This window comes from Lagopus muta, chromosome 1 (genome assembly GCF_023343835.1).
Source record: "Lagopus muta isolate bLagMut1 chromosome 1, bLagMut1 primary, whole genome shotgun sequence".
NCBI lineage: Eukaryota > Metazoa > Chordata > Aves > Galliformes > Phasianidae > Lagopus > Lagopus muta.
Genome location: NC_064433.1, coordinates 35,169,733 through 35,291,628, shown reverse-complemented (window position 1 = coordinate 35,291,628; position 121,896 = coordinate 35,169,733). Strand labels below are relative to the sequence as shown.

The 121,896-nt window shown below is 40.9% G+C and overlaps 2 protein-coding genes across 4 annotated transcripts; both read right to left on the bottom strand.

Annotated features, from left to right (window-relative positions):
- Nucleotides 1-327: 327 nt before the first annotated feature.
- On the bottom strand, nucleotides 328-11,837 carry KCNMB4 (potassium calcium-activated channel subfamily M regulatory beta subunit 4). The gene is made up of 3 exons (XM_048941257.1): nucleotides 11,436-11,837; nucleotides 5,920-6,047; nucleotides 328-849 (listed from the first exon to the last, which is right to left on the bottom strand). Exons 1-3 carry the CDS (start codon nucleotides 11,772-11,774, stop codon nucleotides 681-683), a joined length of 636 nt encoding a protein of 211 aa, XP_048797214.1. The 5' UTR covers nucleotides 11,775-11,837; the 3' UTR covers nucleotides 328-680.
- Nucleotides 11,838-18,306: 6,469 nt separating this feature from the next.
- Nucleotides 18,307-112,176, bottom strand: CNOT2 (CCR4-NOT transcription complex subunit 2). 3 transcript variants are annotated; one of them, XM_048941188.1, is made up of 16 exons: nucleotides 112,036-112,176; nucleotides 59,348-59,470; nucleotides 58,285-58,332; nucleotides 47,009-47,075; nucleotides 43,641-43,788; nucleotides 42,838-43,020; nucleotides 39,468-39,547; nucleotides 38,092-38,217; nucleotides 35,447-35,571; nucleotides 33,885-34,005; nucleotides 33,617-33,773; nucleotides 29,379-29,440; nucleotides 29,233-29,282; nucleotides 28,314-28,414; nucleotides 27,650-27,794; nucleotides 18,307-19,441 (listed from the first exon to the last, which is right to left on the bottom strand). In XM_048941188.1, exons 2-16 carry the CDS (start codon nucleotides 59,456-59,458, stop codon nucleotides 19,355-19,357), a joined length of 1,611 nt encoding a protein of 536 aa, XP_048797145.1. In that variant the 5' UTR covers nucleotides 59,459-59,470; nucleotides 112,036-112,176; the 3' UTR covers nucleotides 18,307-19,354. The 3 variants fall into 3 exon arrangements, with proteins under 3 accessions (XP_048797145.1, XP_048797153.1, XP_048797144.1); XM_048941196.1 differs by lacking the exon at nucleotides 58,285-58,332 and having other exon boundaries at nucleotides 112,036-112,162; XM_048941187.1 differs by lacking the exons at nucleotides 43,641-43,788; nucleotides 112,036-112,176 and having other exon boundaries at nucleotides 59,348-59,443.
- Nucleotides 112,177-121,896: the final 9,720 nt, after the last annotated feature.

Below are 121,896 nucleotides of genomic sequence, written 5' to 3'. Positions count from 1 at the left end.
TGAATATAGCTGAAGCAATTAGGTCAGATCCAGTACCTTTTCCAGCCTGATTCATTGCCTCTTCCAGTGATTGTTTTTCAGATAAATATTTCTGGGAGGTTTTTACATTTCCTTGCACTGAGCAGGTGGTGATGATGGATTTCATCTGGACAGAAGTGAAAGTTTGAGTTTTAAAGTGCAGGTTTTCTACTCAGTGACAAATAGTAAGCAGAGAGGTATTCTCTGTCATAACCATTTTTGTTTGTTTTTATAGAGAAAACAAAGATGTAAAAACAAAACAGCCAAACTTTATTACTTTGGAAATACAGTCTATATCATAAAGGAAATATTTTAAATATTCGATATTAAACAATAGCAAAGATCACTTTGCAGAGAATAAATGAGCCATGTCAGTGTTTTCAGAAATTGTCTCTCAACACCGCTATGAGCCGGGCAGCTGCCGGTGAGGGCGGACAGAGCACAGTGTGTTGGTGCAGTGTGGAGATTTGGTAGCAGGTAATTATTTACTGCCACAGCAGAGGAAGCAGCTAGCTGGTGCTGGGCAGAGCGGGCTCCCAAGATTAACCCTCTGGCAGGAGCAGCTCTGCCACCAGCCGGGACACGCGGTGCCAAGCCTCACAGTGCTCTGAGCCTTCCCACGTGAACGAGGTTCCCTGGCGGCCTCCATCCCCGCAGCCCCGCTACGAGTGCTTCTTCCTCTGGATGGCCTCTGCCCTGGCAGCCAGGCTGCGGGCGCAGGCGGTCAGCGCCACGATGAGGACACCCACCAGGAAGGTGACCAGCGGCCAGAGGAAGCAGTGCAAGAGGACGGTCTCGTCATGGGTGCGCTTCAGCATGACGTCGTCTGGCCTGCAAAGGGAAGGAGCGTGAACCCACCCGGCACCAATGGAATGGTGTGGAAGCAATGAAGTCATCTTATGTGCATATTTCTAACTGAAACGGCCTCAGACACTGCATGAGGAATTCCAGGTGCGATTACAGCTCCTCTCCCAGCTGTGAGCCCTGGCTGTGCTCCAGGTGAAGCGGCAAAAGGCCTGAGCACATCCCAAGAGGTCCTATGGGGAACGGCCAAGACCTGTCCCACAAAGCTGTGCAGTGGTAGCTAGGACAGCCGCGTGGTTGACATATCTGTCCCCAAAGGGAGCAGAGAGGAGGGGAGCAAGGAGGAGGTGTTCCAGAGAATTCAGTGGGAACTGAGCCAGGCCAAGTGTCTGACAGCTCAGTGCCCACCTGCTTCCCACGAGCCTGGTAGACGGTGTGGGCCCGTGCAGGCAGGTTCTCAGCCCTAGCTCTGCCTGCTTTCTCTGCAGCTTAACAGAGTCATTAAGTCAGTCTCGTAGCATTTGCACTTTCTGGCTGCTTTCCCAGCTCCAGCCAGATACGGGCAGACTGCTGGAACACCATCTGCAAAGGAAGCAAGCAAACTTTTTCCAGTTAGGAAAATACACACCGTTGGTCCTAGCTTTGTCAGACCAGCAGTGGGCTCTCTCTCCTGCCCCCAAGAACTAAGCACGGCCACAGGCAGGAACAGCCACTGGTGCAGTGGCTGCAGCACCGCTCCCACAATAACTCCATCCCACCCAGAATGCAGCCCTGAGGAACCACCTCCTTCCAGGGGAAACAGAGAGAACCCCCTCCTGCTGCACCAAGAAACTAAAGATGCCTGCACATTGGCAGACACCAGCATCTCTGTGTTACCAACAGTGATCATGAGCAGCTTGGCTACATAAAAGCTGGCGCTCAGCTACATAAAAATTGATCAAAAGAAATCCAGGTGCATTCAACAGCAGCGATGTGAAGTCTACTCAGCTGAAATCCTCCAAACACATCATCAGGCACATGTGGAGACTGCAATTTGAATAAAATAACACAGTGTGCACAGACTCACCATCTATGCCACCCTAATGGCAGTACCCAAACAAAAATTTTTTCCTGGGAGGCACAGTACTGCTTACCTTCTGTTCATTGTATCATGATCTGTGATTAACAGAGTGCTAATTGACCATAAATAGACAGCACTGAGTTGTCTCCGCTCTAAAATTGCAAGAATCACTGAATTTTAAGTTTGTGCTTTTTTAAAAAAGTGTATACTAAACAAAGAGTTCAAAAACAAAAGGCACACCAATAAACTAGAAAATTGGATTCAATTAAAGAAAGAAAACATGGCTGGGGAGAGCAAGATATCCTTTTAATTATATCTGAAGAGATTCAGGAAAATATCTGATGTGACTGCAGTGATGGATTCCAGCCCTCATTTGCAGGTAAGGCTGCAGCTCTTTTCTTTTGGAAAATAGGTGTGAAATTAGTGGAGTTTCAGTATTATTGCTGGTTTTAGTTGTATATTACTATTAACAGTAGTTGCAGCAGCAGTCCTTGGGTCATACTTTACAGAAAGTAAGAAACAATTCCCTGTTAACTGCTCACAGCATCTCTGCAGACAATGCACACTGCAAAGATGTGGTACTGCTCCTACAGTGGCAGACATTGCACAGCACCACCAACACAACCAAGAAAACCTACACACATCTCAACTTTAACTCTGAAAGCATTACTTCCCCTTTTACTGCCCAGACAAGGAAGGCAGAAATCTGCATTCATTGTAAAAGGCAAAACAGCATTAATTTTTAGGAGGACTTCTTGCTCAGAGTCATAGCCTCTCTGCCCCTGAGCAGGGCTGCCTGGGCACTGAGCGAAGCAGATCTCCACCACGCCCCATGGAGCAATTACCACACATCATGCAGAGAACTGCTTGCAGAGGTTACCAGAAAGTCATGCAGGACCAAAAATCTACAGGCATGTAAATGCCTCCGTTATCATTTATTTACTACACTGTGGAATTTCTGTGACACAGCAGAAGCCACAGAAGTGGGGGTGTGGGATAATGAAATTTTACATACATTTTTTGTATTCAAAGAGGTCTGCCTACATCTTTAAATATATGCAATCTGCACACACTCACGCTGCCCACAAAGGTTCAATGCCTTCAGCTTCATTACAACAAGCACTCGTTAGTGCTTTTTCCGTTGCTGCAAGGCCTTGGCATGCCACAGGCAGGGGCAGAGCCTTCCTGGCCTCCTGGCCTGAGCACAGCTCCATGAATGACACAGTGGAAGAAAGGATAGGAAATAGCAACACTGTCTTCTAACTGCAGGGAATTAATTAAGAGAACTGTGTTTGTACCAAAGCAGAACAAGATTTGTATTCCACCCTATATGGATGAGCAGCCCTGTGGTTACAGCACCCGTGGCTTCTGCAGAGAATTATTCCCAGGTAAATAGCCTACAGTGTATACTCACCACCATACAGATGGTCACTACTCACTAGTCACTACCATTTGCTCTTCAAATTTGATGTGAATTTGTGTGCAGCACCAAGCAACATTGAGAGGTATAAACTACTCTGCAGAAAAGCAATCACAGTATGTTCTTGCTATAACGGATGAGCCTAGAGCTGAAGATCAATAATATCATTTAAATTGACATATGTTCCTTTGTCTATCTCTGCATGGCATGAGATCGAGGGCTCTGAGCTGATGGAGATCTTTGTTTATTACTTTTTGTCATTGTGATTGGTATCGATGAGATCTACAACTTGAAGAAATTAGTCACAGAATCGTCTAGGTTGGAAAAGACCATCAAGACCACAGAGTCCCACCATGGTCATAACCTATCAAGTCCCACCACTACACCACGTCCCTTAGCACCGTGTCCACACGTCTTTCTTCTCAAACTGATGGAAGCGTGCCCCGCCAGCCTACAGGAGATGCCCAACAGTGAGCTCCACACTCAGTAACAATTCTGACAGCATTACCAAATTAAATTTTATGAAGAGGAGATGATGCCAATTCATTTCTCTAGAATTTTATTCTACCCTTTCAAAAAGCCACTGATACCACAAATACTACTCTATCTAGGGGTCCTACCACTATATTCTACACGTCTTAGGCAGTTGACAAGGAGCAGTTTGCTGCAGCACACAGTTCAAAAAATGCTGACAAAAGATTTGCACATTTCTTTCCTGAAGTGAACATATTTTTCCCTCTGTTTGTATGATTTTTCCTGCTTGGCAAGCTCTTTAATTATCATAGCTCCAAAAGTATACCTAGGCAAGCGCCCTTAGAGTCAGCAAAACGTAACTTTCAAAGCTCATTCCTATCTCCAGAAGAAAATAGATGGTGTACACATTTCAGCCTTGACTATCTTCAAGTATCTCTGGCTGCGAGCCTTTCTTCTGCTGCATATAAATTGCTGTACAATCAAAAAAAAAAGTAGCACTTCAAGGCAGCCATAACATTTGGCAATATCATTTAACGATACAGGACTCAGCAAATATAAGGAAAAAAACCTTGCCCAAGTGCTGCACAGAACAAATGGCAGAGCTTAAGCAGCACACAGCCTCTGATAACTTTGCCTCAGCCTCGCCTGCAGATGTGACATGAGAATCAGCTCACCCAGCCCAGGACACCACCTGGCTGTCTGCACCCGGGCATATCGCCCTGAGCTCCCTACAGCAGAGAGACAAACACCCAGCATATGTCAGGCATTTATTTTGAGTGAGACTTAAAGATCCTATTTCTCTCCTCTGTCACTAACGGCTAACTTTCAAAGCATCTCACCCGCTGTCTCGGATGAATGCCATTCACGATGTCGCCTGCAGAGGATCTGAGCATCCCCTGCCTGGTGAAGCCAAAGCCACTGCTCAGCTCCTGGTCAGCAGGGCCGAGCAGCTTTTTGGCACATCCTGTATACCAAAGCTGCCCCCAGCAAGGGCCAGACCAGGTGTGATACCACTGCACAGGGGGTCCTGAGTCACTAGTCCATAGCACACACCCCAACCTGCAAGCTCTGGACAGTATTTAGCACCTACCATAAGAAACAACCAGATTTTGCTACGAGGCACAGGTGGTTCCCCCAAGCAAAAAGCTGGCTGGAGACAACAGATTGTTCTCCTGGGCACGCCAACTAGGCCTACAGTCTCAGCAGGGAGGGGACGACAGCCATAGCCAGAGTAGGAGGAACCTGAAGGCCTGAGGTGTCCAGCAGACTGCCCAGAGGAGTCAGGCCCCTCAGCATCTGCCAGCTTGCTTCAGTTCACCATGCCAGATCCTTCTGCAACTGGAAACTAAGCCACAAAACCTTGGCTGACCTGGAGACCTGAAGTATTTTCTTTCCACTTCCTCATCTATATGGACCTGTCATCCCCTTCACTGCCGTTCTCTCAGATTCCTCCAAGTACGCTGCACACTGTGGGTACAGTCAGTTCCAGCCCCCGCAGCACTGTCACATCACAGCCCTCACATCACCACCAGAACAAAGCGAGCAAGAGTGCTTCCCCCCTTTTCCTGATAACTGAAGGAAGGAGACCAGATGTGTGACCCTGTGTTCATGCAAGTCACACCAGCATCAGGAGTAAAAGGAAGAATAAAACAGAAGCGGTGATACTTTGAGTTACAGCTGTCTACTTTCCAAGCATGTGTGAAAACTGAAAGTTCTGTGAATATTTATTGAATGTTTCTGACCTATTAATCCACTATGAACACAGTTCCTGAGTCAGTTTGCACTATTTACTGGTCTTTTTCTTCCAGCCCCTCATGAACACAAGAGGATTTCTCTCTCCTTGAGGTAAAGAACTAAATACCCAGCAATTTGCCATCAAGGCACTAAAAAGGATGCTTTTTGCCACAATACTGCATGATTTAAAGGGAACTTTCCTTAGAGCTTTGTATTTTTATCTCAAGTGGTAAAAATGCTTTTCCATTCCCACGTAGCTTTTCACCAATAGAGCTGTCTTGCACAAAACTCCTTGCATTAAGCCTCATCACTACTTGTATGTACATACATATTGTGCAGAAAGAACGAAGAGAACAGTTGCTAAACAGATATATAAGCACTTCCATCTATGCAAACGTACATTACTTACCTCAAGTGCTGGTTAAAATAGCATGTAAATGGCTGTGAACCCACTTTCTCTTTCCAGTATTTCTGCTTGTACGTGACATTCTCAGAGTTCTCCTGATCATCTCTGGCACAGGGAGGGATGTAGGAACACTGTCAACACACGCAGCAAAACAGAGTTACTTCTGTGCTTGAGAACACCAGGCATCACTTTCTCCACATTTTTCTCTTAATGCCAACACTATTGAAATGGGCAGAGAAAAAAATAGTACAAGCTCCAAAGAAAGAAAACCAGTAAGTAAGCTGAAGTTCACTTGACTTGCTAGTTGCACCCTGCAGGTATTGAAAAAGAATTCAGAAACTTTCAGAAACAATATCAAAGATTTCTCACAGAATCACCAAGGTCAGAAAAGACCTCCAAGATCATCCAGTCCAACCATCCACCTGTGTACTCACTAAACCATGTCCCTCAACACAAAATCCAAATGTTCCTTGAATGTATCATGTTTTGTTCTGTTACCAAACCAACCTGCCATGTAACACCTATGGGTATTTGGCTTGTTTTGTTGTCGTGATGAACATGGAAACAATCAAATATTCCAGCAAATTCCAGATGATGAGATATCTGGTATCTAGCCGATATTCTTTGGCACAAAAGACTTTCAATGCTACTTAATACAACATGAGCAAAAAGCAGCACAGAAAGTTCAAAGGCTCACCTTAGCAGAGCAGTTCAGTGTCTGCTTCTACCACAGAGAAGTCAGCCATCGAGATCCCGGCTCCTGGCTTTGGATATCTGCTTCAAAGCCCCAGGAGATCAAGGGCAGTCTCTCCCCAGTCACAGCTCTCTTGAGACTGGGCTTTCAGAGATCCAGCCCTGGGTCAGTCCCAACACTCATACATTGTTTCCAAATCTTGTTTTTCACAAAATCACAGGATGGATGGCTGAGGTTGGCAGGGTCCTCTGGAGACCATCTGAGCCAACCTCCCTGCTCAAGCAGGGTTGCCTAGAGCAGACTGCCCAGGACTGTTTGCCTTTGGCACACCACTCTTCCCTTCCAGCCACAGGGAAGTCAACAAGAAAATACAAACTGAATCCAACAGTGGCAGTATTGAAATATCAGTGTCCAGGCAGAATTCCTCCTGTCATTACCAGACAAGAGATCATTACAGGAGATGTTGAACCAACCTGAGTAACACAGCTGAACTTATCCCCAGGTAACATAAGGCATGGGCAGTAAGACCACCTTTGCTGGTAAAACTTTCTCTGGATCCTGCAAAGGCCTTCCACGTCCCCCAGATAACTTGTGAATCTGTCACAAGCTCCACAATCTGGTGAAATATTCTTTATCCCCATCCTGAATTTCATACTTAAGAACAACTGCAGAGATCTCCAAGAGAAGTCTATCAGAATGGACAAGCAGCTAACTGTTGCAGTCTCTGAGGGCAGACTCATCACAGAGGACTTTTCTGTTGCTTGTGTTTTTGTTTGTTTTGTTTTGTCTTATTTTGTTTTGTTTTTTTTTACAGTAGTTCCCATTTTTTTTATCTTGATCTGAAAACACACCAGATCTGTTTCCGTCTCTTCTCTCTGTATCTTCATGGGGAAAAATACACAAAGGAAACAGATGGAAACTTGTCATAAATCACTGGGACTTCATTGGTTGAATCTCTTGAGAAACGACAATCTCAAAGAAAGGACCGGCCCCTACCTGAGGAAGAACTGTCATCATATGAATCCTATGGGTCCTCCTGAAACATCTTCTCAACCCAGTAAAGGCCCTGAGCAGTGGGCAACAGCTTAGGTCCAACCCCAAACTGTATTTATCACCTGCTGCACAGACACTGGAGCTTGTTTTCTTCCTTGGTGCGCCATCAATAGTTCTCACTAACCTAGTGTTCATTTTGGCTCCTTCCGACCCACGTAGGTGGTGAAGCTTTCTTTTTTCAGCCTCCCAAGCACACTTGTTGGGCACTTCACTTGACCAGCTGCATCGCCCTCCAAAGCACTGTCAGCATGAGGATAGAAGGGGAGAATAATCTGGCAACTTCCACTGCCATGAGCTGGTAGTTGAACCTGGGATGACCTCCAGCTTTGGCAACAGGCAGTTTCTGAAAGGTTAATTCCGCAGCCCTCCCCCGCAATACACAGTGTGAAATCCTACCATCAAAATACAACTAAATGCCGAGTGTCTGAAAGCAGGCTAGGATGCCTTGCACTTAATTGCAGCCCAAGAAGTGACATCCATTTTCAGTGGAAGGGTCCCACCCTATAATACTTTGATGTTTTTTCTTAAGCCAGTTACAAAGAAGTTGGAGAACAGCACTTAAGATTAGACATTCAGAATAAACCTAATGATGTGGAGAGCTTTTCATAGGATCCATCAGTACATGGTGCACCTCCTACACTATATCACAGCAACAATAACATTATTATGCAATTTAAACGCAGTCTCAATTACGCAGCTCAAAATCAGTACTAAGTTAATAATATTCACTCTTCAGTCAAAGCTGCTGTTTGGATAGATGACTCAGGATTCAATTCAGTAAAAGTGTCAGAGAGCAGCTAATACAACTTCACACCACTGTTTTAGTAAGCTTTGTGTCTAGTGTGATGCTCCCCCACCAGCGTCTCTGCAGATGCCTGAAAAGACTCCTGGCTGTTTTGAATGCTTCGCTGGAGCACATAATGGAGGAGAGGCAGAGGCATGAGTCCTGGATTAGCTTCCAGCTTGCATTTCATACTTTCAAAGATCAGTTCTTGCCTAAATCAGTAACGTTTTTATAAAAAGAAGTCAGACCTGGTAAGCCCTGAGGAGAGTTGTCTCAATCCTAGAAGATATTGCCTGCATGAAGAGGCCAAGAAAATCTCAAGCACAAACAGATGCTAGGGCCCAAAGCAGAAGCAAGTTAAAGACAAACTGACAGCAAAAGAAGGAGCAAACCTCTGTCCTTCATCTCCAAGAGCCTCATCAAGGACTGTCTTCCTGGCAAACGGCAAATTGCAGCATGTCCTGTTTGCTGAGGATGGCAGACAGCCTCGCATCTCAGTTTGGGAAGCTTGTGGTGAAATGGAATCAGGTTGAGGACAACAGCAAGTGGATGAGATCACGTGCCAGGCAAAGTCCCTACTCCCACCCAGTGTCCCCAGTGGGAGCTGTGCCAGCACCAGACCACTCATCTACCCCAGCTCTTTGAGCCAGCTGGGAGGCCAATGACTCAAGCCCATTGGAGCATCCCCGGAGGAATCCCAACCCCATTACCAAACTGCTGTGCTGGCATGAAGCAGACATCATGTCCTCCCAGTTCCACCTCTCTGTCTTAAAAGTTAGATGATAACTAGTCCCTGTTTAGCTTTGCTTGTATAAATATGCTCTTGGTAAGTATCACTGGAAAAGTACAACACACCTCTTACACTAACAGTTTCTGATTCCTGATGAGTTTCTCCAAACTTGTGCAAGCATTCCCTCACATTTCTGGGTTGTCTTCATGGCCTGAGAGTAAGGAAGGGCTGCTCTGATCGTCTTTGCTGGTAGGAGCAGAGGTGCATAAGTGCTGAAAATTACATCCCCAGGCTCTAGACCTGTCCCACGTCCTCTCAGCAGCACCGAGCAGCATGATCTTCCAGAACAGTGCTTGACTGTAAGGAGAAGTCCGAAAGCAGGACAGCAGATCCTACATCATATTGCCTAGCTGAACCCACAGCCCAGCCCATCGCTGCTGTGTGTGCTGGCACAAGCTCCGTGGAAGACGTCTCGCTCCACGGCCAGGATGTCAGCGACAAACTGACTTCTCAATTAATCCCCCTTAAGCCTTATCTCAGAGATGATTATTGCTATCAAAGCAGCTGAAGAAAGGCTACCGCCTCTCTGCTGAGATTTCTTCCTCTGAGACAAAAAAAAAAAAAAAGGAAATCCACAAATCTCTCAAAGCAAAATGTAATCGCGTGCAGTGCTTCATATATACGTTTCTGGATTAACTCTGACCCAGCTACATAATCTTTTAAGAGCCAAAATGAATCCTGGGCCATAGAGCAATGCAATCATCCCAGGAAGCAGGAGGGAAAAAAAAAAGTCTTTTCTTGCAGCTGGAGCTCACAAAGACAGACAGATGCATTTATACACCAGCCCACTCTACTACAGAAAGTAGTTTTCATCTGAAGGATGGGGGATGTTTCTGTGGGGGGCGCAGCTAGTGGCCAGCTTGGTACAGTTGTGTGTTACAACAAAAAATATGCATTTGTCACACTACTGCTTTAACAACAACAACAACAGAGCCACCCCATGAGGAGAAGCAGCCAAATGGAATGGAGAACACCGAGACCCTCCAAAAGAGAACTGTTCGTGCTTTTTTTGCCCTCCTACCTGGGAGCTGATCAGCATGCTGTGTGCTTCATTCCATTAACATGTATGGGTGTGCTACAGGAGGAGGGCAGGCAGGAAGGGTTAAAGGGCTCCACAGGTGCTTGCTCATAAATCCATACTGGGCCCTAATCAGGAAATGCAGCAGATTCTCAGCCTGTTGCTATGTCCAATCTGTTTTAGCACCAAATCCTGAAAGCTCTCAAAGACGGCAATAGTTTAGGACACAAAAAAGAAGAAGCCTGTAAGCACTCTGCCAGACAGGCTTGAATCCAGGAGAACGAAACCAAAGCACGGAACGCATCCTCCATCTCCTTTAAGAGGATACATTTTCCTAATGGGACCTAAAGCACTTTCATTCTCATTTTGTATTGGTATTGCATAGGTAAGGAAAAATAGTTGGACAAGGTTTCTTTCTACGTTCTTTTCCGCTCAGTTAAACTCAGTTTCAACCAAAGAACGCAATCACATCAAAACTACATCCTTCCTGCTCGGTCTCGGCTGGTCAGCCAGGTTCAGCCCAAACCGGAGAGGCCAAACGGGGTTCCGAGTTCCAGTCAGGCTTCCAGAAGGGCGGGAGAAGGCGGGATCGTGAAGTCAACGGGCAACAGCACCTCGGGAAGGGAGAAGTTTGCAGAGCTCCCACACCGCCCCAGCCCCGCAGCCTCACCGCGGCCGAGCGGTGCCAACCACTCAACCCAAACCCCGTCAGATTTACCCTCCCGCCTCCCGCTCCGCTGACTTTTCACCCACGCCTGCTACGTGCCCGCAAAGCCACCGAGGGCCAAAAAGCTACGCCTGGAGCCCGGCCGCGCAGCCCGACGGACGGAGCCGCACCGCTGCGGCAACCTCGGGACGCGCGCCGGCTGCCAGCGCTCAGCCCAGCCCGGCGGGGCTCCGCGGACCCGATCGCGAGCTCATCTGGGATGCGGAGTGGGAAACGCGGGGTCTTCTGGAAACCATTTAACCGCATCTCCTCCTCGCCCGGCATTAAAAGGCAAAACGAGCGTCCGCCCCGAAAGAAGGAACAACGCTGTCCCGGCTGGCCGGAGGCTGCAACTTTTCCACCAGGGCTGGTGCAGAAGTTGAGCGGCACCGAGGAAACTTCCACTTCGGCGCCCGCAGCCTCCCCGTCCCACCCGCCAAGCGCGGCTCGGAGCGGGGCCCGCCCCGCGCTCACCTTGGGGTTGGTGCGGAGCTGCCGCTCGTCCTCGTGCAGCAGCGCGGGCGCGGAGGAGCGGGAGGTGCGCACCAGCACCTGCAGGCAGGGGTAGCGGGCGGTGCCCCGGCAGGCGGCCCCGCACGAGAAGGTGCAGGCGAAGCGCTCGCCCAGCTGCCGCACCGCCAGCACCGTGCAGTTGGCGGCGCCGCCGCCGCCCCGCTCCTGCAGCGCCGGGCGCAGCCAGCAGCAGCCCAACCCCAGCAGCGAGAGCAGCCCGGCGGCGATGAGCAGGAAGCCCAGCCGCATGCTCTTGTCCTCCGCCTCCGTGTACTCGTAAGCCGCCCGGCCCCGCGCCATCGCCCGCCTGCCGTTCGCCGACGGGCAGCCGCTGCCATCGGCCGCGGCTCGGCGCGCCTCGCCCGCTCCGCTCTCGGCCGCTCCCCCTTCCCCGCCTCCTTCGGGGCCGGGGGGCGGGCGGGTAAATAAATAAATAAGCGGGTAGCGGGTAAGAAATAGAAGTGCAGTCGAGAGTGAGGGGGCGGCGAAGGAAGACGTCAATAAAAAATGAAATAAAAGTAATACGAGCACGAATAGAATAGCATGTGAATAATAGGATAAGAAAATAAGAAGAGGAAAAGAAGATATGATAAAAGAGAAAACTAGTGGAAGGAAAAGAGGGAAGAAAGAAGAACAGCAGAAAGAGAAGAAAAGGGTAAAAAAAAAAAAAAGAGGAAAGCAAAAAAAGGGGAAACGAGGAAAAAGGAAAAGAAAGGGAAAAAAGAGAAGGGAAGGAAAATAAAAGAAGGAATAAAGAAATAGGGGAAAAGGAAGGAATAAATAAAAGAAAAAGAGAGGAAAAAATAAAGAGGGAAGGAATAAATAAAAGAAAAAGAGAGGAAAAAATAAAGAGGGGGAAAAAAGGAAAAAAATGGAAAGAAAAGAGGAGGAAAAAAAAGGAGAAAAAGGAAAGAAGAAAGAAAAAGAAAAGAGGGATAGAAGGGAAAAGAGGGAAAGAAAAAGAAGGGAGAAGTAAGAAAAGAAAAAAGAGAGAAAGGGAAAAAAAAGAAATGGGGGAAAGAGGAAAGAGAGGCAACAAAGAGAAGAAAAAGGAAAAATAAATCAAATTGGTTTTAAATGAATGGCAAAATAAAGATTAAAAATTAAACATAAAGATATATGTATATAAAAATAAAATAAACCAACCAACATAAATCCCGTTAGTATCAATTGGGGAAAAAAAAATGTATTAAACAAAATGAGAATATATCAACCCAGCTGACCTAATTCAGGTCGGTCCAGGGCCGGAAGGGACAGCTTGCCGTGGGATTATCTGCCTTGGGGAGATTTGCTGCAGGGAGGCTGCTGCAGCTTAGTGCCATGCAATGTGCAAGGTGTGATGCCTGGACCGGGGCAGGCCCTTCTTTTCCTCTAAGGCCGTGTCTGAGACCCCAGTGCAGCACCAGAACAGCCTGACTGGTTGTTATCTGCAGACCACAGGCCGGCCAGACGGTGGCCGGGAGGCAGGGATTGCTTTGAGCAGGAAGGTGTCAGTCTTTAAAAGGTAGCCCTCAGACGTGCCCTGTTCAGATGCAAGGAAATGCACCTCTCGCAAATAAATTTGGTCGTTACCCAGCATTACCGGCTGTGGCAGCTACCGCAGTGCCAAAGTACAATAAGCTGCTCTCACAATTTATTCCGCAGTCTTCATCACAGAACAAAGTGTGACAACTGCTGCTGATGATACAGCAGACGAGAAGGTACAGAAAAATGGAAAAATAAATATGGGAAATAACGCTTTCTTCTGGCCACGTTTCTCACTTTCCCACTGCAGAGCGGCGACGCCAAACTTTTAAAAAATAAAGTTGTTCCGTAAGTTCTCCAAATGGAATATTGAGCTGCGGTTGGCAGGAGGGCCATTAGGCACGGCGCTGTGACATGAATGCAAATGGATGCCAGCGCTGTCCCCAGCTGCACTGCGTGCTGCCGCTGGGCCTCGGGATGGCAGCCCCACCGCAGCCGCTCCCAGTGCTCCAGGTTTCTCTGGAACGGCGCGCCGACACCAAGCTTTCAGCATACAGCCTTCCTATTACAGGAGGGACATTTTTAGCAGGTAGACACATTACCTGCTATAGAATCCATGCTCCTGAAGGAGGGCTCCAGCCATGGTTCCCCACTACCCCCACCTTTTGCTGGGCAACCTGGCTCACCCCATAACATGCAGGCTCTGGCAGCTTTGTGAGTTGGTTTGTTCTCGCCCAGGCCCTGCACATAAAGTGCTATCAGCCAAAAACAGGCAAACAGCTCTGTGGGCAACACCACAACTTTGAGAGCTGGCTTTCCTTCATTCACCAAACCCTGTGCTGGAACCCAAGCAGATGGTGGGGCTGTATTTTGCCTGGAATTGGAGGCTAATGTTTACCAGAAAACCACGTGTTTTTTTTGAAGTTCTGCACAATTATTTTTGTTAGTACTGAGCCAGTACTACAAGCCTGCTCAGGTCAATCGGATGAGAAATGACTGCTAATGCCCAGATTGCAGGAAAATGAAGCTGGGTACCAAGGCCTGGCTGTCACTGCAGGAGGCCACAGCCAGGCACGCTGCCACTGCGAACACAGCCTGGGGCAGAGAAGCCTAGGCCTGGGAAGTCAGCATAGGAGGCTAGCACCTGTGCAATGGAACCCAACTGTCCTACTCAGGCCCTGGGGTCCCTTCCTTGCCCTGCAGCCTACATGAGAGCTTCACCTGCCGCCAGCTGTGTGGTGCCCACTTGCTGATCACATACCTGTTCTGTGGTACAGAAGGGATGCTGCCATCTAGGTGCTGTTTGGGACTGGGCAGAGCTCTGCAGGCCTCCCTTGCAGCAGACGGCCCGCCTGAATGGCACAAGTGACAGGACAGGCTGGCTCTCCACAGCCGTGATGTATTGAGAAGGGACGGACTGGAGCCTTGTGAGGCCTCATGCATTTCCTTCAAAAGCCTGTGATGGCCACGAGGGAGCTCTTGCAGAGTCTCAGCAATAGCAAACAGCCTTTTCGAATAACCCATATATATACACACATATATGCACGTATACAATAAAAAAAAAAGCCTTTTTGAAACCAGTGCTGTAACACCCAGCAGGAAGTAAACCGGGCTTCAAAGGGCAGGTGACAGCTGGCTGCTAGAAACACAAACTGGGGCAGTGAAAATACACCAGCAAAACAAAAGAAATCCTCTGCCCAAAAACAGTTTTAGAGAAAAACTGAGGGGGTTCCAAAAAATTCTCCAAGGTCTGCATGAGAAATAGCAGCTCCAGGACACTTCCCCTTGCTCCTGATCAGGAATGTCTGACAGGCAATGTAGGATGGTGCAGACAATAGTGAAAATCAGCCCGTTTGGTGCCGTGCTGCACTGCGGTGCAGGGCCACGTTGGTTAAACCAGAGGTTGCTGAGAGAAGTCTTTCTGCAGGAAGCTGTGACACACACCTACATACAGTACTGCTGTGTTAATACTAACATGGCAGCATGAACTGCAAGAGAAAGCATCTCAGAAAGCAAGATGCAAGAATACTGATTAACGCTGCTAATTCTGCGCTGTCTTGAATCAGTATTGTCCAAAACCATCATTCAGTGTGTTTTAACATTACTTTCAACTGAAATAGTGAACTGGTTTTAAGTGGTAAATTACTGAGGTAATTCAAACCACAGTTTCAAAATTACTTGCCTAGCTGCGTTTCCTCTGGCCTTTTGAATATACTAGAAGATCTCAGATTTGCAGAAATGAGAGCACACGCTTACTAAAAGAGATGGGGAGAAATGAAAACAGCTACAGCACTTTAATTTTGGAGCTACACGAAAACAAAAACATCAGCTGTCAATCCAGCTTAGCTGCTCGGCCTGATCTGCATCCTTCACCAAAATTGAGATTCTACTGGTGTAACTTTTAGGCAGCATTAAGCTTAGAGAAACATGGAACGTGAAATGTAAGCATACTCAGAAATCTTGTGTTACCAGAAGCAGCTGTTATAGTTCATAACTTATAGCACTGTGTGACTGCCTGACGCTTCAGATCCCACCTGTGCTCTTGGAAGCTCTTAGCAGTGTGGAGAGAAACCAAGTTCTCTTCCTTTGCTCCACTCAACATCCAGCCCTTCAATCAAATTATGGGGAATTCACTTTAAATATATGTTTTTTTTTCAGTGTTCCTTTTAGGCAATAAATATCTTTAAAGCACTGCCATTCAGAAGCCAAATACCTTCCCCAAGAGCTACTGCCACCTCTACAGCACACAGGATTGAGCAGAGTATCACACAGACCGCCCTGCCTTCCAGCACCGCTCAGGGCAGACCAAAGATGGGTTCTGGTCTCTTATGGGTTGTGGAAAGAGCCTGCCATCACACTGCAAGCATTCCCCAAGACAATTTCATGTCTGACTACAATACACAAGTGCTGTATCTGACTTTGAGTAGATTCTTTTTTTCATGGAATCTAAAATGGAAAGGTACAAACAATACTGTTTTGGGACACAGGGGATTTCAAACATCGCTCACAGCAGAACGATACAAACCTGCGTTCTACACACACAAGCAATGGTGGGGTCAGCAGTGAATGCCAGCACGCTTCCAGCTAACACTAATTAATGGAGCCACAGTCACGTGCAAAATAGTTTAAGACATGTGAGCATCTACAGGATTCCCTGGATTATTTGTGGATTCAATTAGACTAATCTAGCACCTGAAGGTACTTAAGCACATGTGGCACAAGATACTAAAGCAGAGATTAAGCCCTGAGTGCTTCTTTGGTTACTTTCAAACACGCAGGTGGCCCGTGCTTACCTCCTTCCTCTGGGACGCCCTGCACCTCAGATGGCCCCATAAGGCAGGGCGGGCTGAGTGACAACTGCAAAATAAAGCAGCAGTCAGCGATCACTGCAATACTACAGCGGATCCAGTTGGTGAAAGCCACTTTCACAGCCCTGGAAATCCAGGGGAGCGGATTTCCAAATAAAATGGAGCTATTTCATGATTCAATAAATAGTTATAAGCAACATACACTGAGGAGAGATGAGCAACTGGTTTCACAGGCCAAAAATCGGAGCCGTTCTGGTTGTTTCCAAGAATGCCGGTTTATTTCTCAGAACTTACCTTGCATGTTGTACAACATTGTAATTATGGGAGAAAAGCACCACAAGTAATTTTTTTTTAAGTAGTATTCTATACTTTCTCATTTATTTATAGCAATAATGAAAGAGATGCAAGAAAAGCCTCAGAGCTTCGCTGTTGGTTTTAAAGATCTCCAATTCAGTAACCAGTTTGCTACAAGTATAAATGAGGTTTCAGGTTTTCTTCCTTTCAGAAAAAACAGCAGCATTCTGATCAATCTATGTGGTATTGGGCTACAATGCACTTCCTTGTTTTATGTATAAAACCGTCTCTCCTGCTTCCACCCAGGGCACAACGTGAAATTAAAGACTTTAAGTTTCCGTGTAGACATATTTAATTGCATGGAATATGAAGGAGAAGATGCTTGTTATTCCCCCTGGGAAGAACAAATCATCCGTTCCTCACCAGCAGCTGAGAAATTTGCTGGACTCACGCGCCCTGCATGTCTGAGGCACGGCTGAATGGGACAGCATCATCACAGTAACCTGTTGGAAAACCTACATTTTCAGTTGTGTTTGAACTACCACAGGTATTTAGATAGTGAGATATTACTTCTAGTGTAGTTCATCTTGCTCCCCTTACCGCGCCTGGCATTCATTTCCACAAGACTGGCAATGTAGAGAAAAACAAAAACCAACCAACAGCATAAGAAATGAACTCATAGGATCTGATGGGAAGCCTGCAAAAAATGTGATGGTCACAACAGACCGGTAGTTAAAAAAGAAAGAAAAAACTAACATTTATCACAGCAGTAACCTTTTGGAAAATTCTCCTCTTTAACATTTCAATTTGTGTCCACTCTAAGAAAAAGCCACCATATTTTTCAGCTGTGTTCGTCATCATTCACATTATAAACATCCCTCATTTAAATATGCTGTAGTAATAAAAAGATGTTAATTAGTAGGCTTATATTTTTTATGTCTATCATCTTAAATTACACATAGAAGTGTAGAATCTAAAACCACTATATATCTGATACAGAAAAAACAACAATATCATGAATGGTCAATTTCCAAGTTTAGTTCAATAAACGCCAAGGAGTTATTTTGCACTATATAAAAAAATAAGTTAAAACCTAAAAAATAAAAATAAACCATAAATAAGAAGGATTAATGGACACTGTTTTTCTGCTTTGATAATTTCAGGTATTTTGAAATGCTTTTTTATTACCAGAGGCAACTCAGTGTGAAGTTCTGGTTGCATCGAGACGAAGGAAACTATTCCAATGGCTCAGGTCTTTCTTCCTCCACTCTACAGAGCAGTTGTATTTCAAACAGTTCGTACTCATGTTGGTTCAAGTCTGCACGTTCAAGTAGTAGTGATCATCAAATGAAATGCATACCTACCTAAAGTGGGCAAGTTTGGGACTAAGCTACGACCGACTCGAAGCCACGCTTATCACAAGGTTTCCTTCTGAGACGAGTTCATGAAGCACCTTTTTATCACGTGAACTATTGAAGTGTTACCCAACCCCAGTGTAAGAAGGATGTGCTTTTCTTTTTTTTTTTTTTTTTTCCTCTTTAAACGAAACAAAAAAGAAAAGGTTTCAAAGCAAGATGACCAAACATTTTGGCCTACTGTGGAAAAGAATGCAAATCTCTGTTATAAAATTACTTGTCAGCAGCAAAAAGACTCTTCAAGTGCCTTAACCACTGTACAGCTTGATAGTTTTAATACTTCAATTTTTTTTCCATTATTCATTGTTGAAGAAATAATTTCACAATCTCAAATCAAAGTCAACACTGCAGTGAGGAGAGCTTTTCTACTTTATTACAAAGAGAAGAAGCCTTTATGTGGTCAGAAAATACAAGATTGATCTTTTTTTTCTCTTCCTATGAAACGCTGCTGTTCAAACAGCCAGAGTGAATTGTCTCAGTTCACTTAAGTCCCATCACATTCACTTGGGTATGGATGTCCTTGGCTGCTGAAAATCTGGCCCTTTAGTGCACAGGGCGACAAAGTAGTCCCCTGACCAGCAGTTCCAGAATGTCCCGTTTTCATATATTGCATCCATGCACACCTCCTAAAAATGAGGTACAGCAGGGCAAACATTTTCCAAAATAGATGTCATATATATAATATATACACATTCGTACATACATACCTTTATTCATGTGATGTCCAAAAATTTAAAAAAAATGTACACATTTATTACAAAATCGTAACAAAGACTGGACAGTGTTTTGCTCATTCTGGAAAGATGAAGCTCAGTAATACACAACTCTGGAAACTAACCAGAGACTGTGGCAATATCTTTCTTCTAAACAGTCAGATATTCTTGCATTAAGCTTGGCGAAAACTGCCTTTCAAAAACAGAAGGGGAAGTAAAATGAAGGAAGCAAACCTTGCTCATCTTTCCAAATGAAATACGAGAAGGATCTTCACATAAAAATGCACAAACATTTTTTATTACCAATAGTGCTACAATGAACAATGCAAATTTTGTTGTCTAATTTTTTGTCTTTTTTCTTATTTTTTGTCTTTTTACATTTTGGAAAACTAAGTGGTAAACTTTTGTCAGTGTACTCGCTTGTCTTTACAGACCCAAGCTTGTCTGCTGGCAAAAATAAAACAAAAACAAAAATTCAGACCCTGCTCAAACTAAAGAAAAACAATTACAAATTTAGTTGTTGGGCAGCACATAATTAGTAAGGCAGGACCTCAAATGGTGACCCTTCGCATGAGCCAATTGCCAGATCCTCAAGGAATTAAAACCAGGATGCCTGAGCCACATCAGTTCTGCAGTTATGTTGAGTATTGTGCTGAGACAGCCATACCCCAAGAAAAGGGAAGTCTTTAGAAGGCTTGCTGAGCAGGGTTGTAGTTGAAGGTTGATGGCAGATGAGGCCTTTCTTCTAATTTGTCATATTCCAGATGGAACTCCTACAATCAAAAAAGAAACAAACAAAAAAGACAAAGCCAAATAAAACTATGTGCCATTTAACTGCTGAAAAGTGTTATCCACATGCCATATTTGAAAAGCACAAATACAAAAGAGATCAAGTCTTAGTCTATCTTGAGGCAAAACCACGCAATTTCACTATCTTGGGTTCTGTATTTTAATTACAAAAAAGCCAGTATCCTGAGCCACTACATCTGGAACGTGTGGGTTCCCCACCACTTTTTTTTAAATGGTACTTTACTCTCAGAACTCTTGTTATGATCTCAATTATACAACATGTACACCACACACTCACAAATCAGCTCATGCCATGATTGCATTATGAATAAAGGTCCCTGCCTTTCAACAATTCAGATGTACAGAGACTTATTCTGTATGATCTGAAGTTTTGAGATATTTTGGGGTATTCTCACAGGCCCAGTCTTAAGTTAAACTAGCTAGGTTACACCTTAGCACAACAATGGGGAACACAACAAAATTGCTAGACACACTCTACTGAAACCTAGGTAAGCCAGAACTGAAGAAAAATAATCTATCACGTCTCACACTCCAATTTAAGCTTCAGATTTACCCAAATCCTTGTGTAGGTCCTGAGATCCTTCATATTACATCCTTCTTTGAAAACATCTTTCACAAGAAATTTGCCTGGTGTTTTATAAACAACCATTCAGAATAAAAATCTTTGCCTATGTACTCAGATGCTACACAAGGAACTGATGCATAAACAAGCAGCTTCACTGTCTCACTGGCACAACTACCTGACTTCCATCTGAGGGATTTGGTTTGCCTACTTGTGAAATATCTCCATGATGCAGCAGGAATTTTTAATCTGACTATAGCAACTACTACAAATCAGATTGCAGCTAGCCCTGATATCTAAATGCATCCTGATTATTACACAGAAAAAGCAGCTTTTCCCTCCGTGACCTTGCACACAACCCTCAATTAGTACACTTTGACATTTGGTGCTCCTTCCCTCATCCATGCAGTTACAAGGAATTACTTAAATCTGACATTTTTCAGATCCTTTTCACAGCTTAACTTTACCTCGCCCCCATTTTATCTTCATTCAAGAAGTACAGAAAGTGGAAGCTGCACAACTGTTTTTTAAGGCTACTTCCTTTCAACACAAGGGATACACAGTCATTTCTTTTGCCTAGCTGAACAGGGAACCTCAGCAGACCTTCATCTGTATCTATGGAGAAAACTGAATCCCCCTCCTTTTACACACCAATAAAAACCCTAAGAGTGCAGAATAGATTATCCTAAAGCACTCCCTCAAGTGCTTAAATAGTGCAACATTTCAGCTTTTACGAGTAGACAAACTAAACAGAAGAACAAATCAACGCAACATCAGAAATTAAATCTAGGAAAACTCAACTCCCCAAACTCCCTCCTTTAAGGCAAAGCAAGGTCTAACTAGTATGGAAAGAACATTCAGAACAAAACAAATGAGGGACAAACGCTAGGAATTCAGTAGGTCTCTATTCCCCAGAGAATACTGTACCTAAACCTGGAAAATCCTCGCAAAGCCTGTGTGTGAGGTTACAGCCATTTGCACTGAAGTGTTGCATGTTTGCCTCATTTTTGCTTTCCTGCTCTGCTTCAGCCAAGATGCGTTTCTTTTCTTTTCTCATTTTTTCTACTACACTCTGTGTGTAGCCTTTAAGTTACACATACAAGTGAATTGCTTTTGGCACTCCTGAGTAACACTGCGTGCCAGTTGGTGTGCGTTCCCCTCTCGTGCAGATCCACACATACGTGCTGGTACTGAAGGGATGCCTGCTCTCTCCTTTTGTCAGCAGCAAGGTCAAGGTGTACAGGTATTTTGGTGTCAATAGCTGGTCTAGGTAGGCTGGATCTTCATAATTCTGAAGTCATTTTCTAATAGGAAAAATACCTCTCAAACTTCTCTCCCATTCCTGGCTTTCAAAGTTTCCATTTTGCACGTAATCATGGAATCATTACTATCATTCTGTTGGGGAACTGCTTCTTTTTAACAGAATTGTAAACAGAAGAAAAGAGTTAATAATAAAAGCTTAGATCAGTTACCTGAACCTTCACATGCTCTGAAATGCCCTTGAAATTACACATGGAAAACAGCTACTGAAACCATTACGATGGAATCCATCACCCATAAATGGGGTTTCCAAACTTCCTGTGGCTGTGTGCTACTGCTGGTCCTGTCCGAAGGAAGGTTTTGGCACCTTGAGCACTGCTTTGTGGGCCACAAACTGGAAACCCTTCATTTAGAAGGAGGAAAACGATTTCCTACCAAAGTTGCTTTAGGAGCACATGAGTTGATGCTTCAGACTGCTACTGATTTTAAAATAAAAAGGCTTACAAGAGCCTTTCTGACTTACAGTGTCAGCAATGCTGAAGCCCAATATCCAGCAGTATTTAAGAATACTTCAGTTATATCTGACAATACCAAAAAAGAACTCACTGACGAAAATTTGTTGAAAACTAAAAGGCAATTATTTATTGTATGTAGAAAAATACTTGTATTACATGTTTTTTACACTTTAAGTCTTCCCTTTTTATTCCAAGGGCCACTATAGTTTAGGATGTGAACAGCATCACTGATATTTTTGAATATAAACAGATACAAATAAAGTGTGAAAGTGCCACTTATCCATTGACAAACATTCGTTATGTTGTTTTACTTCTTAAATGGAATAATTATTAAAAATTAAATATCTCTTAATAACCAAGGAAAACGAGCACTAAGTGTATCTGGAAACTTAGGGCACACGTGCAACACTACATAAATTTTCTATGCAATTAAATCAGTTCCTTCTTGTGACATTCTGAAAACTTTTTACATCAGCCTGCACACAAGCAATAATACGTAAAAATACTAGAAGAAGAATCATTTCAGGTGATCCATAGCATTAATAGACTAAGCCAAAGCAAAGTTAGCTGAATCAGAATTGCCCAGAGCACAACTTATTCTGGGCTGCGTAGTCCCATCAAAGGACAGCAAAGAAAATTCAAGTGGGACCAAAAAAGCAGTATTTATGCTGGCTCAAGGATGGGTGCAAAGACCCAAGTTTAAGGAGGGCCTGAATCCAAATGCTACGGCACATCTCTGTTAGAAGAACAAATTGAACATTCTACCATTTTAAGATCAGTATTAATACTTTTATAATTACTAGAAACTCATTTAATATACAGGCAGCAACTCTTACAAACAAGGAAACACTTCGAAATTTAACCTTTCTCCAGAAAGAACTCCACATTTTATAGACACAAAATCGAAGTACACAGGTTATGTTACTTTTTCCTCTCCTTACATGGGATTAATTCTCCTTACTTTTCAAAGGAGAAATTCCAGACAGTCTGCTTCAGACAATTTAAATCAGGATTTCAGTAAACATGCAATTGTAGAAGGCATTTTTGGTCTCACATCCACTTCCCTTCCTCTCTCTTTCACGTCTCCTCTACAGCAGCACGCTATAAAGCCAAATCCTCAGTGAAAAATCAAAGTGCCTTTAACCATATTGTACTTCCTACATGCCCTAGGATGAAAAACCACATATGGAGACATATTTGTAGTCAGCATTTTCCTGTGTTCTGTTTGGCATTTAAGGTAATTTGAAATTTACTGTTGTTAACATTCTCTCAATATTTAAGCCACCTATCAGTATGGAATTAACAAAACCTTAATAGATAAGGAGCTCTCTATTATTTTGTTTAAAAACTCAGCTTTTTTTTTTTTCTTCCAATTTCCTTCTTTTAGGAAATAGAGTATTAGGAATAGAATACACAGCCTATTCTTTAATTTACAAAAAGAAAGAAAAAATATGTTTTCATTGAAGTATGTAGTCTGCTTTACCAAAATGTGTAAAAAACAAACAAACAAACAAAAAACCCTAGGATACTATCAAAAAAATCTACTAATCCTTGTTCTGTTATTATAAACTTAGCTGTAAGACTTTCTAACGTTATTCAAAGTAAATAGTTACATTTTATTGTATCAATTATAATTCAATATAACTTTTAATAACTGAGTTACTAATTTACAGGTACAATAAATACACAAGCAGATAATTGCATAATGCAATTTCCTCAAGGCACAACACATTAAAATACGTGCTGCCATCTATTTGAGCATATACACTAGAACAACTGACAAGTTTATAAAGTACCTTGAAAAATAATTTAATTTGCATATATAAATAAGAGAGTAATTTACCAGAAATAATTCTTGTTTGACTGCTTCAAAAGAGCACTAATGAAGCCATTAAGCAACAATTACTATTGTGGCCTTCTAAAGAATGGTATTCCCAGTACTCACTAGTAATGCAGCTGTTACACTAAGAGACTGCTATTTATCAGAACTCTTTTTTCCCCCAGATTGTTAGATTTTTAATTTCCTGAACCACTGATTAATACTTCTGTGATTGATAGAAAAAGTTTCTTGGCTGTATTTTCCTTCAGTTTAGAGGTCATCACACACTGCCATTTTTGTTTTACTCCTCATAGGAAAAGTCTACACCAGAAACTATCAGAGGTAACACCATTACCATACAGTGCCAAGACCACACTTCACATATTTATAGAAATTCTCATTTACTGATCACAGATGGAACTCTCGCAGAAGAGTTTCCAGCAAGTGATTCCTTCTCCATGCAACACCATACCAATTTTTCCTCAAACCCTTCTCTAGACTCCTGTGATCAATAGTTAACTTGCCTGGTGCCCTTCATACCCAACTAAAACCAAGTTAAAAATACAAAATGCAAAAGAATCTGTATAGAACCTGGGTAAAATCATTCGGAGAACTCATTTTGTGCATCTCTGTTTCATCCCTACAGCCATGAATACCACTTATACAAAGCCAGCTCTACTCTTTAACAGAGGAAGAACAAAAGGGCCAACAACTCAAGCACTGGATACTGAATTTCATGACAGTATTTACAACTCCCAGTAAAGAAAATACTGTCTTCAAAAGTAGTGCTTAAGCATCAAGTAGTAGCTTGATACATTCACTACAGGTAGAAAAATGAGAGACACTAAGGATGTCACTATCCTTACACAACGGCCATCACTTCCTTCTAGTAAAATAACTTTTTATTTCCAAATATAGTAAAATTTCAATCTAATCTACTGATGTGGATACCTACATTAGACTTCTATTGCTCATTAACAAATAGAAAATAATAAATTGACTCCAAAGAAGAAATCTATCCTTTCAAAAAGTAATTACTCCCTCTCTGAAGATCTTAAGTAATAAAATAACCTTAAACAGTGCCTTGGGATACCTAACAAGCTATATTCAAACAACAAATCAATAATTTAAACAGAAATAAAATTCTTGGTTTTATTTAGGTTCTCTTCTGAGGGGAGAGATGTTTTTGCTTTAAGGTCTTGGAATCACCTTGTATGTATGCATTTTATATATATATATAATAAATTGCACAAGCACAGCCTGCTATTAAAATTTTCCATTAGGAAGCTTTAGCTTTGTTATGACCATTGGAAAAGCAGTAAAACCAATGAGTCAAATGTGCAAATGGACTGATGAGTGCCACATGTCATTGGAGATGACTAAAATGTAAATTTCTCAGAGGGCTGGACAGACAAAGCCAATTTATTCAATAAGAAAGAAAAAAAAAAACAAAACCAACACGTCTAGTTAATCTTCAGATGAACTAGAACACTGAATTCTAATGCCTTTAATTTAGAGCTGATGTTTGAAAACACATCAACCAACACATAACTATTCAATGGAATACTTATGTTATCTTAAAAGTATGTAGATGCAGCTTGACCACAGAAATGAAATGCCTTCTGTGCAAGCAATTCAGAATTTTGGTTTTCCAATTAAATGAAATATCTAAACAGAAGAATGTGCATAGTTCCAACATATAGGAATCTTGTTCAACATCTCAAGATTTAGTCTGATCTGCCATGTGATTACCAGAAAATAAAACAAACACAAAGGAGTATGGTCAGACGTTCTGTAGGTACGGTACACGTTCTAAGTTTCTTTATCATCAATGAATATGCCACACTGGTTAAAACTTGAAGGAAAATCATGCCACTGCTATATAATTCCACATAACTAGAACAGGTTGGCTGGTCACAGCCAAAGACTTCTAATCAATGGTTCTGTCAGGGTAGAGGCCAATCACAAGCAGTGTCCCCAAGGGACACCGGTCTCAGGACCAGTGCTCTTCAACACCTTTATCAATGACATAGAAGATGGCATCAAGTGTGCCTTCAGCAAGTTTGCAAATGACACCAAGATGAGTGGTGCAGTCGATACGCTGGAGGGAAGGGAAGCCATCCAGAGGGACCTGGATAGGCTGGAGAAGTGGGCCCATGTGAACTTAATGAGGGTTAACAAGGCCAAGTGCAAGCAGTTGTACTTGGGCCAGGGCAATCCCAGGTGTTTATACAGACTGGGGGAAGAACTTTTAGAGCAACCTTGCAGAGAAGGACTTGAGGGTCCTGCTGGACAAGAAGCTGGACATGAGCCAGCAGTGTGCACTTGCAGCCTGAAAGGCCAACTGTGTTTTGGGCTGCATTAAAAGAGGAGTGCCCAGCAGGGAGGTGATTGTCCCCCTCTACTCAGCTCTTGTGAGGCCCCATCTGCAGTACTGCATCCAGGCCTGGACCCCCAGTGCAGGAAGGATGTGGAGCTCTTAGAGCAGGTCCAGAGGAGGGCCACTAAGATGATCAGAGGACCTCTCCTATGAGGAAAGGTTGAGGGAACTGGGTTTGTTTAGCTTGGAGAAGAGAAGGTTCCGGGGAGACCTCATTGTGGCCTTCCAGTACTTGAAGGGAGCGTATAAACTGGAGGGGAAATGCCTGTTTATGTGGACAGTGATAGGACAAGGGGAATGGTTTTAAACTAAGATAGAGGAGGTTTAGGTTAGATATTAGGAGCAAATTTTTCACCCAGAGGGTGGTGACGCACTGGAACAGGTTGCCCAAGGAGGTTGTGGATGCCCCATCCCTGGAGGCATTCAAAGCCAGGCTGGATGTGGCGCTGGGCAGCCTGGTCTGGTGGTTGGTGACCCTGCACAGAGCAGGAGGGTTGGAACTCCGTGATCTTTGAGGTCCTTTTTCAAACCAGGCCATTCAATGATTCTACGAACTAAAATTAAATGGGATCAGCGATTTTTTGAAAAATTATTCAACTCAGACTCGAGCTAGGTGTGATGGCTGCATGCATACTGCTTTCATACATCTTTTCCGGCTCAAACCAGAGCTGAATGCAATCCCTTATAGGGCAGGCTACCGCCAGAAGAACATATCCCTTTTTTCAGGTTAGTGAATGACAACACTGCTGATCACTCAAATCTTTTTGCACTTATATACATTAGAAAGCATTTGCTTTCATGGGGTGAAGAAATCATAATCAAGGAAAATACACTGTACAAAATGATTTCAAAGCTGAAAGACACTAAAATATTGGAAATTATTTTGAAAATATTTTGAAAAGAGGATGGAGAAAAAGAAGCACAATTCCATAAATTGCAAATAAAGGGTCACGAATATTGACAGTATTCACAACAGAAGGGAACAAATTATCACAAGTGGAAAGGGAGAAGACCGTTGTTCTTTTTGTGTTTTTTTTTTAATGCCTCTTGGCCTAGAATACAGAAAACAAACATGAAAATATCTCCTTCCTAAGAGAATCAAGCTATTTTGAAGTACTTGAACATTCAAACAACAGAGCACTGAACTCCTACATTATCCTCAATAAGACAATAACTAGAAACAACAAAAAGAAACCAACCCAAGCCAACTCCTCCCACCCTAAACACTTGTTCTAAATCTAAAGATTGATGTGGTAACTCCCTACTTGACTTTCTAAAGCAAAATAGTAATATTTGCATGCAGAATTTTTAAAATGACAAATTATTTTTATTCTAGAATACTGTACTTGAAAGAAAAGCTTTCAATGTTAATAAAACTTGTGATGAAAGCAAGAAGTTCCTTTTCGTTCCCAAAGAAAACAGGAAATGGAGAAACTGCTCCTCCTTTTCCACAGACAAACCAGTTTGGTGTTTTTTTTTAGGCAATCTCTGTTCTCATGCACATCAGAAACTGAGATAACGAACTGGAATGATATGAGGTTAAAAGCTGAGATTTTGGGATGGACTTTGGGTTTTGTCCTTCTAAAAACATACGGCTGATAGGCTTAACATATCCTCACAAGGGAAAATATATACCTTAGCTACTTTCCTCCAGTTAAGACAGTCAAAGAAGTAATATGTTCCCCTCTCGTATGTATTGGTTTTCATTGTTGGCTCCATTCCGGGTGCCCTGGTGATCCATACTCGCTCTTCTTTGTGGTATCTCCAATCCCGGTTAAATCTTTCGTTTTCAACAGGAAGGAAAAACAATTCTTAGCATTAGTTATTTCAGTTTGACATCACAGACTGCAATTTTAAGATTTTAAATAAAAATTATACAACGATTCAAAATCAAAATGATATTTCTGAGACATCATTACAGTTGCTATCACATACTACTTCCATATAATTATTACACCTTAATTTCATCACACACAAAACTTCAAGAAGCCTGGTAAGTTCAAACAACAAACTTTTTTATGACTAATGTTTAATAACTAATGGCATTCATAAACTTTTGCTTGACACTGCTTTATAAGACTGCAAAATTGATGAGACTGGCATTTGATTTCTGCTATACGAATGAAAAAAGTGGAAAACGGAACCAACATAGGAGGAGGTATTCTGAAAAAGTTTTCCAGCTTCAGATCGACTAAGCTTCTCTCTCCAGCATTGTTTTATCTTTTTTAATATTACATGCATTACTTCATTACTGCAAAAGATTAAATCATGTAAGACTGACGAAGTAGTTTGAACGTACAGCTCTACTGCCGCTAATAGCTGTAATACATCTCCTCCATTCATGTAATAGAGATAAAACAGGAGATCTTCTCCATATCGGCCGAGTTTTATTGCAGCCAGCTGCAAAAGATGGAAGAAAACGAGGATGAAAAATCACAATATATAAATGCTTTAAGACATAACATCCCACTTAAACAACAGAAGGATACGTGCAGAATGTGCTTCCATCCTACGTGTATTGTAAATTATAATCTAACAGGAGCAATAATTATTATAACAATCATTTCTCTTCATTTTGTTAACCTTTTCAACTAACAGGAAGATCCAGAAGGAAAATAAACAGAAGAATCAGCAAGATAGAATTTTATCCCCCATCTATGCGTATCCTCATCTACTCCTTTTAGTTCTTTAAACGCTTGAATGTATTTGCTTATTTCACACCCTATTAAGTAACACGAGCACAGTTTCTTGCCATATTTCTCAATAGTCCCTCTTAAGAAACTACAGTACTTGAAAGAAAATATACCTAACAAGAATTCCTGTTTGTGTATACATGGGAAGCAAGAGATAAGTATGACAGTATCTTGATTCACAGTTCTGAGCCAATCTCAAGAAAAAAAAAAACAATTTAATATGGCATTTGAATATTAGAGTATGCTGAATTATACTAAACATGCTCTTTGCATAAAGAGCATACTAGTAAAAACACAATGTTTTTGTTAGCTAGCTATGCCTGTACTCATTTTTGTTTTTCCTACTCTTTTCTAAGGTGAAATGGGTGCATGATATATCTGATCAGCCAGTTAACATATCACTGCTCTTAAAAAGATTGAGAACATCCACTGAATGCGTTGAATTTGAAAAAAAAAAATCTGTTTGAAAAAAAATTTAGAAAATTACTGGTAATAAACTAATGAAAAATACACACACATACTCACCTTATCCCTAATGTGAATGTTAGTTAAGTACTCAGATGGAACATGGAAGTCTAAAAAAGAATCGGAATTGATGCAACTATTAAGACTTGTAAATGAGTACCATTTTCATACATTAATATTGAATTAAATAGCCATTTTTTTCTTACCTATGTCTTGAGGTCGACAAGGTGATGATGCCCAAGGTGATGCAAATTTGGGATAAAGATTTCTGTGGGAGGAAAAAAAAAAATTACAAGAAAAAGAAGGCAATAAACATACCACACAACCAAAATCACTCCACATGGGGTGAGAAGGATAGAGAGAGGGAAAGTTCCAACCCATTTTTCCTAAAATAGCTACATTTATTCATTTTCTTTCTAATGTTCAAAGAAAGGCTGCTTTTAAACAATCTTGGAATCTCCAGAGCCAAGATTTCATTTTTTTAATCTATCATTGCTTTAACTTAGGTCATTTTTTAAGTGTCAGGAATCCAATTTTAAACAGATTATTATTATTATTATTATTATTATTATTTGACCAGAAATACCTGAGCCTGGTGGGTTCTGATTTATTAGCCTATAATTATAAGGAAGAGAAAAGCTTATACTGGCAGATTCTTTTTTTATTTTTATTTTTTATTTTTTAATGAACCAATAAAGATGTTCTTCTTTTAAATTCCAGTGGCTGCAAATACACTAAATCCCAGCACAATATGAAGATACGCTTATTATTTAGTATTTTTCTTTCATAGAAATTTTGCTACCAACTCAAAAATAAAGACCCTCCTCATTCACTTAACAAAGAGAAAACAATGAACTTTCCAACTCAATGATGATGTACTGAGGAATGAGTTTTCTATTTAATGGATAAAGCAGTGAAAAAAGGTCCAAGGAAAAGAACTTTTTCACAGGCAGCTACAGCCAGGACAACATGCTATGGGGCACTTAGTGGAAATGTTACTTGTATTAGGGTACATCCTCTTCAACTCTTGCTTCCTGCCTGTCAAAGACTTAATAGTTGCTACTAAATATCTGAATCCTACACAGCTAACCCAACAACACTAACTTGCAGCTGAGCCATAGGGCCTACAAACTACACTGCCAAAATGGTGTCAGTCTCCCTCTGGGTTAACTAATCTTAGTGAAACAGCTAAAGTTTGTGCTAGAGAGCCTGAAGGAAGATTTCAGTAGCAATATCTGCAAATGCTGGAAATAACCAAAGCATTCCTTCTACTGAAAGCCTGGATAGTCATTGCCCAATGAGAGGAGCTTCCTGCAATGCCATCACATCACGCATGCCCTAGTGACCTTGTGTCCTAAGGTAAAGAGTCTAGGATTTTTACTCCAACTGCACCACTTAAATGCAATAAAAACAAGGGTTTGCACAGTCTCTCCCTCCTTTATGACACATTAAAACGCTACTAATTTAACATTTTTAAGGAGGTACTGAAAAGCATACAGCTTATTCAATTAACGTTCCAGCTTATTTCATTAATATTTCAGAAAGCTTCTGAAAATGAAAGAACTGCTACATAACCTCTAAAGAATTAAATGAAGCGCCATTTTTATTTTCAGCTTTGTTTGTGTAGAATTTTAAGCTATTTTTATAGTTAGCTTAGTTTATATTTAAGCTAAGAGAATTTAAGAAACAAAAACGTGTTGCCCAAGGAAGTTGTGGATGCCCCATCCCTGGAGGCCAGGCTGGAGGTGGCTCTGGGCAGCCTGGTCTGGAGGCTGGTGACCCTGCACATAGCAGGGGGGTTGAAACTCGATGATCATGGTGGTCCTTTTCAACCCAGGCCATTCAATGATCCCATGAAAATCATGTGTCTTAAGGAAATATGGGACTGTATAGGCAACACATAATCATTATTTAATCAATAAGTGTTAACCTATCTATACAGAAAAGAGGTACAAAACTAGGAGTTAATAGGTTTACTTCAAATAAAGATATATGCAGAATTCTAAAATCGTATTTCTACAAGCACATTTATTGTGTGTTTAAATGGGATAAGTGCCTTTAATATTAGAAGCATTTCACAAGGCAGAAAAAGAAATTTGCTTTCCACATGCAAAATGCTTTTATTTTTTCTAAATGGCAATTTGTAAATCAAGCAAAGGATACTTAACATAAAGCAAGACACTAAGGATAGCACAGGCTTTTTGATAAACTGCTTTGTAGTATAAAATAAAACCAACTTTATGACACAGAATAGATTAAATACTAAACCTATCTCCTCCATCCAACACATAAATATCTAATATACAGTAATTATATGTTAAAAGCTTTTAAAAATCGTGCTCTTTAACATACTGAAAAAAAGTATGTCACATGTATATATTTTTTATGTATACACACATAGTAACAGTCTGGATGTTGCACTCAGGAGCTGTACAGTACTTCTTTAGGTCATCCCTCAGCAGAAAATCATGGAATGGTTGGAAGGGGCCTTAAGATCATCTAGTTCCAAATTCCCTATAGACTATTCAATAAGTGGGTGAAGGTTAAGTTTTATTTTAAGTATCAAAACTAATGCATAACATTGCATAAAACATCAAATAATATTTCCAGAACTATTATCCTACTACTTCTACATGCCAGCTGCTAATTGAATGATGTAACCAGCTTTCACCTGTGTTGAGGAGCAGTAACAGAGGAAGCTCAAGCATTCAGATACAGATGTACTCTAAATTATTTTACGAACAAAGGCATTCTATTTTCAGCTGATTATCCTCCAATTACTTTTGAGCAATCTGTACTGAGAATAGTAAATAACTTCAGTATCAGGAAGATCCAGGAGATTTGTCTCCTGGTGAGTGCTAAAAATTCTGGAAATACTGAGGAAAAGCAGCAAACTGTGATCAGTTTAACTGTTCTTTATGTATTCTCAGCATGCTGAGGGAGAAGGAGATGGGAGTGAAAAACTGCTAGATTCAATAGGGAAAGGGAATTGTGAGCCTAGCACGAGCAAAGCAAATAGTGTGTTCAAGTAACACATTCCGCAAATAACATGCAATTGTACCAGAAGGATGATTCTGGGAGGTGGTTTTGAAATATTTTTAAAAGTGCCAATGATATGACTATTTGACTATTTGCAAACATTACAGAAATATTGTCTAGAAATGATTATTTCTAAAAAGTTACGCCTCGAGAAATAAATATGTATGTTAACGCCAATCACTTCAAGATGCAAAAATCAGGAGCTACTTTTTCCCTGCGATTTCCCTCTCACCTTGATACTCCCATTCAGAAATCTTCCCTGCATTCACACATTCAGAATGCAGTTGTATATAAAACTTATGACAGGAAGTCCATATATATACTGTTTGGTCTTTGGCTAATGTTTTATACGTAAGATTCGAAATGCATGCACTACACTGCCAATAAGGTTAATATTACACAAATCTCTGCTGATACAAAGATTCCTTTGTCCAAGGAATTCAGACATCTCATTTTTTCCCCAAAGTGCCAGAGAAATAAGGTAAGTGACTAAGGCTCATTTCTGCATTCTCTTTGCTGAAAGATTAAGTGTCATTTACATAATGTAAGGCAAAAATTCAGGACATTGAAAGACTGTATCAAAGGATAAGGTCAATGCATATTTCCTATCAACTGTATTTTATAGATTAAAATAAACTAGAGGCCTGTTGTTCCCCCTCAGTGCCTCCCTCAGTGAGAAGGGTATAAAATTCTTCACGACTGAAGAGTCACAATGGGACATTCTCAGCTGCAAAAGTACCAGAAATTCAATTTATCTCACACAACTGTAATCATGAAGACAGGCATTTTTTCCCAAACTGGAGAAAAATCTAAGTTCCTTCTGTAACAAGTACAAAAAAAAGAGGCTTTCTGGGCTAGTGATTCACTTTACTATTCCTAAGAACCTCTCTTACCGTTGTGAACTTGCAATTACTCTTCCATCCATTACCTCTACAGGATGCCTAAACACTAAACTGAGCTGAAACAAATGGCTGGAGGTTAACTGTAAGATCATATTTTCATCTTTGGTGTGGAGTAAACTCTGTAGATGCACTAGTATCTATGCCCCAAATTCCTGCTATCTCTATATAAAAATATGTTCAAGGAATACTATTATTAGAAAAATAATGTGTATCTGAGGTTTATTAACAATACACTGTTAATTCCTTGAAGAAAGTCCTAAAAAGGTAGGACAATAAGCAAAGCCACTAGGCTTACCAAAAGCTTGCAAAACAAATCTCAGTATTCCTTGAGGCACAATTATCTTGTTTACGGAAGTTTTATTTTACTGTCATTACATTTTCAAATTTTATTTAGCAAAATATCTTGTGGGTTTGATGCTTATGTGAACTAAGTGAATCTATTACTGTGAACGACAGCATAATGAAAACAAAACTGAAGACAGTACTAAAAGACAGAAACTTACTCAGGAGAGTTGAGATTGAGACCTAGTGTTGTTAAATCACTTCCTAATGCAAGATGTACCATTCCTGGATCTGTCTCTGCTGCCCTGATGAATGTTAACAAGCCAATCATTCCAAACTGGTCCGTCACCATCCCTTGTGGAATGTTGGTAACCCGACCTGGGCAAGAAGAACAAATTAATTTTCTCTTTTCAAGAGGTGAAGAAATCAACATGATGATCTAAAGGCCTGCCAAAACCTTTGAAGAGGACAAAGTGGAATGATACATACCATCAGGTAACACCTGGATCCCTTTTTTCTGCTGGTTGTTGTTTTGCGTAGTTGAACTTTTATCTCCAGGAAACTTGGGCCCATCTGTGCTGGATGATGTTTTGCCTGATGTATTCAAATTCTATTAAAAGTAATTTGAAGAGTTGGTATGATGGAAATAATCCAAAAAGGAAAAGATTGGTTGACCATATCTTTCATCCGAGAGTTCTGAACAGTACTTCAAGTCACACTGATATATCAGCTACTAAAATGTGACAAAGCTGAAGTTCTTGTACTCTGTTCACAAACCTTATGTAATACTCAACACTTCATAAAGCACACTTCCCATGCAATAAGAGCTATCAGTAAGCCTACAGCTTGCAATCTTGGAAAATATTTTATGCTTGAGTTTGAATACACAATAAATGCCCCAAGTATCTGTGTTTTTTCCAATAGCCTTGTTCCTGCAGTCCACAACACTCCATGATGCAGCAATAGGTAATAACTCAAGCCAATTTCAGGTGCAAACAACAAACAGTTGGCACCTTTGCAACTATCAGGAAAGAGATGTAAACACTACGTTTGGCAAGAAAACTGCAATAGCTCTCCAGGAGACCACATACTGACAAAAGCTACTTTCCATAAGCATTATTTCTTTAATATTCTTTAAAACAAATTTGCAGTAACACAATATAATCATGTTTCGTCCCTTGTTCCTTACTGTACTCAATTCCATGTGATCAGAACATTCTCTACACTGTAATCTGTCCACAGTTTCCAAGGAGAATGCCTAGATCCCACCTGTTTTGAAGTTACACTTCCCAGTTCTCATGCGAGTTTGTAGTCACTTCTAATACCTACCTGCCAGTACCACTGATTAACCAAATTTTGCAATTCTTAGTAAAACAATCAAACTAAAACATTTTGTCCAACACTGCAGAATGCTGTTCTCTGTCATCCAAATATTAATGTATTTATCACTAATTTGTAATAAAAAGCACAATTTTAATTACAGATCTTTCAGAGTAAGCAGAAAAAAAAAATCTTACCATCTAACACACAGTAATTAGAACAATACTTAAGATGCAACTAGCCTACAACATAACCACAAATGTAATAGTCTCTATTAAAATACCACATTCCCTGTGCTTTCATATGTTCATCAATAATGTTACTTTCAAGTGGTATTTTATCACCTAACATTTAAAGGATTTGACAGCTTTAAGAAAGATGGTACGATGTGAAAATTACTGCTACTGATGAGGGAGACCAACAGTGACAACTGAGCTGCAATTGGTAGAAAAAGAAGTTATGAATTGCAGAACTTTAAAAATACATGTCAATTCTTGTAAATAATTTTGAAGTATTCTTGCAAGTTCTTCCTCACTCCCTCTCACTCTAAATACATGAGGGTATGCAGAGCAAGGTCACAGTGACAGATGAAACCTGACTTACATAAAATTTCTCATTAATTTAAAGGGGAACTTTGAAAACCTTACATTATAAATATATTCCACTGCCTATTTTGAAATATAGCAATCAAGAAAAGTCTGAACACTGGAAGCAAAAGAAGCTTTACTTACAGATTTATTATCATCATTACTTGATGTTGGGTCTTTGTAGCTGGAGCCTGGTAATGCTGGGAAATCTTCATTGTGTATTGAAAAGTCCTGGGACTGCTCACTTGCTGGTTTTGTTACCATCCCAACTATTGTCAAAACGAAAGCAGGAATAACATTAAATGACTGCTAGGAAAAAAATTTCCTGCTGTTGATCTTGCTTACTACTCATTTTCCTTATGTGCACATAGTACAGCAGAAACAATTTAAGAAACCAACAACTCAGGTAAAACGAAACAAAGCATATTCATTCAAAACATCCACACAGATTAAAGCCTCTATTTAAGTGTGAGCTGAGAAACACTCTGGGTTAAATTCACAGACAAATCCACTGCTTTAAGAATGAAGCTTGAAACTTTTATCAAGAAAAGCACCTGTTTTGCATATCTAAATTTAAAAAAAAAAAAAATCTTTGCAGGCATTATTGAAGTAGTTTTTAAGGAAATCCACTGAAGCAAGGATACACTGCTTTTAACGTTACACACTTTTTCCTCCATTCTCTAATCTCTTTAGAAGCAGGTATCCTTAAGATGCCCAGCTAACTTGCAACAGAACATATCACCAATGTAATACCTTCCTGTGACATATGAACGACTCCTACTTTCAGTACTGAAACTGAAAGCATTTAGCCTGCAACTCTCAGTGCTCTGACCCTAATTTTGAAAAAGTAGGCCAGTCACATTAGAATATGGATTCTGACTACTGAAAAGCAACATTTTTCTATGCCAGTTCAAAACAGAACAAAAATCCTCCACCAGACACCCAAGGGCAAATATTCTTTTCTAAGACACAGAGAAGTAATACAGTGACTTGTTTGAAAACTACACCAGCACAGTAAGAGATGGCAGAAGCAAGTGTAGGGCCTATTTTTCAATGTTTCTTAACGGACAATGTAAGATCTAAAATGGCTCAGTAGCTCACAACATATATGACTTTGTATTGTACTCTTACACGTTAAATGTCAACGTTCCATCAAGAACAAAATATATAATCTCGTTTCCGCTGTAAACCTTTCGCTTTCATAGTCACTATGATTTCTTCCACTGGAAGAACAGTACTGATCAAGAATTAACTATATTGCATATTTTCCTTCTATCTAATAAATGTTTGAAGGCTCATTTTCTGAAATAAGCCAAGCATAAAGAAAGCATGCCTCAGCTCAGTTTGAAACCTTTTTTCTTGACCACAACCAAAAGCATTCTCCACCACTACTTGCCTAGACAGTGGCAAGTGCATCTCATATAACAAATTCTTAATTGCTTCTACAGTGGCAACCTGCATTTAGCAGGTGCTCAAGAGAATTTTTGAGACAGATATTTTTTCCCCAGTTTACCAAACAATCACACAAACAGGTATGCTAGCACCACAAATACGGAAATGGTGTCTTTTTCTTTTTTTAAATGCAGCAGTACAGCTCAACACTGAACTCCAGCCCCATGCTGCAAGTTCATCTGCATGGAACTTTCCTCCCATCTTCCATCAGTTTTCCAAGTAATGGCTTCTCATTCTGAGATGGACAAACTTGTGTAAACTACAAGCCATATCAGCTCTCTACTCTTAGCTTGACTTTCCAGTGTCTTTATAAGGGGAAGTGACAGTGACTTTTGCCTGCATTTGGGAGCACTTCAGTTTGACTTCTTTTGCTGTTTCTCACAGCTTATCTTAAGCAGAGGGTTTTGGTTACACCCAGTCCATGAGGCTACTTTCCACAGATAATGTAATACCTATTATTTCACTCCAATTAGAATTGGAGCTATCTCTGAAGAACACTAGCTTTTTTTAGCTGGAAAAGACTAGGATATATTTAGTTGGAAATTTGACAAGTGTCACAAAAATAAGTTATAAATGCAACTTTTCAGAGAAGCTGATGCAACATGCATGACAAAATCTACTGAAGCAGTAACGCAAAAAAAGTACTGTCCTTCATGCTAAACTTACCTAATTTTTTTTCCAGACCCAAATAGTATCCAGACCCAAATTGTATCCACCCTTATGTTTTTCCTTTTATTATTTTTAAGCTGTTCAGCAAGAATTATACAAGACACAGATTTGGAATCTGAATGACAACAGTCAATGCTTACAGGCTACTTTTTTTTGTTTGTTTGTTTGTTTGAAATCTGATGTTCATCATAAGAGTTATGGTGAACAGTGCTACAGCAAGTACTACCAATAAAAACTGAAGATAGCATGTTTACAAGTGTGCACTTTTTACACAGAAGTGCAAAGTTTACATTTCTAATAATCAAGCATTATTTCTAAAATTTATTCTTCAGTACTGGACAGTTTCTGCATACGTGCAAAGTAGAAAACAATCTATTGCCTAAAAATAATTCTGGTGAGCAGCTTTACATTTATCACACTACGCTGACTGAAAATCCCAGCAGCCACTGTTGGCAATGAATTTAAAACAAGTAAGTCTCAATACTTACAGAAAACTGATAGGAATCTCCAATTATAAAGACACTGACTGCTGATTTTCAAAAAACGACACTTAGCTCAAGATACTGGCATTTTTGAAAAGGCTTCCTATTGTCTTTAGAACTGAGAAAGGCAAATCGAGCAAGTAGACACAGCGTTCATTCAAAGAGTTTTCAGAAATATAACCTTACCATAGGGAGCCCTTCCAGCTAAAGGGTTTATTAATGGAGTTGGATTGCCACTTCCTTCCCTTCTGTTTCTGTCTGCTAGTGCTGGAAAATCTGAGAGGTCCAGTCCTGTCACATTTTCACTTCCATCTACAACAAAAACATGTATTTTCATTTTTTTTTTTCCTCTGGCTTTACTTATTTATTTTTACTTTAAAAAAAAAATACTGAAAAACCTCATTATGCACAAGATAAATCTTGGATATATTTTCTTCCTTCCAATTGATCTTATCACTCTTACACTTATGATCATCACAAATACATACAACATCTGTACTATGACACTACTCTCAAGAGTATCGAGATCTTCTTTAAACAAATGCAGTCAGTAGTACTTAGTAACACTGTTTGCTCATTTTTAATTAAACACTGCATATGTGAGATAGAAGCAGACTATCAAAACCATAGCATTAGGATAGGTAACCCATTTAAAATGTAAGGAGCTATCACGGAAAGATTTCAAAGAAAGTAATCACCCATATCATCAACAAGGAGCTCTTTTCTGCTTAGATAACACAAGACAAGGTAAAGTCCAAACCCCTGCAGAGCCAACGCAGCACGAGTAACATGGGAAGATTTTTCAGTTTGCAGTGATAAAACCACACGGGTGAGGAGAGCAGCACAGTTCCATAAGGATGTCACAAGGCCGTGGGGATGCCAAACCCCTCGGAAGCCAAGGCTTCCATGCTATGACATCAGCAGCATCTCTGGGCAGGCAGCCATCAACAAGCCAATACCAAAGCACTGCGAGCCTACAGCACCATTACACGAGAACACTGATCTCTCTAATTCATTAGATTCAGGTGAAGAGTAATTCCCTGGGAAAAAAATCACAACTGAAACAACTGAGTGAAAGGATCACTTTGAGGTCTCTAAAAACGCTGCCCCGTTGTGTTTATCCTCCGTAATGTTTGAAGCTTTTATTCTCCCATTTCCTTTTCAATTCCATAAGCTACTTTGCATTTCTAACTGAACAGATACAACTTCCAGCCAAGTGATTATTCTATAGCACACTTATACTTTGCCTTTCAGAAGTATTACAAGCCACTACTCTGAAGCAATAACAACAGATTGCATAGCATCGTTTTTGTTATTTTATGCCATGGGAAAACAAACAAACCATTAATACACTTATTTCTCCACAGAATCTTGAAGCTAGAATAAAGTACTTTTTCTGCATTGTCAGGTTTACAGAATCTGCTGAAGAACATGCAGAGTTGCTCTCTAAAGGCATCACTTCCATGCAACAACTGCACTCACAGTATTTCTAAGCTTACTGAATAAAAAACAAAATCTTTCTATTGAACTGGGAGATCAGCATAAATTAAGAGTAAACTCACCTGTTCCATTAAAAATGTTACTTGATAAGGAGTTATTCATTCCAAATGCCTGATTTCTGTTCATCCCAAATCCAGACATACTGTGAAAAAAATCCAAGAAGTCAGAGAAAAGAGAGTAGAGACTTTCATAATTTCCAGTTGAAGGCACTAAGTAAAAAAGCCAAAGGCACTTAAATGACGTCATCTTAAGCAATCCACATTAGCCTAAACTCAACTTTTTATTACTTGCCTTTATACCTTTGAAAATTCTGAACAGCAATGAGCATTGCTGAATACATGCAACTGGAATGACTTCAAAATAACCTGATTTTTTTTATTTTTTTTTTTTAACAGCCACAACTCCTTTGACATCTGTCAGCCAACAAGTTATGCCAAATGTGCATTTTACTCAGTAATTTCATACGTAAAAATGAAATATCAGTAAAGACAATAGCAAAAAGTCAGACCAGAGAGCATTCATTTGAGGGTGGAAGCTGAATCATTAATGTGATTATATTTGTCATGACTCAATTAAAAGCTGGAAAGTTATTGTGTGCAACCATCACAATGTATGGTCTCTGCCACACAAGGACACCAGTTAAGTTAAAGTATCACACAGACAAGTAAAAATATTTGAAGACATCTAAGAATCAGATAGGACTGCTGTGGTCTGACAAACACCCAAATGACCTGTTCCATTCCTGTGCAAACTAAAGATTTTAGGCAGTCACAAAGTAGCCCAGAGCTGAGTGAAATTCTGTTATTTCTGCCCTGTGGGAAACCACAACATTCATTTCCCCCTGTAAGAGGACAAAAGTTGATATTTTGTAAGTTCCTGTGCATAGAAGTGTCAAGTTTTCCTACTAGAATTTTTATTTATATGACTTTTTCACATTTTTACAATTAATTTCAAGCCCTAAATATTTTGTTTTTGACTGAGACATCAAGGAAAGGAAACAGTCAAGAATGGTTCCACTATGCTCTGCTTCAGCAAGATGGTGCATTTGAAAGACATCCGAATCTTTGACACTTCATGAACTAGGAGAAACATTTCTGGTATCCTCTGTGAATCCTGGACTTGGTGAGAACACCAACCAGAGACAATTTGATCTTGAAGGAATATAACCTTGCTTGGTCACAGACAAGCTTCTCATGCAAGATTTTTTTTTTTGTTCATTTGTTTTTAAACTAATCAGAATTAACTAGATCAAGAATTTCAGTGATAAGAAAGGGACTAGGCCACCAGATGCGTATTTCCCTACACTTGTAAACTGTTTGTTAACCAGTGTTACCCCAGCTTTCAACACATTTTACTGACGTAACTAAGAAAGAGAAAGTTAAGTATTTTGTGTGTTCAAAGACCTAAAATCATTCTTTGCTCCAAGAAAGGGAACAATTCTCAAAACACTTCATGGAAGTTATATAATTCATGCACCTCTCAAGGAAATAAAACCTTTTTTATTTCAAATGTCATGTCACCATTTCATTAAATATAGTCAATTAACAATTGGCGATGTACTATACTTTTGTAGGCTAATAAAATGTGAAGTAAGAACTTGGCACTGCTCTAGTAATATGTCCTTTTCAACTTGTAAAAACTGTGTCATCATTAACATGAGCTATACAGCACAACAAAAGAAAAGGGTTTTCATTCAAATGCTCCTACAGAATGGGATTTCATTATCTCTCTCCTCCAGCTTGATGTTATTTAAACAAGTACTTTCTATACATCAATCTCCAAAATCATCATTCTCTGCACACTGATCTTTTTTTTTTTTTAATCCATGCTCAAGTTTTACAAACGCTTTAAAATATAAAACTATCTTTTTAAATTATCATCTCCTTTGCTTGCTGGTACATCACAGGAAAGAAAAGGCCAAGACACAAGGGTTACTCTTTAAGAAATGCCTCCTATTTTACTCTGTTAGCTCACAACATCAGAGGCGGATGTTGGTGGTATGGCTGTGGGGGTTGAACCATACCAAGAATATTCTGTTTCATTTTATTGCCACGTGACAGATGGCAGCAGAGGGGCAGTCTGATAAAACGGCTTCTTACGTGATAGTGCGGATAAGCAAAGGTGTGGAATTGAATTCCTCCATGTGGAAAAAAATGGCATCTACTGGCATTTGCTGAATGTTTATGGAGACCAAACAGTGGATGTGAGCACAGTGAGGTAGTGGGTGGTGCATTTCAGCAGCGGGTCACCTCAGCTGGTACAGATTTTGACAAGCATGGCATGCGGGCTCTTGTTCATCACAGGCAAAAATCCACAGCTAACAGCAGTGACTATGTTGAAAAATGGTGTTTTGTAGCTGAGAATTCACTCTATTAAACAGTGGTGTTGTGTTTTCTATATCTGTTGTAGTTTCCATGTAAATAAATAGGAGGCATTACTTTCAAAGTGGCCTCTGTCCAAAGTCTTCTTACACTTCAAGAACACAAACTGCTATTACCAAACCTTTATTACTGTGATGAAGAAAGAAGTTATTTAATGCCTATATCATAATGCAGAGATACAGAATTAAATAGAATGACCAAGTTTCAGATAACTGGTATCCATTTTCCTTCATTTGTTTAGTAAAAATACTACACCATGTTAGAAGTGGCATTTGACTGCCATGAGTGTATTGGAGCTCAGTCCCCTAGGCTAGGGCATGAGGTAAGAAAGAGCAACAATCCGGGATCATGAGGTTCTGGAAAGAAGCCTGGAAAATAGTCAGCTGTGGGAAGCCAGTTACATGCTATGTAATCAGAATTGACACATTTTATTACAAGGTTATCAATATAAACTAAGCATAAACGTACCAACAACAGTAAAAGCACAATGATTTCTGATGCCACAATCTTGCCCAGAATTAGAAGAAAAAAAAAGCAGAAGTAACTGAGAAAATTCTGGTATCAAAAATGAGTACCTTAGATGAGTTGTAAACCACTGCTTTCCATATTGTTCCAAAACTTAAAGAAGTAAAATATGAGGTCTACACTATGTCCAAGTCAGCTGACTGTTCTTACAGAATAACTATTTAGAAATAGTTATTCTGGATTACCACTTGCCTTAATTCTTCCCAAACTCATAGATGAGTAGTTTTCAAGATGTATACACACAAAAACCAAGGTCTGATTCAAAAACAAACTCTGGAACACACTAGAAACATCACATGTTTTAAAGAAGGAGCAGTAGAAATTAAGTAGTCAGAAACGGAAGTTAGCTGAAAGGCTGCAATGTGCCTGCACAAGCACTGAGTGCTTTGAAAGTTAGTACCAAGAGACTGGAAGACACAAAGTGGCACTCTGAAGTTTTATTCTAATGGATAAAAAACTAGACTTTGAGAGCAGTACTTAAGCACGCCCATGGCTGCACAGGGATGGTCTGACCAAACAGCCTTACCTGTTCACAGTAAAAGGCTGTCGAGAGGGTTGCTGCTTTGGCATACATATTATGCTTGGAGAGCTTCTGTTGGGGCTGCCTAACCCTGAACTGCTCATGCTGTTTGTCCTGCTGGGAATTCCAATGCCCTGACCAACCTGGGAGTGGTTCATCATATTCCTAGGATTCATAGGCAATATCCCCCTGAAAGAGAAAAACCATCCACGGAGATGAATCTGTGCAATAGTATTTGGTTACTCACTTAAATTACTCATGTTGGATAGACTTGGAGCTGTTGCAACTTAATTTGTGCTTAGATTCAACACAGCGTGTTTGGATTACTCTCTATAATTAACGTAGTTTTGGATTTCTTCAGAAACACCAGATGACCCATTGCGTACCAATCAAGTCCTCAGTCAGGTTCAGATAAATACTTAAGTACTATGCATTTGAAGAGGCGTTACAACTCTTATTTAAAGAGCACTTAGGACCTACTACCTTAACGTTCTCACACGGTGCAGAACAGCCGTATAAAAATGTTTACCGTTTGTTTACCAGAACAACCAAAAAACAGACTCTTACATTCTGAAGCAGAATTTGCCAGCAACTTATCCTTTACATACAAAATCAAACACTGTCTTACGTTAAGCCTTATCCTACTGTTTTACAGTATTACTTACCCAATACAGGCAGCGGTCAATAAAAATTACTGTTTTTCTTTTTTAATTAATCAGTCTAAAGTAGCTGTGGCACGATACGCAGAACATTTAGTAAGTGCTCTGCTGAAAGACACAATTGCAGAAACATTGGCTATCAATAAATACCTGCTCGGAGATGGAGGCGTGTGAAGTGACATTGTTGGTACCCCTGTTGTTGGCGTTACGTGGCTCGGTAACTGAGTGCCTTGTGATAAGCTGCGATTTAACTGAGGGGTATTGTTGCTCATTCCCCTCATTGGAAGGCCTAGTGCACCTATTGAAAAAAAATTCAGAGGGGTGGAGATACATAGCGATCCGGAACAAAGTCTTAGCCATCAGGTGTGGATGGAAACAATTTATGCTGACAACCTCAAAAAGTGTAAAGACTGTAGGAAAGTGCAGTGTAAAATGAAGTCCTTGCCTGCATACTACAAGCCCAGTTATCTCACACATAGCCCCATTCTAGTCAAACTTGAGAAAGGCTCCTCACAAAATTTTTCTTTAAGTCACTAACGGAATTTTGTTTCCTTTGAGATGTACTCTGAATAGAACGGGGGGGAGCTGTGGTTTTGTTGACGGGGACGTGGAAATCCACATATTCAAAAAGTCGGTGTTTCGAGAAAAGAAATATCTCCACTCAAGAAAGGTTATTACACTTGAATAAATTGATACATATTTGGCCAGCATTTAGAACATCGGTCTAGCTTGTAAAAAAATATGCAAGCCTGTAACTAAAAAAATAAAACTAGGCACATTTCATAACATGGCTTTCAGGGCACAAGAATGAATATTCTAGGACACTCCTCTGTAAAACTGAAGTTGGTTCTTTCAGATCAGGCAATTTCAGTGTCCAAAGTCAGGTTAAATTTAATTTCTTGAGGTCTGAAAGCAAATAGGATTTAAGCACCTTCAGCTAGCAATTAAAAGCGTACAGAGCTGGTTTGGGGTTTTGCCTGTTTGTTATTTTTGTTTTTTTTTACATTGTGATCAAAATTATTTTCTACGCAAGCATTTGTGTGCAATGAAATAACATAAGCACACACACACACACACACACAAAAATCATCTCAATTCAGAAGAACAAAAAATAACCTGTCTCAAAATGTCAGAATACTTTATGGAGTTTCTGATCATTTCCACATTCCTTTTCTGTATTCAAGGAGTTTTAGAAATACGCCCAAAGACAAGAGAAAGCCATTTAGTGCAACATATCAACAGAAACACACTTGCATCTATAACACGATAGCTATAAATAACAGCCCTATCGCTTCAGTGTGAGGCTGCTGAGGAAGCCTCAGAGAATTAAAAACCTTATCTTGCAGACAAAAGGAAGAAAAATTAAGACGAATCAGCACTCTCCAATGATAGATTACCCCTTCAGCAGAGCTGAATATGCCAGCGTACGACATGATGAAATACTAAGATCACAAAGGATGGACACAGCATATGCTCCAGTTATTGCTATGGATGAGGGCTGAAGAAACCTCCCAGCTGTTGAGCTCTCACTCTTGCAGAAGCGCTGCCTGCCCTGGTGTTCTGCCCTACCATTCACTGCAAGTCTGCAACGAGGGATTTGGATAACATTCCAGTTTATCTCTATCAGTTGAGATTAAGAAGTAGCGTGACTCACTGTAACAAGCCTCCTAAGACTTCATTAATTGCTGATGATATCGAGGTGTTTGCTGTAAATACTTTGGCAATTTGCTGCATCAGAATAATTTCTATGAGCATAAGTGTATATTATAAAAAGTACTTCACACCAATTAACGATTAGCTGGAATTTAAAAAATAAAATGGTAAAGGAAAAAATCCATGCTCTTCTAGAGATGGTACACTGAAAAAAGTGATTACTGTATTCAGGTTGATTTTGTGCAAGCATTTGTTCAAACGCAGTCAGTTTTTCACTAACAGCGTTTCTTCTAGTTGTTGCTTTTCTTTAATTAGAATTCTTAATGAGTAGTTCTGCTATTGTATTCTGCTACTGTGGCTGGCAAGGGCAGCTGAAATATTTGCCAAAGAAATCCCAGATAAACAAAACAAAAAAAACAACAATCAAAACCATCCAAAGAAACCTTCTCTTATGCTTTATGTTTTTCATATAAACTGAGACGAGAAATCTGTCAACTGATTAAGTGGTTAATTTTTAATGCCTACAAATTAAGTTTAACTTAACTCTATAGAATGACATCTTGCTAAATGACTGACAGCCATAAATCTAAAGCTGGACAGCAGCTTTGTCTCTCCCAGAATATTTTAAATATAAGAATTTACAGGAATACAGCAGTTCCTTCATATTTGGAAGAAAGTGAACCCTGAAAATATTTACTTCTGAATTTTTAGCCACACAAGTCTCCATCTTCAAGAGATTGTGGCCTAGACACGACAAATAACTGGAATGAACAACAAAGTTGATGAAAAAAAGTTACCCCTAAAAATAATCAGCTACTTCAACATCTTTATGCAGCTGAGCCTGAAATGTCAGGTTAGGGACCCAAAATCCAAACCTGACTCTCAGACTGGCCAGAAAGTCCCAGGAGTGCAGTCAAACATGCACTGGTATGACACAGTCACACATCAACAGCCACGGGGATAGAAAAAACAAAAATAATTTTAAAGTCACTATGCTTTCTAAACCTTGTGAAGAAAGCCTAAAAAAGCTACGAAGGCCATGCTCTTGGGAGACAAAGCTTTTAGTGTGTTCAAATTAAAATATCCACACTCTAAAATATTCTTAAGACACCTTTCCTTAGTGTCTGGGTCAGATGGATTTGGCTAGAAAGCTGCAAACATTCAAAAGTGTGGAGTCATGAAAGATGCTCACAAACCTGTTTTACTTGTGAAACTCTTATCTGACTCAGGTGCTCTGAGTCACTCTCTATGTCTGCCCCTCTTAACTTCAGGGAGGTTCAGCTCTTAACTCCAGCACTTACATCAGGTCTAGCATTGCACAGTATTACTGTTTCTCAGGATGCCTTCATTAGCAACAGTATACACAAGGCTGGCAGATGCAAGAAAAAAATATCTTCAAGAGATAAAATAAATTAAACAGCAGAGCAGAAGGAAACAATCTTCCTGGTGTAATTCTTTGCCAAATTTGAGTTGTCAAGCATACAGACAAGATTTAATTTGCTCCTATAAACCATAAAGTACAATTTCCCTCTAGCCCTTAGATGTTTTTCTGAAGGACATTCAGTTTGGCCCAGCTCACCTTCCTTAGTTTTTCTTCAGTTAGTTAAGTCCCAGATATTCCTTATAGGATGACTGTATTTGGATATTTAAGTTACATGGTGTCAATACGTGACACCTTGTTTATCAAACACTGCAGAAATGGATGACAGACAATGCAAAAACATATTTTCCAAAATAAATGAAGTTACACATTTGACATTACACAGTCTTCTTTACAATCACCAAAAATGCCAAACCCGACACGTTGCCTATCCAAAGAGCATAAAACTAGAACATCTAATAAAATCAATAAAAGTAATTCTTACTTTGTTGCCCGTATAAACTTGCCCCAAACTGAGACAGCTGACCTGATGTTGATGGTGATGCCAGCATCTAAAATTTTAGAAAAGAACACAAGGTTATTATAGACACAGAGATATGATGGTAGCTCGCTCTGGAAGTTTGCAATAGCATGTTATTTTGCCATAAAAGCGACTAAAAATCCCCATCTTTTCTTCAACCATCAAGTTTGAGAAACTTCCTAAAATATCTGCACAGTAGTAACAGCACATCCCATGTCAACACATCCAACTCTGCATGTAGAAAACCAGACTTTCTTTAACTTACAAAAAAATAGCATAGAGGAAGAAGATGCAGAAGCTTTCAGTTTTCCCAGCCTTGCAGCTAAGAGAGCCATCTTTACAGAAAGAGGAATACTCCGTTATTTAAATCAGATGCAGGGCTTTTTTTCCCCTGCAAAACAGGGGAATTCAGTAACAGCAAGTTCAAAGTTTCATATTGTCAGTTGTAATTGCAAACAGTGGGAAACGAGTGTCTAGGTTGCAGCTGCTATACAGAAACAGATTTACACATGAGACAAGATTCAAATACTGAAATTATAACACAGTAACCCCTAAAAAGCAAGCATCATGCCCATAAGGCACCATATGAACATCTAGGATGTACAAATATCAGATGAAGTAAAATTTCCTGCTTCATCGTGCCCACTTTATAGATACTTCATATTATCAAACATTTCCATCAAAACTTTTCATGTCCACTTCCAAATACCACGCATGGAATGTGACAAACTGGAGACTCCCAAGAAAAGTGACATTCAAAAATGATGACAGCTACAGCAGGGACAAGATACCAGATTTTCAGTCACAACTGAAAGGAGAAAAAGAAATAAACCACTCTCCATGCTGCTGCAGAAATTGGATGTGTTAATAATGTGAGGCAAGGAACAGAGGATTGAGGCTAAATTTTTAGGAAAAAAAAAATCTTTGCAATCTTAATTAAGCACTGGATTACACAGCTTCCCTCTGCCAGTATCCATCCCTGAATATCCTTAAAGAATCAGTCTGATGCTTGGCAACATTAGGTCTGGTTGGTTTACCCTTGGAGCAAAAAGGGGTAATTAGCTGACCTGACCCATCCTGTTCACAGCAGAACAGGCTACCCATACCTTGTAATCCATAGGCAGACATTGGTGTGTTCAGTGCCTGAATCAGGCACTGTAATCAGGGCTTGAACTGAAAGACGGTTCCAAGGAAAGGGATGCCTGGATTCTTAAGTGTACTCTCACGCTCTCAGTTTGAGTTAAAAAGCAAACAAACAAAAACAAACAAACAAAAAGAAACCCCAGTAATTAAAATACACATTACTGTGGTTAACTGCAAACTGTTCTGTTGAATTAATGTAGACAGATGTAAAGCTCAGACCTTAGGAACCGTCCAGCTAGTTGTCTGTGCTGGAGCCAAATGCAGATGGCAGAAATGAGAAATAAAACTTGCAGGGTAGACGCTACATCTCAAGAGTAGTTTTGATGGCTATAACTTACATCAAGTATTTATGACTTTTTGAATACATACACAAGACACGAGAGGAAAAAGTGCAGTGGAAAATAACTATTGTCAGAAAATATATCAGAAATATTACCTCAAACTTGTATATGCTCATACTACTCTGTGTGTGTGGTAGAAAGCAACCACAGCAATGAACATGCACACCTGCATACATAAGAGGTCTGAACTACTAAGACAAAAACTTTCTACAGAAAAAACTTATAGCTAAAATAGATTCCAAGCTGGAACCAAGTCCTCCCTTCTTACAGGAGGACTGCCTGTACACAAAAGCAGTTTAAATAATCAGTTGCATCAGCTCAGCGGTCTGCATCAGCAAGTGACGTGGCCAAAGAGACATGCATTTGTAAACAAAAAAATGCTGGTCCTGAAGGCCTAACATACATTCTGTGTGCATTTTCTAACTTGAATTAGCCTTGTTTAGAACACCTGACCCCCTGGTTTGGCTGCCTCACTGTGAGTGGGAAATGTTTGCTGCACTCCAGGAGCACCTCTTCAACCCAAAGAATCAAACTGATGAACACTCTGCAGTGTGAACCAAAGTGGGGCCCTTGGGAGGATGGGCTCCAAAAGCACGTTCTCCATCCCAACTCAGATTTGTTAAACACTGACAGAACAGGCTGATACGGTAGTTTCACCTCATCTTTCCTTTCTTGGAATGTTTAGGAAAAAAAGAAAACGCATTGCAGTTTGACAAATTGGAAAATCCTGGAATACGTGGCAAGGTATTGCAAATTGTAACTCCATGCAAAAAATAGGAGTTATGAGAGTACCTGAAAAAAAATAAAATAAATAACAACAACAGACACTGAGATAGAAATAGCAACAAAATTACTACCAGTTTTGGGTTAGACAAGCAGAATGGTTATGCCAAAAAGAAAATCCCACAGTAGCTGCTTAGGTTATTTAAAACTTGCTGTGATAGCCTGTGATATAATAAGGGGAAGATGGTACAAATCTCAGCAGAAAAAAAAACAAAACCACAGACCTAAGAAGTACTAAATTACTTGAAAGGGAGGAAAACGAAGTTTATACTGAGCACCACTTGTTTTTAAATCCAGTTAAGGGAAAATGAATGGTAAATAATATTTAATGAACAATGCTTATTAAAAATTGGATTTTCTTTTGAACTATTTCAAAGTAGGTCACATGCATTGTCACATTTGCTTTATAGGAAAAGTTAAACTCAGAAGTTAAACTTGCAAAGAAACCCTTATGGAAGACCAGAATAATGGCCAAGGATTAAATTCAGCATGTCTAACAATTCATTTTAAGGTCATCACATACCCAGGACACCAGGGATAACAAGATTCATGAAGAAAAAGGAAATTCAGGGGATCTGTTCCAGGCTGAAGTACTTCTCAAATCTCATGGAGAAGGATGTTGTATGCGTTTCTCTCTTATTCTGTCTCATTTGTTTGTCAATAATATGTCAAATATGTACATCAAGATATTTCTGACATTGTAATGTATCACTAAACCTCACCAAATACACTTTTCACTGAAGTTAGGAGCCATTTACAATCATGTCTACTTTTTCTACTGTTTTCATATTACTTATGGCCACAAAAAAAAAAAAAAAAAAGATAAGAAAATAAAAAAAAAATTACTATGTTAGCCAAAATCTTAATGTTTGGTACCAAAACCTCTTTTTTACACACCAAACCTCTGAGCCACTATTAAGTATCCTCATCCAAAGATAAAGACCCAAAGCAAATGCTATTAACATTCCTCCCAGCATCATTTATTTTTTCTGGTTGGACTATCAGCCACAAGATACACAATTCTCTAGATTGTGTATCTAGATACACAAGATACCAATTCTCTAGGAGCACACCTAAAGGGTGCACACTCATGCTGAGCACATACAGAATACCATTCTGCAAGTTGGAGCATTTTAGTTCAATCATTCTGCTGGTGGTCAACAGCTACAAAACCCAGTTGTGCTAAAACATGGCATTTCTCTATTCCAACATAGCATGACTTGACGTATTTCAGGTGGCTTTCCTCTACACATTGTCACTGATTGAGGAAGCCTAAGGCTTGCATTTCTCAGAAGGCCATGAGATAATTCAACAACCAATCCCTTGTGCAACACCAGGACTGCGTTTTACTGCAGTAGTGCACTGAAGCACAAACACCCCAGCAAGGGCAGACTGACAGACTGAGTTGCTGGTGATCAACTCAGACAAGAACACGACTTTGCTCACAAGCTTCAGATGGTCACAGTGCATTCTGACCATGTAAGATTCTGCTTCTAAACTTGAATCAGCTGATTATTCCAGCAGACAGATCAATTTCTTTGGACTGGTCCACATCAAAAAAATCAGTAAGTCAATAACATACTATCAGGCTATTTACCACTCCCCCTGATGAACCAGATTTTATCATCATTACTTTCACTAAATATTGATGGATTTCCTGCAGCAAGTTAGAAGTATGAACAATCCTGAGAAAAAATTGCTTGAATTTGGTAGAGCTGCATAACAGTTGCTGCATTTTCCAGCAGGTGAGCTCAGGCCACAGCCTCCTGATGCGGCAGCACCAAGGCCACCATACCATGCAGTGACAGCCTAAAGCCACCTTCTTTAACATAAAGCAAGCAGGCCTCAATCTCACTCCAGAAATTCAGCTCCTAAAAGCATAAGATGTTAGAATAAGCAAATAAGTGTGTGAGTAATATCTGGCTTGATAAATGATGGCTTTCTCACAGGTGCAAGCATCAGCATCATTTCATATTTGCACTACTTTATTTCTGGTAACTGCCATCTGTGCTGCACTATTTAACAACAAAACAGCTGACCTACAGCCTCAAAAGGAGAAAGTGTTATAGCAACGTGCATAAAAACCCTGAGCCAATGAATAACTAACTGATAGACGTGATTTCCTATGCCCTGGACAGTTCACTATGCAGTATTATTAACAGTTCTCCTCTATATAACAAACTGGGTTTTAATATGGGATTCATAAAACTCACAACAAAATTTATATATATATTCCCAAATTGGAGAACAATGAATAAATTTTAAAAGTCGGGCATCCGGAACGAATTATTTGTAGGCAAAAATTTTTCTCATCTCCATTACTTGTGAAAAATAAAACCAAACACAATAGCTAAGAAATACATGAAATTGCATTCCAGCTTCCAGACTTCATCCTCTGAGGTTGTGGTCTCCCATGTCTGGTGGTGCCTGGGAGCACACAGGGGTAAGGAACATAATGTAAGCACCACCTCTCATGCTGCAGTTACCTGAAATTTTTCTCCTGTAGGCAGTGGTATCTGAGATATTGCCATTGAGTGACAATGACATTACGGATTGTCATTCATTCTTATGGCAGAGGTTAACATGGCGATTCAAGTAGAACTTTAAAAGCCAATCTCTCTGGGTAGAAACAATCCGTTTGATGATTTGGCACATTAAGGTGCCAAATGATTACTAAAAGCTTGTTGAAAGCAATGCAAAGAAATGCCATAAGACATGAAGATCTAGGAGAGCAAAGCAAATATTCTGTTCTAACCAAAAATCTACTTGTATACTGAAAGCAAAACCAAAAAACCACCCATAGAGTGAGCACGTAAAACACCAATATTACAATACAATCTGTTCAGTAAACTGAATCACAATGTAAGAGAGAACAACTTTTCCCTTCTATGAGAGGTAGAGGATTTTATCATGGCGTTAATCTGGCTCACGGAACCACTTCAAATGTTAATGCTGACATGCAAGACCTATCTTGTATTGCTGATTTATGTGAAGATGCAATTAAACACTTCTAGACCAAGTACTGAAACACCTATCACAGTGATCCTTTCTTGCAGTAAAAAATTAAACACAAACCAAGCAGTGTTTGCAATTAAACACTAAATCATCAACAGCAAATTTAATTTTGGTGATAAGTGATGTGAAATAACTAATTAAACTAATTCAGATACATGCTTCTTGCAAACTGTCTGACAGAATATGAAAGCCTGTTTTTCTAACTCTTTTTTTTTTTCTTGTGTGTTGTTTAATTTGATGACCCCATCTAGATACTAACTTATAGTGAAACAGATGAAGAGTGCATTTTGCATTCTGAACTTTCGGTTCTTTATTCTTTGATGTAAATCTATTACAAAAACACAAGCTATATGCAGAATGACAATAAACTCTGAAAAGGTACGCTGCATTAAAACTTCAAAAAAGGATTTTTTTTCCCCTCGATATCTCATCCAATCTCATTCCAGCTATTTTCAATTTGCAGCACTGCAACTTTTATCTGTTGAAAATGGGATTTTTTTTTTTAGTTAAAATATATCACACACTCAATAAAAGATGCCAAGCATGTTCAGGCACTCTCTGGGAAGGTAAAACACAACTCCATTCCTCTGCATCTTATACTTGAAGGAATATATTTCACAAAGCAAGCACAGCAAACAAACCGACTATTCAGTCAAATTCTCAAGTATGATCATATGTATACTGTTAATGTTTACAATAATACTTGTTTTCCATTTAAAATAAAAGATATTTAATTATTTTCTCCTAAATAAGCTTTCGTTTTTTCTGCTTCACAAATCAAAGCTATTCATATTATGAAAGTTATCTTAATATGTTAGCTTTATTAGACCAGTCAGCATTAGCTCCAGTGCTTCTGCTGCTCTTCCCGATACAAAAGGATACAAATGGGAATTCTTAAATACTTACAACAAATTTAAGTGCAGCATCCAAATTTAAATTATGACCAACTAACCCAACAGATTCTCATTCAGTGACTAAGGCAAATGTCAAACAACATGCCTTGGGAAACAAGACATCCTTAGAACCCTAAAGAATAGTGTAAGAAAGTCCTTAGCCAAGCTGGAACAATGCAGTAGCAATCATAAAGTAAAGCTGTCTCCAGAAGAATGATTCCTTTCCACATTTAGTTTCCCAAACCTAGCAAGATTCCAGATCTCAGTCTCCATGGTAATCTCAATCTTGCTTCATGAGTTTTTATCTATTGTAAAAGTCCCACCTATTTATAAGGCTATATTTATGTATAGATACAGATATAATATGGATATAATCATTACTATTTTTACAAATTACTTTAATGGAAGTTTGCAGGAAAAGGCTGTGATAAAACGCTTTTGACCACTCCTTTGTAATACATCATCCTGGTCATTAAAAGACAAAGATGCCAACCTTTCCCCTCATGCAACTGAGTCTGCAACTATCTCATGAGAGAAGAATACCTGAATTTAATCCACTGTGGACACACTTCTGCCATGTAAGGGAAGGGTCCTCTGTAAAGTGCCCTCCCAGAACCAATAACCCATCTCACTGTACTCAGTATCCAAATCTGAAAGCTTCTTTCCTTAGGAAAGGTATTGTCATGTAGCCAGATTAAGAGCAGCAATGAGCCAAACGTAATCTGCAGGTTTGATGTTACTTGTTAGAATCATAGAATCACCAAGGTTGGAAAAGACCTAAAAGATCATCCAGTCCAACCGTTCACCTATTCCCAGTAGCTCCCACTAAACCATGTCCCTCAACACAACATCCAGTCTTTCCTTGAACACCCCCAGGCTCGGTGACTCCATCACTTCCCTGGGCAGTCCATTCCAGTGCCTGACCACCCTTTCTGAAAAGTAATACTTCCTCATGTCCAGCCTGAATCTCCCCTGCCATAGCTTGAAACCATTCCCTCTGGTCCTATCACTAATGACACGAGAGAAGAGGCCGACCCCCAGCTCACTACAACCTCCCTTCAGGAAGTTATAGAGAGCAATGAGGTCCCCCCTGAGCCTCCTCTTCTCCAGGCTGAACATTCCCAGCTCCTTCAGCCTCCTCATATGGCCTGTGTTCCAGACCCCTCACCAGCTTTGTTGCCCTCCTTTGAACACATTCCATGGCCTCAGTATCTTTCTTGCAGTGAGGGACCCAAAACTGGACTCACTAGTGCGGCCTCACTAGTGCTGAATATAGGGGAGCAATCACCTCTCTGCTCCTGCTTGCAACACTGTTTCTGATGCAAGCCAGGATGCCATTGGCCTTCTTGGCCACCTGGGCACACTGCTGGCTCATATTCAGCCGAGTATCAATCAATACCCCCAGGTCCATTTCCTCTACACAGTCCTCCAGCCACACCGCTCCAAGCCTGTAGCGTCGCCTGGGGTTGTTGTGGCCGAAGTGCAGGACCCGGCATTTGGCCTTGTTGAAACTCATCCCATTGGCTTCAGCCCAGCTCTCCAGCCTGTCCAGGTCCCTCTGTAGGGCCTCGCTACCCCCAGGCAGATCCACACTTCCAGCCAATTTGGTGTCATCTGCGAATTTACTGAGGGTCCACTCGATGCCCTCATCCAGGTCATCAATAAAGATATTGAAGAGGACAGGCCCCAGCACCGACCCCTGCGGAACACCACTCACGACCGGTCGCCAGCTGGATTTGACTCCATTCACCACCACTCTCTGTGCCCGGCCCTCCAGCCAGCTCCTCACCCAGCCAAGAGTGTACCCATCCAAGCCTCGGGCTGCCAGCTTCTGCAGGAGAATGCTGTGGGAGACAGTGTCAAAGGCTTTGCTGAAGTCTAGGTAGACCACATCAACAGCCTTTCCCCTCATCCACCAGATGGGTCACTAGATCATAGAAGGAGATCAGGTTGGTCAAGCAGGACCTGCCCTTCACAAACCCATGCTGGCTAGGCCTGATCCCCCGCTCATCCCGCACATGCCTCATGATCTCCCTCAAGACAATCTGCTCCATAACCTTCCCTGGCACCGAGGTCAGGCTGACAGGCCTGTAGTTCCCCGGATCCTCCTTACGACCTTTCTTGTAAATGGGAGTCATGTTGGCAAGCCTCCAGTCTTCTGGGACCTCACCAGTCAACAAGGAGCGCTGACAGATGATGGAAAGCAGCTCGGCTATCACCTCCGCCAGTTCCCTCAGCACTCTCGGGTGGATCTCATCTGGCCCCATCGACTTGTGGCAGTCCAGCTGGAGCAGTAGGTCTCTGACTGTTTCTTTCAGAATCACAGGAGGGTTAGTGTGCTCCCCAGCCGAGATTACCAGGTCAGAGAGAGGGGTATCCTGAGGATAACTGGTCTGACTTTTAAAGACAGACGTAAAGAAGGCATTCAGAACCTCCGCCTTTTCCTTATCCTCAGTGATATAGTAATGTTCACATTATTAAAATTAATTTGATTTCACAAGAAGCCACATTTTGAAAGAACTGAAATGTGTAAGAGCTTCACGTCTCAAATGAGAAAGTCCAGAATCAGTTAAGACATTAAGGATTTTTGTTTGTTTGCTTTTAAGAAAAGAGTTAAGCCCAGCAAACTAACCCACTGGAAATGCAAATCACTTGAACTCTTTATCATCTGTTGAGCAAGTAGGCCAAAAAACCCCCAAGTACTGGGCTAAGAAATGCAAACAGCATTCACAGCAAAAAAAACTTTTGTCACAGTTTGGGCAGATCTTCATTAAAAGGCACAGCTGTGTACAACCAAATTTGTGCCTGCAGCTGACAGCAGAAGTCAACATTTTAAAAAAGAAACATACATCTATTTCAGAACTCCTTACCACAGGAAGAGGTGGGTGATAAAATGGCTTCAGATATGACAGGACAAACTAGTCGAAGAAAAGTCTATTACAAGTTTTAGCAGGTAAAAGGCTGAGACTTGTTTTGGTTTTTTGTTTGCTTTTTTTTTCCTTACGGAAAGTTCAAACTGAAGTGATCTGAAGTTTATTGCCATTATTTCCCTTCATTTGAAGAAATTAGGTTCAAAAGTATATGAAGCCCATGAGTTGCCAATTTCTGCCAGTCAGTCCACCCAAGCACAAATAGATGGACCCTTATCCTTAAAGTGATCTTGCTGAATGGAGAGGCAGATCAATCAGGTTTGTAACATTAGCCACAAATAAGATCTGTAATTGTTTTGGGATCACAGCATGCACCTTACTGCCAATCCAAGTTATAGAAACGCATTTGCTTTAAGCCAAAACTAAAACTATCTTTAAAAACTGTTGTAATTTCAACCAGTCTAATACAAATTATTCAGCAAAGCATTTTTGACCTGGTTATCACACACTAAATGCAGCAGAATTCGTAGAAAGAGCATTCATGGATATTCTGTGTTCCACTTCCCTACTTATCACAGCAAGGTTGTGATGACTCACAGCAAAACCACCCATTGAAAGAATGAGCACTAGATTGCTGGAATAAAAATCAAAGGAATGACTGTTTTGTGCCCCCCCAAAACAGACCCATGCAACACTCAGATGTTTTAGAAGTAGCTGTGTGGATAACATGCACATTTTTCATTTCAAATAGCATGCAAATCCTGAGTGTCTGGATTTATATCCCCCAGTGAAAAAAGGCAACTTAGGAGAAAGCTTTTTGCTTTCAGCTAAAATGAGGCTCTGAAATAAAAATATCTCCTAAATTCTTTGCTGCTACTTGTTCTCTCTTGTCAAAAGTCTTCAAGTCTTAAGATATGACTTCAAGAGTCTTTACTCAGTTCACTTTATCTTCAGGTTAAAATAAAAAGAAAGAACTTTATGCAAAATATTATGCTTGCAGTAACTTGAAGAACTTTACAGGATAAGTGAAGCACATGACTGACCAGGGGTTCATACGTATAGATGGTACGTTGGAGGAAAACAGATTTTTTTTTTGCAGACTTGTAGCTAAAACCTGCCATGTGTTAAACTAAGCTTTACCTACTCTCAGTAAAGACACGAGAAACTGAAAATTAAGAAATACAGAATGATTTAAATTGCATGAAATCACATATAGACAATTCTACTATATAAAAAAATATTTTAAATTGTAACATTTTTTCTTTTCAATAAGGACTGCAGTTACAAAGAGATTATGTATGCTAAGTTTCAGAGTTTCTATTGCCAATTGTCTGATTATGTGATTGTAGCCTCATTTTCCCCAAGAGGTCCACTGCCTTAGTTTTTCTCCACATTTGCATACTATATTTCCATCTAAGTGTCAAGTAAGAAAGAGTGAAAAACGTTCCAGGATCAAGAAGCTGGAAGTTTTTCCCCACAGGTGTTCATAATGCTGCATCCAAATTTTGTAATGTGATTCCTCATTAGCTTACTCACTGGAAATTCTGAGCAAACTTCTTTTTGTCTGTCAGTACTAAGTGTTATCTAAACACAGAAGCAGTTGAGAAACTTATTGTGTCCTCATGAAGGACATCATCTTTCATACAATTTCAGTCCAAAAAGTATTTAAATACACCGTCATTTTTCATTGGAAAAGGTTTTCCAAAGCTGCAAAATTGGTGGGACAGCAACAAGAAAACCAAAAGACAACCATCTTTGCAGACGTTCTCATTTGTTGTGAGCCAAATGAAACAACAAAACAACATGTAATACATACAATACAATACATACAATACACTTAACTATACATAACTGCTCAAAGGTGCTCAAGACAATGTCAGCATCACCACCACATATTTATTTTGATCACCTTTTAAAAAAGTTGTTAAAAAAGCATGTAATAGCTTAAGACTTTATAAGCATGAACTCAAGAAGTTGTAATTGTCAATAGTGAAGCTACACAGAAAAAAATCCCTTAGCAATTATTTGGAAACAAAACTTTAAGAAGCTTTTGCAAAAATGACTCTTCCATCTCCTGCTGGTATCACATCATTCTTCTCTGCCAACTACAGTCGCTTCTATTCCCCATTTTGTCCACTTCTCCCATAAGCTTTCAGGATTTCTCATTTGTCATTCCTGGTGACTGGAACACCCACCTTCCTTCTCTTGAAGTCCCATCCTAAGATCCACTTCTGCAACATTGCCTACAGAAAGAGTAGGCAACTAAAACACTCATACTCTATGTCAACAATGTGCCAAGCATCAGCTTTCACTGTAGACTGTGCAGCATAGCATCTCACTTTACCTTTCTGACCACATCTTACATGGCTTCTCCCTAAACGTATCAAATGTAGTAGAGGGAATTTACTGAGAACCAGTTAGTGTCTGGTTAGCACTAGTGTCTGAGAGTGCTCCCTGCACCTCTAGGTACTTACAGAAGAGAAAGCATGTTCAATGTCACACATATTGCACTGTGCCTGTGTGCATCTGTGGTATGTACATGGATGTAATGGACAAACATGAAAAGAATAGCCTTTACTTTTTTTTTCCATTGTAAAGTGTTCTAATTGTTTGCTAGCTCACCTGAACTTTCTCATCAAGTTCATCAAAACAATTTTAATTAAACAGAGGTGGAACATATTGTTTAAGCATTTTTAGTTTTGCTTAAGTCATGATATTAAACCAATTTCCTCTTATCCTTGAAAATTTTGATTGAATTTCACTAACGAACAGCCTACAGAAAACGTCTATGTTTACACAGTTCATAACACCATGCTCACTCTGGTATTAAACAGCCACATGCATTACAAAAGGAAAAAATGTTTAAAAATGGTTGATTTTGCACCTTTCTTCCATTACAAAAGGGAGTGATGCCTAACTTAGACTACTTGAGCAGATCAACAAGCTGTGCAAGGCACTGTCAAAAACGAACACTGAGGATGAAAAATGCAAAAACACAACAAAAACAATTTAGACAACACGTAACTACTAGATATAATCAATGATCTAGTTTAAGTTACAAATACAGCTTTCAAAGATGAAAAAATAAAGCCTTGGCAAGGCTATGATTGAACTTTTCTGAGCATAAATACTAAAACAATTGGCACTGAAAATAGCTATACACAGCTTAAAAGCTTGATGAAGCCTTTCCTTACATACATTTAACGTGCTTGAAACTACCTCACTATTAAAGGGGGAAAACAAGCTTATTCAACTTACATCTTTTTCTGACCGATGTGGGAACATCGATGATTGGCTGTAGTACATGTTTTCATCATGGTAGTCACCATCAACCCCCTCTACAAACTTCTTCCTTGAAGCACCAAACATGCTGTTTGTCACCTAAAGAAAAGAAATGACACGTAAGCTTGCTACACACTTCAATATCATACTTTTAAAACACATGCACATATGGGACTGTTAGAAAGCTGAAAATTCCTCTGTAAATCTTACATAGATATTGCCAGTGTAATTATTCATCCATCCAGGATTTTCAGTGACAGAAATACTTATTTCAGAAGGGACTAGGGTGGGAAGAGATTAGATGGTTTGGTTTGCAGAGAAGCGTATGTCCCAGTGCCTTTCACTCAGGTTTTAGAGTTACAGAATGTCAGACACCAAGTAATTTTCTTAGTTTTACCCTTCTCAGAAGAAACACTAAATTCAAAGAAAATACAGGAATGTTTCTTAGAATGCAACCAAATTTAAAATACATATTATTTATAAATAAATAAATAAATAAAATTATATATCTATATATATATATATATATATATATATATATACACACACACACACACGGAGACAAGGAAACCATGCCTCAATATCGCAAGTTTGGAGAAAACAACAACAACAACAACAAAAGCCAGCAACTTTCTACTTGACCCTGCACATCGAGACCCATGATGAAGTAAGAGCAGGTTGAGCTTAACCACACTCAATTGTGACATCAAGACTGGCAAAGTTATTGCAGGCGTCCATAGGAAAACACAAGGTTTTATTCTGCCCTTAGCTCCCCGAGGCACTCACGCACACACACAGCTGCTAAGTCAGGAACTTGAAACTGAAGAAAGAGCAACCATGCAGCTGTTCACAGAACTCTAATTCATGAGCAAATTTCCTCCCACAGTAAGGTCATACAATGTCACTACAGGATCTACCACATACAGTGCATACTTATGCACCTGACTTATTTTATTTATGTAAAAACACACACTGCTGTCAAATTTCTAATCTGTCTGGCTACAAAACACTGTGCCCACACAGAGCAGGCTACCCAACAGGTTAATGTTTGAACCACACTCTGGCCAGCACTGCACAGCCAGCCTAGTTCCTTGTATGGAACAGAAGATTGGAGTGGGGGCAACAAATAGTTCAGCAATCAAAGCTGAACTGCAGCACACCTTCACACGGATCTGTAACATCCTGAAGATAAGGAAGGGAAATTGCAGCTTACGAAATGCTCTGAGCTTGAAGACTTACTGTCATCACTATTGACAGCATTAGCTAAGCATCAGACTTTAAAAGAAAAGCAAAGTGTCCTTTTATGCTACCTTGGGCTCAGAACTGACACTGACCAAATTTCAAAACACTTTTGCTGGTTGGCTACAAGAGGAATTACTTTCAGCTCAAAACCCTATTATCCACACTGATACACATTTACTCTGGTATTCCTCATGGTGTGCTTTATTCACATTTCACCTTTACCAATGAAGATTTCTATGCAGTGTTTGGTAACACAGGTGCTCCCATACTACGAAGAACCCATCTCCACAGTTTCAAAGTCACAGCACTTCTGAGCAAAAGCGGAGCGCTTAGGGTGTGCACACACTATGGCTACAATCACAGAAATGGCCCCAGACGTTCAGCTAAACAAAAGCTTATGCTTTTCTCAGCAAAAAAATTCAGTTACCCAGATTGCCCACGTCTACAAAAAATGAACCACCTATGACAGGTACAGAAAGGCACGTAAAGGTACTGCGTGTCTTCTCCAGAGGAACCTTGCTCTTTTTTGTGCAAGACCATATAACACAAATGTGGGGTCCCAAACTGCTTGAACGTATCCAGCTGACTTTCACACTTGTAGTGAAGCTTTCATTACACTATAAGCATATCCCACTGTGCTAATCCCCTTACAATGCAATTATCACCTACCAGATGGAATGGAGCATTTAACAGGCTAAGGGGATTATCTTGTCCTTTGCTCTGCCTGAATAAAGTGTGGAGAAAAGGGTAGCTGGCTTTCACCATTGCAAAAATGATAATGAAATGTTTGGGTGAAGCTATCCCCTAGCAGCTCAGCTTATCAGCCAACCACAGCTTTTGAAAAGGTAAAAACACAGTTCCTCACAAGTCCCTAAGGATTCTTCAGAACAATACCTGGGATAAGAGATGACTTTTTTTTTTTTGCTAATTCTAATGAAAAGATGTATTAGAAGGCTATCTTTTTTTAAGGCATACTCAACACTACCATAAAAATATAAAACTTGTGACCAAAAGCAAATCAACGAAGCATACACTGTAAGGTACAGACATAATATGTTATTCAGAGCTGCAGTACAGGAACTATATAGGTGGGAAACAACAGTTCCATCTCTGACCCCATAAAGCTTTGGTCTCATTTCTGTAGACATTTACACATGGTTGGTTACATACATTCACAGCCACCATAAAGGCTTCTGAGGCAGTGGGATAAGGTCAGAGCATTGGGTCTTGGAATAGTTTTAAAGCTAATACAAGGACGCTGGTGTGCCAGAAAATGAAGTCCATACATTGAAAAGCTGGAAAATATTTTTATGCTTTCTTCCAAATTAAAAGTGCCTACGAGGTTATTTTCTACACTGATAATTGTTTGAGAAAGCAGCCCAAAAACTAATCAAGATTATGCCTAGAGGACTGACAAAACGCACCGACACTAATATGGAACCTTACAACTGCATGGTTATTAGAAAGAAGTGAAGAAAGCTTTTCATAATTAGAGGGATAAAATATTGATATTTTTATCGGCAACCCACATTTCTACTTGGTGACTAAAAAGACAGGGCTGACAAAATGCAGGGAGCAGAGCAGTGTTATCAGGATGCAGCTGCAGCCAGGACAGGGCAAGCCTGAAGGAACCCTGCATGCAGCTAGTAACCAGCTGCACTGCAGTGAAGCTCTTCCAGGGTTGGGTAGGGCCTCTGCCTTTTTGTGAGCACTGACATCTTCACAGCAGCCTGAGGGAAGTGCTGTGGGCACTGCAGGTCCCATTGGAAGCTGCTGGGTCTCCGCAGTTTCCCTGTGCTAAGAGGGCTGCCAGTTGTTCTTGAGGCACACAACCACTACGCAGCCAGACCGAAGACCAGTGAGCGGGATTAAAGGCTGGAGATGCAGTTCCATCCAGAGACTGCTTAAGTGCAGATACTTCTGAGAGCACCAACAGCCAGTTTACCTGCTTCCCAGCAAAGTCGGTGACAGCAAGTGGCTGGCAAGCCTCTGAATGAGAGATCCTATTCCTGTGCACAATTCTGTAATGTGACAAAGGGGTCATGCAAAGACACAGGATTTGCCTGTAATGTAGAAATCACTAAAATCTCTGCCTTAAGCTGCAAAAAGATCTCTACAATTACTTATAAAGCGATGCTATGATTGCATATTTCATTTGTTTAACAGCTTGAAGCAAATAAGTTAGTTTTAAGATATGAAACTAATTCTGTGGCTTCTTTGCAGTACTACTGTAGGTAACATCCAAGGATGGCTCAGCTCACTCATCACATCAACACTGGCAACTCAAAACTAGGAGGACACTGCAACATCTCCCTGGAGAATGAATGTTTTAAATTTTGTACAGAGCAGAAAAAAAATCAATCATTGAGTTACAGCTGACTTAACTCCTCATCATTCCAAGAGCTGAAAACTATATGAAATAATACAAATTTTAAAAAACAACAAACCAACCACTTAAGGAGTTTGGGCAGCATCTCCTCCATCCAGTTCCTGAAATGACAACAGGGTTTGCCAACATGCACACTGCCACTGTGTGAGAGCACAACTCCAGCTTACAGTCTCAGCCTGATGTTATGTCATTTCTGCCAACCTACAGCCCAGGCCTTCTGATGCTGCTATTTAGCTCTTAGCAAGCAAAGTCAACAATTCGCTCTATTTTTATTTCCCATTACAAACCAATGCTTTCAAATAAGGTGAGATACTTGAAGTGTCTACAAAAGTATGTCTCAATGAGCCTTACAGTGGAAAGCAAGTGTCAATTCAATTAAGTATCACAAGTCACACACTGGTAACCACCAAATCAATCTGCAATTTAAGTCAAAACAGAATTTGTAATTCCATCAGTTGGTACTTTTACAAGATAGCATAAATCTTATTTATAGGAAAAGCTAACATTTATGACCGCACTTCTCAATGTCAAAAATAATTCCAACTTGGCACAAAGTGGAACTGATACACAATGGAATACATACTACTAACTTGTTTGACAAAAAAGATCTCCCAGATCCCAGCCCTCTGGTGGAATATGTTAAGAGTTATTTAAAAATAGGATAAAGCACAAAACGTACATGAGCACAAAATTTAAAATATATATATATATATATATATATATATATATATATATATAAAATTTTCAGGATGAAAGAGAAACAGAACTTGAAGTTGAGACGCCCCTGTTCCCTCATTTAATTTCATAACCATTCAGTTTCCCCAAGGTGATGCTAACAGAGCATTCTCCATGCTTACAGCATGGTGTTCTTTCAAATAACTTTGTAGTATCGACTATATGTAAACATGGAAAAAGGATCATTGCACTCCATTTCTTTCATACATAATATGAGCACAGGTTTGTACAACAAAATATGTATTTTGTGCATCTTCAAAGGCTTTATCTTATTTTAATTTACTGAAGTATCTTTAAGTTAAAATTCCAGAAATATGAAAGACTGAAATGAAGACCACAGCATAACTGAGAAACAAGCCTACCAATAACCCCAAAGGTTGCACAGCCTTTAGAACAGTGTTTGCGTCGTATGGTTGACAGATTCTTCTCCAAATTCAAGGAACACTGTGGAAATCAGCAGCCATACAGCAACCCTGTCACTCACAGACAGACTTAAGTCAAGGTTCAAAGCGCTTCAAGACACAACCTGTCTCCTTAAAACACTGCATGGTTTTTCTCTCAGAAAGGAAGCGATATAACAGATGATATACACAGCAACTTCTACACTGCAACTGAAGACTGAAATTTTGAGCATGAAGGAAATACAGGACATTTAATTACTATTTCAGACTGTTCTCCACTTCTATTCTCAAGAATGGCTACCTACAAGCTACAGTTTTCCAAGCGTTTGCTGGAGTATAGCAGCACTTTGAAAAGCTTCACTAAAACCATGCATCTCTGCAAATGCAACAGTCACTAACATCAAACAAGCCACAGAAGTTCCCCTGACAAAGAGCTTGACCTTTAACTATGCTTAACTGCTGTGAAATGAACGTTTTAAAACTGTCCTGCAATAGAACAATACAGGAGGAACAAGAAAAATAACTCATGCTAGAACAGAGTAATAGTCATCAAAATCACTACAGCTAAACTTGAAAATTTAAAATGTAAACAGCTCCAATGTGTCTCATGACGTGGCTGAGATCTCACACATTCTGGGACAGAAGTCCTGCAGGTTCCGCACCCTCACACCACAGGCCTGGAATTTGGAAGATGAAAGAAACCAACAGTGACTGGGGACATGATTCTTCCCTAAGCCGTCCGGATGCCTTCCGTGGATCTGATCAATGAAACGTACTCTCAAAGAGAAGATAAAGAACAAGAAATAATCTTTGGGCAAGCTATAATATAAAGAAACACACACAGGAAAGACATTTCAACGATGTGAAAAGTAGCAAGTAGCCAGCCAAAGTCACCAGAGGAACAAATAAACTAGCACTCCATCAAGACTGGACAAAGAGAGAAAGCAAGAAGCTGCCAAACCCATTCTGTTTTCCTCAGTGATGTGACCTAAGGAGACACAGCAGCGTGTCTTCTGCAGACATACTACTCAACTGCCAAGTTCTGACTAACAGCACACGTGTACCCACACACACTGCAAAATGTGTCAACAGAGTCAGGAACCAAAAAAAAGTAAACAATTATACCACCACATTCCATCAGCCACACAAAATGTGAGCACACTTACCCAATTTCTCTGTCTTTGATGCCTCCAGTCATTTGAAGGATTTACAGAAGACTCAGAAGGGTTCTAAACTAGATTTAGCACAGTACTTCCAAGTTAGTATTACAAAATGCTACACACTTGCCTGTGAAATAGCCTTCAACTCATGTGTCGCCACAAAGGTGGCAGTTTAAAAAGAAGTGACAACTGTGCCAGTAGCTTACAATGTACATTGGCTGAAATAAACAAAATCCAATACTATTTTGAGTATGCGTGCATTGGAAAAACAGCAATGTTTTTATTCAAAACAATTATGTACTGGCATAATCTTGTCCTCTACTTATATACTACTCACAGACACTGTATATATAAAACTAATTTAAAAAATGTTCTCAGGTGATGAGCCACCACGAGAATTATCAGCTAAACGTACCCTGTGCATATCACATTAATGATAATAATAATAATTTATTATTATTTAGGGGCTATTCTATCAAATAAGAAATAAATAAGAAATCAATCATGCTAAGAAAGCAAAAGTAATTAAAATTAACTACAGAAAACAAAGAAGCTGCTTAAGTACCTACACTGTTAAGGGAAAACAAAATAAAATCTAACAAACAAGGACTACAAATAACCAATAGGCAAACCTGAATATCTAGCAAACAATTACAGAACACCCTTTAATGTTAACAGAACATCAGTTTTCAAGGACAACAGTTCGAGTCTTAAAAAGAAGAGATTCAGCTGCTGAGTTTAGAAACAAAACAACAAAACCCACAAAATACACATCAGTTTCAGTTTACAGGTCACTTGGGTCTTCTGGCCTCCGCACACTGTGAACAAGTCCTTATTTTAATAGGAACAGTACGAAACTGCGCTAACACAATTACAAGAAAAATTAATGAGGTCATGAAACAGTGCAGAATCACAGTATTGCCTAACTCAATTCTACACAGATAATCATCACATCTGCTTCCAATATTCTCATAACAACTGTAATTTTACAGTGGCACTTCTCCCAGACACTCAAAGTTTATTCTGCAAGTCCCTCTCTACTAGAATTTGAGCCTCAGACATACGTAAAACTTCTCATTGGGAGACATCAGAATGATAACTTCATCCCTCATTGTGTATGATAATCTGAAATTCACTCTGTTGTGTAATTCAGAAATGGACTGGCTGACAACTGCTTGCAGTTTTGACTAAAAGTTCATTTCACAATTGAACGTTTCCATTTGTCAGATGGACTGCATCAGAGATTTTGTGTCTGCAGGCACAAGTTTTGCTGTATTTCAAAAAGTACCTTCTCACAGCAGATTAAAGGTATTCTCTTATTCAGCAAGTTAATCTATTTGAATTTTATCTCCAGTTTGATGCCTAGACTTCACTTTAAAACAAATAAATGGATAGATAAATAAATAATGCAGGAAAAGGCACTTTAACCATTTGGAAAGTCTAAAGCCACTCAGATGCACTCTGGAGAGTTGTATCTCTAATACAGCACGTACAATGGTAAAGCCCAGCTTTAAGAGATTAAGAAATAAGCACCGTTCTAAGTCCTTTAGAAATATCCAAATGCTTCTGTTCCTTCAAGTCCTCAAAGAAACTGAAATACAGCATTTTTTTTTAAACATTGCAAAACTCAGCAAACAGATAAAAATACAGTTCCCATATTCAGCAAATTCAGCTGCTACAAATTCTTCAAACTCACATCATATAAGTACAATGTGAAATCTGTCTGAATCACAGAATCAAAGAATGGCCTAAGTTGGAAGGGACCTCAATGGTCATCAAGCTCCAAACCCACCACCACATGCAGGGCCACCAACCTCCCCATTTAATACCAGACCAGGCTGCCCAGGGCCCCATCCAACCTGGCCTTGAACACCTTCAGGGACGGGGCATCCACAGCCTCTCTGGGCAGCCTGTGCCAGCACCTCACCACTCTCTCTGCAAAGAACTTCCCCCTGATATTCAACCTAAATCTTCCCTCCTCCAACTTCAAACCATTTCCCCTTGTCCTGCCAAGGCTATCCTATAGGCTGACTTAAAATATACATATATATATTGATATATATATATATATATTGATATATATATATATATATATTGATATATATATATATTGATATATATATATATCACCACCAGAAAAGGAGTTTCCCACTTGTTCCTCTCAGCCATGAGCACTGCATGGTGTCAAGACAAAAATCTTACCACTCCTGTTACATAAGAAGAAGAGAAAAAACCCCGAACACAAATACTAAAACAAAAACTTGAAGTAACAGGGAAGCAACAGGCTACCTAAACGAATGACAGTCCTGTCACAGAGCAGCAAAGTCAGACTCTGTAAGGGTAAATGCCTGTTGCCAGCACAGCAGCAGTCACCTCAGACTTCTGGGCTCTGCAGCCTTCAGCCCCAACTCCAAAGAGCTCAGACAGGTGTGGGTAGGAGAATCACTACCCATAACGTGCAAACATAGGATAATATTTACCTTCCTCAAATTACCTTTCCTCAAACCTTCCTCACAGCAGTTCCTGTCTTTTTAGCTACTGCAGAGCAAGTTCTTGACTTACGGTTACTCATTTGTCAACTGCTACAGCACGTTAAGAATCCATCCCACCTCCAGATACGAAACCAAAACACCACTGCTTGAAAGTCAGCTATTCGAACTGCATCAGGAGCCACTCACTGATTCATTGTTGCTACACAGACCCAAGTGTTGTGGTTTTTTGCAGTGGGTTTTTTTTTTTAATGCTGCTTTTTTGGTGTTTTGGTTGTTGTTGTTTATTTGCTTAAGAGGAAAATTTTAAGAAGCATCTGACTTCAGAAACAACACTAAGGTGCACACAAATAGAAGTTTCAATGAGGTAACTGCTGTCTCAAAGAAGATCACATAGCTTCTGAAATTTTATTCATATCTACATGTACATTCCATCTTCTTGCTAATGCTGATTTCTGACTTTTTAAAGAGAGAGGAGTTTTTCCCTTTGGATAAGAAGGCATTACACCTGCCTAAAGAACAAGAGGTTCCAAAGATAATTAATCACAGAATATCCCTAGTTGGAAGGAATGTTCAAGGGTCACTGAGTTCATCTTCAGCTCCACACAAAATCAAACCATATTATGATTTTGTTTCTGGGAGCATTGCTCCTTCAACTCCAGCACTTGGGACCATAACCAGTATCCTGTGCAGCCTGTTCCATGCTCACCACCCTCTGGTGCAGACCCTGTCCCCAACCCCCAGCTCCCTCCCCTCACACAGCTCCATGCCGTTCCCTCAGGCCCTGTCGCTGTCACACAGAGCAGAGCTCAGCGCTGCCCTCCGCTCCCTGTGAGGAGCTGCAGCCGCCATCAGGCCTCCCCTCAGCTCCTCTGCTCTGCGCTGAGCACACCAAGGAACCTCAGCTGCCTCTCACAGGTCTTGGCCTCCAGACTCTTCATCTTCATACATCTCTTTTGGATGCTCTCTAATAGCTTTATGTCCTTCTGATATTGTGGCTCCCAAGCTGCACACAGTGCTCAAGGTGAGGCCACACAGCAGAGAGCAGAGCTGGACAACCTCTTCTTTTGCCAGGCTGGCGGTGCTGGGCCTGGTGCAGCCCAGGGCACAGTTGGCCCCTTTGGCCCCAGGGCACACTGCTGGCTCAGATTCATTCTGCTGTCAACCACAACCAAAATGCAATTATTCTTTTTTAAAGAGTTGCAAAATGTCAGCAGTAAGGCACTCACACAGCCCCTACATATTCTGAGCCTTAACTACGGGATCTTCATTTATCCATGGACAGCTGCAGCTACACAAACAAAAAGCAGCTGTATGTATAGTCTTATTCCTTAGGCCCACATGTGCTTAAACCCAGCTCTAAAGGGACAAACAAGCAGGAATTTCTCATTTTTTTTTTCTTTTTAGCAATTGCAATAACCAAAAGTATCCAAATGAGTTTTCACAGCATCACTTAAACAGTATATACCAGTCTATTCTTAGGGAACTGGTCTGGAATTTGCTTCTCTCATCCTGCCTCATAGCTTTCCTTCCAAAGCATATCATTGCAAACCACTACCTATCCTTAATCTGTTCTCTTCTATTCTCAGCTGGCTCCCATTAACTTCATTTTAGTGGCCACAAACAGCAAACTTTCAGAAAATATTTTTCTATGTAGGAAATTGTTAAGTGGAGCACGCATCGTTCAGATAATTAGAGAAATTAACCTATTAAAAAAAAAATCAAACTAAGCTTCAAATTGCTTTCCTCAGAAGCCTAGAACTGTGACAGATTCTATACACTTCTTACGGAAGCAATAAAAGGCTAGTGTGCCCAAAAAACCATGAACAGAAGGGTTCAGGTGGAAGGGATCTACAAAGATCACCTAGCCCAACTGCCTGACTGCTTCAGGGCTGATCAGAACTTAAAGCACATTACTGAAGGGAGCATCCAAAAGCCTCTTTAGCACTAATGGACATCTACCACCTCACTAGGAAGTCTCTCCCAGTGTCTGACCACCCTCCCAGCATAGAAATGTTTCCTGTAGCCCAGCCCAACTCCCCCTGGCAGCTCTGTGCCATTCCCATTCCCAGGAGAGAAGCCCAGCACCTCCCTCTGCTTCCCCTCCTTAGGAGCTGCAGAGCACAGTGAGGTGACGCCTCTCAGCCTCCTCTCCTCCAGGCTGGGCAGCACAGTGCCCTCAGCCTCTCCTTACAGGAAATGCCTTCCAGCCCCGTTACCTGCCTTGTTACCCCTCTCTAGATGCTTCTAAAGATCCTGCTGTCCTTTTTATAACGTGAAGTCCAGAACTACTGCACATAACATTCAAGTTAAGACTGCAACGCTAAATACAGTGGAAGAATCACTTCTTTTGACCAGCTGGCTATGCTGGGTCAAATGGCTACTGGGCGTTTAATTCACCCCAAAATGTGGCTTGTCCCCTTGGCTGCCAGGGCACACTGCTGACTCACAAAATGAAATAAGTCTTAGAACTAGTTATATAACTACGTCAGTAGCTTCAGCTGAAAATTCAAAGACGACTGCAAGACAAGGAGGTAAAGCAGACACTGGGAACAAAAAGTTTCAGCTTGATAAAGTTGTTGCAATTTGCACAAGCAGCTGAAAACAGGGTATTTCAGCAGGGAAATGCCAGTCCACTGTTGATGTATCAGCAGTATCAACCCTGGTTACTGTATTCACCCACACTGATGGGATGCACTGAAAGCTTGCAGTCTGTTATCTAGCACACACTCCATGGGGTGCGTGAGAGAAATTAAAAAAAAAAAAAAAAAAAAAAAAAAAAAAAGAACCTCAAAGGACATAAAGGAACTCCCATAACGATAACTAAGCAGGTCAAGGGATAATCAGATAAGCAATAAACCAGATTTGAAATCTAATATTTTAATGTATGGAATCCCCAGACAGGATGAGTTTCTTGATGAAAAGTTCAGAATGTCTTAAGGGAAAAAAAGAAATTTTTACCAGGCTTTTGTTCTTCACTGGTATCTGGTAGTCATGACATATTCATGAAGCTTAGTTTTGCTTCCTGGGCTTTTTATGTTTGTTGCTCTTAAGAGCGATCAGAACAGGAAGTAAGACAGCAAGCTGGACTTCTGCTTCACAAGTAAGAGAGCCACTACACCGAAGTATGTCTTCTCTACAAGTTACAGCTTCAGTATCAACACATTTTACCATCTACAATGCTGAGTATCACTCTAGCTAGACAATACCTTTTTCCAATGGACAACACAAATAATTCAGACACAGATCAACAGAGATTAACCCAGAAAACAAACCACCTGCTAACCCTGGCCAAGTCTGACAACTGCCTGCGTTAGGGTTCCACTTGCAAGGTACAGATAACTGCTCCCAGTACTACGGAAATTACATAAAGCTTTCATTAAAACAATTCCACTTTGCTCCTTATTATATCAGTGAGTCCCCTGGAAAGTTGTAAGAAAACTTACAACAACATGCAAAACTTATATTGAAATAATTTTTCAGAATCATGCCCACTGCAACTAGTATGCTAATAGCTAATACTTTTCACAGAGAGCCTATGGCTGTTCCAGAAGCCAACCGTCCACAAGCTACAACTTACAGAGCCGATGAGAAAGGCCATGTGGAAGACAAATATGAATTTGATGGCCAACTTCATTACAAACAAAGCATCTACTTTTCAGTGCCTTGAAACAGACAATGATGAGTTACTCCACAAATTAATGTCAGCTTCATTATGCTCTCCCATTTAATGTAAATACATTTAGTTATACGTCAGCCAAGTGTGACATCATTCCTAATTAAATTTGTACATACTTAAATCTCCAAAGACATAACTTCACAAAAAAATGGTACACAATACATACAACAGTTAGGGTACCTTACTAGTTTTGTGTAATTAAAACTCCTTATTTCTCTTGTAAAACATATCCCGCTGCTTCAAATTCTTTGCTAAATTTCTTGTATTTTCCAACATAGAAACTTCTACAAGAGAAAGCTGGCAATGGGCAGAGAAAAAAACAATGCTCCTAGAAGTCTGAGAGAGGAATCCAGGGGACATGGAAGTGAAGAGCACCAGCAGCAACAGCCCTGGCAGGGCAAAGGACTGGGGCATGGAGTTTTCTCCTTATCCCCTCTTGTCTCAAAGCAGCTGGGCTCACGATCAAGGGAAGGTGGTTGCTGATACAGCAGCAAAGAGACTTTAGAGCAGTTAGTTGGACAGTATCCATATGCCTGTCAGTAAGCAAGCAAGATCAAGCACCCTCTCTGTGACACTGGAACAACGTTCTTTCCTTTTACAACCTGATGTGGTCCCTTGCATCCCATCTGAGCCAAGTGGCTATTACACCATCCGCTAAGGAGCCCAGATTCCTTCCCCTGTGCTTTCACTACAAGAAAGGTAACCATTACTCAGGATAGGACACTTCCAAGCTGATTCTGAACAGGCTCCTCTTTTCAAGACTACTGCAGGTGCAGGATTTTGTTGTGTTTTTTTGTTTGTTTGTTTTGCTCCCCCTGCCTCCTTCCCCCATCTCAAAATCACTGATTCAACAAACTCTTTTAAACAGCACTACTGCTACCTATTCCTTCCCAGACACAGCCAAAACTTTCATCTTTGATTCATCTAAAACACTGCACTTGAACTAAGAGCAAGTTTCAAAAGCATTTCCTGCAGTTAAGAACTATGCAGTCAGATGAAGACCATAAGCAGAAACAGTAAGGTTTTTTTTCTTTTATTAAACTGATGGAGTTTGTTGACAGTAAGTCATTCCATACAAGGCCCATTTCTACTTTATTTTTTGCCAGGAAAAAAAAAAAAAAATAAGGTGGTTGTTGTTGAAGGATCATAATATAGACTGAAAGAGAGCACAACTAATTCTTAAAGATACTTAGAGTACATTTATACATGCATTATTACGGTAAGCTGCAGACCATTTGTTTATAGCACCAATAAGGAAGAGGTAATGCTACGGTTTTTATGTTATATTGAACTTAAAGAACGGTTTTCTTTTAGTTTGGGTTTCCTTTGTTGTTGGTGGTTTTTGTTGTTATTTTTTTTGTTGTTGTTGTAATTTTTTTTTTCTTTTCACCCAAGAAAAGAAAAATAGAAGCAGCTCAGAATATTCTGGCCAAATAATTCATTCCGCACATACAACACATCAAGCTTCTCTTAACTCTAAAAACAGCTAGAAAATTCAAAGCATTAACAAAATTTAACACTGAATTTTTGAAGAAAAAGAAATCTTTACGAGCTGCCACGACTTCCTGGCAGCATACTTTGCTTCTCAGTGACTCCTCCTCCAGACGCTGCAAGCACACTGAAGGTACACTCTGCAAAGGCAGAAATGTTTCCCAAGAGCACAGGCGGGTTAAAGTTAAATGCATGTATGGCTTTTTAGCACGTCCTCCTAAAACATACTTTAGGGAGTCTGTGACTGTTCAGGGCAGACTCAAAAATGTGAAGTTAATCAAAAGATAGGAAACATATATTTTTTTTTTAAATGAAAACATTAAGTTGCTTTAGTAAGCATGTTTCTTTAAAGTATTCCAGAGCCTGTTCCTTGTATCCTTCTCACTACAAAGCCAGGCTGCACTGTGATTACAACCATACAGGGTTCGGCCATACAGTAAACCATCACAAAACAACTCCAATGTTTTTACACTATATCTAAAGAACAAGGACTCATGCAGCTTTAAAAACTAAAATAATTACTAAATCTATTTTATGATGAAAAAGTAGCAGACTTGTTGAACGTTCTGAACTGCAACTGTGCACTGACTTTTTAACTGTCATTTTATTATTACCTTTCTTTTTTAACTTTTTTGTGTGTGTTTCCAGTTGTTAATTGCTTTTCATAAAGAATTTTCCAAGTTAGATCCTGTTCCATGTTGGAAGAGTGATGCTCTTCACACACCATCACAAATACAAGTGCCAAGTACAATTAGGAAAGTAGTGCAGTGGAAAGACACGATAGATGCATTTACTAACCATCCACATGTTGAATTGATACCTATTCAGTCACTCCGTTCACCATTAAGGTCATCCAAAAAATGAATTAAGTAGCTGTTACACTCTTGCTTAAGCAGGTGGTTGTCAGTCAGATTCTCATGTTGGCTCAGTGAGTACTGTAAACTCCGTTTAAATATCCAAAACTGAAATAACATGTCATTTTTCATCCTGAACCAATTCTCTTCTGGAGTGACAGACATGATGCCACAACATCATAAAACTGACTGCCAATTTGGGGTAGCTCTAAGCTCAGACTGCAAATGTTGCTTAGACCTGGCCCAAGTCCCAGACATGGGATGATCCCCCTACATCTCATACTTTCCTCCCAGTTTTTCAGAAAACATTGTCATAAATATTCTGAGCATCAAGACAAAACGTCAATTTTCATTACCCCAACAGCCTGGTAAATCCAGCAACAATACATACTGCCTGTTATTCTGCTCTCAGTAAAGTATTTTATCAAAAATTGGATCACTCAGCCTTCAAGTAAGATATATGGTCTTGCTCACAATAGAAGTTTTGTTTTCAGTGAAGTGTTTGCAGAATCAAGACCTCAACTTTCATTTCTTCTTTCCTTACAATTGGTTTCATAAAGTTCAAAAATGATTCCTGGCCAGTGACATTATTACACTTTCATCTAGGCTTGCAATAGCAAAGCACTCCCATCAATTTTAGTCTCAACACACTTTCCCAGTATTGCAGATGGGAAAAATGTAAGAATTTAAATCACGACGTTACAATCTGATGCCAAATTCTTTCAAGTCTTCTCAGGGTCAGCCAAGTCCTGGAAGAAGTTCTTACTTCTTAAATGACATAATCCTTCCCCCCGCCCTGCATGATTCTGAAGCAGGAATCTTAAAAGTTTTGCTTTTAAAAGGAGACACAGTTCCAGCACTAAATCTTGTTCAGGAAAGATAACGGGATGGAGAGAGAACAATTTCTCCACCACATTTCAGACATTAAAATAAATTTCAGATAACGCTATTTAATTTATCTATGTATTAAACGCACAGAAAAAGGAATTCAAGATTTGAACTCAAAATCCAAATTAATACTTCAAAGGCACGGGTATGTCTTCTCTGAGCAGCAGCCTAATAAGAATATGAAAGGTGCGGCCTTTTGTCGTGAATCTACGTTCTGAATAACTGGAAGCAGTGATGGGTTACATAAATTGGTAATGTAACTATTTTCAAATTAAACAAAACATCACCCACATAATACAGCTCTTTCCAACGACTGGGAACATGCAACAACTAGCTCTCAAAAACTACAAGCAGCAAAAGCACTCACAGGTACCGAAGCATCCTTTGGGCTTCACTCCCTTCCTTACTGTCATTGCTTTTAAAAACGTGACTCTGAATCTCTCTGGTACGATAAGCTTCTGTACTGCATCATTTATTAAGTGTATCCTTTATCACTTTCGTTACCCCTCCCCTCCATTTCTGAAAGGGAAGCTATCAAAATGCTTATCCCTACAAAGAAAACCATGCCTGGAGACAGCTCACCAACAGCTCATAGAGAAGCACCCTGCAGAATGTACAGCTTCCAATAGCTAATTGTTAATAAGTGTTTTTTTAGTTCTGTTCACCACTGCACAGAGTTCGTTTCTAAGTTAACTTTGGAGATAACAGTATCTTTAACGTACACTGTTTAGAATAAAATACCTTTAAAAAATCCTTGTATTATCTGCATATGTATATTACATCAAAAGTATAATGTTTATTTACAAGAAAAAAAATGGTAGATAACCTACATTTAAAATGGAAATGTTGGAAAAAATGGAGCTTCGTATGATTTCGCAGAAACCCAGATTTAAACAATTCTTAAGCAAACTCAGTTACAGGGAAACCTTATGGTCAAACTTGGAGATTCCTTGAAGGAACAAAACATTGTATCAGAATTTTGTTAAACAACTGCAAAGAAAAGTCCAAATGACTCAGGGCACTGAGTATCTGATGAAAGCTTTGAAAGCAAAGAAGGCAATGCAGCTATCCTACCGGTGGCTGGAGGAAGCAGTTTACTTCTCTCAGAAGTGGTGTTTGAGAACAATGCTGTTCAATACGTTCTGAAATGAGCTTTTAAGCAACACCAAGTCTGTTGTGGGGCAACATACAAATTGGTGATTTGCTGTAGCCTGCGGTTATAAAAATTTGATGGTAAGCAAGTTATTTGGATTCTGATGTAACAGAAGTCTTCCACACTTTCAGCAAGCGATTCTTACACCGAGGGTATTCACTACAGCAGGAATCATCACTTGCATCACTGAGCAGGATATTCTCCATAAGACATAAGGTTTCACAGCAGTAGGTCTGCTGACACTGTACTGCTCTTGGCTAACAAGTGAAAGCGTCACTGAATGGGCTTGTCACATGAGTGCAGAATACCACACCACAGGGAATGGGTTAAGGACAGTGACATTACCTTAACTGCTAAGAAACTGTATGCTGAGGTCAAAGACTAAGGAATAAAGCACTCTGTTTTCCAAAGTTGTCCAAATTCACTTTATCAAAAGGATGAACTCTTGACAACTGCTGGTGATGGACAAGAACACTGAAAAAAGTCCAACAAGCATGGATTGCATCCACCAGTGGATCGAACTGGGATGATACCTTAGTTCCAAGCGCTGCTGACAGGTCACAGAATGTGAGCAGCAACCTAAGCCCCTCATTTATTCCTGGTAGGATACACTGAAATTAGCAGGACATCCTGCCCAACCATGCACAGACAAGCAGTATGTGCAGGTTTAGTTTTCCTTTACTTGTCCCTTTGCCTCCACATTGGGAAACTACAACAACAAAGAAGTATATTTAAATTCACAGATCCTAAAATAATATTTGCTGTTACTTTCATGCTCCTCAATAAAAGTGCAAACCCTCAACCTATAATTTCATTTAGAAGAACTTAAAATATTGACCAATGCCAGTTAATTTATGTTTTGGGTACTAAAATAAATGTTCTTTGAGACAACAGTGCCAAAGGAACAGAATCTGCCACGAAGAACATACAGAGATGGGGTGCAGGATTTGAACTGCCAAGAAATAAATGAACAGATAGATGAATTTGTTAAGCTTTAGAATAAATGCTTAGTTAACTGCTTGGGGTGCACATAGTGCTAGGTAAGCATGCTAAGCTGAGGAACTGTAAGACAGAAGCTGTAGAAGAAAACATAAGTTTCTACTTCACTTTTACAGAACAAAATATTTCAACACACATTTTAGTATACTGTGACCTTGAATTTTAGAGGAGCTCTCTGTATCCTTTAAGCATTCCTTTTTCTGGATTTCCTGTGAAACCTAGTGCAATTCATTGACAAAAGACTGAAATGAAGCTGCTTAAGCCTTTCACTTTCAGAGTAGAAAGTGTATCCTTATTCACTTCTTTCGTCCTTTTGTTATTGTTTTCCAGTTTAACAGGTTTGTTGTTTTGTTTGTTTGTTTTTTCCCAGCAATCTTCAAGAGAAGAAAAGCAGGGGCTTAGCTTAAAAATCCATGATAACACAGAGAAAAAGATGAGCCCCTTTGGGAACTTAGTGACTCTCAGTTCTTGTCTATTGGACTATATTCACACTTGTTAATTCTCATTAAAAAAGTGAGTATGTGCACCATTCTTGTAGAGAACAGCACACAGCTCCTCAGCGAGCTTGCTACATTCTTCACATGCATTCCCTAAGAACTACGAACTACTATAATTAATTGGTCATTCCCTTTACATGAAAGTTTATGGTTTGTTTCTCCCTCTACTCTAGTATGTACTCATACAGACTGCTACATCCTCTACATCAGGGTTTCTGAAACAACTGGATCATTCTTGTCCAAAGCACCAGACTTCTTTCAATTACTAAAAAAACCCACACTGGAAAACATTCTTACAGAAGCATCCCTCTGTCCTACGTTCTGCTCTAAAATACCTACTTTTAAGGAAAGAAAACACACAGTAGCCTTCTATGAGAGGACTCCATAAGGTTCCTTGTGTCAGAGACAACGAAAAAGAGAATAGAAAGAGAAGACTGCAGACCTAAAATAGGTTTCCTTTACAAGACAAAGCCATTTTAACACTGCAGAAAGAAGAGAGCTGATGATTATACGCAATAAATGAATGACTTCATGTATGAATCCGGTATTTCAAAACAGGTCTGTCTGGTACTGCTTTATAAAGTATCAGATCTAGCCCAAATTTAAATAAGCAGGGCTGAGCAGCCACTCCTGAATCACATGAGTAGGAGCACACAAGCTATACCAGTCCTTAATCCCCATGCCCTGATGTCTGTATTTGTCTCAAGAAGGGATTCCATTGCCTGCTTCAGAATAAGTAAATTCATAAACAATGCAAGTCACCCATCTGCCTAATCACAGCTGTTAAGATGGATCCCGTCTTCCTGGCACAAGGCTACCTGAAACTACAAGCTTCAAACTTCTGGTTAGCAGTTTGCATGTTACAGTGTACTTCAATTGCTGGCTCACATAACAGAGCCCTCACCTAGATGCAGAATTACAATCCCACACTACAGGCTGCTCAGGCCTCAGCTTCTTTCAAGCAGGCCTCAGAAGCTACTAGTGAGAAGGCATGCTCTCTAATGGGGAGGTAAACTACTTACCCAGCTTTGCTCTATGACAGCTGAAACAACCTGGAGATCTCCTTGGAAGCAAAAGCAGCACACAGATACATTATTTTCAGGCACAAGAAACCAACTTGAGCCAAGCAGAACTTTTTCCCAGCCCATCTGCAACACTGGGACAGGAGCTGGGAGCGCAAAGGAGGGAAGCACACAGTCACATTTTCAAGCCCCAGAAAGGAAAGCTGAGCGCAACACCACATGGCAAATGGAAGAAAAAACTCCTGAGAAAGACTTGTGGGACTTCCCGCACTGTAGCATTAAATGCAAACATGCATGCACCAAAATGTAAAACAAAGTAATCACAAAAGCAAGCTGTTCTCCAGGCTGACCGCCTCCCATGCTCATCTTACTTTAATGAGTTTTAAACATGTCATGACACGTTACTGGGAACTTGCCCACACTCCCTTCACTTGCAGTTTGCCAAAACCCAGAAGCTAACACCTCAGTTTTTAAACCTTTCAGACCACGTTTTTCTCCCCCAATAATTTGTAAGCTGGAATTAGCTCACAACCTGCAATCTGCGGAAATTCTTTTTCCACTTGGAGCAGGACATTTTACTTGTAAAATGCCGTTAATACCTGCTCAGAAATGTTTACTTTTTCCCTTTCTACTTTTTAACTCACAAACAGAAAACCCAACCGCATTATACAGTTTCTAGGTTTGTGACTTGCACTAAAAACTGAAGCCACTGACTGCGATGTCACGATACGACAATCACCATTAAACTGAACTTTCCATCTTCAAAAACAGCTTTACTCAATTCAATGCAATACTGTTCTAAACTAGCCTATATAATTTAACACGTAATTCATGGAAAAAAAAAGAAACTAAGGATTTGGGTTTTTTTGGTTTTTGTTTTTTTTGCTTTAGTCTTCATCCTTTGAGATGAAGAAACCACCAAGGTTTTCCAGTAAACATTTACTTCCAGAGCAAACTATGTTAACGTGAAAAAATGTAGCTGATTGTCACCCATACAGCAAAATGCAGAATTCACCTGTCCCTGTTCAGTACTACTACTGCAAAGTTACAATCGTGGAACCCTGAATAATTTTTACTATGATTAAAAATATTGTAGAAGAGAAGAATTTACTGAAACGCAGCAATTACTGCATGGTATTTAAATGCATTAAGTGTAACAAAACACTGACACTCAACAAAATTGAGAAACCCGTGCCCAATCCCTTTACAACTTGTGTTACTAAAGCTACATTCAAGCACAGGGAAGCTGTCAGGAAGAACCCCATATACAAATCTTCCAGAAACAAATTTGCACCATTTTAAAAATCACATATAAAGATAAACACAATTGTTTCAATTTCTTCTTGGCGCACAGACTCAAACACACATCATTCCCAGGTACTTTTAAATAAAAATCTCATTATGCGAGTGCTGAACACACTACCAGTACTTCAAAGCTGCTCCCTTCAGTACCTCCTCGTTCACTGCACGGCCTTTTTAAAGAGCAGAATGGTTGTTTTGATGGCTCACCCTCTCCCTTACAGCAAGGTTCTCCTCAAGGAACCGTAAGTGCACTAAAAATAGCCACCTACCTACACTGCTTTTTGCCCATTAATTTTTTGTCTCTGCTGAGGAAAGCAAATTTTAACCGATGAACGCTTCCTGTAAATGAATTAGATTAATAAAACATGACTAATTCCAAGATACCGCTACCTTCCAAACTTCACACAATTCTTATTGTTCCACAAACGGAAAAAAAATCCCTTTCAGTGCACTTAGTGCACCGAAATTAATATAAGGTTAAAATGAGAGACTTCTAAGTGGAAAGGCTCAGATGCCTTGATTCCTTCAAGTTATTCTAAAAATAACACAGAATTAGTCACATAAGAAAACCACATCAGGCACCACAAGCGTCCCCCAAATCACTTTTTAACTGCGTGCATCTTTCTGCTAACCCCAGTAATGCTTGAATGTTGGCTGACTCTTTCTATTATCCAGCTTCAAGGCAGCTTTGTCTCTTTAGAAGAAATACGGAGATGCTTCCAAGCCACCCTTGAGACAGCATGGGAACAAGCACAAATTCACGCCTCAGCAGTTTTCAGAGATGACTGGAAAAACAAAAAAATGAAAACAAACTGGAGGAGCAGAATCCATGTTTCTAAATTTGAAGGAGATGGAAGGAGACCAGAAGAGTTCCTGACACAAGTTGTAGTTCACTGAAGAAGTAATGGGAGAGGGGAAAAAAAGACAAAAAGAAAAGAAATGAGGCAGGCAGAGATTCTGACCTTTCAGGATGTTCAGAACCTCCATGTTCTGGCTGCAAGTGGTCTAGGAAATGACAGTTACATCAGAGAAAAAGTACATAATCCAAGTCTTACGCATGGACTGGTACTGTAGGGCCCTGGGCTAGTGAAATAATCAGTTTCCCCATACAGAGACAGTTGTATCTCACTGCTCCAAGAAGCCAAAGGGCACGTTCACACTGCTGAGAGCACTGCCCCAAAGAGGCCCAGCACAACCAGCTGCGCTACTGCAGCTACAGGACAAAAAAGGAAGTTCCCTTCCTCTACAAGTAAACTTCTTGGTTATCCACAGCGTTTGGTATCTTTTTTATTTTGTCCAGTAAAAATACAGTGTGTATCACTGAAAACTTACAATAAACCGATCCTTTTCATTTGACAGGAACTCGATCCCTACGGAGCACCAGCACAGTAAGACAAAACTTCGGAGTTTCCAAGGCCTCCTTCTGTTTTAAGCTTACAAATTATCATCGGAAATGCTGGCTTCTTTATCTGTCTTACAATTCTGCACTTTAAGTTCTAACATCTGTACACTGGACAATATTTTTTTCTGATGCTTTAATCATCCAGACTGCACTAAGTTTCCTTTATTTCATTAAATTCAGACTTGCAACTTATGGAAAGGCTTTGGCATCCTATAAAACTACTGGTGGGAGTAGGTACCAAATCTGACATGCAAATATAATAATATTACAAGAAATTATAATAATAATACAAGAAATTAGAGAAGAGTTACGTTCCTTTTCTGAATCAGTTTTACAAACAGTCTCAGCACAAACAGCTGTTTTTCAGGGTATTATCAGTAAATAGTATCAGATAGTTTTCATTTAAAATGAAATTTCCCTTCCCCTTCCAAGAAGGGTTGTAAAGCCTCTCTAGGCAGTGCCACAGATGTAGCTGTGCTTCAGATTCTCCCTCATCTCCATTCAACATCAATTAAACACACCAAAGCACCTCTGAGCTCAGCAGAATAAAGATGTCTCTTGCCATTATAATACAGATTTTACCAGCTGACTACAATAGCACCAATGATGGTGAATAACAAACGAGACCTTACTCAAGTAGCAGCACATTACTTCAGAGAGCTCTAGTCAAAACAGGTTGAAAACTGATACATTTTGAGTGAGAAAATGCCAACTTTCATTTTGTTACATATGCACATAATGTTATACTGAGAATGAAGCTTGCTAATACAAATATTAGCAATTTCATGTACACACAAAACGTATAATGATTAAAATCAATGCAATTCCACCTCATTACAGGGTTTTTGTCCTCTGTATTTTAAGAAATGAGCATTCTTCTGGCCCAAGGGCTTTGCATCAAGCTATATTCTTCTTCCCCAAATCAGATGTTAATTTGTTGATAACCAATTTTGCACAGAATAGGAACTTCTGCCTATCAAAGACATACCTCATATTTAAGAGAGGCTAGCAGCTGATAACGCATCCTAGATGTGACAGCAGTTTTTGGTTCCTGCTGAGCTCTGACTACTGCAGAAGGTGGGAGCCAGTGTGCACAAGGTAACAACCACTCACTGCCAGGCCCACATGAGACCTTACACAACCTCCTGAGGAATCCACTGCAGGCCAAATGCACTTCCCAAAATTCCCCCCAACCTTCTACAAGCCCTTATCTGTTCCCAGAGGGAAAATAGTAGCTTCTCCTCTCCCTTTTCTTTTGCACTCCTGAAGCACAGTCTCTCCTTTGTATTTTCATTCCCAGAGGAAAACTGTTTGAGTTCATCCCTCTGTTCTTGTGGGTTATCTTTTTTAAACTCATGTTCCTCCTCAGTCCTTTCAGTGTTTACTGTACTTGTGTAAGTACAGTACTCCACAAGAGGTCCTAACATCTCCAAACACAGCACTACTAGGATTTCACTACGACTTCTATGCACACACTCAGCCTAGAAAGATGTCTGCATCCTTCTGGCCCTTAACAACACACAGTTTATTACATACTACAAGTGCTTTTCAACTCCAAGTGAACGTGAAGAAACCTTCACCAAGGAGCAATCACCGTGATTTCACAGTGAAGAATTCACACAACAGTTTTCACAGTGACACAGAGCAGCCGAGACTGGCCAGGCCCTCTGGGTCCATCTGTTCCCAGCAGGGCCACCAGCGCAGGGTGCCAGGGCCATTCCAGGCAGGTTCTGAAGATTTCCAGGGAGGAGACTCCAAAACCTCTCTGGGCAGCCTGTTCCAGTGCTCCTTCACCTGCACAGCACAGAAGTGCTGCCTGCTGTTCAGAGATAACCTCCTGTGCTCAGGTTTGTGCCCACTACTTCTTGTCCTGGCACTGGGCACCAGACAACTTGTTGAAAACACGCCTTCCTATTTTAGTTAAGCAGATCATGCATGCATGTGCCAGAAACATTTCTCAAGACAAACAATGTCTACTGCTTCTCCCATACTCAGATCTTCTTGCTTCACAAGATACCCGATTCCTTTAACACAGCTTTGTTTTGTACTAAATTGCCTTCAGAATAAATTTCAAGAACTATACCCAAGTCAAATTCAACCTACAATACAGCTTTAGTTTCTCTGAGCTCTCAACCAAGTGACTGACTGTCCCTTCCAGTAACCTTAGTGCCTGTAACACAATTAGCACTACAAGCCTGAAAGAAATAAGAAATCAAGGAAATTATTTCCTAAGTGCTTTAAAAAAAAAAAAAAAAAAAAAAAAAAAAGCAGACACCACACACTCTAGGAACCATCATTCTTCATGCAGAAGAATAAAGGTCACAGAGAAATTAACAAATATGTTTAAAAAGAGAAGAGGGGTATTAGCAACAAATCTGACAGAACCACAGAAGATTCAAACCTTCTTAAGCATCAACTTGCCTTTTTTCCCCCTTCTGCCTTTGATTTTCAGAAGTACTGTGCAGGATCTGTATTGACTAAGTCTGAATCAAGAACTGCAGGGGTCAGAAGGGACTCAAGAGACACCGAGTCAAACCCCCTGCTAGAGCAGGTACCCTACAATAGGTCACACACATCCGTGCCCAGATAGGCCTTGAGTATTGTCACGGAAGGAGACTCCACAGCCTCTCTGGGCAGCCTGTTCCAGTGCTGTCACCATTACTGTAAAGGAGTTCTTCCTCTTGTTAGTACGGAACTTCCTATGTTCAACTTACAGGCGACTTCGCCTTGTCCTATTGCTAAGCATCACTGAGAAGAGCCCGGCCTCATTTATTTGCCTCCCACCTCCCTTTAGATATTTATAGACATTTATCAGATCCCCCCCTCAGTCTTCTTCTCCCCAGGCTGAACAGACCTGGATAATTCTAGATAACATCACATAACTTGGACAAAGCTGCTTCTGTATAAACTAATCCCAGTTTTAAACACATATATGTACATACACCAAACACCAGCAAAATAGGAAAATACTTCATCAAGCTGAGCCTAAACACAGACAACACAGAGCTAAGCCAAAGATGCCCCAGCACTAAGTCCATAAGTTACAAATAGTACAGGACAACCAGAATTATCTGAATATTGGAAAGATTTCAATATTTGATTCAAAAATCTCATCAAAAATGTCAGAATAATGTTCATACTGGAGAAAGAAAAAAAAAAGCAGTAATATATGCATGTCATTTTTGCATAACATCTCTCCACCAAGCTCATAAAATATAGTCTGGCTCTATTTGTGATACAGTAGTTTCATATTTGCATGTTAAATACTGGAGAAGGATGCCTGCACTCTTTCCTGCAGAAGAATTACTTAGAAAGGTATTTTTACTGTAGTCACATACTCATTAGTCACTAGACTTGCACTCATTAGTCTGTAATGACTGACAGTTCCACTACTTTAAAGTTTGTTTGGCTATTGCTACAGTTGAAAATCTAACTTATTTCAGCATCTTTCCTCAAATTACGATACTCTTATGGTGCTTTGACTTTATGTACCCACAAAATGACCAGCTGATCTGCCATCCTAATCTCAACCACTTCAGGTCGCTTTCAGGAACTAATCGTTCACAAAGAAATCTCTCTCTTCCTGCTGCACTAACACAGAAAGAAAAAGAAAAGCTTCTTCTAGGTAACGAGGTCCTCTTGTACACTCCACCAAACCAAGCAAATCTGCATCACAAGGTCTTTGTCAGTAATGTAAAAGATCACAAGCAGAGGGCTGCGTGAAGACTCTTGCCTTCAAAAGCAACACTTAAGCATGCTTTAGAATCAGTCCAGACATATCAGGGGAGGGATCATTCTCTACAGTGATCTCTATCCACTGACTACAAAGGGAGCCTATAAGCAGGTGGGTGAGCCAGTTTTCAAGCTTGCTAGTAACAAAATGAAACCAACACAGACCTATTCTCTGCATCCAGCTGAGCTTACTTCCCATTTCTTATGATCCTTCTCATTGGAACCAACCAACGATCAATTAAACACGTGCAGTAAACTAAAGGCAAATTTGCCTCTTCCTATATTTATCTGCAGCAGATTCACATACTCTGTTTCAACCGCATCTTATTATTCTCATCTAAGGCAGCTCTAAATTGCCATCAGTAAATCAGGATGCGGCACTTGAAACCTGAAGTAGAACAGACACCAACAATCCGCACTTAAAACAATCAGAAATGATTTAGAAAGTGCTCAGACATGCATAACTTTGGCAGGAGCTCAAAACAACTACACAAAAGGTAGTTAGCAGAAAACAAACATTAAACACAAAGAAAGCATAATCTTGCAGCATCTCTCGCCACAGACACTGCCACTATTATCTTCAGCAGGAGACAGATGTCAAAGCAGAACCACCACTCCCTCGTGAACAAGTTCACCTACATGACCTGAATGTCATGTCTGACGAGTACAGGAACACAGAAACAGCCGAGCCACGCTCCTAAAGCTTCCTACTTTGCAGGTAAAGCGAAGTAGGGAAAACAAACACTTGATGGTCGTTCTGTCAGCTGCTTCCCCTTTAATGACTTCAGGAATTAAAAAGACTGCCTTCACTTCCATAGAACAGTCTGAAATACAGCAACATTCCATGAACAAAAAAACTTTCAGGAAGAAAGATAATGCAAGAAAGTTTTAATTACCAGCTTTGAGACATTAATAGGAAAACTATCTGAGAGCATTCACATTTCTGAACATCCTTCTGCCCAGTTGACTTGACAAAAGTAAACTTTGCTATTTAGCACCTTACAACTGCATTCTTGTTCACTGGCTTCAAGCAGCTGACAGAACAATCTTAGTAGAAAACTTTGATTTGACCAAGGTTAAGGGAAGGGAGGTACAGCCACCCATACAAAGACACAGACACAATACACAAATATGCGCCCACACGCTATCTCTACAAAAAGGCCTCCCTGCTGACCACACATTTCAAAAGGTTTTTGAGCAGCTAGCACTTAAAGGTTTTTATTAACTCCATAAATAAGGTTTCTATAACTAAGTTCCTGATTCTATCTCTCACCTCTGGAAAGATCACAAAAGAATAATGGAAAGGTATTCACAGTTATCAAATCCTGAGCAGATATTCAGTTTCTGGCCAACAATGTTCACTATCACTCATATTTTTCAGGTTGCTCTGATTTCTGCACTTACCCTGTACAATCTGACAACTCCTTTTTTATCTCTCGCTTTTAATTCTTCCTCGTATTGCACCTCAGATAACAACTTTTAGATCCACTTCTCATATTCGCGCACAAACCAGCGCCTTTCTCGGTATCTGTTACAGGTATAGGCACTAAGAATTTGATCTGAGCAAGAAATTTCATAGGGGAAGACCATTTGTTTTAAATGAAGATGACTATAAATGGTGAAGTACTCTACTCAGATTTCAGATTGTCAGACTTTAAAAGGTTAAATGCACAAGAGCACACAAAACGGGTATTCCAAAGACATCAGCTTGGCTCCTCTCTGAACAGACTATAACTGACTGCAAGAATGAACACTGGCAGTTTCTTCAGACAACATTCAGATAAAAAAGCAAACTTTGTGTGGCATGAGGGAAAAAGCACACAATCACCTGCCTTTTTTGTTTGGTAAGTGTGAGGATCATGTCTCACAGTTCTGCAGATCAACTCTTGCAGAGAAAAATATGGAGAAAAAAAAGCAATTTCTTAATGCAACACTGCTTAGGCTTACTTCTAATAGGGTAAATAATCTTCTTCCCTCCATTACACTTGCACAAAGGGAAGCCCATCTCTACAGAAATTGTCAAAGAGAAGAGATTCCAAGGAATATATTTTCAAACTTAATTACAGATGCGTGTCTTCACTATAAGATTTCTTTCCTACAAAGTTCTTTTTTATACCTACACAGAGCCATTTCCAGTGCTAAAATAACCCAAAATGAATATAAACATGCATATAAAAAAGGAACCTTACATGGTTCTCCAGTTAAACAGGAATGAAAAAACGATCCTGGTTAGGGCAGTAAATGTTTACAATGTCAATGAAATGACAAAGTTTCTTGTTGATGCTACAAACTGCTTTGGTCTCACAGATTTGCTCTGTTACCCAGAAATTACAAGTACCCAAAATATTCTGGCTGCTTTTGCAGTGGTTCTCCTATTAATAAGATTACAAAATATCCACCGCAGGCAACCGTTACCTTAAATCCAAATTCTAATTCAGAAAAGATTAAAATTTGGAAACATTACTGATGCTAACAGGAAACCAGAAGTATCTTCAGGTTCCCAACAAGAGGCCAAAGCCTCAGTAGCACTTCAGCAGCCTTCTCCCTGGCCTGGTGACAACACTGCCCCTGTGCAGCAGTGCTCTCCAAGGGGATCAAATTCCAACACACATCACTGCGGCACTAAAATCAATGAAACTGACATTTCAGGAACTTTTCTCTGAATGAACAGCAGACCTGACAAAGGCCCATCTGTAGACGTCCACCTCTAACACACCAGTCCAGTTTCCCACTCTGACCCAAAAGCATTAAATCACAGACTTTTACTATTGTATTCAGAACAAACAGACAACAAACTGAAGATAAAGCCATATTTAAAAGACATTAATTATTTGGCCCTGATTAACAGCGGGTGGCTTCCCAATATTTCCTTCCTTGCTGTTGCCGTATTATATTGATACATACCACCCAAAGTCACTTCTCTTTACTCCAGAGTTCCAGCAAACTGATGAGACATTTCTGCTTCCCAGAAAAGAGAAATTCTGAACCGCAAGACCCGTGCATCCCATCTTAGATTAAATGAGAGCAATTCAAATTGCAAGGTGTAACCAGTTCCAAAGACAGTCTTAGGGGACACCCAATGTAAAGATTAGTTACTAGGCAACTATTTTACTGCCAAAACATAATGGTCCTGAAACCACCGCAGCATAAAAGCCTTCACAGATGTGTCTGCAATCACCCCAGTTAGCTGCATTAAACTGACAAGACGCGAACAAGATTTCTGAGCATTTTGTATGTGATTCAGTTTTCAAGAGACAGAAGGATGTTTCAAGTCAGTAATACAGTTTAGTAATACAGTTTTCTAAGTCCCTTGTTTTATTAGTACAAAGCAGGTAACATTAACATAAATAAAAAATGATTGACCTTCTGTTAGTAGATGTGCATCACTACAGAATATAGATACTTCCTCTGTGCTACTTCCTTCCTTGTTTCCATTCCAGTACCTTGAAATTAACAGACACATCAATTTCTTTCCTGACTGGTCTACAGCACAGCCAGTTTTGACGTCAACAGGAAAAAGGAATGGAAAAGGTAACCCCCCAACATCTATCTCCTTCTTTTTGATATTACAACAGGCTGTAAAATTCTCTCCCTCTGCAATGCAATTAAACTTCCTTTCATTTCACAATCTATAATCTGATTGCAGAAAGGGAAAGGTTGTGGTGACCTGCAGGACAGCATCAGGATCATTGAGACACCTGGCTAACGTATCAAGAACAGAGCAGAGGTTACAAAGAAAAGGCTTTGTGAAATGAGGAAACTGTAGCCAGGTAAGAGGAAAGGATTGACACAATAAGAGCAGAGGGAAAAACACTGGGTCAGGGGTACCAAATGTAATGCTTGTTAAGTCTTCTAAGTTTGGCGATATTCTTCTGTGAGTTTGAACAAAGATTAAGGAAAAACCAAAGCTGAAGTTTTCAAGCAATGTAAAAGCCATATTACTTGGGGGGGAAAAAAATAGGAGGCAAATATGTTCAGTGATTGAACTGTAAAGCTGACTATGACAGAATGAACAAACATCAGTTTCAGGCCAAACTGCACGAGGCTAAAAGGCTGATACTCTAGAGCAGCTAGAAGCATCTTGCCAAACACATACGTATTTGCACGTGAGTGATTTTATAACAGCCATCCCTCATTCACACCATTAAAACTTCTCTGCTTGTATCAAGACAGCCATACAGGAAGGCAATATCAAAATCCCTCCCAGGAAGCTGGAGCTCTCATTTCATCAGCAAAAGCAACAGAAGTATACAGCAAACTACAGCTGTGTTCATGAAGGCCACAGGAGCAGACAACATCTCAGCTACTGCAGAAAATCCTTGAGACTGTGGGACACCTCCCTTCCATTCTTCTGTGTTTAATACACAGGACACTATAACCTACAAAGTACGGCCAGTGTCACACCAGTACCCAGGGCTGGAGCACTCTCTGAACTACAGATGGCACCACCAATACTCTATCTGAACACCAAGCACAGAGAAGTGGTGTCTGGTCCAGGGAGCTATGGGAATATGAGAATATCGGTGTAATCGCTAGGCTCATGCCTGAAAGGAAAAAGAATTGTTACAAGAAAACTGCAAAAGCAACTTATCCTTTTTAGCATTGCTAAACTAGTATTACATTCAATACAAAGTTTGCACAGAGACAGAACAAGTTAACCAGATATTTCTCAGCCTGCAGGATGCAGTGCTCTTAAACCAGGCTGTGAAGCACAGGCTGCGCTGGCACCACAGCAGCTGTGGAAATGAGCCGTGACCTCCTTGAAATGACAGCACAGCTCTGCAGGCTGGAGTTTGGGACATGCTGGCCCTGGCCCCTCCTGGCACTCAGCAGCACAGTTTATGGCTCTCCTTTGAAGGTTTTCAGTACACAGCATTGCAACTGCATCAAATTTTACACCAAAACTGTATTTCCTTCTTTCTGCTTCCTGCAGGAGATTAGAACTGCTCCAAATTTCCTTCTCCTTGTTTCTTCAAACACTGTGTTTAGGTGGAGCTACAAGCTCACAGCTGTGCTAGTCGAGCAGAGCCAAACACCAGTGTAGTAATTTTGCATTACAGCCAGATGCTAACATAATTAAGGTCATGGAATCACAAAACAGTTTGGATTGAAAGGGATCTTAAAGATAATCAATTCCCAACTCCATGCCATGGGCAGGGCTGTCACCCACCAGCTCAGGTTGCCCAGGGCTGCATGCAACCAGGTCTCAAACATCTTCAGGAATGGGACATCCACAGCATTTCTGTGCAGCTGTGCCAGGGCCTCACCACCCTGATCAAACAATTTCTTTCTCACACAGATCTCCTCTTAGTTTAAAACTGTTCCTCCTTGTCCTATCACTATCAGACCAAGTAAAAAGTCAGTCTTTCTTCTGTTTATATGCTCCCCTCAGGCACTAGAAGGCCACAGTGAGGTCTCCCCACAGCACTCTGTTCACCAGGCTGAACAAGCCCAGCTCCCTCAGCCTGTATCCAGAGGTACTCCAGCCCCCTCATCACCCTCCTGGCCTCCTCTGGACTCACAACAGCTCTGCATCTTTTTTTTTGTGCTGGGGGTCCCAGGCTTGAACACAGCACTCCAGACAGGGCCTCACGAGGGCAGGGCAGAAGGGTACAACCCTTCCCCAGCCTACCGGCTGCCCTTCTCCTGATGCAGCCTAGGATACAGTTGGCCTTCTGGGCTGCAAGCACTCACTGCTGACTTGTGTCCAGCTTTTTGTCCACCAGAACCCACCCACAGTGGTATAGCTTCCTTCTCCGACATTTTCTTTTAGCCCAACACTGCAGCACAATATCCCATGAATGTTTCAAGCATTTTATTTACTGCTATTTAAACCCACAGAACACAACATACATTAGACAATCTTGAAGTGGCCTTATTTTTAGGTTGTTGGCACAGCAATTTTACAGTAATGCAACAACAACAGCACAAAAGTGCAATTCATGATGAACAACATACTTCAGAAGGAGCTCCTATAGCAAGAATAAGGAGCTGTGCTTTCACCTTTCACGTATACATACTCCCCAGATAGACAAGAGCACATGACTTCAATAAATAGCTGTCGTGGACTTTGTTAAAATCACAATACAACAACTTGTGCGTTTGCCAGTTCAATTTGCAAACAAATGCTTCATCATCAGCGAAAGTTACTGAAAATATTTTAAATATTTCTGTTTATTGGGTTTGAAAGCACTTTGTAGATCATTAGTTTCACTCTTAGTGGCGCTGCCCTAGTCCCACACATCTCACACACACGCTGCGTCCCACTCTGGCACACCAACTGCCCCGGGCGAGAGCAGCACTCAGCAGCACCAGGAGCAAAAACAATCGACCCCAAAGAGTCACCCGACAGCAGAGGACACAAGGAGGAGAACAGACGAGCAAAGTATCTTTGCAGAAGAGTTTTTGTAGCAAAGTGGACATCAACAACGGAGACACAAAGAGAAGACAGGATGTGAATAAACAAGGTCTCACGGTAAAACAGTGTCTAATTAGAAAACATCAACACGAAACAATCAATAATGCCGTTTCAATCACTCTTCTCTGTTTTCCCTTTTTACAACCTACTCCTCAAGTTGAACGCTACACACAGTTAGCCTCTATGAAGGCAAATGACAAACGAGTACATCTTAAGTGCAGTTGGTACTTGGTACTACGTTCAGTGTGGGACTGGGGCCAATCTCTCGAGGGTGCTTTGACAGCACAGCCGAGCCTATTCCAAAATTAAAATCTGAGTATTATGTTGCTTTAGGGAAGTGTAAAAGAGCCCTTTTCTTTTCCCTTCATTTTTCCTTCCTCTTGTTTTAAGCATACGGCAAGGAAGCAAAATTCAAAGGGAAAAAAAAATAAAAATAACCACAAGAACAGCATTACGGTCTGAAACTCCCTGGTAATAACATTCCCACACACAAGAATTACAAGAAATGCTGGTTTTCACATTAAATAATACGGCACATTCTTTCACAACTGAATGGTCACCCACATAACTGTCTTTGGCCAGGTTCACTAAAGCTTCTTCAGCTCCAACGCTTACTTAAAATTCTTCATTAAACACAGCAGCCTTTGCAGAGCACCTGTATTTATCAAGCAAAATCACAAAAACCTGATTGCATTTAGCATGTAAAAGTACAGTTACAATTACTTCTCCTAAGGCAAACCTTTATTTAAATGTTTTACAGATGATAATGCAAGAACAGTATGTCAGATTATTGTTTCAGTACTGTCTATGCCACTCCAGCACCTATTTTTGATGATGGATCAGAATAGCATTTTGCTCAGCAGTTCTTAAGAGGCACTAATAATATTTAGATGGCAGCCAAAGAAAGAAGCTCACTTTCTGAAGTCTAAAAGCAAAGGTCTTCTACATTCAAAAAACCATGCCCCTATGCAAGCACCTTTATGAACCCAGCTACACTAAGACTGATTGGCATGCACTATATTAACAGCTGCTCCTTAAAGGAAGGACACATCAGAACACTCAGTGCTTCACATCAAATTTCAATATTACATATTACTATGCATGCTCTTCCCTTTTCCTGCACTATTTGACTTAGAATGAATTATAAGCTTCTAGGAACAAGCATCCGGAGCTGATCCTGACTGATGGTATGGAATTATGATTAAAAGATTCCTGCACAATAAAATAGCCCCCATGATGCTCCCAAGTTAATGTAGGGGATAACACGATAGTTACATAAAGTACAAAAATATTATACATATTTTAAAACTTTTCCCAATTAGCATCATCCCCAGGCTGCTTCATATTCAAATTTTTCTTGCTACTTATTTGTTGGCACTTGTCCCTTAAAGAAAGTTACTGTAGCAATACACAATAAATAAAAAAAAAATACAAATTGACTAAAAATGATGCTGGTGTAAACTCTAGTCTTGTATGCATCTCAACTTCTGAATATGCCTTAACTTACGATGCAGAAAAAAAAACGTTTTGGAAGCTCAATACAGTCTCATAATTTATTTAATAAACTAAAAGTGAAAGGAAAAGCTCACACTAAGATACAAAGACGTCCAAATAAAAGTTGGCTTTTCAGGCTTGCTTTGAGTTCTACGAACAAGCCTTATCCTCATTTTCACTGACTTCTGAAAGTACAAAGATCAAGTGGGAACAAGGAAAAAAAGCCAAAAACCACTACTACTAAGCACCAGAAGAAACAGGTAGGAAAAACAGGGCTGACAGTACTACAGTGCTAGGTTTCTGCTCTGTACCAAAAGGCACATCTTCCCCCCTTCATTCACTCCCCATGGATACAATGTAAGGAACACAGCTTCTCTTTCTCTGTACAAAGTGACAAAAAAAAAAACCTTAATACAAAACCTGTTACTTGCAGAGACATCAGTTCTGCAAACTGTGCTCATAGGTGCTCAGCCTATAGCAGTAAGCACCCAGAGCTCTGATTCACTGATAGAAAGCAGCACACTGCTGGTCCTGGAAACAGACTTGCTCAAAGATGTTGAGAAATGATCTCACTGCTAAGAAGGCAGAGGGCTAACTTTGGACAAGGCATGTGTAGAGATAAGAGCGGGTCCAGAGCAAAGTGACAGGACACATTCCAGGTTTTTCTCCTGTGAAGTTTCTCTTACCTCTCATTTTGCAGATCAGTCCCAACACACCTTCTCTATTGCGAGTTAGAAGCTTATCAACAAACTCATTAAACATCACTGGTGACATGGAAAGCAACAGGATGTTTCTGCCCACTTGCTTTTCCTGGCACAGCACTCACCTTAAAGTGGGCACCAAAGCAGAATAAAAATGCAGAAATGGACACATGTAAAAGTATGCTTTCTACAGTTTCAGAAAAAGGCATCCTTCACCTTGACTCAATTTCCAACAGTTACTCCAACAAATTCCAACAGATACTCAGCGAGGTATTTGCCACATTGCAAACAGATGTACATCTCTCTTCAACACCTTTAAATGAGTTTGTGATCCAGGACCTTGCTTTGTCTATGACATGCTCTGTGACCTCCAGAAATCAAATTTTCTGAGAAGGACCTAGAAGAGCAGTAGCTTCCTACACAAGGTTATGCTGGAGAAGAGCCCAGCAAACTACCTGAAAGATCTCTTTAGAAACTAGTTCCTGTCTCTTCCTGACAAAGCAGTTCTCTTTAATTCAACCACCTTGCTGGAAATCAGAGATAATTGTTAGAGCCTAAGGCAAAGCTTGCAAGTTGTCTAGCAATGAATACTGAAAAAACGACTTTCCAGATTTATTGGAGCAGCGTCTGCCAACCAACTTCTCCACTTGTTCTCACAGTAACTCTGCAGCCAGTTCACAGGCTGGCAGGATCTCTTTATTTATTTGCTCATTTCCCCATCATACATACACTTGCACTGGCTGGCCACTGTTTGCCAAGAAGCTCTTATGAATGGGGGTAAGGGAGGAAAGAAAAAGCAAAGCGCTTTACAGCAGCCATGATCATAAATTTTCTGTTCAGACATGACTGCATCAAAGCCACTGCTTTGCAGGTTGACATTTCATTCAGAAGGCTAACACCACAGAGGTAAAGCACACTGGATGTAGATCATTCTTCCCTAATATCTTTCCAGAAGAAGCTGGCACCTTGCATAACTGCTTGTCTTTCACTTCAAACTGAGAAGAACACAGCACTTTCCTAAACAACCCATACCATCCAAGATCTTCATTTCTCTTTTATTCCCAAGATATTTTTCAAAAATCTCTCCACCTAAAGTTCTCAACTTCCTACACAAAATACCTTTCACAGGCTACGACTGGCAACACGGGCACTCCCAGGAGGGGTAGACAGGGAGAATAACTCTAAGAAAAGGTTTATTTCTCACCCCGTGGAATGGTGATCTGAGACAGCAGCTGCAAGAAATGAAATCACATCAATAACGAACAGTTTAAAGAACCCTCAACAGCATTTCAGGAGACACCCTCTGGATCTGAACATAATGGGACAGTCCTATGGGAAGGTCCTAAAAAAGGAAAGCTAAACAATGCCAGATCAAAAGTTAATAATGACATTACTTAGAAAGTGCCTGCCGTACTTTTCAGCACCTCAGTAACACCAAGTGTTTGCTTCCCAAACTGTGCCTCTTGGAACAAACGAAAGGCAGCACTCTCAAGTCTCCTGTCCGGACACAAACTAGAGATATGTTTATGAGAATATAATACTTTTAAATTCTATATCTCCCTTATTTGCCACTCTGATCTTGAGGACAGGATCAGACCCTTCTACCACAGCTAGGGATATCATGGCCTATTCCTTGCTCCATTAAATAAACTGCCACGGTGTGATTTGACTCAGAAGGAGGAGAGTTTGAACTGTTGTAAGAAGAATATACAACAAAGAAGTTCATTTGAGGACTATCTACTGAAATCAACAAGAAAGCAAAACGTAGTAAAAGAACTGGAGTACACCCACACGTTTGTGTTATATACCATTTGTTTTGAGGGATACTGTAAAATGGTGGCCTGATTCTATAATGTGTACCTGATGGCATCATGTCAGTTTTGGAGAGTATCTTTAGCATTGATCACATTTGCAAATCAGGAACGCAATTATAACTGCAGTATTTAAAAACTGCAAGTATTTCAGAAGACTCTAAACTTCTCTTTAACAGGGGAAAGAAGGCAGGAGGGAGAGGGACCAAAAAACCTCACTGTCTTCAAATGTGTTACCTGTAACAAAGAGACACTACAGGCATTAGTACTCAAATGAAATCCAGTGAGGCTGATGCTTAACACAAGAAATTCCGTTTTTAAAAAGAACTGGCCCATCAAAAATCTTCAAAAACAGCTGGAACATTAAGCTCAAAGTTTCCACTGAAGCATAAAAGATCAGAATCTTTTTTAATTGGCATAATTACTAAATGCCATTTAGAATGGCTGCAGTGTATAAATAAATTTTAAAAAGCAACTTTTTAAAGTAAAAGTTTCCAATTAAATTCAATTAAACTACTCATACTCCTCTTTCAGAGTAAAGCATTCCTAAATTATGACCAGACATCCCAAGATAAAAGCATAAACAAACGGAATTGTTTCAGTAGTTTACTCCTTTAAAGTATATCATGATTAGCATGTGTCAGTAACATGAAGTATATGGAAGCAATATGCTTCTGCTGCATTAACATAGGCTCCCTTAACCACTTCCATATCAACCTCTTTTCAGACCATGAGACTTCTATCATTATATTTCTTACTTGATCTAGATTTTAAAAAGTTTTTACAATAGAAGTTTGTGGTGGGTTTGTCAGTCTTAAGCACATCCCTACAGTCATAAATTCTAATGTAGCAGATCCTCCCGGAAGCCATGGTAAGGCACATGGAAGAGAGGGAGGTGAAACAGGATAACTAACATGGCTTCACTTAAGGGCAGGTTTTGACTGACAATCTTGTTGCTTTTCATGATGGCACAACTGTGTCAGCAGACAAGGGAAGAGCCACTGATGGCATCCATCTGGACTTCAGTAAGGTCTCTGACATGGCTCTTCTTAACATCCTTCTCCCCAAACTGGAAAAATACCGGACTGTTTAATGGATGAAGAAATGTTTGGTGGTTGTGAAATTGTACCCAGAGAGTAGTGGCCAACAGCTCAATCTCTGGACAGAGATCAGTGACAAGTGGTGTTCCTCAGGGGTCAGTACTAGAACTGGGGCTCTTTAGTATCTTCATCAATGACGTTGACAGTGGGATCAAGTGCACTCTCAGAAAGCTTGCAGGTGACACCAAGCTGTGTGGTACAGCTGACATGCCTGAGGGACAGGATGCCCTTCCGAGAGACCTAGACATGCTTGAGCAGTGGGCCCAGGAGAACTTCATGAGTTTAAACAAATTCAAGTACCAGTCTTGCACATGGGTTGTGGCAACTCCTATCAGTACAAGCTGGGGAATGTAACAACAGAGCATAACCTGCTCAAACGGACGTGGAAGTACAGGGGAACAGCAAGCTGAACAATGGCAAGCCAACAATGTCAGCTGCAGCCCAGAAAGCCAACCATACCCTGAGTAGCATCAAAAAAAAGCATGGTCAGCAGGTTGAGGGAGGCAATCCTGCCCCTCTCTACCCGCCTGAAGTACTGTGTCCAGATGTGCAGCCTTCAGTACTGGAGAGATGTGGATATGTTAGAGTGAGTTCAGAGGAGGGCCACAAAAATGATCCAAGATATGGAACATCTCCCTTAAGAGGACAGGCTGAGAGAGCTGGAGCTGTTCAGCCTGGAAGAGAGAAGGTTCTGGGGAGACCGGGGAGCAGCCTGTCAGTATCTAAAGAAAGGCTGTAAGAAAGAAGGGATCAGACACTTTACCATGGTCTGTTGTGATAGGATGAGGGGAAATGATTTCAAATTAACAGAAGGGAGATTTTAATCAGAAATAAGGAAGAAGTTTTTAAACAATAAGAGTGGTAAGGCACTGGAACCGACTGCCCAGAGAGGTTGGCTGTCCAAAGAGGATGCCCTGTTTTCTTAGACACTCAAGGTCAGCCTGGGGGGCCTCTGAGCAGCCCGATCCAGCTGTAGGTGTCCCTACCCATCGCAGGGGAGTTGAAGACTAGACTAGACCTTTAGTAAGGCTCTCTTCCAACTCAAAGGATTCTATGATTCTAATAGCTCATTTAAAGAACACACACCATAAGGAGGAATCTAAATGCCTCTCAAGCTCTGTGATTCCTGTGTATGCTACACGGAACTTGATAGGGACAGACAAAACTTCAACTACAAAAAAATGAAAAAGAAGAGAGACCAGGCAGCCTGATGTAGAAATGTGCTCAAACACAGAAGTCAGTGATACCTCATGTTTAAAGAAGATTTTTATAACCAAGGCTAGCACCTTAGGCTAACTTACTGCTGTTAGTGTCCTGACCCAGTGATGGCTTTTTCACAATAAATCTAAGAGATAAGCACATTTGAGTACACTGAATTGTTTACTGAGCAAAAATTACATGGTTCACAAACCTTCTCTTCCGCACGTTTTACACTTAATCTAATTAATGCTATTTCAATTCTCTAAACCCAAGCACAAAACTGTAACTTGAAAATATTTATAGCCAAAACTGGTAACGATTTATATATGTATGCATCTGCGGGTGGGGGGGGAAAAACATAGATGAAGCGTCTGCAGAGTTTACAAAATTACAAAATTAACATTACACCTCATTATAAAGTTACACATTAAAATTTTATTACACTTCTCAGCCAAAAGGATCTAAATACATTTTATAAACTGCAGCCCATAGTCTCCCAAGACAAAGAAGGCTTAGGAGGAAAGATCCCAGAGGCGCTGTGCCTGAGGTGGGCGCAGCAGCAAACAAAGCCTAATTCGATGCAGGCCCTTCGCTGAGGAGGACAACAACCACAACACAGGCCTGACAGAGCGAGGAGAAGAAAGGAAGAATCCAGAACTGATCCGTTACAGGAAAATATTCCAACCACAGCCTAATTTGTAATCTCAACAAACACTACTCTCACAGTCACACAGAGGAAGAGCTCAGAAAACGCTAATCCCATAAGACTGCTGGTGACTACACGTTGGGGAGGACCTCGTTTATTTATTTGTTTTAAGATGATTCAAAAGCTTCACCACTGTTAATAACTTACGCCGTAACTGCTATAGCAATAGAAAATGTATTCAGGCTGCTGTGCCTGAGCACAAGTCCAACACTGCCCCTACCTATTTGTATAGGAAGATTTTAACCAAAACTCTGGGTTATGGGCAGAAAATATGGCTACATTAGAAGAAAACAAAGCCCTCCACCTACAGCTAGAACATAAAAAGGAAAAGCAATTCAGTCCAGCAATTCACAATGTCAGAACAACATTGTGAAGTCCAACCTAGCGAGGATTATCGATTATTCGTTATCTGTGGTATATTTACATAGCCAATTTGCTATATTTGTATTGCCACAAGTTCAGTCTGGAAGAGAGGAAAAGGGTTCAGCACCAGTTACACTGACTGCATAATGTGCGAAAGACATGATAGTAATACACACTGTTCAGTTATGCTTATTCACCCAGAGAGCAGATGCTCATTTCTGGCATGCATGAGTTTTCAAGGATACACATGAAGTTCTTCCTCCCTCTTCCTTCATTGGTCTTGAAGATGCCTGGGTTCCTACACCTTCTATAGCCAACTAAAGTAAGAAGAGCGAAATTTCACCTGTAGCAAAGAAATACAGTGCTGGAGAATAAGTGGGACAAATCTGGATTTTAAATTTATATCAGAAGATTTATAGTCAAGTCTAGATATTAAATGCCTCACTTGTAAAACACAAAGAGGAACAGAAAATGAGTCATATATTACTTGAACATCTATCATGAAAGCAATGAAGATGTTTTTAATGCAAGTGAACACACCAAATAAAACTAAAATTCACCTCACCGGAGAACATTCACTCCTATTCTAACTAACACTTTAATTGCATCACTCCTTTCTCTCCTTACCTAACTTCCTATGCCCTGACAATTCCAGTATCTTCACTCGCAACAGAAACAGAAAATAAACCTCTACAAAGTGTGGTGGGATTGCAGGTTGGATTGTTTTGTTTACCTTACCTACAGAAGTACAGCTCCCCACCCCTCTACTTTCCTGTCCATTTTCATAAGTGTCGGTAATTTTCCCACAGAACTGCAGGTCAAGCTTGCTCCTAAAATAAAAGCTTTCTTCTCAAGTGAAGATTCTTTCCAGAAAATGAAAAACACTGAAAGAGCAGAAACACTGAAAGAGCAAATAATTTGTTTTCGAAATCATATCACGTTTTCAAGTAGGAATTCTGAAAACAACTCCATAATTTGATGTCAGAGCAACACTTTTGAACCACAGATTTTCTAGAAGTTTTCTGCAGCTCTCGCTGTATTTCATATTCAGAGAACTGCTCAGTACTTACATGCATATGAAACTTTTTTTTTTTTTCTGGCCCTTATTTAAATTGCCTTCAAATGCATTTCTTTGGAAGAAGATGCTATGACAACACAGAGATCTGGTTTTTACCTTTAAGAGCAGTTACGTTACGCAGGCAGTAACACTTACAAGGCACTGCTTGTAAGACCCTCATGTTGGTCCTTGCCCAACTACAGAAAGCATGGACCTTACATATCCAAATACTTCCTTTAACCATCTCTCAGACTGAACTCAAACTTATTTTTTGAAGGCAGCTGAGACAGCCCGATCACTTCTGGATGTTTTTAAATTGGATCACATTCCATGCACCCTTTCTCCCTCAGCCAAGAACAGTTTAAAACCTGCTGGGATACTACAGCTGTTACAGGCCATGCAGCAGCGCAGAGGAGGTCAGCTCCTTGTCCTGGTGTGTGCACCACAAGGGAGAGCTGCTCAAGGCTGGCCCAGCTGTAGACCCACCCTGCTCACAAAAGGACACGGAGAGACATACAGAATTTCACAACTTCTCCCTTCTGTGACACCACCTAACCAGCACAGCTAAGGACACTTCATCCTAGGACTGAGAGAGGTGAATTCTCCAAAAAACCCTGTGTGCACCATCAGGGACACAGCTAGGGTGCAGGCTAGGAGTAAAGTAAAAAGAGGAACTAAGAGGTCCGAACAGGAACAGAAAAAGAAACAGCAGTGAGAAGGCAGACGTGCGAGATGCGGTTGGCGGGCAGCCCCGGAGATGCAGCCACTACAGCATGTGTAGCTCCAGAGCTTGGAGCCGTACCCACCATTGCTGGATTTCCTCAGCCTCCTGGTGTACGGCCAAGTGACCAGGGATCACTGTCAAGATGTGCCTCTGTCTCCTTGTAATTAATGAGGCAGAGGGCTACAGAAAGAAAACAACGTGTCTGGCTAAGATGTTTAAATGTCACATATCATACTGATTTTAGGCCTGCCTCTTAAGACCTTTTTTTTTTCTTTTTTAAGGTAACATTTGGAGAGCCACACAAAGATTTCCATAAGAGCTTTCTGCTTAAAGTAATTCAAGAGTCTACGCAGAAGCATTAACCTTTCACAACTGTGAATGAAAGGTGAAGTATTTCTGATAGGAAATTTAAGAAGCACCCCCAGCAAGCCAATATCTCAGTTCCCTTTCCAGGAAGGAAACATTAATCTGGAATTAGCTGCTGATTTTGGATCGTCTTGCCTGAAAAATGGTATTTAAAACCCTTAGTATCTACCCACTCAGTGAGTGAACACCGCATCTTGTTGAACAAATGAGGCCAAAGTCCCTTGGGAAAAAGCAGCATTTGGTCAAAACACTGCAATAACACAGATGGAACCTGACTCAAGATGGGAAAGAAAACCTTCACTCCAGCAATTCTTAAAATCAGAGAGCCTTGAGTCTGCAACTTTGACATTCATTTGAGCAGGGCTTTATGTAAGGGCCGAAGGAGGGGTTTGTCTGTAACACTCATATAGTGCTCATATAAACAGTACACTACGTCCCTCCCAGTTTATGACCTTACAACGTAACAACACAGAGACTATGCATGAGGAAGAACAACAGAAGAATCCAAAACATTGCTTTTCAATCTCAAATTGCAGTTAAGGATGGTAGAAGTGATGAAGTGACGAAGAATAAAAAGGTAAAAGACGAAGAAAAGAAAAACAACAACAAAAACCAACACAACAACCTCACAAGAAAACCACACAGAAGACTACAGAAGGCAGAAAAAGGACACAGAACTTCTGAGAACACAGAATACAAATGAAAGGGCAGCTGAAGTCTTTGGTGTTTACCTAAAACGCTCATCTTCATATACAAATTAAGCTCATAGCAGCATACGCACACACTAGCACTTGGAGCACCTTCATCACGCTTCAAGGAACACAGCTCTTCCTCTCTCAGTTCATACAGTAAACCAATTTAAAGCTCCTTGCACTAAGTGAAAAAAAATGCAAATCTTTAATAGTTACAGTTTCAAAGCACGTTTGAAGTTACAAAAAAAAAGTAATTATTAAAAAATGAATACATAATGGATATATGAGCACTTCAGCAGTGTTATATAGATTTTTAACACTAACATGTCATGCATCAACCCCAAATCCAATTTAACTCCTCATAACACGGGGATAATTACAAAGTATCACTACGAGTCTCAAGGGAAATATTTACATTAGTCATTAAGTCTTCTGTATCACTGATTTTTTGCCAGTTTTATTTTGCAAGTTTTACAGCGGCCACAGAGGTCAGGTTTTGTTAGGTTTGCTAACAAAAGCAGGACGTGGATGGCATGCACTGAACAACAACTTGCCTTGGAATCCACAAGGAATCCATTTCACCAGCAGCCCTCAATCTCATTCCAGGACAGCATGGTTACCCTGACAGGAGAGGACTGTCACTTGTAAGAGAAAAACACCAAGTGGTTCTTCAGAGGAAGAAAAGCAAATAATAATCATGTGGGCATAACAGCAGTAAGCTGCACTCAGAGAGAAGCAGCACAACACCAGAGGGATTTTTGCTCGGTTAAACAAGTCAAAACTTGACGTTTTCTGGCTTTGACACTACAAAGCATGAGGATAACTGGTTAGGCAAGACCCCCCATTCATTTTTTTCTGTTTCAGTTTTCGTGTTTAGCATTGACAACTGGATTAGGATAAAATGCTCTTAATGCGTACCGATTTCAGAAGCTTACTTTCCAAGTGAAATCTGTCACTCTCACAATTTTTCCCTTTGCAGTAAGAGATACTTTAATGTGTCACCACAATTATTAATGACTAAGAGTTTCCACAGAAAACACGTTCACAACCCAAATATCCACACTTTGTAAAGATGAAAACATACCCACACAATTTTATGAAGTGCTGCAGCAAGGGCAATGATAGAGGAATGTCAGCTTATTCCTACTCTACAGTAATCAATGAGAAGACCAGCCATTCATTCTGCAGGTTGTAATTCAAAAGGACAGCCACTGAAGAAAATTGATGTGTCATGGTTTCACCCAATTTAGAGAGGGAAGTGGGGGCACGATATCTTCCACAAACATCTAGAACTTCGATAGATAGCAAGTTGTGTGAGGAGTGTAACATAAACACCTCCACCCGCACCCCAAAGCTCTTTCTAGAGCCCATAATAATAATTAAAAAAAAAAGGCAGAAACTTTGCTATCAATGAAGCACAGCTGAATAACAACTTGAAGCCAGGCATCCTGCTCCTCACTCACACAGAGGCACAGACAGGCCCCACGAACAGGAGGCCTTCCTCCCCACCAAGCGTTGAGGGGATGGCATCCCCAGGCCTTCACAAAGGGAGGTGCAGAGTTCACTGGGCTTTTCCCTAACCCACAGGTGAGGAGGACAAGAGGGTTCCCTAAAGATCCTCTGTCAACTGGAGAAGGCACAGGGCGACAGGCTGGGCGGCACACTGGCACATACTGCCTCTGCCCACTGAACAATCACAGTGTGATGTAGAAGTAAGACCTATCCACACAGAAATGCCCCGTCTATCCATCCAAATATACACACATGCTGTTTGGCCTCGGAAAGGACAAAGTTAATCCATACATCACCAAGGGTAACCTTCAGAGCGAAGCACGGGCCACTGGTGCAATAAATACCATGCATTACAATTATAATTATTCTATTTAATCTGTTCTGGTGACATCTGTGGTTTGCAAAGATGTCTGAGGGCTGACAGCACTTCCCAAGCCCCAAATCACTGATCTAGACACTGCTAGGAAATTAAGTTACTTTAATTGCTCAGATAAAACAACCACCAAAAGCATCTACAATGCCCAATTTTTTCTTAAAATTGGGAGCTACTGAAGAAACTGAATGATTTCTTTCAGCCCCAGATCCTCTTCAATTTACTCATCTCTGAACCTCAGGAACCCTCAGGGAAGGAGAGGGACCTCATGAAATGAAGCACTTGTGCTGGCTCTAGACAACGCTATAGAAAACTTTATAAATACAACATCAGAACAACTAAGAAATGCCTCTCTGTTTTGGTCTCATATTTTCAGATTCAACTTTTGATCCTCTACTCTGTAGTTCCAGCTGCGCTCTTAACATAAAAATACAGTACCTGCTTCAAGAAGTGGTGAAAAATGAGAATCAAGCTGCTCTGCTAAAGCTGTAATTCTTGACACATCCAATTCCTGTCCCATAAATTATTTACATATGACAAGTCTGTTCTGTACAGGTGCCACCCCCCGGTCAGCAAGATATGATGCATTCCATCATTTAATTTAACAACACATTATTTGTAACCTGAATTCAATTCATAATTGAAAATGGAATAGTGGCACAAAAAGCATGACAGATGTCACATTAAAGAGAGCATAGCTAAGGCTACAGCAAGAGGCATCGAGTATGTAACAGAATAATGCCATATCTAAGAGAATAATGCCATTTGATTATGAATGTCACCTGAAATACCAAAAAACCAAAACCCTGAGGTTTACTCCTGAGCATATTTTAAACGTGTCATCACAGCTGTGTTAATACAATTACTGTCTTTTCACATGTGTAGCATCCACACATTTTCATAACCATTGCAGTCCCACTGCAGAGACAGATTATGTGAGATGCCTCAAAAAGTGCAACTTGTGAAGTGCTTGCACCTGTGAGCAGGAATCCACTGTGCTTCTTTAAGTTACAGAAAGAAACGTCTCAAGTACCACACAGCTCTTTCAAATTGGTGGTTCTCTCAGATATACCAAAATGATACTGCAGAACAGCAAATGGAGGGGAGTAACTCATCCAACTGTGCAAACCAGGTTGTTGGTATTCCTGAAACACGAGCAAAAGTACTGTCTGGCCACAGTCACTGTCAGGGAAAATATTTCAGATGTAAATATCCATGCTGAAGAAAATCAGGTAGGATGCAATTGTACTTCACTCTGCGCCGGTGGGGATGAAGCCTCTAGGTGCTAACAATACAAGAGGTGTTACATAAGACTAGGTGCTTATTTTTAGAAGCACATTACAAAATTAAGTACTGCACTGGAATCTGTTGCCGAGCCACGGACAGTTACATCAATGCACACAAAGAACAACTGCTCAGCTGAAGCACGGGATGAGATTCCAATTGGAGTTCTCTCCTGCCAATCCCCCCAAAATACCCAACCAGCTGAGATGAAGCAAGTTCATTTGGATCCACCAAAAAACTGATCCTGCTGATCCTAAGCACAGACATTTTCTAGGAATGGCAGAACTAATAAAAACTGGTTTCCTGCAGCTTTCTTCTTCTGTTGCTTAATATTTCTCCCACACCACAATGACCCTCAACTTCCTTCCCTTTTTTCCACTTCTCTTTACAAGTCACTTTCTCACTCCCTCCTGCTCCAGGGAAGAGAGCAGTGGTGCAGACACTCTGCAATTCTGCATGTGCTCACAGCCCGCAGAATCTGTCCCACATCAGCTCTGAGCAGTTCTCTGAGAGGGTGCAATAATTCTGACACACTTCCTGTACCCGGTTACATTTTATGAGGCTTGAAGGACCACACTTTGAAATCTAATTCTTTCTGATGAAAGTTTCCATGCATGTAAGTTAAATGCTTAATTTCTGAGTTAAAAGTTAACTATGTGTACTTTACATACATACATATACTTTCCTACACACACACTGCTGAGTGGGAGGGACAGACAAATGAATCAGAGAGAAAATGAGAAAAGCTGAATCAAAACTTCTACGTTTGCCTTTTTTTTTAAAAAAAAAAAGCACAGTACTGCAGAATGAAGTCAGCATGCATTTCCCTACATCCAGCTTCGCTCTTCTTTGCTCACCAGCTCTCCTTATCAACTGTCCTCTCATTGTTACCTATTTAAAAAATAAAGTAAAATTACAGCTACCTTCATGGTCACGTATCACAGTGTTCTTCAAAACAATCCCACCTGAATACTGACTCCCTTATTTCTTGCAGGCAGTCGTGAAACAATCCATTAAGCACATCCTACTATCAACAGATTTTACTACTGCTGTTTCTTCGCTCGTAGCCTACACAATTCCCCTCCAGGCTCTTTGCTAATGACATTAATAGCACGGCCTGCAGATGATGCTGCTTCATCTACTGAGCTTTAAAACACACCTCACAAAAAGGTTCTGCTTTATGAACCAGACACAGGTACACCCTGGCACATATGGGCCCAGCGTTGCTGCAGGCAGGACTGCACACACACTGATGGTGAGGCACAGTTGCAGGTGGCTCCTCACAGTGGCTCATTCCTGTTTGCCAAACAGACCCATAACCAGGCATCCCAGTTTGTGACTTACCAAGCTGTTGCTATAAAAACAAATTTATTTTAGTACTAGGAACTGACCCTAAAAAAAAAAAAAAAAAAGAATCAGCCAGATTCATAAAAGGCATCCTTTAGAGTTACACATCCTTCAAAAAAAAAAAAAAAAAAAAAGAAAAGAAAAGAAAATATTAGGATCATGGATAAGGCCAACATTTTGCAAATTCCTAATTAAATCATTAAGAAAAATTGTACTTGTCAAAGCACACACTGCTGACAGCCACAGTACGCAGCAACCTGACACAAGGAGAGCTCAGAAGAATACCAATCCCTTTAAAACTACATTTCATCCCCCCAAGAAATTCTGAATACTTCTTATGTCCCCAGTGATGTCCCACAATACAAGTTCTTACATAAGAGCTTATGAATTCCCATGAATCAGAGCATACAAAACTCACTTCTTTACCTACCAAAGCACATCAGTCTGCAAGTGTCAGAAAGATTCCCCCAAAATGTTACCTCCATACCACAACAACACAGGAATCCAAATGCACTTCAAATTCTCACCATGAAATAAAACAAGATACTGACTTATTCTAGTGTATAATGCTGACCTTAATAAGTTTGATATTGAACTCGCTCACTTGAAGTGTGCAACCACATACATAAATCAACAAATTAAGACTGCAGTACAAAATACTGAAAGTATTTTCTGACGATGCTTTTGACACGTTGCAAAAAATACATCACACAGCCAGGTATCAACAACAGTACTGGCATCACCAGAAAGTCAACAAATAATTCATATTAAATGTTTTAGGTTTTGTTTTTTTTTTTACTGCAAACAATCCTACAGGTGAGCACATTATACAAGACACTTCCAGCGTTCAGAATTGCTCATCACCTCTTCTGCCCTTCAAACACTGGAGCCATGCAGTTTTGACTTCTGTTTGAAAACCTTTCTGATTTGCTCTTCTCCATTCTCCAAAGCATGGCATATGCTTTACAGAAGAGAAAAGACCCACTTCTATGTACTCCTTAGCCTACTGGGTCATTACATAAGATAACCTGCTTCACAGCTCATTTTCTGCTTTAACATTTATATGCAACTTCCTCAGCACTTACATCACTACCCAATACTGGAAGACACCAAGCACATCAGCGAGTCCCCTACACACCAAGGCAATGGAAGACAAGTTGGCATTCCCTTTTTTCCCCCATCTTTTTAATTCCCTGGCAACACTTCCTTTGCAAGAATGGTTCTCAAAATTAGAATGTAGAAAATGTATTAAAAATAGATACAAAGAATAATCAGTGCCTCAAACAAAGCGAAGTTCTAATAAGCCAAAGATGGAAAAACACCATTCCACTGAAACTTGAAGGAAAAACCTCATACAGTCATATAGCTGTATGACAAATGCACAGTCCATCGATAAAAGCATGAGTTATTTTGCTCTAGGACAGGAATCTTCAGACAATCCTTAGAAAGAAAAGATAATGTTCGACGATGCTATGTTATCATTGTCAGTATTACCACGACAGCCTTAGAAAAACTTGTTAGCCAAGCTGTTGCCTACAAAACTTACCAGCAAGAGTTCATAGTTTGTAACTGTTGCAGTTGCTTTAATATAATTAGTCACACCATCTCTTTTTGGTGCCTAGAAACCTCTTGTTTTCAAGAGTCTTTAGATAGTAAGAAAAAATGTCACTAACATAAAATTCTGAAATGTGTAAGGATAAAGAACACAACAGCCACCTATGGAATTTAGTATAGGACCATTTAGCGTTCACAAACATTACTTTAAGTACATACATTAACACTACTGCTGCCATCTAGCTCCACAGAACCCTTGAACCAACCAAGTGAAAAGCAGGAAAGCATTATCCCAGTGCTCCAAACCAGAACTCAGCTAGAAATGGGTTCCATTACTTACCTCTCACACATCACCTTGGGGGTAACTCCGACACAAGACCAGCACTCCCTACCTCCACTGTTCAGCCCTCACCACTCTGTCTGCTCAGTGGGAGTCACACCAAGCACCAGTTTCCATTTCATCTCCCACAAACATAGCAGTGTTTATAGTAGTTTTCATTTTAAATAAACTATAGCTTTTTACAGGTCAGACTCCTACGTCCACCCATTGCTGATTTGAGACGCACAAAGAATTTGAAGGTAGAGCCTTGAATACGCTTTGAAAGTTACTGACTGCAATCAAAAAGAATTGTGAGATGGGGTACAGGATGATGCTGAAAATATTACCATGATGGAAAGCAGAAGGAAACTATGGCATTGATCAGAAATTCATCAATAAGTACAACTCTCGCAACACAGCTCACCACAAGAAGGATGTGTCTGAAAAAATTCTTGATTATGTCAAGTTTTAAACATATTACACTTTGTAAAGAGTGGTCAGATACCAGAGCAAGCCAAAAGGGAACAGTAACACCCACGTTCCTGTAGCACTGCTGATCGCCAAGGCTACCTCAAGGCAAATTGAGGGAGGGCAGCACAGGGGGCCCAGAACCCTCCTGGGGCTGGGGATCATCTCCATCCCAATTTGGGGCTGGAAGTAGCTCAGCTCTGAGCTAACACCAACTACCACCATACAACATGCAACTTTCAGCATAACAGTATAAATGAGAGATACAACATAAATTAAAAGCAATCCGAAAAGTTCACAGTCTTCTGTTATTGCTGAAATAAAAGTGTAGCGACTGTAATTCCTATACAGAAATCTCTTACCAATTAGCATGGAAACATATGTTTGGAACACAAACACCTCTGAGAACAAATTTCAATAAGGAAAACTCCCAACAACCCACTGCACAATAACTTCATTGGACACAACCCCTTCTACACTGTTACAATGTTCCATAAAAGTCGACTGAGTTGTCAACATCCCAGCCTCTGCCCTGAAAGCTCTGATGTAAGAGGTTAACTGTCAGCACACCAGCGGGTGCTTTTAAGTCAATGAGACTACCCACAAAGTTTCAGTTGTTCGTATGTTTTTACAGGAACCCAGGGCAGGAGACCAGTGCAACACACAAACACAGAATGTAGGTGCTGAAGCACAACAGAAAACAAACTAAGAAAATGAAAAGAAAGACACTGAATCCTATTTGGGAAAGAACAAGCGAAACAGGTTGTTGGAATTGCTCTGATACATTGGGATGAACTTCAAGAGAAAAAGAAAAACAGGTCTCTGCTACATAGAAGAATGTTTACTTTTTTGTTTATTTTTAAATTTACTTACTTGCACCTCAAAAACCCAGACGAAGCAAAATCAATCCCACTTGACTTTCCTGCCTTTTGTCAAGAAGTACTGCCATTTGTGTACAATTTTTACTATTTATAACCATAATAAAAATAATTTCAAAACTATCATTTAGAGGGTAATCCTTTAAATTTGTGCCCAAAGCACTACTTTGACATAATGGTGTTGTGATTCTATAGAAGCTTTCTGCCTGTTTGTACCTCAGCTAACATTCAGAAATATACAACAAATATGGCAAGGATTCTGCCAAGAAGTTGAGAATTTTTCTATTTATATATGAACAAGGTTTTTGTTTGTTTTCTTATTAAGTACCTTTGAAATCTGTATTCAACCACATTATAGCTTTAAAGGAAGAGATAACCCCAAAGAAGTTAAGTAGCAGAACCTACCTGAGAACAAAGCCTGGGAGCTTAGGTGCACTTCCTATGCACCCCATAACAAAGCAAGCAAGTCAACGTTTCCCTTAAGTTTCCAGATGAGTCAAAAAGGCAGGTGCAAACAACATCTATTTTAACTAAGAGTGTACTTTAAATTATGCTCACTTCTGGAGTCTTCAACAGCTCTGCTAGAAAATATTTTGTGCCTCCTTGCTATGGCACACAACTGGTTCAAAAGTACAGCGAGGTTACAAACCCCGCAATGGTCACAGCACAGCCTGGCCCTTGCACCAGTGCAGAAATACAAAAACCACACAACGGAGGCTCAAAATGCAATAAAGTTTCCAACTTCTGTCTAGCCAGAAATACATTTAGAAGGACAGCAAATACAGCAAAAATAGTCCATGAAAGCTACCACTGCCTGAGAGGAACGCACAGCTTTATAGGGCTGACATGAAGACCAAGGCTTCCAGGTGCCATCATGCAGCCAAGGGACAACACGTTAACCATCCTATTCTTCCCAGTGAATACTAATTCTCTACAATTAGATTCTTTTAAAGAGGACTCAAATCACCTTTAATAAATTTCAATGGTTGGTGTTTTCTTGCTAGCTCTTAACCAAGGGTTTTTGCTTTCACTGCTGGTAGAATCCACCCACAGATGGGTAATAGTATTAATGATGATTTTGAGAGTGACGTTACCTTTCTGGAAGAAAAGCACAGAGCAGATTTACCTGCTAGCAAACTCTTATCAACAGCTTCCTGAAAGTGAAACAGAAACACACTTACAAGTTCAGGTGGGTCAGATCCTAGTATCAAGTATTCAAATCCCTTCCTAAGATTAGAAGCAGTTAACACCTTGAAGTTCTTTATGCCAACTGAATTCTCACCATCAGTTGGAGTGGGGCACTGAACACAGCTTTAAAGATTATGAAACTGGACCTTGCAAATTACATTCCACTAAAACACTATTTTAAGAGAACTCCAAGTACCTCAGTGCACACCTAACAACCCATACAGGTCCAAGTAGAGATGCCTTTGCAATGCAAACCTAAACAATTACTCTGCTGCAGGTCTTTACAAGTTTTAACAGCCTGAAACAAATCCAAGTTTCCAGAAAGGCGAGGATTCCTGCAGAGTGCTGCGACAGCAGTTTGAGCATCTCAACCTCCCTTCCCCAGGCCAAGGGGCTCTGACAGAGCCCCCAGCACCACAGGGTACAGTGTGCAGGGGAGCAGGAACACCACCTTCACCTGTGCGAGTTTCACACATATGCACACACGTGAACATGAGCGAGACACAGACAGTTCTGATTGTCTTCTAGGGATAACACTGTGCAAAGTTGGAAACAAGTTCTCTGATAAAACAGACTTATGGCTGCTCCACGCCTAACACCGCATTTTCACCAGCTCACATTAGAGAACCTCCAAAACAAAGTTACCTCCACCTTCATTGAAGAAAACAAATTACAAACAAAGAAACCACCACCACCAACAACACAGGAATTCCAAGCTGCAGTACGTGCAAGCAAACCCCTGCTTCTGTCAGGGACACAGCTGCAGCCCCACAAATCACACCGCAGGCTCCCACCCCGACCCACCACCCTGTGTCCCCCCAGGCCGGACCGAGCACACCGTGCACGGAGGCAAATTCTTGCAGGGGATCGTTCCTTTTCAAGTTTGTTTTACCAACACGTCTGAAGGAATACCAGAACCTGTTTACACATCACCTTAACCGCCACCAGGAGGAGAGCGTAAAAAGCGCACACACGAAAAAGAAAAAAAAAAAAAAAAAAAAAAGAAAAAATGTAATTTGTAAAAGGAAGCAGGCCGACGGTATCCCCGGCTCACCCCGTTCCTCTCCCGGGGACTCGCTAGAGGCCCGGCGACGCAGGCCGCGAGGCCACCCCGGCAGCACGGCGCCGCCCGGCAGCGGGGCCCGGCGGCACCCGGCGGCAGGCGGCACAGGCCGGGCCGCACCAGCGCCGGGCCCGGCGGGAGGCGGCGGCGGCGGCGAGGGGGAGAGTGCTGGGGGAAACGGAGGCCGCGCGGCCCTCGAACGGGCCCGGCGAGGGAGAGACGCGGCGGGCGGGAGCCGTCCCGAACGGGCCGAGCGGGCCGCGGCGGCGGAGCGACGGCCGCGGAGGATGCGGGGCCCGAGCGCGGCCGGGCCTCAGCTTCGGGCGGGCGCGGAGCGGCTCCCGGCGGCCCCCGCCGGCCGCGGAAGAGGACGGGGGGCGGCGGACAGGGCCGGGCCTGCGGCCGCGCTCCGAGCTCGGGCGCCGCGCGTCCCCCCCGCTCCCCTCGGAGACAAAAGCAAACGGAAACCCGGCGGGACGGCCCCGGGCCCGCGGAGACCCGTCGCGGGCCGCGCCGCCGCCGGGCCCCCCCTCATCGGGCCGCAGGAGGGCTGCGGCGGGGAGCGGGGCGGCAGTGGGGGTCGGAGAGGGGGCGGCCGGGGCCGGACTCACCGCATGAATTTTCTTGTCCCGCGGATCCAAGATGGCTGAGTATCCAGCACGGAGGATGCTGGGGGAGCAACCTTTACCCTCTGACCCGGCCGCCGCCGTGACCCCGCCGCCGCCGCCGCTCGGCCCGCTGCGGCGCTGAGGGGCGGGGAGAGCGGCGCGCCGCCCGGCGCTGCGGAGCGACGCGGGGTTGCGGGAACGGGAGGAGGAGAAGAAGGGGGAAGGAGAAGTGCGGCCCGCTCCGCCGCGCTGCCTCCGCCTCCCGCGGGAGACGCGGCCCTGCGCCTGGGGCCGGCGGGGCACGTAGGCCGTGGGGCTGCCGCGCCTCTCCGCCGGGCCTGCGGCGGGCGGGAACGCGGGGCTGCGCCGCTGCCGCTCTCGGCGCCCATTTTGTGAGGGCAGAGGCGGCCCCGCTGCCCTGGGGCCTTCGCCCCTTGTGTAGGCCGGAGCGCCGGGGGGTCACGCAGACATACTCTTGGGGGAGCAGCATGGCCTGGTGACGAGTGCAGAGGACGTGTCCTGGTTCTTCTGGAGATGTGGGATGGCCTGAGAGGTGTCTAGGTCCGGAACCACCGACCTGATGAGTGAAATTATGTGAAAGTCTGAGTCTCCTGTATTGGCGAGGTCATGGTGGACACACAGGCTTCGCTGCCTGCATTATGATTAAAATGGATGAGTTACCTAGATGATACGACTGGAGTTCTTTATCACTGTGAAAATACGTGGTGATGTCACATGTGGGACCAGTACAGCAAATGCAGATGCACAAAACACTCATAATGCAAATAATCCCTTTGAAGTCAATGAGACAATGAACAGTACCAAAGCTAAGCCTGTATGCGAGTGTTTACAGATTGTGGCCCATGATATTTGTCAACTGGCTTCTCCATCCATTAATGCTAATTCTTTTTTTGTTTTGTTAGGAAATAATCATGAAGTTGAAAAGTGAAAACAAAAAATTGGCCAGGAATCATCATCTTCTTTCAGTAACTTCACACAGTTGTTACCAGTCAAGTTTGATTTGGAAGTTCCACATAACAACAAGTATTCAGTTGGTTACATAACACTAGGATTTCAAAGGAATGTTGGTACCTGTGGTGATGTGTCTGTCAAAAGCTTCTGAAGTTGGAAGAGCACTCTTCTACCTAAGCTGGGAGACCAGCTTCTGAATGCCACAGCCTATGAATCAAGCATAGGTGTCATGTCCCTTTAAAAGTCAATGTTAAATAAGCTTTTCTTTTGTCTTACCAACTCTTTGACATTTATTTATAAGCTTTGCATTACACTTTAATGGTGTCTTTTCAGAAAGCTATTTTTTGTTAAATTTCCCAAAGAGAAGTCATAAGCTGTAGGTATCCCTCTCAAGGCAGGGGAGTTGGACTAGATGGCCTTTAAAGGTCTCTTCCAACTCAAATTATTGTGTGAATCTATAATTTAAGATTTAGGATACCCAAGAATTTCTTGCGAGTAAGCTAAGCACCTTACGTTGTCAGTGCATCCTTGAGGACACGTTTCTGTGTCCATTGCAAGACTGGAGTTCATGGGCAAATCAGTTGGCATTTAGGCAACAAAAAGCCTCTAAACTTCAACAGATCCAGAAAATATATTAGAAAAAAAAATGTAATTTTTCATGTTGTAGGCTGGTTAGCCTAATTACCAATCTTGTTGCCTAAGTAGCAATCTCAGGTTGTATAAAGTGTGACATGAATTCTGTTAGTAAAACTTGTTCTGTCCTTGCTTTCTTAACGTAAGTGCTAGCATTTTAATGCTTCAAAATAATCTCTGAAGCTGATAAAGAGAATGTATTAGGCTGTACGTGCTGTGTTCCTGCATTGGCTACTTTTGACTTGATATATTTTTCTATGGCGGTGAGGCCTGTTTTGCCTCATTGCACCTGTTTAATTGAAGAGGTGTTCTGAGCTCATTTAATTAAATGGCTGCTGATCATATATGGATGCTCCTCATCCATTTTGAACCTTGTGTAGTCTGACTTCCTTGTGTGAATCCTCATCTACAATCAGATATTGTTTGTTACTAGTTGTATCATTTAATTAAACATTTTTCCCCATTTTTTGTTGGTGAATAGTTTTTGTTTTGGTTTGGTTTGGTTTTGGTTGGTGTTTTGTTCTATACTTATTGATGTATTTTACAAACTAGGCTGATGCACATCAATTTTTAATCAATACAAGAACATCTGTAGGAGTTGGTCTGCAAACTTCTGCATATGACAGCACAGGTGAAGGACATACATGATGGCAGCAGCTACAGAAAAGCTGTGTTGCAGCATGTTGCATGCTGCAGGCCCATGCAATCAAGTGTTCTGTGTTTCTTTTCAAGTCCATGAGCATCATCATCTGCATTTGAATTTCCAGCTGGCTACTGCTTCTACTGATATCCAGAGAGCTAAACACATGCAGCATCTGTCTGGAGCACTATGGACATGAACATTTGGAAAGAGGGCACCAAGACAAACAAATGTACTTGGAATCCCCAAATGATTTATCACTGTGGCTCTGCATGTTCACTGGCAAACCTCTGCAGTGTTTCTTAACCTCCGATCCAGGAAGTTTTTAGTTGCTCTTTGGTCCCATTCAGCATCACCAATGGAGGTGGGCAATGCAGTCACAGGTATGGGAGGGAGAGGAATTGCCAGAGTGCGCACAGGACACCATTAGAGTGCTCCATTTGCTTCGCTGTAATAAGACCAGCATCCTCAGCCCTGAATGGAGGCAGAACTAGATGAATAGGCAGGATTGTGTGTCACTTTCAGATACAACCAAAAAGCACGTTGGAGTGCATCAAGAATCTTTCTATCTCCAGACTACAGTATTCCTCTGGAGCAGCAAATACAGTGCAGCAGCTTTGCAGTGATGGCAAACCAGGCTGTATTTTCCTTTCACAAACTAGGGTGTAAGCCCATTGACAGAAACAGACAGAACTAGAAGGTAGTGCTCCTTGACTGCAGGATGCATTTAATTAGTCAAGAGTGAAAAACCTCTTCAGAGTTTTCTGATTTCTGCTGAATTCACAACTGTATAGCACTCATAAATTGGGAATGGGAGCTTTACACAGATGTCTTCCTTGCTACATGATGTTCAAATGTATGTCAGTTTGCATTCTTTGGAGCAAGACCGTGGGGTTACTACACAGCTAAGAATTAATCTTTGCCTTAGAAGAACACAGCAGTTGTTTTTTGGTGGGTTTTTTTTCCTTTTTTTCTTTTTTTAATAAATACAGCCTATTTGATTTTTTTAAGTATTTCTTTAACACAAAAATAAAGGTCTGTCTATCTTATCCCAATCTGATTTAAAAAAAAATACCATGTTCAAAATTAAATCTGCCAATTCTGTAAAATAATATGGAACCAAAATGTAAGGTTTTTTAAAAATAAGATTGTTCATGGTGCTGTATGGTAACTAAGAGTTCTGCCGTAGTGCTAGTAAGCAGGCAGATAAATCAAGTATCAGAGATACCTATTAAGAAAAAGATAATAATGATACAGCTGAGAATATATTTTCCAAAGAAGAGGAAGTGCTAGAGAAACAGAAATATGTGCCCAAGAAGGTGCTGACATCAGCAAGCAAGATCATCTCTGGGGAGCAGTTGCTGAGTTGGTGACAGGGAAACTCACCCAATCTCAGCTTTCAGGAGTGGAGTCCAGTGCTTCTGCAGGCGGTCATTGGAGAGCTGCCTGCTCAGGAGGTTTGTTTCTTATTTGAAACTATTAATTTATATTAAAATACAGTGTTTTATTTGGGGTGGGTTTATGTGTGGAGTGCTGCTGAGTTGTTTTTTTCATGACTTTTCCATGTGATCAGCTGATGCAGTCAATATGGATGGATGACACAGAACAGTCTCTCTTCTAAGCTTCATTTCCTACTGATAAAAACATAAACTGATGTGTTTAAGACTGTCATAATTAAAAGTTGATTTTAAGCTAGGAAGTAAGAGCTAATACAATGGCTTTGTAAAAAAAAAAGTTCAGTAAATATATAACCAGCAGCCTGGGGAAAGCAATCACAAGATCTAAGATAAAAGAACTAATTTCACTTACGACAGGTCTCAGCTAGGCAAGGGAACAGAACTTGGGGATCTGAAAAGTGCTGAATTCTATTCACTGTGTTTTGACAGTGTTTCATGTTTGACAGGCAAACTTTCCCCTAAGTTAAGACTTAATGAGCACAACAAATGAACTCTGACTGCATGGTGTTACAGGATGAAGCTATTTTCTTCATCCTTCTCAGAAGTTACCTCCTCTGCAGCAGAGCTGTCAGAAGTGGACATGTATCTGCCTGTACCTCAGCAGATCAAGTTGAACTTGTAGTATAGAAGGCTACTGTATCTTGCTACTCACATAGTGAGTGACTGAGCAATTTAGAAGATGATCAAGTCCACACAGCTCTGAGGGGCCACCTGGACCTGTTTTTCCCTAGCTATTAAGTACCATAATATGCAAGGACTGGAAGTAAGCTGGCTATGTATGTACAGCCTGCCCCACTCAGGTGTGTGCTGGTTCTCACTTTTATGTTTAGACATGGTTCTTGGGGACCATACACCCACTTCCTTTAGCATGACTTTTCTTTCAACGTCATGCCACTCTTCTTGCTTGCTATAACTTGCACCACCATAATTTGCCATCCAGCCCACAGCCAGAGGGTTCCACTATCATAGAATCATAGAATCATCTAGGTTGGAAAAGACCTTCAAGAACATGACACTGAACCAATATCCTGACTTAAAAGATCACTAATCCATTACTAAACAGTGTCTTTCAGTGCCATGTCTACATGTCTGTTAAACACCTGCAGGAGTGAGAACTCCACCCATCCTGGTGCTTGGGATGGATGGACCATCCTCTCCATGAAGAAATTCTTCACTGCCCCACCAGTTAGGGTGCAGGGAGCCCAATACTAGTTCAAGTAAGGTGCCAGTGTGTAGAACAGCAGACGCAAAGGAGCATGACTGCCCAGGCAGCGCTGTGGGTTCAAGCTGGTAAACAATGCTCGCAGCAAGTCAGTGGGGGATGCAACAGCCCTTATAACCACACAACAGTGAAATGCTGCTTCCCAGTCATAGTTGAAACAATACATTGTCATAGATACTGGCACCTGGTACTCAAACATATTTTACTTTTCATACTTACCCTTTGATGTTAGGTCAGATAAACTTGAAGGCCAGGGATAGGATCCGTTTCATCACTGCCTTCAGCTATCTAAAAATTAATCACTCTAGAATATGCTTCCAGCCCTACAGCACATCAGTGCAGAGAAGGAACCACTTGGTACCTGGAAAGGTGCCCCAAGGGTCTGCATTGGGATGTTCCATGCAAGCTAGGACATCCTTCCTTATGCAGCCACGCTCTCAAAAGGAAGCCCTGGTGTTACTCCTTATCCATATTTCAGAGGTGTGCATTAAAAAGCAAGTTTGAGCAGAAACACGAAGATTTTCTGTTCAGGACCTCTGTTTGGAAAATACGCAGGAAAGTCTCTCTTCTATGCACTGTATGATAAATCTAGTTATGAAATGTTATGTCGGCATCAGAGGAAGGGAAAATTTGTCTTGACTGCAAGATTGTATTAAATAGGAAGATCCTAGGCATAAAACTGTGTGATCCTAATGTATATTTTTAAAGCAGATTTCAGAAAGAGCCCTGCAATGTTCTGAGCTGGATTAATCATCTGCAAGAAAATGATCTTCTAACATGAAGTTGTTCTTGTGATTAAAATGTGAGCAGTAGTTCCAACATCCTCTGTCTTCATGCTGATTATGTTATGTCTGTTTCGTTAGTAACAAGTCATGTTTGTTTCCAAATCACCGGCATGAAGAGCTCTTGTGAGCTCCAGAGATCAAGGTTTCTGGTACATAGCTGGAGACACACCTTTCCCAAGCAATCACTCTCACAACAGACAGGACAGAGACAGAAGAAATGAGGAAGAGCCGAGGTGACTTGCCGAAAGCCGTACAGCAGTGATGCTCCCCCGGCCCCAGTGCAGGCTAATGCTGCCACTGTGAGCTGCGGGTAGACTGGCATTCTCACAGTGAGCTTTGCCTCTCTGGCTCAAGAGAAATATTTCCTAGGGAGAAAAACACCATAACAAACCATGGTTTAAATTCAAATGTGGAACATCCTGAGTGATGTTAACATTTTTAGCACTGCTAGTGTGGTGAAAGTTTTGTGACAACAAGCTGTGGTTGCCACATCCTTTTGTGCTCGCACACATGTAGAGTGATGGATGAAAGCTGGGCCAGAAAGCCTGCACCAAGATGGACCACAGCAAGAGGAGACCAGCCAGTGCACATATCTGGCATGATTCACGACGCAATGGTATACTGAGAGTAGATAAAGAATCACAGAATCATAGAATGGTTTGGGTTAGAAAGGGCCTTAAAAACTCATCCTTGCTGTGGACCTACCAGCTCTGGCCACCCAGGGTCCATCCAACTTGGCCTTGGATACCTCCAGGAATGGGGTATCCACAGCTTCTCTGGGCAGCCTGTGCCAGAGCCTCACCACGTTCTGAGTAAAGAATTTCCTCTTGCATTTAATCTAAGTGTCCTCTTTTAGATAAAGCATACCCTCCCCCTTTCCCATGTCCTGTCACTATCAGACAGTGTAAAAAATCAGTCCCCCTCCTGTTTATAAACCCCCTTCAAGTACTAGAAGGCCACACTGAGACCTTTCCAGAGCCTGCTCTTCTTCAAGCTAAACAAGCCTGGATCCCTCAGCTTTTCTTCATAGAGGAGGTGCTCCAGCCCTCTGATCATCTTTGCGGCCCTCCTCTGGACCAGCTCCAACAACTCCACATCCTTTTTGTGCCGGGGGCCCCAGTCTTGTGGTTGTTTTGGTATTTTTTCAGTCAGTCGTGTTGCACAATGACGAGAAGCTGCCTTGCTGATGGAGCCCTGACAACAAGGACTCTGTACCAGGCTAACAAAGCTGTGCTGTGTTCAGAAGGATGAGCTGCAGGAGAGGCCTCTCACTGCCCACAAGACACTGAAAGGACCTATCCTAGCTGCAAGGCCTGTGCCAGGGCTGCACTGCTACACGGGCAGCTCAGTGCCCACTGGTCTTCCCACCCATCCAGCTGCTGCATGTTGGTTTTGGTATGTATGGATGCTACTGGTCCTTCTTCTGGTGCAGATCCTCAGGTCTGACCACCCCATCACCTGTCTTGGCTGCATGGAAGCAATTCCTGCATCCATCTCTCCTGGTTGTCAAACCATCATGTTAATAAGAGGAAGTGCAGTGTAGGACAGTGGATGCCAAAATCATCCAGTTCTGAGCTGAAACAGAAGCAGTACTGCCTACAGGAGGTAACTGCTGCAGGCTTGACTTCTTGGGCAAGCTCGTGCTTCACAAGTATCTTTATACAATCCCCTGTGGTTTCTGTAAACAAGATTTGGGGAGATGCACTTCAACATTGCTGTTGGTCTTGTCATTATTATTGGTTCTAATTGCCTACAGAACTGTCATGTGAGTGCCAACCTTTTATTTCTCTGTCTGTTGCCACAATAAAGAAATGCATGATGTTGTCCAAATTTGCACTAGTTATCAGGAAATAATTATCTTAATTCACATGTACAATGAAGTGGCCTCCACGTCGTGGCTCAGGGGTAGCTTCAGTAGTAGATCTTCCTGATACCATAGGAAAAAGTAGTATGCTGGAGGGAAAGAAGAAACCCTAGTGCTAAAAGCATATTACTAAGCTTACCAATGATTATTTTCATAAGTTTAATCATATCTAATGCATTTAAGAATTTATTGTTTGTAACATACAGTTACAATTCCAGATGCAATCAAAAGTACAACAGTAAATTGAACAAATTCATATAAAGAAGTGTAAGCGATAATTTTTAGTTTACAATGTTATCAAATATTTTGCGTTTTATGGCAGTTTGGGGAGAAAAAAGCTATTGAATTAGCTCTGAATAATTCCTCATCTGTGTTCTCTAATCTGGGCAAATACTCTTTCACTTCTCCCTAATAAGAGACATTTTATGAACACTGGGGCTTCACCCACCCACAGCAAGGAAAAGAACTAACAATTGTGTTTTAAGGGCCATGTCACATGCATGTGTGCAGTGCGTGTGAATACTGTACTGTTACAGTTCTCTGGAGAAAAACAGAGCAGTTATGGATCCTACTCTCTCAACTCATCCTCTGAAATGAAACTAAAAGATTGGCAGTCATTCCCGCCACTATGTACAGTATGATTTTCTTTTTTGCTGGGGTTTCATGAGAAAAAGAGATGCCCAATTATGATTTTCACACAAGCCTTTCCTCCCTGAGATTCTCATAGAAAAACAAGTGGATATACTAATAAAAACAAAAATATTTTTTCATCTATTTTGATGTTTGTTGTCTGTTGGATGTACCCAGCATTTGGAATTTGCCTTCCAACAAAATCATTTTAAAGTCCTAGTACACATTTATTTAGACTGGGAAGATTTCTAGATGGGATACATCTATTGTGTGCCACTGGTGGAAACACTGAAATGATATTGCTAGACCAAATCATAATTACCAAAAAAGTGAAACTCTCTTATGAAAGGAACAAAACCATCATAAAACAATACAAATGCCACAGATTTACCTTCCTAATTCATTTCTGCTACAGTGATGTTGCTACTTCACTTGTCCTGTTTGGACATTCTCTGCACAGCTGTGTGCTGGAAGCCAGCACTGCTCTGTGTGGCTGTGAGCCTGTTCTGGTCTGGGCAACCTGCAGCTCTGTGTTGGTCCCTCCAGCTCACTCATTTTATTTGCTTAAATCAGTGTGGTAGAGTCCTATAGATTTACAGAGTGTATGTTCTTCTACCTATATGTGGCATGCTCCAGTGCAGCTGCTGTGAACATCTCTGGACTAGCGATAACTGGTGAAACTGCCCTATTAGTTCCTTTTGTGTTATCCAAAATCCAGCTCCTGTGGGCCCTCATTTTGAAGTAATTTCCTTCAACAGCATTTTTTTTTTAAAGCAACAGAAGAAACTCAGCATATAAATCTCTGCTTTCATTCCCCACCACATCCAGCATCCCTTGTGACTTAGGTCAGTAAGTCACTATTATTCATGATACCCCTCCCCTCTCCTCACCCTCCTCTAGCATTTCCTTCCCTGTAACTCTTTTCATCTCATCAGGGTCTCTCCATGCCTCTCTGTGTCTCTCTCACCCACACTCTGACCTTTGAAGTGTAATTTCTTCAGCTCCATTTGGTCCATCAGTGAAAAAGGGCATTCTTGCCCACAAAACCCCTGTCTCTGTCAATTCTCGGCCTTTGGCAAGCCCTGAGATAGCCTGGGTATACGTGTGGCCTTTTTATTTGTTTCATGGTCCATGGTTGGTAGACTTCTGCACGCTGTGCTTGCCTCCATCAGTCCCTCTCCTTTCAGCTCATGCACAATCTTCAACATTCCCACTCTCAGTGTGAAGTCATTAGGGACTACTTTTTCTCCTTTATTTTGCAGGACACCATGCTTACAACCTCGAGCCATTTGCTGCTCTTTGAGGACAGGGACTGCACACAGGTTTCTGCAGCTCCACCAGAGTACACTCATTAGACTGATCCCCTTTGAGGCCAAAACAAGGTTTTGCACCAAGTAAACCTGCATGGACTGGCAGTGCCTGTTTCCAACCTCAGCATATCACAGAAAGCCACCTTCAAGGCCAAAGAAGCAGCAGGGCATGGCTGCTTGTCCTGAAATCTCTTGCCATGTGAGGAACATACTGGAACGTGGCCGATGGCTCACTCAGCTTCAGCTGGGCTGTGGTCATGCTCTGTGTCCACACATCATTGTGTCCTGGTGGTCAAATAACCAAGAAAGTTGTTGACCTGGGACCTGCAGTATTTACATGAATAGTATTTG

Coding starts and splice junctions, on each gene's coding strand:
- KCNMB4 (XM_048941257.1), bottom strand. CDS start 11,774: ATGGCGCGGGGCCGGGCGGCTTACGAGTACACGGAGGCGGAGGACAAG. Junction 6,048..11,435: donor AGCTCCGCACCAACCCCAAG/GTGAGCGCGGGG, acceptor GTGTGTTGACAG/TGTTCCTACATCCCTCCCTG. Junction 850..5,919: donor TATTTTAACCAGCACTTGAG/GTAAGTAATGTA, acceptor TTCCCTTTGCAG/GCCAGACGACGTCATGCTGA.
- CNOT2 (XM_048941188.1), bottom strand. CDS start 59,458: ATGTTTGGTGCTTCAAGGAAGAAGTTTGTAGAGGGGGTTGATGGTGAC. Junction 43,021..43,640: donor ACGCCTCCATCTCCGAGCAG/GTATTTATTGAT, acceptor TTTCTCTTTCAG/GGGGATATTGCCTATGAATC. Junction 33,774..33,884: donor GATCCAGGTGTTACCTGATG/GTATGTATCATT, acceptor CTTCTTGCCCAG/GTCGGGTTACCAACATTCCA.